The sequence below is a fragment of the Puma concolor genome, chromosome B4, assembly GCF_028749965.1.
Source record: "Puma concolor isolate L17-30 chromosome B4, mPumCon1.1.hap2, whole genome shotgun sequence".
Classification (NCBI taxonomy): Eukaryota; Metazoa; Chordata; class Mammalia; order Carnivora; family Felidae; genus Puma; species Puma concolor.
The window spans coordinates 4,769,461-4,907,746 of record NC_141673.1 but is presented as its reverse complement, the minus strand read 5'-3'; the positions used below and the strand labels follow the sequence as shown (position 1 = coordinate 4,907,746).

Sequence of the window (138,286 nt, the reverse complement as noted above, 5' to 3'; positions counted from 1 at the left end):
GCCACGGGGAACGTTCACCAACACAGAGCAGCTCCCGGGCCACGAAACGAGTCTGAATACGCTTACCAAAACCATGCAGAGAATTCCTCTCTCATTGACTCAGAATAACGAAACAATCTAGGAAAGGTCCGAATGTTGGGAAATTTAAAAAAACACACAGTGAAAGCAGCCTGTGAGTCAAAGAAGAAATTCAGGGGAGGCGAGAAAATATTTTCAACGGAATGGAAATGAAAATATGTGTCAAAATCTGTGGGAAGCAGCTAACACAGGGCTTAGAGGGAATTTTATGGTTTTCAGTGTGTATATATATATACATGTATATATATGTATGTATTTTTTATTTATTTTTTTTTTTTAATTTTTTTTTTCAACGTTTATTTATTTTTGGGACAGAGAGAGACAGAGCATGAACGGGGGAGGGGCAGAGAGAGAGGGAGACACAGAATCGGAAACAGGCTCCAGGCTCTGAGCCATCAGCCCAGAGCCCGACGCGGGGCTCGAACTCGCGAACCGGGAGATCATGACCTGGCTGAAGTCGGACGCTTAACCGACTGCGCCACCCAGGCGCCCCTGTATGTATTTTTTAAAGGTTTTGTTTTTTAAGTCTATTTATTTATTGTGTGTGTGTGTGTGTGTGTGTGTGTGTGAGAGAGAGAGAGAGAGAGAGAGACAGAGAGAGAGAGAGAGAAAGAGAACATGTGAGCAGGGGAGGGGCAGAGAGAGAGAGAGAGAGAGGGGAAAGAGAGAATCCCAAGCAGGCTCTAGGCTCTCAGCACAGAGCCCATCACGAGGCTCGATCCCATGAACTGTGACATCATGACCTGAGCAGAGACCAAGAGTTGGATGCTTAACCACCTGAGTCACCCAGGCACCCCAAGATTTTGTTTTTAAGTTATCTCTACACCCAGCATGGGGCTCGCACCTACAACCCTGAGATGAACACCACACGATCCATCGACTGAAGCAGCCAAGTGCCCCTCGGTGTTTATATTTTTTTAAAAAACAAAGGTTTAAAGCCAGTAATCTAAAGAAGCTAGAGAACAGGGCGCCTGGCTGGCTCAGTGGGTTAAGCGTCCAACTTCGGCTCAGGTCATGATCTCGCGGTTTGTGGGTTCGAGCCCCACGTCGGGCTCTGTGTTGACAGCACAGAGCCCGGAGCCTGCTTCAGATTCCATGTCTCCTCTCTCTACCCCTCCCCGCCTCAAAAATAAATAAACATTAAAAAAAAGAAGCCACCCCAACACTTAGTGGCTTAAAACAATGATTAAAAATAATAGAATCTAGAGAGCAAATTAAACTCACTGTAAGTAGGAGACTAGAAATAAAGAGAGAAAACTAATGAAATGGAAAATAATAGAGAAAACTATAGAATACAAAATAACAGCCCCCCAGAGACATCCATACCTTGATCCCCGGAATCTGGGAATGTGTTATAATAGACAGCAAAGGGGAATCAAGGTCACAGCTTAAATTAAGCCTGCTGAGGGGCACCTGGGTGGCGCAGTCGGTTAAGCATCCGACTTCAGCCAGGTCACGATCTCGCGGTCCGTGAGTTCGAGCCCTGCGTCAGGCTCTGGGCTGATGGCTCAGAGCCTGGAGCCTGTTTCCGATTCTGTGTCTCCCTCTCTCTCTGCCCCTCCCCCGTTCATGCTCTGTCTCTCTCTGTCCCAAAAATAAATAAACGTTGAAAAAAAAAAAATTAAGCCTGCTGCAACAGAGAGATTATCCTGGACTATTCCAGTGGGCCCCGTGTAATCAATCACAAGGGTCCCTAAAGGTGGAACAAGGAGGCAGAGGTTCCGAGGGATGAGATCAGAGCAGGGCTGAGCCCCCCATCCCGGGCTCTGAAGAGGGAGGCAGGGGCCACAAGCCAAGGAGTGCGGGCCGCCTCTAGAGGCTGGAAGAGACCGTGAGGGACTCTCCCCGGGAGCCTCCAGAAAGGAAGACAGCCCTGCAGACACCTTCATTTTAGCCCCGTGAGACCCACGTCAGACTTCTGACCTTCAGGACCATAAGGTGATACATGGGTGTCGCTGGGCCCTAAGTCATTTCGCTACAGCGGCAACAGGAAATGAATACAAAAATCAACAAAGTCAATCATTGGTTCTTTGAAAAGATTAATAAAATAGCCAAAGCCTGGGTCACACTGATCAAGGAAAAGAAAAAGAAACACACACATACACACAAATTAGCAATACTAGGAAAGTAGAAACGTGATTACAGACCCCCTACCTACATTAAAGGATCGTAGGGGAACGTTGCAAAAAACTTCATGTCGACACATTTGATGGCTCGTGTGAATCAAACTCCTTGAAAGCCATAACTTACCAAAGCTGGCCCAAGAAGAACACAGAAAATGTAAAGACCCTCATACCTATTTTAAATAGAATTTGTAATTCAAACTCCCTCACAAAGGAAACTTGGGCCTTGTTGGCCTCACCGGCGAACTATCTCAAATATTTAAGGAAGAAACAACACGATTATTACAGAAACCCTTCAGACACCAGAGGAGGAAGGAACACGTCGCAGATTGTTCTAACGAGGTGGAGCCATCTTGCTACTTGAACTTGACAAGGACGTCACACGAGAGCGAGAGAGCGAGAGAGAGGGAGAGCGAGAGAGGAGATTACACCACAGACCAATATCATTCTTGAACGTGGATGCAAACCCTCACCACAATTATAAGCCCAGCAAAATACACAAAGAATAACGAAGCGTGACAAAGTGGGCTTTTTTCCAGGAATGCGAGCTTGATTTAATATTCAAAATCAATCAGTGCATTTCACTTCATTACCAGAATAAAGGATTTTTTTAAAACGGTGTCATTTCAATGGATGTGAAAAAAAACATGACCAAATTCATTCATGATAAAAAAAAAAAAAAACCCTTTTTTTTTTTCTTTTTAATTTTCAGCCATCTAAGAACATGAGGGATCATCACTGACTGGAAAAAGAAACTACGAGAAAACCTATAGCCAAGGGCTCAGGGAACGGTGAGAGCCTGGAAGCTTTTTCCCGGGGGGGGGGGGGGGGGGGGGGCGGGAAGGAGACCTTGTGTCCACTGTCCCCGCCTTCGTTCCACCTTGAGCCGGGAGGTCCCAGCCCGTCTCTAAGTGCCAGTGTCACCATCATCCGTGCAGAAAACCCCAGGGAATCTACAGAGTGTTCACCAGGCCCGGCCTCACGGAGGGGGAGATGGTCCCAGCATTGAATGGGGCAGCCAGGAAGGCTGAACTTGGGGAGAAGGCTGCAGGGGCTGCTTCTGCCCAGAAGGCCACCGAGGATGCTGAGTTATTTTAAGGCCAATTGCGCCGGGGTTTCTGTGGTGGCCAGGCTTGTTCTGTTTGGGAAATCAGAAAGCGGCAATTGAAGACAGCTCCTTGGCAGGACGGCTGGGCTCCGCTAATCCCGCTCCCTGGCCCCGGATGCTTGGGCCGAGGGCAGGGGGCCCACTGCCAGGTTCTCAGGGTAGGCGCTGGAGGGGCAGGGGGACAGGGGCTGGTTGTGTGGAGGGCTTCGGCCCAGATCCCTTTCATCCCCAAGTTGCACTCCGCCCCCGCCACCCTGGGGTAGGGGAGGGACCGTTGTTCAGCCAGAGCCATTCCCACCGGGAGGGCTCCCAGAAGGAGAATCGGGCCCACGTGGCTGGCAGGCCGGGTCCTGCCGAGTTCACCCTGTCAGGCGCCCCTGCCTTGCCTCAGTGCCTGGATCTGAACCCAAGACCCTCACAGGCAGGCACCAGGCCTGGAGTACTTACCGGGAACCTCCACGCTCAAGGGCACCGGCCTGGGGGATGAGCCCTGGTCCCGGAGTCCCCAGCTGAGGTCTGCCCTCTGTAGGAAACTGCCACTGAAGTCCCAGGAGGAGAGGGGTATCTCCCCCTCCGGCTCCCCAGGGCCCTTTCTGGGCTCCCAGTATCATAGCCCTTGTCACACCATTGGCAAATTGGTTTCAGAGTCCGGGTCCCCTGCTCCCGGAGCTGCCCAGGGCTCCCATCTGCAGCCCAGCCCCAAATGCAAAGCCTAGCATAGACGAGGCCCATGGAAAACATGGAAAATGGTCCTCAGATTGAACCAGACTCACCCCCCCCCACCCCCGGCCAGTGGGCCAGCAGCCCACCCAGCGCCTAAGACAGAGGGACGCCTGGGTTTCAACTGGGACAAGGGCCCAGAGCAGATGACTCTTAATGCTGGAGCCAGAACCAGAGGGAGAGCCAGGCGGCCACCCGCTCTCGGCCAGAGCCCCCACCCCTCCAGCCCAGCCCGGCAATTCTGCCCACTGGCCGCGCTGGGCCACCTCCCCCAGCCGGCCACCAGGGCCCTGTCACCACAGGAGCATCCGTGGCAGACGGTCTCCCTTTCAGCTGGCACAGCCACCGGCCGGGCTCGAACCTCCCACCTCCCCTCCAGCTCTCTCGCCCTCAGTCTGAGGGTCTGCAGGAGGACTTTGGTGACCCAGGACCATCCCTCCATCTGAAGATCCTTAATCACATCTGCCAAGTGTCTTTTGTCCTGCAAGGTAATAGACTCTCTGGGGATTAGGACGTGGACACTGGGGGGAGAGGGGGGTGCCGGGGAGAGCCACCCCGACAGCGTGGGCATTCAGTAAGGGGGTTAGAAAGGACTTACGGGGTGTTGGGGGAGTGCTGGGGGATGTGGGGGGCCTGAGGAGGTGGGGGTCTGCTCCGGACCGGCCGCTGGCAGGAAGGGGGGTTCTGGGTGACCCTCATCCACAGGGAAGGGAGCCTGGTCCTGCCCGGAGCCGGGGCTGGTGAAGCAGCCGGCACTCCTGCAGCCGGGCCGGGGAGGTTTGGTCCTTCTGTGGCCTGAACGATGTTCATGCGGTCGTCCGTGTTCAGTGATGACCCAGGGGTCTTGTCTTCGTCTTGATGATCCGTTAGCGGCCTTGTTGGATGCTGATATTCCGTGTAAGTGTCTATGTTCCACGGGAGGACAAGCTGTTTGCTCTGAAGAGGGAGGGTTCTCCGGAGAAAGGGAAGGGCTCGAATGTTCAAGAATTTTCCCGAACGCACCGCATGCTGGGATGGGGGGCTTCGGGGTGGACACGACGGATGGGCCAAGCTCTGCACTGAGGCCCCCCCCCAGGTCCCCTGGACTTCCTGTGGGGGTCAGGGGCCAGGCAGTCTGGGTGGACTGGAATCCTGGGTGGATGGGGCCGGAGGACATTCCCAAGACGAGAGGTTCAAGGTTGGATCATACCAAGGAGGTAACCTCTTGGTACCAGCTTGTGGAGGTGGGCTCCATTCAGACAGTGCCCTCCTGAAGGGAGCTGACGCTTCCAGAGTCCAAAGAGTCTGGAACCTCCTAAGAGGGACACAGTCAAGGACAACATTCCCGCCAACCCACCCGGCCCTGGCCTGGGGCCAGCGTGGAGGCCTCAAGGCCTTCCCAGCTCCCACAGCCTCCTCTCACGCCACCTGTCACTCCTGTGCGCAACACCCACGTGCGGCACACAGGTGCGATGTCCAGGGGCAACGGCCGTGCGTAAATCCCAGGTGTGGCACACGGGCGAGGCGTGCCCTTGTCGGAATAGCTCTCGGGTGCCAACTCTGTGCGGAGCTCCGCAGGGCATTTCCATCACTTGTAAGACGTTCGCTGAGCACCTGCTGTGGCCCCAGCCCTGTGCTGCGCCCTGGGGACCCAGGGCCCCGCTCCGTCATTAACAGGTGCTTGCCGGGGGGGGGTGGTGCAGAGGGACCGGCACATCCAGTGCCATCCACCGGAGCCTCTGAGACAAGGGGTCAAATCCAAGAAGCCAAGGTGCCGAAGGGGAGCCGCTGTCATGTCATCGCTACTCAGAAACCCGTATTTTCCCTTCGCGTCACCAAATGCGACCCGGCGCCCACCTTCTTGATCTGGAATAACAGCTGGGGTCCCCTGGGTAGGCGAGGCTGGGAGTCACGTTTGTTGTGCTTTTTCCGTTATTAGTTATTTTATGTATATTTTTTTTGGTAACTTTTTAAGCACCCTACGGGAGGAAAATGAATCCTGGAGCACCGGCCAATGTCCCAGGAGCCCCCGGACGGCAGCCCGGGGGTTGGGGGTGCAGGGCGCAGCTGAGCTGCAGGAGACCAGCTTCCAAACCTGGCCTTGCTGTATAAACTAGCCTCCTGTGGCCCCTCTAACAAGTGGCCACACACCTTCGGGCTTTAAACAAATCATTCTCTCGCGGTTCTGGAGGCCGGAAGCGGGCAGGGCGGCATTCTTTCTGGAGGCTCAAAGAGAATCTGTCCCGTTACTTTCTTCCAGCTTCTAGAGACCACCTGCATTCCGTGGCTTGTGGCCTCCGCCCCCCTCGAAGCCACAGGCGTGCCACCTCCTTATCCCCCTCTGTCTCTGTCCCTCCGTGCCACTCTTTTCTTACTCTGGCCCTCCTGCCTCCTTCTGAGAAGGATCCTTGTGATGTCAAGGGCACCCACTGGATAATTCAGGGCCATCCCTCCATCTGAAGATCCTTCATCACATCTGCAAAGCGCCTTTTGCCCTGCAAGGTAATAGACTCACAGGCTCTGGGGATTAGGACGTGGACATTGCGGGGGAGAGGGCGTGTGGGTTACCAGCCCGGCACACGGTGTGACACTGGGTAAGTCACTGCACATCGCTGGCCTCTGTCTCTCTGTCTGCCCTGACTGGGTGGGGGTCTGCAAGGATTCCCCCCCACGCACACACAGAGGCCTGAATCCGCGGGTTTGCACCCTGTCCCACAACAGAGACTCACCCATCAGAGAACTAAATTCCGCACAGGGCTACAGATTTGCAAAGCGCTTTTCTTACGCGCCAGGCACTGAGCAAGGGCTTGTAAAACATCTTTCAACGACTCCATCAACAATGAATAAGTAAGTAAGAACACAAACTTGTGAAATCAGCAAGCGTGACCATCCCCATTGTGGAGACAGGAGCCTGAGGCTCGGAGCGGAGAGGTCACTCGACAAGGGACTGAGTCTTGGTCTCCTGGGTGCAGGAACTGTGCCCTTCGGCTCCGGGACAGTCCAGGCACACAGTGGGCGGGGGCACAGTGGGCGAGGGCCTCGTCTGCTCACTTAGAGAAGAAAGGAAGGAAATAGAAGGTCAACCAGCTGCTGTGGCAGGGACAGGGGCCTCACCTGAGCCTCCTGGTGGTTTCCCACAGCCTCACGTGACCCTCGGAACATCTCTGTCTCTCTCTCTCACACACACACACACACACACAGACACACACGAGGTCGCTGGGGTTTCCTGCCAGGCCCCAGGGAACACACTCAGCTCTCACTGAGTTGCTGAGAGAGGCAGAGGGGCATCCTGGGAGCACAGCCACCGCCATGCTCTCCAGGGGCTCCAGGGGTCAGCTTCATTGTCACTGTTTACCGCCCCCCACCCCGTCCTAGACCCCTGGGGGGAGAAGAGCTCAAACCCCCAAACAGCCAGACATAGGGGCTTTAAAACAAAGGGTCTTGGGGGGCACCTGAGTGGCTCAATCGGTTAAGCGTCCAACTTCGGCTCAGGTCATGATCTCACGGTCTGTGAGTTCGAGCCCCGCGTCGGGCTCTGTGCCGACAGCTCGGAGCCCGGAGCCTGCTTCGAATTCTGCGTCTCCCTCTGTCTGCCCCTCCCCTGCTCGTGCTCTGTCTCTCTCTGTCTCAAAAATAAATGAAACATTAAAAAAAATTGTTTTTAATTAAACAGAGGGTCTTGGGTTCAAATACGGGCTCTGTCCTTTCGCAGTGCGTGGTCTCGGGCGTTTTTCAAACAATTTTTTTCATGTTTATTTTTGAGAGACAGAGAGACCCACGTGTAATGACACGTATCTACCATCGTGAGTGTCATAGGTGTGACCCAAATAAGGGACGCGCCAAAGGGACTGTTTACAGAGGCGTGGGCAGGTTCAGGGGCACCCAGAGGCTGTGACTGCGGGCAGCTACTCCAATCTGTGGAGCTGGAAGAAAAAAAAAGAGGAGACAGTGTTTCACACGGAAGCCCGCGGGACCTACAGCTGTGGTGGGGCCTCCCGGCCAGAGTGACGGTCCCAGGGGGCACATGGGCAGTGGGAATCTGATCCCCAGCTGCTGCTTCCATTAGCCAGCCCCACCCGGCTGGGTTGCCCATCGGGGTGGGCGCAGAACCCCGCGGTGAATGGCTCTGGGGAGAAAAGTGACAAGCGATCAGTAGTGTTCATCATGGGGCCACTCGTCAACACCTCACTGGCACCTTCAGAGTACCTAACCACTGGGGACGCTTTGGGCGAAGAGAAGGGACAAGTCCCCTCTCTCAGGGAATTTACATCCTCGTGGACAACCACAGAGAAATAACCAATGATAGAATATAACTCCAAGTGCAAACATTAGGAAGAAAACCAAAGCAGGGTGAGGGAACAAAAAAGAAGGGGCAGCTGTTTGAGAGAGTCCAGAGAACATGCTGGAAAGTCCCAGGACACACTCAGTGCCTGCACGTGCTCCAGCTGGGGCCTCTGTCCAGATGCCCTCTCCACCTTCTGGACGCCGCCCGCCGCCCACGCAGAGTTTCTTGTCCCTGGACCCTGGCAAAGCCCATCAGCACACTCCCTCTCCTGGCCTCCACTCACCAGGAAGGCCTGCTGGCTCACCTCTACCATTTTTCGAGAAATGTTTATTGATTGATTGATTGATTGACTTTGAGAGAGAGAACAAGCAGGAGACCGTCAGAGAGAGTGGGAGACAGAATCCCAAGCCCGCTCTGGCCTCGAACTCACGAACCGCGAGGCCACAACCTGAGCCGAAATCAAGAGTCAGCTGCTCAACCGACTGAACCCCTCCCCCCAGGTGCCCCCCAACCTGTCCCAGTTTAACGAGGGCAGGTAGCTTAGCTTCAAACAAGCACCATCTGGGGAGCCTGGGGGGCTCAGTTGGTTAAGCATCCGACTTGGGCTCGGGTCACCGTCTCACGGTTGGTGAGCTCGAGCCCGGCTTTGGGATTCTCTCTCTGCCTCTTGTGGGATTCTCTCTCTGCCCACTGCTCGCTCGTGCTCGCTCTCTCTCTCTCTCTCTCACAAAAATTAAAAAATGAAGCGTATTAAAAACAAGCACAATCACGGGAGAGAAAGGTAGGCTTTTGTCCTGATTACAGACAGAAATATTTGTGTAGTTGCATTTCAAAACTCAAAAACCATCACTGCACCTTAAAACACAGAAGGACCGGTAACCACGTGGGGAGGCCCCAGCCTTGCGCCCTGCTCTGATGGTTCATCCTGCCAAAGAAGTGCTAGCCACCCTCACCCCTGTCCCCCTCCCTCTCCCACCAACACAGTGTCACAAAGGAGAGGAGGTGGACCTTTGTAAACAAACGAAGGGTGAAAAGACCCCCGTCGTCCGTCTGTCCTCTGGGCTTTGGCGCCTGGGCCGCTGGATATTTCAATCAGGACAGCACTTCTCAAACTTCCCCCGAGCTTGGGAATCACCTGCGGAGCTTGTCCACACCCTGCTTTTAGGCCCCAGCCCTGGATCCTCTAAGTCTGGGGTGGGGCCTGAGAAGTGCATTGCTCACACGTGACCCCCACGGAGCAGGTGGGGCCACCCTTGGAGAACCAGAGCCCCGGGGAGCGCAGGTGCTGCAACCGCATTTGTCAGCCCCCGTCCCTGCCCCCTCGGCCAGCCGGCAGACCCCGAGCCCCAGGGCAGGGACTTGGATCTGAGTGTCTGGGTTTTCCGCCCGGTCCGCAGCGCCGCGCACAGGCCTAGGCTCGAGGAGCGGGCGCTCGGCGGGCGTTTAGGGACCGCCGAGGGGTGGGTTCCTGGGTGGCCGGAGCGCCCCATCCGCGGCGGGGCACCGCCTACAGCCCGCGCAGCGCACCGGGGTGGGGGGTCCGCGGAGGGCGCCCCGGTCCTCCCCACCCCACCCCCGGCTCCCAGCTGGGGCGAACCCCTGCCACCAACCCACCCCCCCCACCCCCCACCCCCCACCCCCCACCAGCGGCCTCGGGGCTCCTCCTCCCGCGGGTCTCCCGGCAGCGACCGGCCCTGGCGGCGGTGGCCGTGACCGCGTCCGGCGCCCCTGCGCGCGCCCGGAGGCGGGGCGGGGCGGGGCCTCCGCGGCCCCCTCCCCCGGCCCGGGCTCCAGCTCTGCGCGGAGGCAGCGGCTGCGGCGGCGGCGGCGGCGCGGGGACCAAGGTGAGCGGCGGCGGCGGGTCCCGGAGGCCCCGCGGGGGGAGGGGCCCGCGGGGTTCCGGGGGGGGGGGGTGGCCCGCGCGCCCCTGCGGGTGGCCGGGGCCGGCGGCGCGGTGTGTGTGTGTGTGTGTGTGTGTGCGCGCGCGCGCGCGCGTCACGCCGGGTGCGGGGACAGGGGATGGGACAGGGGTTGGGCGGCCCCCGGCAGGGGGCACCATCCTCACCCACTACCGGTACCCCCGGACCTCCCCGCTCCTCTCTCGGGGTCTCTCCCCCTCGCCGCTACCCCCCCCGCCCCCACCTCGCCCCGTCCCGCCCCGCCCCCTTCTCGTCTCTATCTCTGACTTTCTCTCGGTCTCTGTGGGTGGGTCTCTGCGCATCCGTCCAGCTGGGCGTCCAGCTGCCTTGTTTCCTGGTCTTCCTTCCCCAACGCTGCCCCCGCCCCACGGCAGCCCTTCCCCTCCCTTTACAGTGCCCCCCTTAATAGAGCAAACAAAGATGATTAAGGGAGGGAGGCACCTCCTTTCCCAGCCCTGTCCTGTTTCAGCGTGGGGCCCCACCCCTCTGGCCTCTGGCCTGGGCCTCCCGCCACCTTCCTGAGGGGAGCTGGCCCTGCAGAGCCGTCTGCGAGGGGGGGGGGGGGGTGTCGGTCTGGGAAGTAGACACATCTGAGGGCAGAGACCCCGGGGCGGGAGCACATGGGGGAGCCCCCCTCCCATCCCGTGAGAGACAGCACACGGGGCAGACCTGCCTGGCTCTGGGTCTGGGCCTCTGGCAAAATCAGACCGTGCCCTGGACCCTGTTCACAGGAGCAGGGCCTGACGCTTTCTAAGATTGTTTCCAATGGAGCCAAGGTCGGGGAGAACTTGGCGCCTGGGGGGGGGGGGGGGATCACGGGGTGTGGTGATGGCCCTGCCCGGCCAGGCCACTTCCTGTGGGTGGCCTCCATTGCCCCACCCGAGCCGTGGGGCAGCAGTGAGAACCAAGGGCAGCTGCCGGCTGGATGCGTGGAGTGGCCATTGCTGTGCAGGTGATTCGTGATGCTTTTGGAGAAAGCCTGGCTGTGCCGGAGTTTCCCCGGGATCCCAAACACCACTCCCTGGACTGCATCTGGAGGGGGCGGGGGGGGGGGCTCCCTGTGGCCCTCAGACCTCCTCCTGCACCAGGCCCAGCCTGAGAACCCTTCCTGGAGGGGTAAGCTAGGGGCTCTGGGACCACCAGATTGTCCCCTTCAGCGACAGTGCTTGATAACATGCCAGTTCCTGGGCTCTCGTCCTGACCTCTGATGGGGGCACCAGGAATCCATAGCTCACAACTCATCCCCTCCCCCACCCTGCACACATACAAGTGTGAACACCGATGCGTGGTGGCTTTGGATGAGGGCACGTAGTTCCCTCTGGCCGGTAGGCAGTGGGGGGGACCCAAGAGCAACGCAACCCAAGGGCGTGGTCTCGCTGTGTCCCTGAGCAAGGCACTCCCCCTCTCTGGGGCCAAGTCCCCATCAGTCCGCAGGTTATGTTCTCCCAAGGGTCCTTCCTGCCAAATGGTCTGGGATTCTGAGCTGCTTGCTGAAACTGTGGGGGCAGAGGGGGGCTCTGGAGTCAGGCAGACCTGGGTCGGCACCCCAGGGCCACCGCTGGCTGTCTGTGTGGCCCTACCCAAGTCACTGCCTCTCAGGGCCTCCGTTTTTCCATCTGAAAACTGGAAATCATAATACTACCCAGTACTTACAGGTGGTCAGGGATGCCAAAGAGGCATAATGCCTGATACATCACAAGCCCACCATGAACATGGCCTCCGTCGTGAGAGGGGTTGGCACTCTCTGTGTTTCGGCGAGTTTAACTATCTGGTGATGGGGAGATTCGCATGGACTTAATTTCTCGTAAGCAGGGAAAGCGGCCTGTGCGGAAACATTTGTTAGCTAATGGATTTTTCTGTTTCTAATGGATGGATTAAAAGGCCTGGGGATGGTCGAGCAGAATTGCCTGGGCAGAGTCAGGCAGCGTTTCATGGGATCCGACTGGGCTGCTGGTGCCAGATCTCTCTCGACGCAGGCCCTGGGAGATAACACCCAGGTCCCCCGGGGGACTCCCGGCAGAGCCAGGAGGGACTGGGGTGAGGAGAAGGAAGGAGAAAGACTGGGGCCCTCTCCACGTGCCCCGAGTGCTGGGCGTTCACAGACATGAACAAAATCATCTTCTGGGACATCCGTGAGGAGAGCAGGCTCCCAAGATACCCATAGAGGGGCAGAAAAAGTCATTCATTCATTCATTCATTCATTCATTCATTCACTCGCTTACTCCCACCGGCCTTCTCCAGGCCTGGCAGATGGCAAGGGGGTCACCACTAAGGCAAAGAGACCCACACAGAAAGGGGGAGGCCACCGGTGCAATCTGGATGGGGAGCTCTAGGGTCAGACTGTGGTGTCACTGGTCCTCAGGGTCCCACAGCAGGATCAGGATGCCCTGCTTCAGGACTCACCCTGAAGCACGGTGGCCCAGGGCTGCCTGCGGAGGAAGGCCAGCCATCCCCCAAGTCAGAGTCGGGAGATACACATTCGACTCTTGGACTGCTTTGACGATGTGGGTTTAGTGGAACGAGAAGGTGACTTCCTGGTGACACTGTAACCCTCTTTTTGCCTTTTAACCACATCCCTCTTACTGGTCTCAACACTGAATCTCAGGGGGGGAGCACACGGCGGGATGGGGACTTTGAGGTCTGTGAGCACAGTTCTGGTGACTCAGGGATCCCTCAGTCTCGGACACAGCTCTGGGGGGCTGGGAGGAGGAGCCAGCCAGGGCCAGAGAGGGGCTGCAAAGGCCGGGGACCCCAGAGTCAGGCCCACCTGCTGTAAATCCTGGCGGCACCATTTAATAGCTGTGTGGCCACGGGAAACCTGCCTAGCCTCTCTGAGCTTCAGTTCTGCCGTTTGCATGATGTAGATTGGCATAAACTGTTTAGGTGATTACAACCATGGGCTCCTCTGGAGCCAGGCTGCTTGGGTTCGAGTCCCGGCCCCACCCCTCCCGGCTGGGTGACATTGGTGAGTCACTAAACCTCCGTCTGCCTTCGTTTCTTGGGGACAGTTGTGGCACTCACCGCAGAGGGTTGTTGCAAGGACCTTGTGACTTCGTGTAGGGCCCTGAGAGGGGACAGTGCCCTGTGCCAGTGCTGAAGAGCGCTGTCATACAGCGACAGCATCTCACCGTGACCGCGAGCGCTCAGGTGCCATGGAGTCACTGTCAGCGTCGGTGTTGATGTCGGTGTTGATGGCCGCCTCTGGGTCGCGGGAGGACTCGATGCCTGGCACAGGGAAACCTTCGGCTGACGCTTGTGCCCATCTGTACCCTCCGGGCCAGCAGTGAGGACAGAGGTGGAATTCACTGTCGCGTCGCCACTGACCGTCTACACACAGGGGCGGGTGGGGGTGGGGACGCCGGGGCCAGGTCCCTTCTGAAAGGACGATCAGGAAAATGCATGCAGCTTGTTTCAGCACTGAATATTGCTCTCCTCAGTTCTGAACCCAGGGCGTGGGCTTCTGTCTGGAAAGAAAGGGGGGGGGGGGGGGGCTGCTGTTTCCTGAGCACCTACTATGTGCCGGGTCCTGTGCACAAACCTCCCCAGGCACCACCCCATTCAGAAGGTGATCGTGGTCATCCCCAATTAACAGATAGGCAAACTGAGGCTCAGAGAGGCCAAGTGGTTGCCGAGAGACCAAGGAGGGCAGCAAGGAGGGAGGGGCGGGGCTCAAACCTAGGGTCTCTGGCCGGTGGTGCGCCTGCCCCCTGTTCACCCCATCCCGCTACCTGCCTGAAGGTGAGAGACTGTCACCGAGGCACCTCGCCATCAGGCGCTACCACAGTGGGGCTCCTCTGACCCCAGCAGAAGTCTTGCTCATTTTCCGGAAGGTTCTTAAGGCTTTGCTTTCTGTGCCATCAGCTGAACTGGTTAAGAACCTTCTGTGTGTTGCCAAAGCAGTTTCTCCGGCAAAACCAGCCTGCCTGGAGCCCAGAAGAGAGCCCGGGAGGAAAGACCATGGGGAGGGAGGACCCAGGCTGGGAGGGTGGCCCCCATTCAGCACCAGAAGACCCACATTCTGGTTCTGGTTCTACCACAGACCCTTTGAGTCTGAGGGGTTATTCTCTGTGCCTCACTTTTCAAATCTGTGAAATGGAAATTTTGATTCCCACCCTGCTTGGTTCCTGGGAAGGGATGGGGGGAGGGGGGAGTAAGGTAAAGCTACGAACTAATAATAGTCAACACACAGGCAGCCCTTGAGATGCACTTGGAAGACAGTTTGCAAGTTTACATATTTGCCCTCATTTCACCCTCCGAGGCCATCGTATGAGCCCATTGTACAGATGGGGAAGGCGAGGCACAGAGAGGTCAGTCTCTTGTCTAAGGTCACACAGCTGGTCAAGCCTTTGGGTCTGAGTGAGATGGACTGAAAGCCAGCCAGTGAGGCCACTTATTGATGATAGGCATGATGCCCCTGCTTGATTATCTCCTGTGACAAGGAGCTCACTACCTTAAGAGTCCCCAGGATTATCGGTCTCAGACTTCAGTAGGTGGCGGGTGATCCTTGGGACGGTAGACTCAGCGTGGAGAGGGAAGGCTGGGAGAAGACCCCGAGCTTGGCTTTGGCCATGCTGGGTTAGGGGTGCCGGGAGGCCCAAGGATGGAGAGACGGGGAGCTGTGGCTTCCGCTCTGTTATGAAATGGGGGTAAGAACCGCACGGCACAGGGCTACTGGGGACATAAACGAGGGGATGTGATGTCGCCTATCTGGCAGGGGCTTGAACCGTGGCAGCTGTTATTACTGTTGTGCGGTTGTGGTTGCTGTTATTAGCAGTAGAAGTATTATTATTTAGGTCCTATGTCCCCAGTAAAGTCACGGACCCCTGCGAACAGGGGCCAGGCTCCGTATGTCCCTGTGTCCCACCCTGAGACACGCTCAGTAATATTTACTGACTGGATTCCTGATGTTCAGTGCCCTCCAAATGGAAGGTGCCCATGTGGGCGAGGCGCTGGGAGACCCTTCATTTGTATAATTTCACCTTGTTCCCCACGACTGGGGGGGGGGGGTCATCCCTTCCATTTTAGACACAGTCCCAGAGAGAGTGACGGCCCTGCCCAAGGTCACACAGTAAGAAGGGGAGCATCAGGAATGCTTCCCGGAGGAGGTAGCACTGTCACCGGGCCAGCAGGATGGACTGTTTGACTGGGCCAAAGGGCAGGGGGCCAGTACGCTGGGCGTGGTGGAGAGGAACGTGGGTGCTGTCCCCGGGGCAGGGCTGAGCCCAGCACCCAGCACGGCGTGGGGCAGAGTGTGGGTGGGGCTCAGGGGGCATTGGCTGAGCTGTGCTGACCTGAATGAGCTAGCCGTCTGGGCTCCTGACCCCACCCCGCACCCGACCCAGCCACGTCCTCCTGTCCGGGCAGGAAGGGGTGCCTTCCCGGGGACCGCTCTGTGAGCAGTGATAAAATATTTATCAGAAACAGCAGCAGCTGGGCTTCCCTGCACAGGGTATGGCCAGGGGCACCTCCCACCCCTACACCAGCAGCCTCCCTGAGTCCTGCTGAGTCACGGGGGAGCCCAGTGAGCCACCTGCCCGCGCCCTCGCTGGCCCCTCTGCCCTTTGGCCGTGTGGGTGCCTCATAATGGGTAAGCCATTCAGCTGCCCACAGGACCAGGGCATCGGGCGCAGTTAGTGCAGAGGGTTCCAGAGCCTCCCCAGCGGCCAAGGTCACAGGCAGAGGAGGCCAGCGGACCGGCATCCCCCCTGCACTCACCCCTGCAGGGTCCCTTCTCCTTAGTCCTCACAGCAGCCAGCAAGGTAGGTGGGTCCCCTGGCACCTCCATTCGGTGGTGGGAATACCAAGGCTCAGAGCAGGGGCCGGGGGGTGGGGGTGGGTTGCAGTGGGTCAGGTCTCCAGGGGCTGGTGGCTGAGTGGGATTTGGGTCCTCGTCTGTCCGCCCGCGAGGCCAAACGGAGCTCCAGCCTGGCATCAGGGGCTGGGGTGTCTGTCCGACCTGATGCGACACGGAGCTGTGACTCTGGGTTTGCGCTTTTGATTTTCAGAGTGACAACAAAACACAGTGGCAGATGGCTCCTTCCTGCTGGCGGGTGGTGGGGGGAGAAAGAGCAAGGACTTCAGATTCTTTTGTTCACTCATTCATAAAACGTCTTCTGGGTGCGCTGCCCAGAGGCCAGCGTCCTACGGTCCGTGGACCGGTGGGGGGACACTAACGCCCCGGGGACGGGGTGGGGGGCGTGGAACCGGAGAGGGCTGGGTTCAGCACCTGGGCCAGCTCTTCTGCTCACGCACCTGCTGGGTGAACCGGGCAGCTCGCTCCGCGTCTCTGAGCCTCGTGCCCGCTGGCGAATTGGGGCTAAACTCTGCCTTCTCCAGTGAAGATCACGCCTGTGTCCTTGTCCTTCGTCACATGTGCACATCGGCCGGATAGGCGTTCATTGGCCTTTGGACCAGGTCTGGTTTCCAGAGAGGCCCCAGCAGGCTTTGCGGTCGGCTCTCCCGGGGAGTAACCAGAAGCTGGTGCCCGGGGGCCTGGCCGAGCCGTCTGTCCGTGGAGTTCTGAAGGGAAGCTCTGGTCCTGGAGCCATGCTCGCCACCACGGCTAAAAGAGGGAGCCAGGTGACGCGTGGCCCCGGGCCGGCGTCGCCCCTCACTGCGTGCGCATGCACGCAGGTCAGATTGTATATGACTAGTTGCTCTCCGCCTTTCCTGGGTTCCTCTGCCCGGAACTCTTTTCCTGTCTGTCTTCATCTTCACCGAGGGCTTCTGTTGGTTCTTCAAGGCCCTCCTCCTCCAGGAAGCCTTCTAGGCTGCTCTGCATCCCCCGGCCCCCCCTCCCCCCGGCGCAAGGTGGGGTTTTAGAAACATGTGGTAAGGGACAGGAGAAAAGCTGTAAGGCGTGCTCTGTGAGGAAACTCGGTGCATTTACAGTCTGCAGACGGGGCCTCCATTTTCCTGACCTTCACAGACAATGGATGTTCAGCTGGACAGTCAGGATTTCTGGGGCCAGGAGAGAGACAGGCAGTGCCGGGGATGGGGGCGGCATTGCAGAACCCTGGGGGTCAGGAGAGCTGGCCTCCCGGCCAGAGTCCCTCCTCTTGGAGCCGTGCGACCCCAAGCGACTCACCCCTTCTGTCAGGCCCCACGTCCATTCTGCAAACCCAGCATTTATTTGACCGAGGGAAGCGGGCAGGTGGCCGGGCGTGTTCATGGGTGTTCATTCGGTGGCTTTGCACGTGTGTTGAGAGGCACGTGTTAAACCCTGGGAGGCAAATGCCATGAAGCCGCAGCTCCTGCCTGCTGGGTCTGGCTCTCCATCAGACTGGCATGATGTAGTCTGATGAGGGAGGCTGATGGGACACAGACCCAGGGTGCAATGGCGCTATCACAGAGGGAGGCCCAGAGGACGCCCGCCCCAGCCTTGTATAGCTGGCGCCTTGCTGGAGGGTGGGTTTGCCGGGGAGGCAGGTGTGCTAGGCCAGTGAGTGCTGTGCGGCTGGAGTCCCGGGGAAAGGTGACGGAGGAATGGGGAGACCCTGAAGGAGAGGGCTGGACTGGATCCTGAGTGATGGGGAGGGGTGCCCCCCACCCCAAGAGCATCACCCCCTGCACCCCGTGAGCCCTGAACGCTCCACCCACTAGGCTGCCGCTGGGGGAGGCACTTTGCACGGAGGAACCCATGAGATCCTCACCCAACCTTGTGAGGCAGGCGCTGCTGTGTCCCCATTTCACAGAATGGGGAAACTGAGGCCGAGTCACAGGTGTACATTGAGCCCAGGTCTGTTTGTCCCTCCCCAGAGCCCAACTTGGAGCATCTTTCTCGTACCCCTTGCTTGTCCCTGAGCCTCCGGGGCCTCCGCTGTGTCATCTGCAGAGAGGGGATTAGAAAGTGACATCAGTCACTAACAGGTGCCGTGGGCAGTGGGGGACAAGAGGAGTGGAGGGAGGAGGAAGAGGCCTGTCCAGGCCCCATTCAGAGCCCACCACCCTTCCCTCCCTCCACCAGGAGAGGGTGAGGGTCCCCTCCCCCCATTTGCAGCTGGACAGACAAGGTGGGGTGGACCGGGCCCCCTGGATGCAGTTTCAGATGCTGGGCTCTGGACGCTGCAGTAAGCCCAGTGCAGGCCTCCCATTGTAAAATGGGGACTCTCCCTGCCCCCCAGCATTGTGTCTCCCTCCCAGAGCAGTTATGATGGCCAAATAGACACCGAGGCTGGCCCGGGGTGAAAGACTTGGCCAAGGCCAGGTTCAGCTCCGGCACTTAGCTCAGGGCCTGGCATGCGCTAGGTTCTCAAGAGGCTGTCTCTGAATGAAAAGGAGGGAAGACTAGACGGCTCATGGCTTTGCCCTCACGGCCCTGTGTCCTCAGTGCAGACTGAGGCTGTTAGGGGCCCGCCCACCCGGGAATGCTGTGGAGGCAGACCCCACGTGTGGTGCGTCCTACGTAGTACTTGTGGCCACAGGAGCCAGCTAAGGGGTCAGGAAGGAGCATGTCCTCAGGAGTGAGGGATCTCACTCTCAACCTCCTGGGGAACGTGCCCGTGGTGGCGGGAAGCCTGGGCAGTGCCGTCCCCCAGATGCGCTCGCACAGGCAGGGCGGTGGGGCTCGTGGAGAAGACTTTGCTGGGGGAGGTCACCCCGGGCAGGGTTTTGCAGGATGAATAGGAGTTGACCAACCAAGCCAGGCTTAGAGGAAGGTCTTTCCAGATAGAGGGAAGGCCAGGTATGTGCACGTGAACTGCGCCCGGCCTCCAAGGACAGCGCCTTTCATCAGAATGTTGACCTTGACTTTCGTTTGTTCAGGAGGCTCCTGACCCCCCCTTTTCCTCTCCTCTCAGATATCGCCAGAGCTGACAGCCTGGGGGTACCTGCAAGGGGCCGGGAGCTTACAACCCCACCCTCTTGTCTCATCCCTGTGGTCCGGGGCCCCCGAGACCCCTTCCTGTCACCTGTCCCTCCGGTCTGGGGAAATCGTTGAGGTTGAAGGTGCCCCAAGGTCCCCGGGCAGCCTCAGTTCCTGGGTGCAGATATCTCACCTCCGTCCCCACGTTATCTGCCACCCACACTGGGAACCACAGAGAAAGAGCCATAGCCCTGGTTATGCAAAACCAGAAACCACCAAGACCGGAAGGAGGGCCCCCTTGGGGACCAGGCAGGGCGACTGGGCAGAGCCGTCCTCCCATGCCCAGCACCCAGAGGAGGAGAGCCCGCGAGAGAGCAGGTGGGAGGGGGCTCCTGCCGTTCCCCGGTTTCCTGTCTTACGGATCAAGAGACTGAGGCTCAAAGGACAGCAGATGAGCAGCGGGAGACCAGGGCTGGGGTGACTGCATCAGTGCCCTTGGGGCCCCAGAGGGCCTGGGTCTGAGGCCAGCCGTGAGACCTGCCCACAGACAAGGGGTTCCCAAATTGACACAGGTCCAGGAGGGCCTGGGTCAGAGGGGCAGGCTGGGGACGGGGCCCGGGGCTTTTCAGCTAGGCGAGCCATGTGGACCCCCCCCCCCCCACCCCAGTGCTCACAGAGCCCGAGCTGTGGGCCTGGCCTCATCTCAGCATCGTGGTGGGAGGGGATGCCCAAAGGTCACATCTGTGACCCTTTCCGCCATTTCTACCTCCCCGTGTGGTCCTGGCATCACCCCCACGTGACATGCGCACGTTTTCAGGGCTGGTGATGGTGGAACCAGAGCCTGGGGGCTGGCTGGGCCTGCAGGGCAGGGAGCGGAGGGGAGCAGAGCTAACCCACGGACTCCAGAGTTCTGAACCCCCCGTGGTGCCCGTCCTGAAACCTTCACGCACCCCAAGGCCGGCAGCATGGTGCCCACTGTCCCCCCCAGCATCCAGACTGCCCGTCTGGTCTGGTCGGGTCCCTTTTCACCACACTGCATCCCTTGGAACGCCCTTCACCCTCCCCTGGCTTCAGGGGCCCCTGAAGGCCTTCACGAGGCCCCTAGGGTCACCTCCCCCCCCCCCACAGCCTCTCGGGGGAGCTGCTGGGAGATTACGTCGGGCGGGTGGAGCTGCTGAGCACAAGGCCGGGCCCCTACTGATGGTGTGGCCCACCAATCGCCCCACCGCTGGGCAAGCTCCCCCTTCCAGGCCTGTTTAAAATGTCACAGCTGCTGAGGGCTCTTCAGGACTCCCCGGGGCAATCACCGTCCTCCACCCACTGCCTCCGGCATCCAGGGCTGGCCAGTGCCCCGTGCCCTGCAGCCTGCTCCCTGGAAAACCAGGCGGGAATTCTTACTGGTAGGGCGGCCCCGCGAGGGAGGGAGGTGGGTGCCAGGCCCCCCGGTGGGACCTCAGCAAGTCCTCCTCCGTTTCCCCACACGTCAGGACAGTCCTGCTGGTGGGTGGCCCGTGTGTCCCACCCCTGCCTGAGGCCTCGGTCTCCCCACCTGTAAAATGGAGCCCTTGCGCATGGCTTCCTGTGGGAAACAGCGGAGCGAGGAGGGCCTGGGAGGCGATGTTGGAACAGGGCGGCCCGGCGTCCTTCCCTAGGAAGCCTGACTCTGGTTTCCTCCTGCTTCTACGGTGTTGAAAAGGGCCTTTCTTGTAGGAAAGGAGGGCCAGGTGGTTTTGGCTAAATGCCTTTCTTAGACACCCTGTGCCAGTTAAACCACGTCAACGGACAAGGGGAGTGTGGGAGCCCTAGACGGGTGTGTGAGGAGGGGAGCGCGAAGGAGAGCTGAGGGGCTCAGGGACCCCAGGGGACCGTGGGAGAAGGTCCCTTCCCTCCGGACTCCTCTGGAAGTGGTTAGCTTCCCCAACCTGCCCCCTCCAGCCCCAGGAAGGGAGTCAGATCGTTACTAGTGCTCCCCTGCTGCGGGGGCCACCTGGGGAAGTGGCCCGCTGCTCTCTCCCTGACTCCCTGTTTGCCCCGGGGGGAACATGGCCTCACCAGGAACAGCTTCCTCAACCCGTCTGTAAGGCAGGAATGCTGATACCTGCAGGGGAGTGGATGTTGATGATGTGATTGTATGCGCCCCTCCCTTGCGCGAGCCTGGCTCTATGAAAAATGCTCCTAAGGCGATACCTGCCGTAGTGTTGTTCTAGAATCATCATCCAGACGCACCCAGATTTAAAAAAACAAAAAACAAAAAACCTGCCAGGAGGTCCGGTGTACCTGTGAGATATGGAGTGATGTTGGACTCGAGCAAACCCTTAAGATGAGAGCACAGGTTTTCCTGGTAATGAGACCCAAGGGATGATCTTCTAGGAGCCCTCATACAGGGGTCCCCGTGTGACGAGCAGAGCAGCATCCTCGGTGTTCCTGTGGACGGGGCTGGGCTTAATCCGGGGACATGGCGTCTGGAACAGGGTCCTCAGTCTCTGCTAACTGCAGGGGAGAGGGAGGAGGGCATCCTCAGGAGGTTTGCTGGGGACCCAATGAGGTCCCGTCACCTTGAGATGGCCGAAGCCTCCCGCGTCATCTACAGAAGGCACAAGGGTTTCACCTCAGTCTAACAGAGCCCTGCGTAGTTTCGTACGCAAACAACGCTCTCCCTCCTCCAAATGTTCGGGTACCGCGGATGCTCCGTTCCAGTGGGCCATGCTCATCTCTCACGTTCACCTTTCAGAGAACCCCTCACCCCGGCCACAGGCAAAAGGAGTTTTGCAGACAGTCTCACGGGGGGTCACAGAACCTGACAACCCCAGGGACTCCGGGACCCCAGCTCAGCAGGCTCCCCGGGCCCTGGAGTCGGCTGGGACCTTTCCGCAGACTGCGGTCCGTCGAGGAAGGACGGCGGGGGAATCGACAGTGAGACTGCGCGGTCCCGTCCCCTCACGCACCTAGGGGGGCGCCCAGGAAGCTGGGACCACTGAGCCCCGTCCCATGCCCGGGACGCCGGCTTCCTAGAAGGCAGCTGGCTCTGATAACTTCTTGTTCCGGTCTTGCTTTCTCGTATCCCTTTGACTACGCTGAGCAAATGCACGGGACTTGGCTCTTTCCAAGAGTTTCTTGGCTCAAGCTCTCGGGAGTTTTGTCATGTGTGCTGTCCTTCCCTCCTGGTGGCCTGTTTCCTTGTGCACCGTGTCATTGAGGTCTTGAGTTTATTTCCAGCCGGGAGTTATCTGTGGACACCTGGCCTGGCTTGGGGGGGGCCCGCCCCTCCAGGGTACCTTTAAGACGGCTCTGGCGGGTAGCCCCCAGCTGTCACCAGCCCGGTCAAACCTCATCCAGATGCAGGGCCATAGATTCTAGGAGACTGTCATGCTTTTTCTTTTCTCCCTCGAGCTCAGGGGGACACACACAGGTTTTCTTTGTCATCCCTCTGTGTCAGGAGACAGATCTTTTTCCCGGCTACCCATTTATTAGGGACGTGGCCCCTGGCTTTGTGTGAAGAGGTCAGTTACCTCCGCCATCAGCCTGCTTGCTCAGTGTCTCCCCTCCTGACTGCTGGCTTTACCCTCTGTCTCAACGCCCTCTCCCTGCCACACAGGCCTCTTCCTGTGACTTAACCATCTAGCTGATTAGAGCGCAACGATCGGCGAATACAGACCCGGGAACCAGACTACCCGGGGCTTGGATCCCCGCTCTGCCAGCACGGGAAGGGCTCAGTTTCCTCGTCTGTGAAATGGGGACAGCCCTGACTGAGGTTGTGGCAAGTGCTAGACGGCCCGATGCATTGAGGCACTGAGAATGTCCCTCCCCGTTGAATCACTGCGTCTTTCAAGCACTGTTCTGGCCTTCAGGAAAATCAATAATTAAATACGATAAAAGTGAGGTGCTAAGACTATCTTAATGATAATATTAGTATCATCATTCTGGGTCCTCGTGATGCTCCTCACTTTCTTACCAACTCAGTTATCCATCTAGAAAATGCGTGTAGGGGTGCCCGGGTGGCTCCGTCGGTTGAGCGTCCGACTGCGGCTCAGGTCATGATCTCGCGGTCCGTGAGTTCGAGCCCTGCGTCGGGCTCTGTGCTGACGGCTCGGAGCCTGGGGCCTGCTTCCGATTCTGTGTCTCCCTCTCTGTCTGCCCCTCCCCTGCTCACACTCTGATTCTCAAAAATGAATAAATGTTAAAAAAAATAAATAAAAAGAAGACGTGTGTAATTTTGTTACCCAGCGTTTCTAGGAGCTGTGGAGGGAGAGAGCTCTCAGGCTGTGGCCATTCCTTGAATTGTCCAGCCTCTCGGCCTTTAAGTGGTCAACGCAAAATAATCGTAATGCCCCCCCAGGGATTACTGCTTCTTACCAAGCACTTTCCAGAGCCTGTCTCTGAGGCTCCTGCTACGTTGTAGGCCATCTCTGGAGTCCCGGGCGAGTCCCGCGGCCCTTAGCGGACACCCTCAGGGCCAGATGTGACTTGTGATTCCCTCTCAACCCGATGATACCCTGCTGGAGGCACCAGGGCGGCATCCCGGGGACCATTTCCGCACCAGATCTATACTGAGTGGGGTAGGCCAGGGCTCTAAATAGCCTCACACCGCGGTGGATCAGATTCCGCGGCCAGACGGGCCCTAAAAAAACTGAGTTTGGCCGAGCTTATGTGTTTCCTAGTTGTGGACAGAGGCGTTCAGTGGGGAAGAGAAATTAGACTCAACTCCCTGGCCAACAAGGACGCGCGGGGATTTATAGCCGAGGAGCAGGGCCGGGGGCAGTGGGGGGAAGGTACTCGGGGAGGAGGCATGTGGGATAAGGGACACTCTCGGTGACCTGCTGAAGGGAATTCTCGCTGAAAGCAGGCCACGGTGATAAGACATGGGGCGGGGGGGGGGGGGGGGGGGGAGTTGGACGAAACTGACCTAGCAGGATTCTTGCTCAAACTGGATCCTGCAAGGACAAGACGAGAGAGAGAGAGAGAGAGAGAGAGAGAGAGAAGCCCAAGGAAGGGCCTCGTCCAGCAGAGGGCTCAAAGAGCCCGAACAAAGTCAGGTCAAGAAAGTCCTTATCTGTCTACCAGGCACATAGCTCGCACCTCTACCCTCTGCAGGCCGCCCCCTCGGCCTCAGCCAACGCCCAGTCGGCTGGAGGAGGCTGGCCCTGTCCCGAGATCCGAACGCGAGGCAGAGGGAGGACGGCCAGTACCGACGAGCCCCTACCGTGCGCCTGGCCCACTTCGCGTCTCGGACATGTTTTTTCAGCCTTGAGATCTCCCAGGGAGGAAGGTGTTATTATGGTTCTCATTTTACAGACGAGGAAACTGAGGCCCAGGGAAACGAGGTGGTAAAGCCACAACCCAGCCCAGGCAGTCTTCTGGCTCCGCAGCCGATGCCTTGAATCAAGACACCCTACGGCATCCACATCAGCAGCAGCATTATTGTGATTACGATCGCTGAAGAAGAAATTAGTTGCAGGAAAGGGAGGAAGGCCACCCCGGGGGGGAAGGGCAGCGCCTGGCTGAAGTCCCAGGGGCTGGAAGCAGGTAGAAAGTCTGGAGAATAAGCAGTCACTTTGTCTTCTGGTTGGAGGTTGGTGGCAGAAAGGGGCCTGGAGGGACTCCGTGGGGCACGAAGCAGAAACGGAAGGAACGAAAGTCTGTGCCCAGATTGTGGAGGGTCCTGGACTCTGAGCCTGGATATTTGGAAATCTTGCAGGCAGAGGGCTTCGTCTGAAGTCTCCAAGCTGGAGGGGCAGATCACCTCTGGGGAGCGAGTGGGTGTGCTGGCAGTAAGCTGGGTTCCGGAAGGCTCTGCGTCCGTGTCTGGGGGCAGGGGTGGGGGGAGTCCTGAGCCTGCAGGGGCTCGAGGGCCCATAGGGGTGGGCAAGCTGTGGGCGCGGGCATGGGACCTGTGCTTGCTGGCCCGGCAGGGGCTGGGAAGATGGCAGGGGAGCTGTGCCTGACCAGACTTCAGGTGCGGAAGGTCCTGGCCTCCAGGCGGATGAATTCCGTCCACGGTCCACCACTGCAGGAAGCCAGGGACTGGAAAGGCACCCCAGTGTCCACGCTGGCCCTGCCCCTCGCCAGCCTGTGACCCTGCGGGTGACATCAGGCTCTGGGACGTCAGGGTCCACCTGCAGGGGTGAGGCTGCCCCTCGAGCATGGTTACGGTGGGGATACGTGGGCCGGGCCCACCCTCCAGTGAATCTCAGCAGTACTTTCTCCTGCCTTAAATCTGTCCCTGGGACGCCTGGCGGGGGGGGCTCCGTTGGTTAAGCGGCCACCTCTTGATATCATCGGCTCAGGTCATGATCTCACGGTTTGTGGGTTCGAGCCCCACGTCGGGCTCTGTGCTGACAGTGTGGAGCCTGCTTGGGATTCTCTCTCTCTCCCTGTCTCTGCCCGCCCCCCCCCCATGTTCTCTCTCTCTCTCTCTCTCTCTCAATAAATAAATAAATAAACTTTAAAAAAAAAAAAACAGTCCATCCCTTCGTGGGCTTTGAACCGCATTCTTGCAGGAGCGGGGAAATGGCGCATGGAACGCCATCCTGGGTGGACGCCCCCTTCCTCCGAGGGCGGAGCCCTGGACTTGGCAGAGTCCAGACGGCCCAATGTCACCTTCTCACGGGGCTCTTTGGGCTTTGTTGACAAAGTCAAGAATGCAGGCCAAGTTCGGATGCCACCGTTTTCTACATACCCTGCTGGATCTGAATCCCCGCCTGGGACTAGTAATTCCCAGGGCCTTGGGAGCTGCCTGGAAGGGTAACGAAGGGTAACGAGGCAGCGGTGAGTGCAAACACACGTCCCGAGACCCCCCAGTCCCACACCACGCCTGCCCGTCCTCTCAGGCTTCTCCTCCTGGGTCTTTTCGTTACCAGCGTGAGTTCTGATGTCCCGAGAAGCTGTTCTTCCCGAGGATTCTGCTAAGAAAAGGCCGCTAGCCAAGGCAGCGGGGGTGGGGGTGCCTTAGGGAGAAATAAAGCCGGAAGTCAAGCCCCGTCCCATCCAGCTCTGTCCCGCGTGGCCTCAGTCTACACATCTGCATAGTGGGGATGATCACGGGGCCTGACCTCCGGAGTTGCTACAGACGTTCAGGTCGGGAAATGTCCGTGGAGCAGCCAGCAATGGGTCCATGGGGCATGCCGTTAGCGTTCGGGGCCGGAGTGCGGTGCTTTGGGCAGAAGTTACTGCTCGCCACCCCATCTCCTGGGGTTTGCGTGTTCCTGCTGGAAAAAAGCAGGGGCAGGGGAACGAAGGGGTCTCCAGTGTCCTGGCGCTGGGGCCGGACCTCTCCACGCGCGGACGCGGGGTTCCCGGACGTGAGGTCAAAGCCAGGGCCCCGGGGGCTGGCGATGCAGTAGCGTCCTCGGTCTGCCTTCCCGAATGACCGCAAAGCGGAGGGCTCGCGTCGGAAATGTATTCTCTCGCGGTTCTAGGGGCCAGAAGTCTGAAATCAAGGTGTCAGCATGGGCTCAGCGTCCTTCCTTGTCCCTTCTTGGCTCTCTTTGGCTTGTGGCCACATCCCTCCAGTCCGCCTGTCTTCCCGTGGCCGTCCTCCCTCTGTGGCCATCTCGTGTCCTTCTTATAAGGGCATCAGTCACGGGACGTAGGGTAGGGTCCGCCCTCCTCCAGTATGACCCTGCCTCAACTTGGTCACATCTGCAAAGACCCTGTGTCCACACGAGTTCACGTTCACGGGTGCCAGGACTTAGGAACTCCATCGTGTCTTTCTGGGGGACACAACTGTACCCACGACAGGAGAGCAGTCTGGAAACCGTCCCCAGGACTCAGCCCAGCAGGCAGATTGCTCTGTCTGTACCCGAGTCAAGTCTGCGGCGCTGGATGGGGCCGTCGGGGTCCTTCTCCTTGGAGGAGGCTGGGAGGGGCGGGCACCTGGGTGGCAGTGGCTTGCCTCCCCCCACCCTGCAGGCTGCCGACGTAGCCTCTAGGCGTGATGGTGATTACGTGCACACGAAACAGCAGCAGCTGCTCTTCATTCCAGGCCTGCTCTGTGCTGGGCCCGCTGCCTCGTTCGCGAAGGTCATCAATGCGCTGACGTGGCGTGCGGGCAGCCTGCGTTGGAGTCCTGGCCTGGCTGCGTGACCTTGGACCGGTCGCTTAACCTTCCGGGGCCCCGGCTGGCTCCCCTATAGACCGGGATGACGTGGGTGGCTGCCTCCGTCTAAAATTGCTGGGGAAGTCGGGGATGAGCACCACAACGTGCCCGGCCCATAGCGAGTGCTCCGAAAGCATCGTCCGCGGTCACTGCTCTCACCGCACCCTCACGCTCACGCTGGGAGGTGCGTGGTTTTACCCCCCCCCCCTTTCTGTGTTCATCCGAGGAGACGAGGCTCCAGGAGGTTGAGAGGCTGGTAGGGGAGGTAGCCCGGCAGGGAGCCGCCCCGGTTTTGGGGGGACTGTGCAGCCTACCAGCTCCACTGTACCACACTTCTGCTCTGCCTTTACGCTCACCGCGCCCCGGGCACCTATTTATAGACCAGAATGAGGGTTATACAACGCCTTCCCCGGGAAGGGTCCGGGGAACTGGTTGTTCAAGACCTCGTTCACCGATGGGAACGTGAGGTTTGGAGAGAGAGTCCCGCGGATGCGTTTAGGGGCTCGTGGTGTCGGAGACAGGGGGTCTCTGCTGATCGGACCCCCCCCTCACCCACCTCTAGAACAGGATCCAGAGCAAGAGGAGGGGGAGTGTTCTGAGAGCAGAGGGCAGAGACCGCCAGCTTGGGGAAGAGCCCCAGATGGGGTCCTGGTGGCGTGGGATGGGGGGCTGGGGGCCCAGCGGGTAGAGAGCGGACTTGAGGGGCGCACGAAGATGTTAGGAGACGTCAGACAGGACGGGAGCTCCCCCCATGATGGCAGAGACCGCGTCTTTCTTGTCCCCTGCTGTATTCGCCTCGAACGGGGGCTGGCATGTAGTAGGTGTTCAATAAATGCGTCTGCAGTGTTTATTAAAGCACTGGGGAGGTGGGTTTTGTCTCTCCAGTGGCACCGCATCCCAGCTCCAACCCTTTCCAGCCGACAACGCCCTGAGCAGGCAACTTAACCCCACTCGGCCTCAGTTTCCACATCTGTGAAACGGGAGTAATAATAGTCGAGCCCGGCTCTAAGGCCACCAGAGGGACATTTCCTCTGGAGTGGCTTGAGGGAAGGACCCACACACCCCGGGCTTGGCAAGCGGGAACCCCCGTGAGGCCCCCCCCACTCATGAAAGATAACACGTGTCGCTCCTGACGGGCCCGACGCCCATCCCGCCTTGGAGGACGGCCTGCTGTCCGGCCTCGGGAGGGTCACTGAGAACGGCGCATTGCAAAGCCATCAGAGACGACCAACCTAATCACAGGCGGCCCTGACTCGGGAATCTTTGTGCCACGCGGCCATAACCGACCCGTGGTGACAGTTGAATTGTCTCATCCCACCTCACCCCCTCGTGGGGCAGGCGTGTCACCATCCCTGTCCGTCCCCGAGAAGGGAGGGATGAGCCGGCAGTCCTCCCGCGGCTCACCGTGCCCGGTGTCCAAGACCCCAGGGTGCTGGACGGACTTTCCCAGTCAGCTTTGGAGAGCACCAGCCTTCACCACCGGGGGGCAGAAGCACCCCCGCTCAGAGCAGGCAGTGCCTGGGAGTGGGCAAGGCGCAGGCCAGCTGAGGACAGCTTCGGTGACAGTGACAGTGACAGTGACAGTGACAGTGACGGGGCTGGCGGCCGTCCACCCCCTCACCCCCAAGCTGGCCTGGCTCCAGCTTCCGCTCGGCCACTCGCTGACTGTGACTTTGGGCACGGGCCTCCCCCCACCCCCACTCTCCAGCCTGGATGAGCCTGGACGCCACGGTACAGCCACAGTGACGGTCCCTGTGCCCTGCTTCTCTGCCCATCCCTGGGCCCCCTTCCGACCCGGCCCCTTCAGGACGGGCTGAGTCCCCACTTCGGGTTGGCATACAGGAACAGGCTGGTGCCCCGGAGCTCCAGAACTCTCCCTGGTGGACTCGAAGTCTGGAGGCCTGGCTTCTAGAGCTGCACTGACTTCCCGCAGTCCATTCTGGGTGTCAGACTGTCCATCTGTGCATGAGGGGCTGAGCCAGGCTCAGGGGTGTGCAGAGCCCAGGGCACACGAGAGTCCTCTCAGATGCTCATTAGTAAGCCCCAGGCCCTGCCCCCAAAGATCCTGACATGAAGAGTTTCAATGCCACGAGCCCGGCTGCAGGTGCCAGACCCGTCCTGAAGGTCACTGCCGGTCCCAGTGCTTTACCTGTGATGACAAAACCTCTGGGTCAGCCCCTCAGCACCGTCATACCTCAGGGATCAGAGACACCCGGGTCACCATCTCCGGCCACGTCCACGGGGAGCACGGGACCTCTAAAGGGCTTTATGGGTTCTGGTTTCCCCTGTCCCTCAAACTCACCAGTGGAGGCTTGGGGAAAGGGAGTGGCGGAGGACAGGGCCCCTAATCCTCAACCCCATCCGTGTTACAGATGGGCAAACTGAGGCCCTAGAAATCACCGGACTTGGTGGAGGGCTGGTGGCCCGCAGTTCTGGCCGCTCCCTCCCAAGTCCTGGGATCCCTCCTAGTGACCAGTGCCTTGTACCAACTCCCAATACCCACTCGACTAGCAGGTGGGAGTGTGGAACGAAACTCGGGTCCCGGACAAGGAGAGGGCGCATTTGGGGCCATCTGGCCTGGCATGGGTCCAGAGCGAGGTTACTCTGGCAGCTCTGGGGACGCGTGATTGGACGCCCAATCTCTTTGATGGAGAACACTTCCCTTCCCTGCGTCTCGCCACTGATGGGCCCTGCCCAGGGCCACCCCTGCAATACAGTGGCTCAGTCCCCGACCGCTTTTCAGGCCTAGAAGACCCCGTAAGTGAGCAGAGGGCCTGGTGGGCGCCCAGAACCCCTTCGCCCGCCCGCGGGGCCAGCTCTCAGCGCGAGCTATCACGTGGGGCCTCAGGCCCAGGAGGCCTGGTCATCTGATGCTTCCCAGGAAGCCAGAAATCAGGGTTTCTATGTCAATCTCTCCATTGTGAAACCTTGGCTGTATTCAGTTTTGTTTTTTGTTTCTCTTGCCCACACCGCAGGCTGCACAGAACACACTCGGGCTTGACTTGTTTCTTTGGCCACCGAGCAACCCCCCTCTCTGGGGGGGGGTTGTGATGGCCTCGTCTGCTCCTGGCCCGTGCCTCAGGTTCCAGCCCTGGGGGCTGGCTGCTCCCCTCGGAGCCCCAGCCCCACCCCCCATATCCTGGGGGTAAGTCACCTGCCAAGGACACCAAGGCAGCCACACCTTCCCCTGACTCGTCACCACACCCTTGCTCCGGGCTATTGGGTGTAGACAGATTTTACAAAGGTCTGCAGCCTGTCGGGGGCTGGTACAGCCACAGCTAATTCCCGAACACCGGCTGTGGGACTCCTGATGGCTTTCAAGGGCCATCCCCGGGATTTCTGGCTGGCCACTTCTCCCGGAGCCCTGCTCTCCACCGCCGCTCCCGAGACCCCCTCCCGGCCCCTCCTCTTCTCCCCTCCTCCTGCCTCCCACACGCGCTGCCCTTACCCATATGTCACCCATTGCCCCTGTAATTCCTCATCCAGAAGGGCCCGCCTCCCTCCCACCTTCAGCCTGCCAGCGCGAGTCAGGGTTCTTCTCCACTGGTAGTTACTCCATTCAACCAAATACATCCTGCATCCCTACTGTGTGCTGGGCTTGGGAATGCAGTGCTGAGCCAGGTGTTACAGTCCCTGCCCTCCTGGCTCCAGGCAACAGGATGGAAAAGTCACCAAATGACCGGAGGGCAACCCCAGAGCCTAACCCGGGGTGAAGGCAGCTGGAGAAGGGAGTGGGGGGTGGGGATGGCTGGCACTGGAAGACGAGTCTGCTTCCTGGCCTGGGGAGGTAGCGGAGGGGGTGGAGGGAGCCTACAGGGTCCACAGGTGTTTCTAAAGGGGTGAGAGACCATGTGACTGGGTACAGGGGAGGAAGGGGCAAGCTCAGTCCCTCCTGGCCTGTCACTTCTCACCAGGTCATTCAGGTCTCAGCCTGGGGTGGTGAGCTCTGCAGGGGTCCACAGTCTCCAGTCTCCACTCCGTGGATCTTGAGCTCAAGGCCAGGGAGTCTGTCGGTCATGACTCTGCCTCCCTAGGATGAGGGTAATGTCTGGCAAATAGCAGGTGCTCAGGAAATGCCAATTGATTTTAACTGGGCAATGTACCCTTGCGAGGTTCTCCCACACTTCACACGGGGCTTTCTTGGCCCTTGAAACCACTGCTTGGCCTGACCTTGGCAAACCATCCGGTCTGGGTCATCTGGGTCATTCGGCAGAAAGAGCCCCAGCTTTGGGGGCTGAGCCAGGCCCTGCCACTGGCTCCTGCAGGCTGATTCCTGTCTCTACACTGCATCAGACTGAATTGGCTGGCCCCCATCCATGGGATGGAAGGAACCCCTTTCTCAGGGGGCGCAGGGGGAAGATTCCTGGGTTCTGCCATCGAGGGGAAGCAGGAGATGTGCACACCGGGCATAAGGGACGCAGTGGCCTCTGGGCCTCAGTTACTTCTTCTGTACAACATGGTGGGGGGCTCTGAGCATCCCTCACCTACTGAGCCCCTCTGAGGATCAGCCCCCCTTTCTCCCCACTGATTTACAAAGGAAGCGCTTATGGAAAGACATGGGGCAGGGGTTGTGGTATCACCAGAACGTGCTCAGCACAGGCACGGCCCCAGGAAAGGCCCAGGATGTAGGATGAGGGCAGCGACGCGGTCGTGCCCTGTTTGATTGGGGGTGTGGGGGGAGGTGGGGGGGGGGGGCGCATGCCAGTGCCGCGTGCTTAGGAGACCCGGCCTGGCCCAGCTTCGCCGTTTTCTGATTGTATGACGTCGGGCAGGTTATTTCACCCCCTGGGGCCTCATCTCCTCAACTGGGAAATGGGGCGAAGCGTTGCTACTTCTATATCAACTATACTCAAAAAAATTAAAACTAGACCGAGAATTCCTGCCTCACAGAGGGCGACCGGCCTGAGACCAAGCATCGAAAAGTGCTGTGTAAAGCATGGGAAGCACGGAGGCGGTGCCCTCCCTTCACTGGGGTCCCTCTCCCCAGCCGCAGAGGCTTGGGGGACCCACTTGTTTTCACCACCCCAGATACCCACGGGGCGGGGGGAGCAACAGCGTTGCCGGTTTCCTGGAGAGGCCACGCCTGACTCCCCCAGCCCCCAACCTGGCAACCCCGCCAGGTCAGAGGGCGATTAGGGTAGTCAGGCCCGGTGGGGTGGGGTCCTGGCCACGGAGCCCGAGGGGGCTGAAAATCTCCGCCAGGTGTTCGTGAGAACCTGGCAGGAGTCTGTGTCCACGTGGCAGGGTCTTGAGGGATGTGTGTGGGCACAGCCTTTGTGGGGAGGGATGGCAGGGCGGTGGTGACTTTGGGCGAGGCATTGGCAAAGGGGGTCTGATCGGAGCGTTGTGTGTGTGTGTGTGTGTGTGTGTGTGTGCGCGCGCGCGTGCGTGTGTGGCCGCAGTGGCCGGCTCAGGGCCGACGCTTGGGTTGGGTCGTGCGTCCCATGGGTGTTGGTTTCCTGTGAGCACACGCGGCCCTCGGAAGACGAGGGGTCCAAGCACGAGCCGGAAAGGCACACAAAGGGGGCGTCGGGAGGCTGCGGCCACCGAGGCGCGGGGCCCCGTCCCCGCTACGTGGCCACGCCCCTCCCGGCCCCGCCTCTGCACACGCCCCCTCGCCTGAGGCACCGCCTCGTCCCCGCCCCCTGCCCTGCTCCGCCCCCCGGGCCCGCCCCTGCTCCGCCCCGCCCCGAACCCCGCCCCCTCCGGCGCGGCCCCGCCCCCGGCCCCGCCCCCGCCCTCCGTTTGCGCCGGGTCCGCGCTGCCGGCCGCGCTCCTGGCACTCCACGCTGCGGCCGCTCCCAGCAATGATTAACCCGGCGGGCCGGCCGGCGCGGGGCCCGGGGCGGAGGCGCGGGACCGGGGCGGGAGCCCCGAGGGCCGCTCAGCTTCCTGCTCTCGCCCGAGTTTCCTCGTAGAGGGCGCAGTGCCGGCCGGGGCCCGCGGCGCGGCGTGGCGCAGGGCGCGGCGCCGGGCGCGCGTGGGCGCGGAGCGGGCCGCCGGGGTCACCATGAGGACTCTCCGCAGGTTGAAGTTCATGAGTTCGCCCAGCCTCAGTGACCTGGGCAAGAGAGAGCCGGCCGCCGCCGCCGCGGACGAGCGGGGCACGCAGCAGCGCCGGGCCTGCGCCAACGCCACCTGGAACAGGTAAGGCCGCGCCCTCCCGGGCCGCCCGTCGGGCCCGGGGCCCCCGAGCCCCGGGCGGACAGGGAGCCCTCGATCCGGCCCGCGGGTGAGGAACGGCGCCTTCAGCACCGCGGCGCTTAACAGCTCGCCGAGAACTTGCTCCGCCGGAGTTGTGCGGGCCGGGAGGGAAGTTTAGTGCAACGTGTTTCTAGAACGGAGGGACCAGACCGCGACCTCGGGGCTCGTCCCGAAGCGCCCAGCTGGTGGGCGACCGGGTGGGTCTGGCGCCCGCGTGCTTACCTCTCCCACCCGGGGTCTTCCCACGTCGCCGCTCCGTGGCTCATGGCAATCCGAGAGGTAAATAGAGCAGGAAGTATTTTTCCCATTTCTCGGATGAGCAAATGAGCCTCAAGGGCGCCGTGGGTGGGTGGCCGCCGCGCTTCCTGTCCCGGAGTAAAAGTCCCTTTGGTCGGAGGGGGGTGGGCGGGCAGTTTCCCCCGAGCGGCCCCTGGTCCTCCCAGCTGTCTGCAGGGAGGCAGCAGCTGCCAGGCATTCCTCAGACGACCCTCCCCCTCCCCGGGGGCCGTTCCCAGACGAGCAGGGGCGTGGGAAGTACCCCCACCCCCAAGCTTTGTTTGAAGAGCAGGGCTGGGATCCGGAAAAGAGATGGTTTATTTAGTGGGATTCCCCAGCGTGTCTGCTCCTGAGCCCCTTTCAAAGTAGACGTTTCCACGGAAAGGAAAAGGGAGGGGAGGGGAAGGGAGGGGGGGGCGTGGATGCGGGCAGTGAAGTGTGGCCAGATGCACCCGCTGGCTGTGGTCTTGGCCCCCAGGACCCCGGCCCTCAGTGTGGACGCACGTTCATTCCGTTGATCCGGAACTTCTTGAACACCTTAGTGGGCACAGGGCCGCCAGCCTAAGAGCCTTGTCTGTGCACTGGGTAGGACACCATTGTCCATGAGCTTGTCTTCTGTCTGCTACCAAGTTGCAAACTGCCTGGAGCCGCGTTTGCCTCAGTTTCCCTAGCTGTCAGCGGGCATGTGCCTGTGCATTCCTCCTTACAGGGCTGGTGGGGAGACTGCGAAAGAAGGACTCTCATTGGGGAATCTCACTGACGCAATGACTTCGCTATGCGATGAGTTGTTGTCTTCTCTCTCAGAGTTAGGGAGAGAGATGCAGCTGTCCTCCTCATTCCTCTGCTTTGGTTTAGAGGGAGGAGCCAGACAGACTTAGTTCAGTTCCCAGCTCTGCCTCTTCCCTGCTGTGTGGCCTTGAGCAAGTCACTTAACCTCTCTGGTCCTTGATTTCCATATCCATCAAATGGGCTAGTAAGGGCTGTTGTAGGGATTAAGTGCAAAGACACATATTAAAACCCTCTACACAGTGCCCAGCACATAGTAGGTACTCTGTAATTCATGACTCAAGCCCAGGCACATGTTGGGGTGGGTTTGTAAGGAGAGGTTGGGGGGGGGGGGTGGTGCTCAGGAGCCTGCTGGTTCCTGAGCACTCACCAACCAGCAGCTTTGTGAGCTCCTCTCCCCCAGCCGGGGTCTCCTGCTGTCACCCTCTACTCCTACTATGCGCCAGGCCCCTTCGTGTCCCTTAGCTCACTTTGCCCGGCGAGGGAGTTACTTCTGTCACCTCCCCCACTTTAGAGGTGCAGAGGGGGACCCAGAGCACCCGGCCGACCTGTCCATGTCACGGTCACCCATGTAGGACATGGCAGAACCGGAGCCTCTGCTCTCTCCTCCCCAGGCAGAGGGGAGACTGAGCCAAGGGCAGGCGAAAGCACCTTCCTCTGCCGGGTCCCTGAGCAGGAGCGGTGGAGGGCGGGGGTCCTCTCTGGTCTCTGCCTGCCCGCCCGCCCCTGGCTGCTCCCTGCAGAGCCCTCGGGACCACGGCCTCACGCAAGACAGCTCTGTCAGTCTCCGGGGCCTGCCTCGCTGAGCTGTGGATTCTTCATTTGGAGCCCAGGGTGCGCCCCCTTTTATCTGTGCGACCGTGCTAGTCTCACAGGGCTGCTGAAACACATTGCCGGCAGCTGGGTGGCTGAGATCAACAGAGACGTGGTCTCCCGGGGTCCCAGAGGCAGAAGTCCGAAAGGAAGGCGGCGTTAGGACCATGCCCCCTCCAGAGACTCTAGGGGAGTATCGTGCCTCTTCCAGCTCCCGGTGGTTTCTTGGCTTGTGGCCGTCTGCCTCCCCCTCCACGTGGTCTCTCCTGGGTCTCTGTGGCCGGATCCTCCCCCTCCTTTCTCGTATAAGCACACCCGTCATTGGTTGTAGGGCCACCCCTAACCCGGGATGATGGTTTCTCAAGATCCTTAACGAATCTGCGAAGACCCTGTTTCCAGGAGACTTGGATTTCTAGGGGATGCTGTTCAACCCACTGCAGGGGCCCTGGGCACATCCCCTGAATTTCCTGCGGCCCCTTCCTCATCTTGACACGGGGCGAAAATACACAGCTCGCTCTCGTGAGAGCGGAATCCACGCGTTCATTTAACCATCCATTCGTTCGTTCGCTCGCTCCCTGGCCCTGAGCTGCTCGGGGGGCGTAGAGTCAGCAGAGAATCAGCAGCGTCCTGAGCTTGGACGAGGTGGAGGGAGTTAGGAAGGAAACAGGGACGCAAGTAAAGGACTGAGGTCGCCGCAGGTCGTGTTTAGTGCCGGGGAGAAGATAACCGGGGGGACGGTACGTGCTGACCGCGCAGCTGGCCGGCCGCATTTCATTCTTGCGTCTGGAACGTCGATGCCATAGCAGTGCAGGGGAGGTTTGAGTGAGGGGTGGGCGGTGGCCAGCCTGGAACCATCCAAGGTGTTTTCTGAGCACCTGCTTCTTTACGGGCAGGTTTGTCCTTCGAGCCAAGCCGAGTGCGGGGCTGCAGGCAGGTGCATGTGTACAGCACGGTCAGGGTGGGGGCCTCGGAGGGCTTACCTGCCGCCCCCACCTGGAGTCCCCCTCCCCCCCCCCCCCGCTTCCTCGAGGGCCGGGACATGGCAGGCCGTGTCCCACTCTGTCCACGCGTTCCCCTGGCCAGCCCCAGTTAGCTCCTCACTGCCTCTGGACCCCATGCAGGCGTGGGGTCTCTAGCTCCAGGAAGGTCATGCCCTTGAGCTGAGGGGCCAGCCGAGGGGCGAGAGGGAGCTCCCCAAACCTTGGCCCTAAAGGCCTCCCCAGCACAGGTCCCCTGTGCATGCATTTGGGCCAAAGGGTGTAATCCGTCAGGGAGTTCGCTATTCCTTGCCAGGCCTGGATCTTCCCGAATGCTTGAGGTCTAGAGCGCCCAGTGCCCACCCCACCTGCTCAGTGTGGGAGGGGAGGCCGCAAGCAGGGCAGAGCGTGTGCCCCTGTGGTGCCAGGCACACTGCCTGCGTGTGATACTCGCCATCATCTCCCTCCAAGGCTGGGATAATTGTCTTCAGCTTACAGATAGGGAAACTGAGGCAGGGGGGGTACTTGCTCAAGATCCCGGGGGGGGGGCTTGGCGGGGGCGGGGGGGGCCTGCCCCAGGGGTGGCTTGAGGTCACTGCCCAGGGACCAAGAAAGGTGGGTGACGGCGTGTCGGGGCAGAAGCGGGGATCCAACCTGGGGCCGACTCCGAAGTCTGCGTTTCTGCCGACACCTCAGGGGGTCTCTGAGGGGCCACGGGAGGCTGGCTGAAGGCTCCAGGGTGATCAGTTGGTTGGGAGTGGGGGCCGGAGGCTGCTGGGGGCCTGTGCTTGGCTCCCCTACCCGGCCCCTGCCTGTTCGCTCTGGGTCCTGAGCCTCCCGCCCGCCCCAAGGCAGCCTGGGTATGGTCAGCAAAGCAATGGCCCCCCCAAACATGTCAACACCCTGGCCCCCCAGAACCTGTGCATGTGGTAGCTTACGGAAGGAACTTCGCAGGTGTGACCGAGTTAAGGATCTCGAGATGGGGGTCCGGTGTCGTCTCGAGGGTCTTCGCAAGAGGGAGGCACGGGGGGGGGGGGGGGGGGGGGGGCGGCGTCGGGGAAGGAGGTGGCGGGGTGGAATCAGAGAGACCGAAGGCGCCACGCGGCCGGCCGTGAGGACGGAGAAAGGAGGCCGGGCCGAGGAGCGTGGGCGCCTCTAGAAACTGGGCAGGGCCCGGAGACAGACTCTCCCTGGAGCCAGTCACGCCAACACCTTGATTTCAGCCCCGTGAAACTGATTTAGGACTTCTGGCCTTCGAAAACCTAAGAGCACACATTTGGGTTGTTGTGAGCCACTGTGTTTGTGGCATGCGTGACACTCATTCCCCCCCCCCCCCCCCCCCCCCCCCCCGGCCACATGCTCTGGGTCGTCACTTCTCCCACCCACCAGCCCGGGCTCGGGCCGGCTGCAGCCCTCCCCAGCACGGCATCCCGCACCCGCCTCGCCACTGCGAAGGGCGGTGTGAAGTCTAGGCAGGTGTTCGAGGACGTGGGCACTCCACTGTCCCCTCTGTGGTCAGGGCCAGTGGGTCAGGGCCCTTGCCGGGTGCCCAGGGAGGAGCAGAGGTGGCCTTGGGTCCCTCCTGCTCAGCCAGGAACCCTGTTAGGGGTTGGGGGGGGGGAGCAGCATGTGAATCAGCCGGGTGGACTGAAACTGGGATGTGAGCGACACCTGTTTGCTGAGGGGCAGAGGAAGCTGGCACAGGGCTGGAAGGGGCACCATCACCCCCATTTTCCAGAGGGTCCGCTCAGGGCCTGGCCTGGGGGCAGGGTTGGATTCCAAGTCACCTGCCTCCTTTGCCTTTTACCTGGACGTGCGGAGGAGGCCGTGGGCACTGCGCCTAGAGCGGCTAGAACAGCCAGGAGGCCGGGCTGGGCGTGACTCCGGGGTACTGACGAGGACATTGGGGCTCCATCTGGTTGCCCTTGGAGGGACGGGGCAGAGGGAGGACCAGAGCCCAGCTGTCGGGGGGGTGGCAGGAGGAGCCTGGGGGCCCCATGGGGACCCAGTGGAGCCCAGCTCACCTGCCCTTCATCACTTACTCGACCATCACTTCCCACGGAGCCCGTGAGATGCACCAGGCCTGACACCATTGGGAGGGGCCCAAGGAGGTGGCCACCCCGCTCAGGGTCTGGGGTGGCCTTCTGGGGGCACCTGCCCTCCTCTCTGTGTCCTCTGAGGTCTCCGGTGTCCAAATCAGGGTAGGCGCCGGAGAAGGACAGGGCTCGGCCTCCAGGGTACCAGGGAGGTGCATCAGCCTGACTGACCAGAAGCCTGGCTTTAGGTGGGTCCAGATCCACTCACTCTCTGCTGGGGCTTCCCGTATGGGCAGGTGGGCCGCACTAAGAAAGGTGATGGTGGGCCAGAGAACCAGCCACTGGAGCCCCTTCGGCCTGCAGCCCCACACGGGCGCCAGCCCAAGCCAGGGTGGCCCCGGGCAAGTGCCCCCGGGAGCCCTACAGCCAGCCTTTCCTCTCCCGGCTTGGCTGTGCCCCGCCCTCTTCCTGGGCCGTGTGGTCCAGGCCAGCCCTGGTGACAGCAGGTCTCGGCACTGCCCAGGACGCCCCGAAGCCTCACCGGGGGGTCTCGCTCCTTCTCCCCTTCACCCCGTACACACCCAGTGCCCAGGCAAGAGATGCCGGGACTTGGCCCTGCCCTCCTGTCCTCGTGCACTGGGGAGGGGGACACGCTCCGTGAGGGACTGCCCGGCTGAGGGGAGGCCATGGGTCAGCTCCACTCAGGCCTCCCCCGAAAGTGCCCTCGGAGGCCACCTGTGGTTTCCTTGGGACCGTTTGCCAGGGCCCGAGGCTGGGCCGGCCCACCCCTGGTCCGGAGGCCCCAGACCGGGGTGGCTGGGGTTTCACTTCTATTTTTGGGGAGACGGTAAGTCACGTGAGGCCCTCTCGCCCCCCCCACCCTTCCCCTCCCCGAGTGGCTCACAGCAAGACTTTTGGTTTGCCCGACTTGGAGTGCGCAAAGGGATGGGGTCTCAGGCCACAGCTGGAGGGAGCAGGGTGCTGCCTGTGTGCGTCCCCGTGTGGGCAGGGGCCGGGCGGGAGGCGGTTTCCCAGCCACCCAGTGCCGCGCTGCGTGTTGGAGCCTCGGTGTTTCCTTCCGTAGCCTGGGTGTGACGGCTCACCCCGTGCGGTGGTTATAGAAGGCAGAGATGGAGAGAAACCACAGAGCAGATGCTGAGCGGTGGTGGGTCCGGGGGACACGCCCCTCCCCGGAGTCACTGCTGAAGAATCCCACGGGCAGGTCAGGTCGCAGTTAGGAATCCACTGTGTGAATGGGGAAAGCCGGGGGCCCAGGTGGCCCGGGTTCGCGGGATGGGGGAGGGGTGGGAGAGCTCGAGGGCGACCCCTGGGCTGGGCGGGGTGCTGCTCAGATACAGGCCTTGGGAGAGTCAAGGGAGGTGATAAACTCCCTCGCTGACAGGTCCTCGCTGGCCAAGGCTCCCCCTGCAGCCCCAGCACGGGCCTGGGGGTCGGGGACCAGGGCTACATAGTAAAGCAAAAGACCTCCCCTCTCCTCAAAGAAGGCCGAGGTCAACTTTTTCTCCAACGCGGGGTGAGGAAGGAAGGAGGGACCTGACTCGGGGGCCAGGGGAGGGGGTGAGGTCTGCGGGGGCGGGTGGGCGGGACAGCAAGGACAAAGGCCCTGAGGCAGGAGGGGGTGATGCATGTGACACAGGTGTAGGGTCACCCCTGGGCTGGGGTCCCTCCGGAAGGCTGACCGGAAGAGAAGGAGGGCCACGGGCAGGCCGCCAGGAGCAGGTCTGTGCGATGAGCCGCCCAGGGCTCGGCCTGCACCGGCTTCCTCCCACCTTGGGGCCTCCGTTCTTGGTCACCTCTGCCTGAGGGCGGCCCGGCCCCCCAGCAGCCCCCACAGGGCCAGAAGTGAACTTGCAGCTGTAGGGACTTCAGCGTGGCTGCTGGGGGACCACTGGCTTCCTGGCGGGCTTTTATCTCTTTGGGTTGTAGATGGGGAGCAGCCTTACGGTGACACAGTGGCAGGGCCGGGGCCAGCGGGGACTTCTAACAGAGGCCAGCGCGGTCCGGGCCCCACCCACGCCCTGAGGCTCTGGCCAGGCATTTCTTCCTCACGGCAGCCCAGGGGGTGGGGGGCAGGCACACTCGTGACCCCCTTTCAGAGACGGGAAACAGAAGTTGGAGGACACGTGTCTCAGACACACGAGTACGTGGCATTCCGACGCCAGGCCTGGGGTAGTTGGGCATCCCAGGTCATGTGACTGGTGTCCCTCCCCGTCTCTGCGAGCACTTGCTGAGAAGCTGGTAACTCCTGGTGGGCGCGGCCCCTTCGCGCCCCAGCCCTGCCCAGACCCGGCTCTTTGTGGGGAGGCTGCATGGAGAGAGGGAGCAGCTATCGGGTGGGGAGCTCTGTGCCCGCCCGCAGGGGACTTGGCCTCTATGAGCCTCTGTCTCCCCATCTGGGATGCGGGGGGCCAGTCCACATTCCCAGGACAGGTAGAGCTAACGAAGACAGACAGGCATCGGGAGCTTCGTGGCTGCTGCCCGATCCGTGATCGGACACGTGGCAGCGTGGGTCCAGCCGTCCTCTCGGCCTGAGAACCACAGCAGCAGGTCTGTGAGCTTTACGACAGTGACTGGGTCCTAGGTGGAGGGGGGTGGAGCCACCCACACCCGGTTCCCGTGGAGGGGGCGGGGGGGCAGTGCTAACAGGAAAGTGAATCAGGAAGGTTGCAGAACGGGAGTCTTCATGGGAAAGGCGGGAGGGCTTCTTGGAGGCAGTGGCTTCTGAGCTGGGTCTTTAATATGAATGGTTGCTTGCCTCATAGGCAGGGGGGCGAAGGGCCTTCCAGGAGAAAGGGCAGTGGGTGCAGAGACCCGGAGGTGTGGCAGCCTCGGGCAGGTCCAGAACTCTGAGACTTGAGTGTCGGATGCCCCGGAATGCAGGGAGGGGGCATTCCTGACGAGCCTTGAATGCCATGTCCAGGCCTTGGGCTGTATCTTGAGGACAGTGGAGGCCTCACAAGACCCTGGTCAGGGAGGTGACTCCCTGACTTGAGGCAGTAGGGAGGCAGGGCCGGTGTAATAGGTCCAGGCACGCAGGGAGGGGCCCTGGCTTGAAGGGAGGGGAGGGGTGCTGCGGAGATCCAGGCGACAGAAAGGGATCAGACTTCAGGATAGATTGGCTTTGGAGGACGAGGGATAGTCAAGGATAAATTTTCACCAGATGTTTACCAGCTTCTCCTTCGAGCCGGGTGCTGGGTATATAGAGGCGAGTCACGAACAACGCAGGACCCTGGGCTCTAGGGCTTTGTAGATGATGGTGGCAACAAGTTGATCAAATCACACATAAACGTGTGGTTACACACGGACAAGTGCCGTGAAAACTGGCAACAACACGTGATCTAAAGGAGGTAAATGTGAAGTGGGGGAGAAGCAGCCAGCAGAAAGGGCGTGTACAAAGGCCCTGGGGCCGGAGGCAGCTTCCCCATCCCCAGCGGGACAGATAACGTGAGCGTCCAGTGCTCGGGGATGCCAGGAGCCGGGAGGGGGCACCGGGAAACCCACAGTGAGCGCGAGGGTGGGACTGGTGATCAGAGGGTGTGCCCGGGAATAGAGGGTTCGAGAACACAGGAAGGGGAGCAGAGTGTGGGCAGGCTACACGAGACATCCTGGGGAGGTGACTGGGAGGTGCCTTGGTGACTCAGGCCCAGGGCTCTGGGGAGGGGGGGGCTAGGGCTCGACCCCAGGAGTGAGATGGGAACGGAGGCTGTGGTGTGGACAGGGTCCCAGGAGGACAGCCTTGTAAAAGCCAGCACCTGCTTCTGACCGGGCCCTTTGCTGTCCCGGGAGCAGAGCAGGGTGGGCTGCTGGGAGGAGGCAAGGCAGAAGGGAGGCCTGGGAAGGCGGGGAGGGGGTCTCGGGGCCCCGACGACACCTCTCTCTTCCACCTGCAGCATCCACAACGGGGTCATTGCCGTCTTCCAGCGCAAGGGGCTGCCTGACCAGGAGCTTTTCAGCCTCAACGAAGGCGTCCGGTGAGTGGCCCCGTGTCCCGTCCTGGGCCTGTGAGCGGCGGGGAGGCCGCGGCCACACCCTGGTCCCCCAGCCACACCTGAGACGCCACCCTGAAAGCCACGGTGGGCAGTGACCCCTGGGCCACCGTGTGCGCCTTGACTACGGGCCCTGGTCGTGTGGCTTTTGAGCCCGCTGGACCTTCACCCCCACCCGTCCTGCGGGCTTTCTCTTCGGGGGAAGCAGGGTGGGACTTGGACAGCGGCTCAAGAGAACGCCCACATTCCCCGCTGGTTCTGAACATCACGAAGGATATTATCCTGTTAAAGAGGAAGGACCCACCTGTCTAATGACGGGAGTGTCGTTCCCGGAAAGGCAGTTACCCGGCCGAACGCCCCTCATTTCCTGTGAATGGCCAACCAGCGAGCACTGGTGAGGGAGCCCGAGACAGACCAGCCGCTCAGAGCTGCCGCTGTGGGCCGGACACCATCGTCACTTGCGGGGGATCCGCAAGGCCAGCCGCGTGCGTCCTGCTTTGTGATGGAGGAGGCTGAAGCTCAGAGAGGTCAAGAGACTTGCCCAGGGTCACACAGCTGCTCAGGGAGGCGTTTCCTACCGCTGTGCCCTTCCCTTCCCTTCCCGCCCTGTCCCCGTGCCACCCCGTCCCCGTGCCAGCGTCTGGGAGGAATAGGCAGCCCAGGTCTTCATCGGCCCAAGGTGGGAATGAGGGACGATAGGGACAGGGATCGTTCGCGTACAGAGCACCCCAGCGGAGTGGCAGGGCTGAGGGGACCCTTACAGAGAGAGAAAGTGAGGCCCAGGGAGGGGAGAGAGCAGCCGAAGTCACAGAGTAGGGGCTTGTTGCCTCTCCGGGGCCACCTCTGTGTGACCCGGCCAGGGGCTCATCTGGCTGCTACGGGTGGGGCCCCAGGAGCCCGTGTTCCTCACCACACCCCCCCCCCCACTTAAGGAAACAGGAGTTCGTAGGAAGCCTGAGGAATCTGCTGGATGTCTAAACAACAAAGCAAGGGGAGATATTTCTAAATCCAGGAACAAGCCAGCCAGCGAGGCCCCCCGGCACATCCTTGCCCCCCCAGTGGCCTAGACAGTGGTCACGATTATCTGGCTCTCTGTTGCCTCCACCTCCCCACAGGGACTGTACCTCCAGAGCGTACGTCCCTGAGCCCAGCCCTTGGGGGCCGTCCCAGAGCAGGCGGCCTCTCGAGGGAGGTGGGGTGAACAGACAAGCCCCCCGGGGCCCTAGGCTCCCCTCTCCAGCCCCAGAACCCTTACTGAGGCAGCCCTGAGGGGTGGGCACCTTCTCGTCTGTGTTTTCCAGATGAGGAAACTGAGGCACGGAGATCGCAGGTTGCTCGTGCTCACGGGGCTGGTCAGTGGAGCGGAGACTCAGGTCCCTGACCCCAGGGCCTGTGGGTCCCTCAGGCCTGCCCCCCTGCCCGCCCCACCCCCCATCTCTTCCTTTTCTCCGTCCCGTGGCCACATTAAGTCGAGTGAATTTAATTATGCGTGACATCCGTCGCCGGTCATTAGCTTTGATCTCACGAGAGAGCCCTGTGACGGGAACCATTGATCGTACCGTCACCTGAACGTCCACCTTGGTTCTCGTGGCCGGGAGTGACATTGGGGTCGAGGGGGCAGGGGGCGCGGGCATTCCCCGGCTGTGCCCAGGCATGGCCAAGCCCAGAGACGGTGAATAGTAACAAGACTCTGATGTCTGGCCGTGACCCTTTCTTCCCTGTTTTTTACATATGTACATATGTATATATATTTTGACATGTCATTCCCTTTTTTTTTAATGTTTTTATTTTTGAGACAGAGAGAGACAGAGCGTGAGCGGGGGAGGGTCAGAGAGAGGGAGACACAGAACCCGAAGCAGGCTCCAGGCTCTGAGCCGTCAGCACAGAGCCCGACACGGGGCTCGAACCCACGAACCGCGAGATCGTGGCCTGAGCTGAAATCAGGAGTCGGGCGCTTAACCGACTGAGCCACCCCGGCGCCCCGCAGCCCTCCTTCTTACACAGTCAGGCCCCCGGTTGCCCTGGTTGTGCTCAGCTGTGCAAGGCCTCTTGCCCCAGGCCCAGCAACCCAGGCCGCTGTACGTTCTGCATTCCTTGTGCCTGCCCTGACCCTGCAGCTCCTGCCAGGGTGACTGTCTGGGGCGGCCTCTCCCCCAACATTCGACGGAACAGCTACTGGTGTGCCTGGGGCCAGGGGGCTCGTGGAGTCCTGAGGGCCGTGCGGGAGCCTGTGGGCGCTTGTGGGAGGGAGCTCGGCCACCTGCTCTGGTCCCGAGAGGCCCTCCCTCCCAGGCTCCCGGCAGACACGCAGATCATCTGGCCCAGCCCCAGCTCCTGCATGAGGTCCCACTGGCCCTGCGGCTCCCAGGAGCCAGCAGACCTGTCTGGACAGGGTGGCCGTGGCCGCGGCCCCTCAGACGACACCCAGGCTGGTCCCCCTGCGGCGCCTTCCCCAAGTGGTGTCCCAGGGTGCAGAAGGCGCCCGGAGGCTCCCCTGGGGGTACAGGAGCAGCCTAACCAGCAGGCCCCACGGGACCTCATCACTTGCCCTCCCCCGGGCCTCAGTTTCCGCATCTGTGGAATGGCCATGGTTCCCTTTGTCAGCAACTGGGAGAGGCGGTGGGCACAAATTGGGGGACGCTTGGCCGGACGTACCCTTGGGCTCATGTAGCAGGTCAGCAGCGGGGCAGAGGGTCTGCTCCGCCCTGAAGGAGACCATTCGTTCATTCATTCATTCATTCATTCATTCATTCATTCATGTTCATACACACTTCCACCAGCGATGGGCCAGGGAGAGGGCGAGGAGGGCTTCACTGAGCACCTGCTGTATACATCAAGGGTGAGCCGTGCCCTCACTTGACAGCCTGGGCCCTCCTGCTCTACCTTCTGGCGTGTCCCAGGCCCCAGATGAGGGTCCTGGAGCTCAGTCGGGGGAGGGGCTATCTGAGAAGACTCAGCCCTGGGCCCAAAACAAGTCCCTCCCTCCTCACCCTTTGCTCCCTGGCCCTGCCCAGAGCGGCCCCTCGTGTCTTGCGTGTGGTGACCTTGAGACAGACACCGAGGCTGGACGTGGGGGGGTTCACACCAGGAGCTGAGGTCACATCTGGTCCTTGGAAACCCAGACAGCTGGGAGGAGGTGGAGGGGCTGGGGCTGGGGGCTGGCGGCAGAGGGTCACCTGGCTTCACACGGGTCAGCACCCCGTCCCCTCGCTGTCCCGGCAGAGCTCAGCCTGCTGAGCGCTTCCGCTGCTAACTTCACAGCTACGCGGGGACGGCATCGGGCTGTGACGTAGTGTGGGTCCCGTACTAAGAGAAGCTGCCCGCCAGGGGCGTGGGACAGGGCCCTGGGGCTGCCTTTGCTCTGAAAGGTAGGTTCCTCGTCCATCCCGTCCAGGGACGCCAGCCCCACCTCTCAGGCTGTTGAGAGCTTAGGTCTGTGCCTGGCCTGGCTGTGGCTCCCGGGAGCTGTCAGGAAACGTGTCCCTCCCTGTGTCCCCGGCCCCATCTCTGCTCCTCTGGATCCCGCCCGAGCCCCAGGCACCAGGGAGGACAGCCGGTCAGCTGCTGGGATGCTAGCTACCTCCCACAAGCCACCTGTCCTCTGTGAGTCACTTAGTTCCCAGGCCCCACCCCCACTGGGGGGCAGCCAGCCCTGAGCCGGGGTCCCGCTTTCAGTTCCACTGGGAAGGTAGAATGTAGCCACCCCTAAAAGGCCTTTGAGGACCAGAGCACCTACTTAGTGGGGGGGAGGGAGGCGAGTTCAGTGCCCCCCAGGCGTGCCCGCACATGCGCACACACAGCTACAAGGCCGAGAGGAGAGGTGAGGTTGAGCGTTGGGCCTACGGTTGACATGTTCCAGGCTGTGCGTGGTGTGGAACGGGACGCCCGCCGTTCTCTCTGCCCCCAGAGCGGCTCAGTGAATTGTCAACGTATGTACAAAGGACGAGGTTTGGATCCTAAGTCGGTGTGTCCTGTGTGGCCTCGGACAAGTCCCTTGACCTCTCTGAGCCTCCTTTGCCTCACTTGTAAAAGGGAACCATAGTCAGCACCTACAGCGGGAGGAGAGAGTCCAGAGGGTGCAGGGCGGCGAGCTCCGGGGCCGGGCAGGCGGAAGAAGGGGTGAGCCGAGTGGTGGAGGCCCAGCACGGCCGGGGGGGGGGGGTCTCCCCGAGAACGTGAGAGGTGCTCGCCCTCCGGGGAGGCGTGGCAGGTGGCGGCGGGTGTGTAAAGAGCCACAGCTGAACGCCGTGGAGGCCTGAGGCCCACCGAGCCCCCGCAGGGCTGGGGCAGGTGGGACAGGGCGGCCTCCCGCTGCCCAGCCGGCCCCCTTGTCCCCGCCGCGTGGCCTCTGAGTCCTGCTGCCTCTCACTGTCATGTCCCCTCCTGCCCGCAGGCAGCTGCTGAAGACGGAGCTGGGGTCCTTCTTCACGGAGTATCTGCAGGTGGGTGGTCTGTGCCCTCCAGGGGGCTGGGGGTGCTTTCCGCGGTGGCCAGAAGGGCCAGGGTCACCTCCTCTCGGTGGGCGTGTGGAGCACTGGCTTTCCGGGGCTCTGCCTCCCCTTGACTCGGTTTCCCCATCTGTGCAGCGTGGATTGTCGTGAAGGTTAACGGCGACGGGCAGGTAAAGTATCCGCATTCGGGGTCGTTACGGGTTGTGCGCCTCCTGGAACACCGGCCTTGGGGGCGCCCAGACGTCCGCATTTGGGTCGCCGTGTGGCGTCAGCAACGCGAGGCCTCTGTGTCCCCGGCTGTGCCTCAGTTGACACCCGTGACACCTCATCTGGCCAACAGGCCTGCAGAGTCACGGACACATAGAACCGCCTGTCCAGGTCACCCAGCCAGGAGGGGCCGGCAGAGGGCCCCCCCTTCCCGTGGGTTCAGGGCTGCTCTTCTCATTTAACAGCTTTGCCACGGCGTGATTCCCGTGCAGTGCCCCCGTTTAAAGCGTGCGGTTCGGGCCGGGGGGGGGGGCTCCTTGTCCTCCCCTCTGGTTCCAGAGCCTCCCCAGCGGAAGCCCCACATTTAAAAATAATTTCTTGGGGCGCCTGGGTGGCGAAGTCGGTTAAGCGGCCGACTTCAGCCAGGTCACGATCTCGCGGTCCGTGAGTTCGAGCCCCACGTCAGGCTCTGGGCTGATGGCTCGGAGCCTGGAGCCTGTTTCCGATTCTGTGTCTCCCTCTCTCGCTGCCCCTCCCCCGTTCATGCTCTGTCTCTCTCTGTCCCAAAAATAAATAAATAAACGTTGAAAAAAAAAATTAAAAAAAAAAAATAATAATTTCTTAACGCTTATTTATTTGTGTGGAGAGAGGGAGACGCAGCATCCCACGCAGGCTCATCCCATCCGCGCAAAGCTCCCGACGTGGGGCTCAAACTCGCGAACCGCGAGATCGTGACCTGAGCCGAGGCCAAGAGTCGGACGCTTAACTGACCGAGCCCCCAGGCGCCCCAGGGGCCCCACGTTTCTAAACATCCTCCGTTCCCTGCTCCCCGCAGCCCCTGGCAGCAGCCGTCTGCTCTCTGTGCCAGAATGTTCCTATTCTGGAGAGTTCGTGTCAGTGGCCTTTCGAGCCTGCTGCTCCCGCGAGCACGGCCTTAGCGAGGGGCATCTGTGTTGCGTCCATTAGCGCCCCGCTCCTTTTTCCGGCCAAATAACATTCCACTGCGCGGAGACACCCCGTTTTGTTTGTCCTCCCGTCCGTCGGTGGCACTGGGCTGTTTCCACCTCCTGGCTGTTGGTGGTGCTGAGGCCACACGGTGTCGTTCTCGGCCAAGACCCCGGGGGCAGCGTGACCGCGTGCACCGTGCACTTTGGGCCTCAGGTCGCTGATGGCGCTTCACGCGCCAGGACGTCCGGCACGGGGCCCCTCTTGCCCGAAAGGTCTTCCTTCGCCGTGGGATGTGAAGGCAGCCACCCGCCCGACTTGGCTTGTCTCTGAGGGGTCCCCGCGGCCACCTCCCATCTGACCAGCCCCGACAGTTGTCACTGCCCTCCAGGGGCGGGTGGTGAGCTGACGTTCACCCTTGGGCCTCAGCTGTGGCTGGGGGACTCCCGGGGGCCTTGCCTGCCGGCCCCCGCCCCCCCCCCCCCCAAAGCAGTGACGGCATCTCTGTGTGTGGCTTTCAGAACCAGCTGCTGACGAAAGGCATGGTGATCCTGCGGGACAAGATCCGCTTCTATGAGGGTGAGTCTGGCGGCCCCGTGGCGGGGACCGGGCGCCCGGCCACCCTCCCGGCTGGTGTGGCCGCTGGGCAGCGTGACGTCGCCGGCCTTTTCTGTGCCCCCAGGGCTCTGGGTGGGAGGGCAGGAGAGGCGGGAAGACCACCTCTGACCCCAGGAGGGGACCTTACTGGGGAGAGCGTGTGCCTTCCCACGACCTGCGAGAGCCCGGGGGGGCTGAGAGCCATCGGGGGAAAGGCCCTGCCTCCCCTCGCTGCCCCCGGGGCCTTCTGCCGCCAGCGAACCCCGTCCCGGCAGCCCGGAGGAGCCCCAGTTTGAAGACCAGGGAACTAGCTTAGGGCAGAGGTTGGCCCTGATGCTCCTGAAGGGGGAGGCTGGCAGGGGGCTGCTTCCTGGCTGGGCACAGCTGCCCTGTGGGGCTTGGGGGGGGCCTCAGCTTGGCCCTGGGCTTTCCAGACGAGTTTTCTCTTTTAAAGTTCACACCCACCCGTGAGACCTTCGGGTCCTTGTCCCCTTCACGGCTAGTGGCAGCTCAGTGATGACAGGGGCTCCGTCTGCAGCCGCGCTGGGAGCAAAGGGTGGGGGCAGGTTCGAGCCCAGGCCAGCCCGGCCCCGGCCCCCACGAGCTCCAGCCGGCCTCTGCCTGGCCGGGGCCTCAGCAAGCAGGGAAGGGTCTTCAGGCTCCCGCGCCCTCGGCCTCGGGGCAGCCACGAGAGAATTGGCCTAGGGAAAGATGGAGTAACGGGAGGACCCGGCCAAACCACGCCTCCTTTTCCAAGGCCGGTTTCGTTCCAGGCCCTGCACCGAGTTCAAGCCCCACGAACGTTTCTGAGCACGTTCCGTGCACCAGGCACCGGGCACGTGCTTCCTCTGTGCCGGACTGTCCTGAGTGTTTTCCGGCTACCGATCCGTTGGGTCTCCCGACGACCCCGCGAAAGAGCCGTCATTACTGCAGCCGCTGCACAAAGAGGGAAACCGAGGCACCCAGGCCTGCTTCCTGGGCCCACGCTGCTGCCTCGGTTCCCACTCTGATCCTGGAAAGAAGGGGTGCTAGCCCATTTCGCAGAGCAGGACGCCGAGGCCAGTGGCCTGGTGGGTGCCGGCTGAACTCAGAGCCGCTTGTCCCCCGGTCTTCCTGTACCCCTGCTTCTATCGGGCGGAAGCTTCGGGGCAGGAGCCCGAGAAGGGCCACCAGAACCAGTCGAGGGGAGGCGGAGACAGAGACCGCCAGAGGTTTAGGCTGGCTTCCTGGAGGAGGCAGCAAAGGAAGCCAGCCGGGCAGGGCAGTGGGGGTCTGGCGCCGGGTGGAGACGCCCTCCCACGCCCGTCTCCTTACTCGGCACATTCCAGCGCGCTGTGCCTCCCACCAGCTCCGGACCAGGGGAGCTGGGATCCTCAGAGAAGAGAAGCTTTGTGCGGCTTAGTGGAGTCGTGCCTGGAGCGGCCGTGTCCGCCAGGCCACCCAGCGGGGGAGTGCCGGCCCCAGCCAGCCTCCCCAGGCCTCGGGGGCAGGCATGGAGCCCCAGTCCGGGGGCCGCAGGGCCTGGCCTCCAGTTCCCATCCAGCCCAGCTGGGGACACAGACACGGACCGGAAGGTGGCAATTCAGTGTGAGGACTGTCAGGGTGAAGGGAAGCTGTGGGGAAGGAAGAGTCCGTTCCATCTTGGCAATCAGGGAGGGCTGCACGGAGGTGGTGGCCCTGGAGTCAGGCCTCAAAACGTGGTCCGTTCGGGAGGACGTTTGGCCCCTTCAGTACGTACCGTGGGGACAGCAGCTGATGCCGCACCCTGAGGGTCAGCCTCTGGAACCCACTCCACCCGCCCCCTGCCCCCACGTGGGTCCCAGGGGAGCTCTTCCTTGAGACCCCTCCCTGTGGCCAGCCATGTCTTCACCTGTGCCTCTGCTGGAGGGGGATGGGTGGTCTCACGCGGGGTGGCCCCAGGACCTTGCTGCCTACCCCCCCGCACTCCCTCCGGCCTCCAGCGAGGCCTTGGACGTCAGCTCCCAAGCGGAGAGAGAAGCAGGAAGTCCGGAGGGACAGCCTGGAGGGGGAGTCCCTCTCCTGGGCCATTTCTGAGGCTGTGGCTCGGTGGTCTTCGCTGCAGCCAGGACAGTCCCCTCAGCGGGCAGGCACGTGAGACCTCCCCGGAGGGGCGCAGGGTGTCCTGCAGGCTCCAGGCCCCGTGTGTATGAGGACACCCGTGACGCCCGCCCTACGGAGGGTCACGCTGGGGTCCCGCAGCAAAGCAGAGCAGGGCCCCAGCGCCGTGCCGCCTGACTCTGCCCACTGACCACCCCGTCACCGCCCCCCTCCCCCGGCACCCCTAGATCCCAGCGGAGAACGTGGCCAGTGGGCGAGGCCGTGCTTCCCGGCCCCTCGTGCCCTCGTGGGGCCCGGAGTCTGTGTTTTACGACATCTGCCTTCCACAGCATTTCCGCCCCGTGGGCTGGAGGACGGCCCGCGGACGCCGGCCTGGCCGGTGCCCAGAGCCACCCCACGGCCGGCCCAGGGAACTGAGCCGTCTTTCTTCTTGCCCCCAACGGCGGGGACCTGAAGGGACCTCTGGAGGGCAGGGCTCCGCAGAGCTAGGTGTGGGCCCCCAGGGAGGGTCAGGAGCCGGCCGATTGGCCGTGCACAGAGGCCACGCCACCTCAGCTGGGTGGGCTTTCCTGGGGCTGCCCCCTCCCAGAGCCCTACGCAGATTTGGGGGCTTTATGGGTGGGGGAGGGGTGGGGCCCAGAAACCAGAGAAAGTAAGGAGGAGCGGCAAAGGCCCCTGTCCAGCCCCCTGGCTGCCGTGGAAGCGTCCAGACAGCCCCACGTGAGCAGTGCGGTCTGGAAAACCAGCCAGCATGTGGCGCTTAGCCCTCCCGCCCAGAGATGCCCCCACACCCCGTTTCTCCGCAGCCGGTCTCCAGTCTGGCTCCCAGGGGGTTGGGGGGGGTCCCACCAGGCAGAGGCTTTGGTGACACATCCCGGGGCCTGCTTGTCTGAGACCCCGCAGCCATTCATTCTCACCTTCCGTCCAGTCCAGGCAGGGGGGCTGAGGGCTCAGCGCTTTGCACTTGCTGGGGGAGCCCAGAGCCGGCTTGGGGACACCTCTGTCTTCAGCCTCAGGGGCTGTCCTCCCCGAGGATGGATGCTCCTTCCCCGGGGCTGGCGGAAATGCCCAGAGCTTGGCCACAGGCCTCCTTTCCACCCCGGGGATGTCAGTCAGCCTGGCCAAACCATCCTCCTAAATCAGCTTGGATGGCACCTCCTCCAGGAAGCCCTCCCTGCCTGGTTCTCTCCGCTTCCTCTCCTGCCTGGGGCATGTTGCTGCTCTTGGATGTGGTCTCCCTGGCTCCCCGGATCCCACCTCAGGCAGCCCGGGGTGGCAGGGACCCACGGCCTGAATCTCCTGGAGACTCCGACTCTTTGCCCGTTGAGGTCACCCCTTCAATGGACAGATGACTGTGCTCGTAGCTGCCGTTCGGGGTCCTGCTTCCGTGTCCTGTGATGAGTCTGGGGACCGTTGAGGCTCCTCTGGATGCCCAGCGCGGGCTCTGGAAACACCTGCATGGGTGGATGGATCCCCCACCTGCTTGAGGCTCACTGTGGGAACCGGACGGGACTGGGATGTGCGCTGCGGCTCCTGTGGCGGGGGCGGGGGGGTCCTGTGTGGGCCTGGGGTGTGACAAGGGACCAGGAAGCAACAGGCAGCACTCACCAGCACTTTCTCTGCCCCGTTTCAGCCCATCTGTCCCGTTTTATTACTGGGGAGGCTGAACGGCGGACTCCGGGCCGCGGAGCTGCTGAGTGCTCTGTGCTGTCGACCTGGGGGCGGGGCGGAGCCGGGCCCTCTGCTCCTGGGGACGGGGGAGGACTCCCACCCGGGGGGGCCTGCGGGGTCTGACAGGGCCCTTTCAGGGTAAGCGCAGTGACAGCTCTCTGTGCCCCCAGGACAGAAACTGTTGGACTCGCTGGCGGAGACGTGGGACTTTTTCTTCAGTGACGTGCTGCCTACGCTGCAGGCCATCTTCTACCCGGTGCAGGCGAGTGGCCCCTGCGGCTGTGGGACCCCCAGGGCCCCGGGGGGGGAGGGGCGCGGCCCGTGCTGGCCTCGCTGCAGGCCCCCCCGGCCCGGTGATGGGCAGGTGCCTGGACCTCCCAGAGCCTGTCTCCCACCCACAGTCTGGAAAGAAGGCCGGTCCCCCCCGAGCGGGCCCCGTAAGGCCCTGAGCAGCACGGAGTAGGCTGTGCCCAGCACACAGTCGGGGCTCGGCCAGTGACGGCGACCCTCCCCTTGCCTGAGGAAGCTGACGGGGCCCTGTCTTCAGGACGAGGGTCATCCAGGGAGGAGGACGGGGTGGAAGGGGCCTGAGGGCCGGCGGGGCCACGGCCCCGGGTCTGGCCCCAGATGTGTGGACGCGGAGGGAGGCGGGGGTCTCCCGTGACGGCCGCCGGGCGGGGCGCACCGTTCTGTGTCTGCAGGGCAAGGAGCCGTCCGTGCGCCAGCTGGCCCTGCTGCACTTCCGGAACACCATCACCCTTAGCGTGAAGCTGGAGGGGGCGCTGGCCCGCACCCACGCCCGCGTGCCCCCCGCCATCGTGCAGATGCTGCTGGTGCTGCAGGTGGGCGGGGCCCCCGGGAGGCCACCGTTTGCTCCTGCGTCGGGGGCATCCGGGGGGGGGGGGGCGGGGGGCAAGGCCAGGCTCCCCTGGCCCAGAGCACGTGACCTGTCAACAGGGGAGAGGGAAGCAGGAGAGGCCCAGAAGGTGTGGGAGGAAGGGGGGAGTTCAAGAGAAGCGGAGCCCGGGAGCGGGCACGGGCCCACAGCTGCGCCTTCACGCCCCTCCCGCCCCGCGACGGTTCCAGACGTTTCCGGGGCACGCGGCTTTTCCCCGAGAGGGCAGCTTTGGGAGGGGGCCAGCAGCTGGGGGCGAGTGGCCTGGCCGAGACAGCAGAGGATCCGGCGGGCCACCGACAGCCTTTACCGCAGACAGGGACTTTTGCAAACCGCTGCGCCCCGAGCCCCGTGACAGGCACGGCACCCCACAGTTTGCCGGCTCACCCTCCAGGGTGACAGGACGGAGGCAGGCAGCTGTCAACCACCCCGTTTCACAGGTGGGAAATAGGATCCTCACTTGCCCAGAGCCAAGAAGGCCTGGCCTCATCCACGTCTGACGGGCTCCGAGGTCCTGTTCTTCCTCCTCGCCCCCCACCCCCACCGTGCACTCGGGCACCCTTGATCAGGGTCTGCGAGGTTGGTCCCGGGGTCCCGGGCAGCCCAGCGCGTGCGGATTCCAGGGCAAGGGAAGGGCGGATGAATGTCGGGGTTTGAAGGGTCCCAGCGGCAGGTGAGAGCTGGTGGTCGTCCTGGCGGCTGAGCAGGATATGGGACGGGCCCGCCGCCGGGCTTTTGAAGGGTTTTAGGTTAGACCTTGGCCGGTGGAAGCAGGGTGTCTCAGCCTCTTTCTTCACCTGGGTGACACAGTGGAACCGCCTGCCTGCAGGGCAGGTTCCAGGATGAGGGGGAGAAATCAGATATAAAGCCCTCTGTGGTGCTTCTGGGAGCCCGCGGGGGCCGGGCTGGGATTTGGGGCCAAGACGGAGGTCCCACCGGGATCCCGGCACCCAGGTGGGTGGCCAGGCTGGGGCGGTGCTGCCCCCTGGTGGCCCGTGTGCCTGACGCAGCTTCCTGGGCTTAGCCCCGTTCCCCCACTCTCCTCCTGGCCTGCGCTTTGAGCGACCTCGTCTCACAGCCCCAGTGAACTCGTCCCAGATAGATCTGAAGACACAAATGCTGGTTAGCCTGTGCTGAGGGCCTACTGTGTGCCCTTTGCTTCACCGGCAGTCAGTCCCTTCCCCCCCCCCCCCCCACCACCACCGTTGCTGGGGCCAGAGGCAGTTCTGGGGAATGTGGAGTCCCTCGTGCCCATCTTAGATGGCTTATGGGGTGCCCATGGAATCCCGCCCCCCAGACCTTTGGTGTCTGTAGTGATGGCTCCTCTCTCATTCTTGATGTTAGGAATCTGTGTCTTCTCTTTACTGGTTGGCCTGGCAGGAGGCTTAACGACATTACGGACCTTTTCAAAGAGCCCGCTTTTGGCTTTTTCTCTGCCGGTTCCCTGTTTCGGTCTCATTGAGGTCTGCTCGTACTGTGTCTCTTCTTCTGCTTCCTTGGCTTCATTTGCTTTTCTTTTTCTGGTCTCCGCTTAGATGGCTGACTTTCGGGCTTTGTCTTTTCTAATAGATATCCGTTCGAGGCTATGCTCGCCCTCAAAGCACAGCTCTCAGCGCATCCGGTAAATGTGGATCTGTTTTCGTTTTCATTTGTTGCCAATCGTTTTAAGATGTTTGTGAGGCTTTCTTCTTTGATCCACGTGTCATTTAGAAGTGAGGGAGTTTCTCAGTCTCCACGTATTTGGGGATTTCCCCCAGTTATCTTTCTGTTCTTGACTCCTGGTTCAGTCTCGCTGTGGTCCGAGAGCAGGTATTGTATGATTTTCTTTTTTTTTTTTTAATCCTTTTAAATTTGTGAAGGTGTATTTTACGGCCCAGAATGTGGTCTGGCTTGGCAGATGTTACGTGTGGGCTGGAGGGGAACACGTGTGTTCTGCCTTCGTTGGGTGAAGGATGGCGGTTAGGGCCAGTCGATCGGCTGTAGTGTTGAGTTCGATGTGTCCTTCCCGAGCTTCTTCCGGGGCCGGTCTGTCCCTGCGCGAGCACGGGGTTCCCCCACCGAGGGAGCGGACTAACTCCCGCGAGTTTCGCCTCACACCATCTGACGCGCTCATCGGGCGCAGGCACATTAGAGGTGGTTATGTCGTCCCAGAGACTTGACCGCTTCATCGTGGCATAGCGACCTTCTTGACCCCTGCGGACTTTCCTTGGTCTGAAGTCCACCCTGTCTGGAATCAGCTTAGCTGCTCCGGCTTTCCTGTGACTGGCCTCGGCGTGCACGGCTCTTTCGGCCCCTTACTTTTAATGTGTGTGGGTTTCTCGGGGGCAGCATGTTGCTGGACTCTCTGGCTGTCTTTTGACACGTTGTGTCCAAGTGTATCTTGTCCTGTGAGCAACTGGCAACCCCCTAGAAGAGAGGCGTCTGCTCCCGTGGATTCAGACATTCATTTGGTGAGCACTCACTAATGGCCTCCCATGTGCCAGCCCTCTGCCTCGGCTGCTGGGGGCACAGAGCTTGCCCCCCCCCCCCCGCCCGACTCCCCGCATCAGCAAGACCAAGGCTGTCCTGGGGGCGGCCGCCTTCCTCAGGTTTTGGCCCTAATGGAACCAGAGGGGGTAGAGATCCCTTCAGAGCTCTGGACAAGGGGGCTCAGGGAGGAGGTGGACGGGACCTGGCCGGGCCGGCAGATGAGGGGCAGGGCTGGCTCGACGCGCTCTGCCCGTAGCGCTCTATGGGTCGAGGGCAGGGGGCCCCAGGGCATGGGCTGCCCTCGCTGGGGGAGGTCAGCTACTGTCTCCCCGAGGGCTCCCAGAGGGAGGAGACTCTATCCCAAAGGGCAGAGCTCGGAGTGCTCAGCCTGGCTTAGCCACCGGGCCCTTTTCCACGGGACGTCACATGCTTTCGGACCACACCGGCTGCTGTGCGCAGAGGGCAGGCTCCGGGGTGTCGAAGCAGGAGAGGGACTCGGCGGCCCCAACTCGAGAGAAAGGGCTGGGGAGGGGGAGATCACTGTGTGCCCTGCGATGGGGGCAGAGACCCCGTGGGAATGGGGAGGAGGGACGGGCCGTTTGTGGTGACCTTTGAGCGGAGGCTGGCTGGGCCACGGAGGCAAGGAACGGGCCATCTAGTGACCACCTGCCTCCCTCCCTCCCTCCCTCTCTTGCAGGGGGTGCACGAGTCCCGGGGTGTGACCAAGGACTACCTGTGTCTGGAGACGCTGATCCAGAAGGTGGTGTCGCCCTACCTGGGCACCTACGGCCTCCACTCCAGCGAGGGCCCCTTCACACACTCCTGCATGCTGGGTAGGGCTTGACTGGGCCTGGGGCGGGAAGCTGGGCGATCCCTGGCCCCGTGCACCTCTGCCCAGGGTCCAGGCCTCCCAGTGAACAGACGGCCAGAACCACACCCCACTGGGCATTTGCTTTTCGGTCATGAGAGCACGAGCCCCGCTATGTGCCGGGCCCCGGACCCACTAGGGCCTGGGGTCCCTCCTTCAAGAACTGAGGGGGGCCCGGCTGGCAGACACCGTGTACGGTGATGCGCCGACCCCCCTGAGAGCCCCACAGGGGCCTCCGTGTTCCCAGTGGGGTCACATCTGCGCTCAGTCCTGAAAGTCGAGACTGGCCGGCAGAGGCCGCGGCACGTGCAAAGGCCGGGAACCCGAGAAACCTACCTTGTTTGCAGAATCGCAGGGGAGGGGGAAGGGGGGAGTGAGGCTGCTCCTTTAACAGAGGGCCCGCTGGTTCATTCAGCTCTGTAAACAGAGTGGCTCCTAATGGGCCGGCCCCTGTTCTTGGCCCTGAGGGATCGGCAGAGACCAAGCCCCACCCACATGGGCTCTCGCCACCAGGGAAGGCAGACCAACCACTAAACGGTCCCCAGAGGAGTCCCCAAGGTGACCCATACCCAAGTGATGAGAGGCCTGTGGGTGGAAAGCCCAGGCCAGACTGGAGGGTGACGGCTGAGCTGAAGGACCAGGAGGAGCCAGGCCTGGGAAGAGGTGCACGTAGAGCGTCCTGGACGGAGGGGGCAGAGGCCCGAGGGCCACAGGGAGGAGAACTTGGACCCTGCCCCGCTAGGAAGGAGCCTCCGGCTCCCGCCTCGGAAAGGCCGCTGAGCCGCTCGCCGTGCGCAGTGCTGCCACCTAGGGTTCACTCCGCGGAACTGCAGGGCCCCGAGTGGGAGCCTGAGCTCTGCCCACCTCCCCCTTCCCACCCCCGCTGTCCTCTCCTGCCCCCCGCCCGGGGCGCCCACCACACTCGGAATAAAACCTCAGCCACGACCTCACGTGGAAAGGCCTTTTGTCATCCTGCCTCTGTCCTGGCATTTCACCACTTCCTGACCTATGGCCCACCCACGTGGGCTTGTCACCCCCCCCCCCCCGCCACACACACACACACACACACACACACACACACACACACACACACACACTGGGACTCCTCCAGGCAGGAGCTGAGTCTGCCCTGGAAAGTGCTGGCTAAGATTTTTGACTGCACAGGTGGGGAAACTGAGGCATGTGTACCTTTGAACCGAGCAGTTGACTTGAGCACCCCCCACCCCCCGCTCCCTCCACCCACCCCTGCCCCCGCAGAGGGGTGAGGTGGGGCTGGGCCGGGGATCTGCACTCACTGGGCTTTTCCCCGTGGCTGCCCGTTCCTGCAGAGCTAAGCACACGGCAGGTGCTGGCGAAGGAATGGCCTGGAACACACAGGTGCCCCCCCGTTTCCCGAGTAGACGCCTCCCGCCCTGACCCCTCGTCTGCCTGTCTCTGCAGAGAAGCACCTCCAGCGTCGCTCCCGCTCAGGGGACGTCCTGGCCAAGAACCCAGTGGTGCGCTCTAAGAGCTACAACACCCCGCTGCTGAACCCCGTGGCAGAGCACGAGGCCGAGGGCGCGGCTGCTGGCGGCCCGGGCATCCGCAGGCACTCGGTCTCCGAGATGACGTCCTTCCCCGAGCCCCAGGGCTTCTCCGACGCGCCTGGCCAGGGCCCCACCGCGGCCTTCAGACACTCTCCGGTCCCCCCGTCGGGGCCCTGCCCCAGCAGACTGTATCCCCCCGCCCAGCCCCCTGAGCCCTGCCCAGACCCGGCCCGAGGCTCCCCTCCCTCCTCCAGCCCGGAGAACCTGGTGGACCAGATCCTGGAGTCCGTGGACTCGGATTCTGAAGGGATCTTCATTGACTTTGGCCGGGGTCGGAGCTCTGGCACGGCTGAGCTCGAGGGGACCGGGGACCGGCAGAGCGTCGTGTGAGGGCCTCGCGTCTTCACCGACCCCGTGTGCGTGTGCCTGTGGGGTGCGTGCGTGCAAGAGGTTTTTTTTTTTACTCTGTCCCGACCCGACCCGTCCCGTCCCGTCCGCCACGGGCCCCGGCCCTTCTGCCATTCCTGAGTCTTTGCTGGAAAAACTGCCCCGGCCCCCGGCCCCACCCCATGCTGGGTCGCACGGGCCGCCAGGGGCACTGGTCAGCCACGTGTGCGCGGAACAGACACGGCCACTCTGGCCCTCCGGCGTCCCCATCCGCAGAGACTGTGAATCCTGTGGCTCAGCCAGGCCTCCGGAATGACTCCCAGAGCAACGGGGGGGTTGGTGGCAGACCCCCCTCCCCCTTGCCCTCACCTCAGGCCACGACGTGACCTCCTTGTGCCAGCCTGTCCCAGACCCTCCCAGCAGGGCGGCCGCGGGCAGGAAGAGGATAGAATAAAACCTGTCTGCCCCCATCCTGAGCTCGTGTCTGCGACGCCAGGCCCAAGATGTCCTCCCGAGGTCCCCACCCTCAGATCTCGCCCACCACCCGCGCTGGGACCACCCCTCCCCGCTCCCAGAGCAGGGGGGTGGCGGGGGGTCTCCCGTTGCCTCGTTTCTGTGTCCCATCCTGACAGCGGTGCCCCTGTAGGAGGAGCTGGACAGCCTCAGGAGTGGCTGGGACCACAGCGGGTAGGGGCACACTCGTAAAGGGTCAGGGGTCGGCGTGGCCACTAGGGGGCGAAGGGAGCGTGGGGTTTCTCCTGGGGGGGTGGGAATGTTTTTGCACCAGGTTAGAATCCGACCCCCTGGCCCCATTCAAAGGACCCACCCCTCCTGGAGTTTTCTGCTGGAGGTGGGGTGGGGAGTCTCCCATGAGCACATAACAAGGGAGACCGCCTGGTGAGCAGTCCTAATGGAAGGGGGACTGGGGACCCCTGGGAGTCGGGTGGTCAGGGAAGGGAGGCCAGTGCGGAGTCACAGGAGCCCCCCGCCCGCGGGGATCCGCTGGAAGAGCCGTCCGCATGGACAAGTTTCTCCCACCTGCCGGGAAAGACCAGCCAGGAGCCCCTGGCTCGTGCAGACGTGGGGTGGGGTGGAGGAGCCCCGAGGAGCTCAGTCTTGTCACTTGTGGTACCAGAATGTGCCTACCACCTTCGCAAGGTTCACAACCACTTAGCACTCAGAAGGTGCTTTAGGAACAGGTAGGGCTCGGCCGGGCAGCTGGGGAGCAAGAGAGTGACCCCAGCCTCCGGGGAGCTGGGCTCGGGGTTGGGAATTGGGCCGGAAGGCTGTCCCCGGTCCGAGAACCAAGGAGAATGGCCGTGCTGCTCGGCCGATGGGGCTGAGATCCCTGAACTGCCCTCCTTGGCTCCCAGCTCCTACATGGAGCTCGGGACAAGCTTGAGACCAGCTAACGTTGGGGTGGGGGGTGGGGATGACTATTATCAGCAGGGTCCCCTCAAAGCAGAAGGGCCCAGCAAAGGGCAGAAATGGCAGGGACCTGGCTGGCTGGGCTCTGCCCTCACCGGGGTGCTGGGTCCCCTGTGGGTCCCCCTGCCCCACCCCCTAGCGATGACCTCCTTTGTGGGGGTCTGAGCATCCCAGGCCCCTGTGGGCTCCAGTGGCATCTGCCAGCACGTGGGCTCATGGTCAAGTGTGGGCGCTCTGTGGGCGTCCCTGAGCTCTGTGACAAATCCTGCCCCTGGGGGGTGGGAGGGAGGCCCCGTACACCAGCCAGTGGTGCCTCACCTGCAACGGAGAGGCTGAAGCCCCAGGAGGATGGGTGCTGAGCCTGAGTCCTGGTGGGATGGGTGCTGAGCCTGGGTCCCGGCGGGATGGGTGCTGAGCCTGAGTCCCGGCGGGATGGGTGCTGAGCCTGGGTCCTGAAGCAGTGGAGGGCTGCTTCTGCTGGGGCTGCCCCCATACCCCCTTTAAAGGAGCTGCTCATCACGTGGGCCTGGAACATGTCCACATGTTCTACCCAGCCTTTTTTTTTTTTTTTAATGTTTATTTTTGAGAGAGAGACAGAGGGTGAGCAGAGGAGGGGCAGAGAGAAAGGGAGACACACAATTCGAAGCAGGCTCCAGGCTCCAAGCTGTCAGCACACAGCCCAATGTGGGACCCGAACTCGTAAACCGCAAGACCGTGACCTGAGCCGAAGTCAGACATTTAACAGACTGAGCCCCCCAGGCACCCTGTGTTATACTCAGGCTTGTCCAAAAAATATTGAAGGTCATCTACATCAAAACATCTTGTTATAAATTGGTGAATTACATAAGAAAAACCAGGGCCGAGCGTTACATAAATTAGGATAAATGACCAGCTATGGTAGCCCCCGCCCCAAATCCACAGAATGTGTGGGCCTTGGCCTTAGATGAAACACTGGTGACCCCCCCGAGAACCAAACTTTCTTACGATGAAGGTCGCATCCCTGACCGGGTCTCACTTTGGCCGCCAGGGAGCTCAGGTCAAGCCCCAAGGTTGTGTCTGCCCCACTGCTCTGTTGTTCTCACACCCCAGCCCACACCCTACCTCCAGTGTCTCCCCCTGTTCCCTCCATGGGATTTGGCACTGAAATTTCGGGGGTAGAATCAGGGGTCGTGGGACCGGAAGCTCATACAGTGTGGGAGTTTTCTTTAAAAGCAGACTGGAGAGAGATTCCAGTTGTGGAAAAACCCGTACATCTGCAACACCGTACCCCCTGGAAAAGACCTGAGTCCAAGAGAGGCCCCCGGGCGTTAGCCTCATGACTTCCTGGGAGACCTGCTCTGACAGATGAGTCCGTGATCGGTCTGCCCCTATGAGGAGGCCACCTGTCCTGTCCCCAGCCACAGGTCAACGAATCTGTTGAATGAGTGAAATAATTGGGATCTGTCAGCAGCCTCCCCAGGGAACCTTCTCCAATGGAATGTTTTCTATGCATCCCCAGGGCTGGGGTTTAAGAAACCTTCTTAAATGAGGTCATGATCTCACAGTCTGTGAGTTTGAGCCCCTTGTGCTGACAGCTCAGAGCCTGGAGCCCGCTTGGGATTCTGTGTCTCCCTCTCTCTCTGCCCCTCCCCTGTGCACCTTCTCTCTCTCTCTCAAAAATAAACATTAAAAAATTTTTTTTTCATTCATCTCGGGAAACCAGAGCCGGGGTCCCACTCTGTCTCAGGGGGTCTTGAGTTGGTCCGTGTGACTCCTTCGGGCGTCCGGGGAAGCCCAGGGACACTTTTCTTAGAATAGTTTTTACAACAAAACACCTAAGATCCCAAAGGAAACCTCGTCTGTTGAAGCAGCATTCGACACATGTTTGAAACGAGTCAATGGGAACATCCACGCGTGTCCGTGACCCCGTCAGCTGCCCGATCTCACGCAGGTCCCACGCGGACTGGGAGTTTGGAGGGGCCTGGAGCAGACGTGACTCGTCGGGGCATCGACCCCCCCAAGGTGTGACGTGAGCATGTCTGATCTCTGCTGGGGACAAACCTTGGGGGCTGCTCATGAGGCGGGGCTTTGTTGACCCGGCGGACGGGGGGGCGGGGCTAACTTCCACCCAGAGGTCAGAGGTCGGGTAGCCGATGCAGAGCTGCTATTGCTCCTCCGCGAGCTGTCGCCCGAGTTTTATCTGCAAGCAGCTCAGGGGGCCTGGAGTGGCGCTCCAGACCCTACAGTTCACCTCCAAGGGCAGGAGGGACTCCAGGCCGCCCTCCCCTGCGGGCTCCCCACACCCCACTCCCTCCATGTATGTGCAGCACGTGCACACCCATGCACGCACATGTGCACGCCCACGTACGTGCATGCACGCACAGGTGCATACACGCGCACACCTATGCGTGTGCGCGCACGCGCGTGCACGTCCACGCACGCGCCCGTACATGTATGCACACACGTGCACGCGCACACGTGCACACCCACGCACATGTATGCGCGCACACGTGCACACCAATGCACTCACCAGCTCTGGGCCAGCGTCTGCTCGGTCCTCCCATCCCCGTCCTACCTGACAGGTGGCAGCGGCTCCAAGAGGTGGGTGTGAGACCGGCTGTGGTCCCTCGGCTCTGAGAATGACGGCCCCGGAACGCTGTCCCAGCTCTGTCCCACTGCGGAGCTCTGGTGGCCGCTGGCCCGAGCATTTGGGGACGGGTCGTGGGACCCACGACTGGGGGCCTGCACCCCCCGGGGCCTGGCTCAGGGGTTGCCCGTGTGGCACACGTCTGCGGGCTGAGCTGAACGGAAAAGGATCCTTTCGGAGGAGAGACGTCCAGGCCAGAGGGAGCCTTGGATCCTGTTCTTGGGAAACGGAGACCCTGCGGTATTCTTGGCCCCTCGTCTACCATTTCCTTCACGTCGTCCCAGACTTCAGCTCAGAATGCCACTGGCGTTTCTCCAGGGCGTCATTGTAGGCTGGGGCACGCTGCAAACGCAGCGGTCACCTGTGGGGCGCGCAGGGAGCGCGCGCACACGCACACGCACGCACAGCCTCCCAGCCTCACCGGCAGACGGGGACGCGCGACCCAGTGGGGTATGCTCAGCCCGCCGAGCAGTCCCCTTCAGCTGCCGCCGCCGCTGCTGCCGACAGCCAGGACCCCCACGCAGGGCCCGCGCCGGGGGAGGGGGCTGCGCTCGGCTTTCATCGCCGCCCCGTCACGCGGAGGACCCGTGCTCCCAAGGACGCGGGTCCCGCAACTGCACACACTCACAGCGGCCAATATGCTCCCCTCGCCCCCACGGCAGTCCCAGAATCCACCACCCGAGGCCGTGGGAGGCCCCTGATCTTGTGTCCCAAGGGCCAGTCCGGGCTCCCCTGGCCGCCTCTTGGCTGAGGGCGGGGAACGGGGCTGCCCCAGGAGGCCCCACCCCTGCCACAGCTGGCCACTCGTCCACTCCTCCCACTGCTGAAACTCCCCTCCTCTCCGCCTCTCCGTGGCCTCTCCGTGGCCTCTCCGTGGCCTCCCCGGGCACGATGCCCCGCCCTCCTCCAGCCCCGGGCTCCAGATCCCGAGCCCCGCGCTGGGAAGGCTCTCTGGCTTGTCCCCACCGTGGTGTCGGTGACCTTCCCCGGGTCCGAGCTATTCCGTCTTCTCTCTCAGGCACACGCACACCGACAGGCACTTGCGCTCGCATGCACGTGCTTGCTCACACTCGCCCCCCCGCACACACGTGCACACCTGCAGGTTTGCACGCACTCGCGTGGCTCTGGGGGGGGGGTTTCGTGCACAGGAGGGTCACACATCCTCCGACCACCTCCCGTCGCCCCCAGAGAGCCCTCCTCCCGTTGCCACCTGAACAAAGGTGTGGAGAAACGGTCGTCCGAGGCATCTGTCCGCATCTGCCGTCGCAGCTCCTGCGGCCACAACCAGTATCACAGGCTGCGGGGCTGAAGCCGCCACCCAGGAGCCCCGGATTCCACTTCCCATGAAGCACCTAGAGCCATCACGCTCATAGGGGCAGAAAGTAGAAAGGTGGTCGCCAGGGGCTTGGGAGGGGAAGTGGGGTGTTGGGAGGAGAGGTGCAGCGTCGCAGGATGGAAAGAGTTTGGCCCGTTCACACCGCACAATGTGCGTGCAATGCGCACTTAGGAGGCGTTGTGAAGAGGGCGCCTGGGGGGCTGAGGCGGTTAAACATCTGACTCTTGGCGTTGGCTCAGGTCATGATCCCCTGGTTTGTGAGTTCGAGTCCTGCGTCGGGCTCTGCGCTGACAGCCGGGAGCCTGCTTGGGATTCTCTCCCTCTCTCCCTGCCCCTCCCTCCTCCCTCTCTCTTTCTCTCTCTCAAAATAAATAAATAAACATTTGTTAAAAAAAGAAATGGTTATGAAGGAGGAAGAATGTTGGATGGAGGTGGAGAGGAGAGGAAGAAAGGAAGGGAGGGAGGAAGGAAGGAAGGAAGAAGGGAGGGAGGGAGGGAAGGAGAAAAGAGGAAAGACCTCCTCCCCTCCCTGCAGCAGTCCCCTTGGGGAGTGTGGAATGCCCCGTGCTGGCTCCTCTGTTGAGGCGCCAGTGGAGAGGAGCATCATTCTAGTGGGGACTGTGGTCCCCGTGCTCCAGGAACGTCCAGCAGTGGAGTGGGCAGTAACCTTGGGGATTCAGTGGAGCCCCAGCCCGGGGTGCACAGGGCACAGACTCAAGCCCCTGACCCCACGATGCTCTTCTGGGCCCTGGCTCCTGAACACACGGAAGGCCCGTACCTCCTTGTCTCCCGTGGCTGGTGGGGGGCCACGCGAGCAGCTCTGGCCAATGCATTGCGTGCAGAAGGGACGTGGGACGCTTCGGTTGGAGCCGGGCCCCTTCTCTGCCAGGTGGAGACTCTCCAGAGCTCGCCTTCCCTCTGCCTGGTGACCGGTCGGATTCCAGATGGGACCGCTCCGGTAGGTGGGGTCCTGGGGGCTGCAGACACGTAGTGTGAATGAAAAGGAGACCTACGTGTGCGTAAACTCCTGAGACTGGGGGATGTTTGTTACCGTGGTGAACCTGGCTCAGTCTGACCGACACACTCCTCTTTCCCGAATCCTCTACAGGAGTGGGGAGAAGGCAGAATGGGGGATATGCTGTTTTATATGTATGTGTAACGCATGCCCTCGTCGGCAGAGCCGGGACCCGGGGTTCTGATCCTGAACGGTCACTAACTTCCCTAACTTCCTGTGTGATATCGGGCAAGTCCTGTATCCTCAGTTTCCGCATCTGTAGCGAGGACTTTTCAAATGCAAAATTCTGCGACTGGTGATATTTCTTTGCTTGTCCACGCACTATGGACACACGCAGAGCATGGCTATAAGACCGTGAGATCCTAGACACCAGCGTCCCTGATTAAGTAGCCCCACGCAGATGACGGTGCGTCGGGCAGACAAATACTTAACGGGTTTTGACCTGAAAGTGATAATGGCTTCGTAACAAACGGATGGTCTTAACCCCAAGAACGCTCTTCCTCGTTGACTGATGTGTTTGCTTAGAGCTCAGAACTGCTTGAACAGGCTGTAAAAAGCTATAAAAATGTAAAGTCTCATCCACATCGTGGCGAGAAGAATTTCTCGTGCTGACATTTCTCTTTTCACTGCGAGGATTTATGTCAGCCTGGCTTTGGTGGGGGGAGAGGAACATGAGCTAGGATGGCAGGGCTCTTATTTGCAAGGAAGCGAAGCAGATTCTGGCTGGTTGTGGAGAAGCAGTCCATTCAAGGACGCTGGGAGACCCCCAGCGTTGTCGGGACGTGGGAGAGCCAACGTTGACGTAATGCGCCTTCCAGGAGCAGTGCCTCGACACCCCCCCCCCAACACACACCTGATGGGAGAACAGCCGCTCCTGCAGCCACTGCACCGGGACGCCCCCACTGGGATGAGACGCTCCCCCTGCACAGAGATGCTTCCCCTGCACAGAGATGCTCCCTCTGCACAGAGATGCTCCCCCTGAACAGAGACGTTCTCGCTGCACAGAGATGCTCCCATCGCACAGAGATGCTCCCCCTGAACAGAGACGCTCCCCCTGCACAGAGGTGCTCCCACTGCACAGAGATACTCCCCCTGCACAGAGATGCTCCCATCACACAGAGATGCTCCCCCTGCAGAGATGCTCCCCCTACACAGAGATGCTCCCTCTGCACAGAGATGCTCCCATTGCACAGAGATGCTCCCCCTGAACAGAGACGCTCCCCCTGCACAGAGGTGCTCCCATGACACAGAGATGCTCCCCCTGCAGAGATGCTCCCATGGCACAGAGATGCTCCCCCTGCACAGAGATGCTCCCCTTGCACAGAGATGCTCCCCCTGAACAGAGACGCTCCCCCTGCACAGAGGTGCTCCCACTGCACAGAGATACTCCCCCTGCACAGAGATGCTCCCCCTGCACAGAGATGCTCCCTCTGCACAGAGATGCTCCCATGGCACAGAGATGCTCCCCCTGCACAGAGATGCTCCCCTTGCACAGAGACGCTCCCCCTGAACAGAGACGCTCCCCCTGCACAGAGGTGCTCCCACTGCACAGAGATACTCCCCCTGCACAGAGATGCTCCCCTTGCACAGAGATGCTCCCATGGCACAGAGACGCTCCCGCTGCACAGAGATGCTCCCCCTGCACAGAGATGCTCCCATGGCACAGAGATGCTCCCCCTGCACAGAGATGCTCCCCCTGCACAGAGATGCTCCCACTGCACCTGAAGAACCCACAGCTGCCGCCAATCGTGTCCCAGGTACTTGTAGCCACTGCAGCCTCCCCCACCCCCCACGCTGAACATCGCGCAGCTGCCCTTTCCACTGCAATGTACCCCAGGGCTGCTTCCTCCCCCCAGGCCCACATCACAGTGATGGAGCCTAAGTCACTGTCTGGGCCCTGGTTGCAAAGCAGGCTCTGGGTAAACCCGTTGTCTGGCCACACTGGGCAGAGAGACCAGTAAGATCAGGAATCCCAGTGTGGCGGCGGCATGTGAAAGGTGCCAGGGTCCGGGGTCCGGAGGCCACAAGCAGCGCCCCATGCTGACGCCCTCCCTGATGTCAATCAACTAGGGCATCAAGAGTGTGGCCTGCTCAGTTGGAAATCAAAAGGATTTCGATTGCTGGGTCCAAACGATTCCAGAAGACATTGCAGAGCACGGATGGGTTGCATTTAGTTGGCAGTAAGTGCCAACAGCCACGTGCATTTGCTCGGAAACGGAAACGGGGTGGGGGGGGGCACCTGCGAGGAGGCCGGGGTCAGGAGGCCGGCGGGAGCCGGCCTGCGGAGAAGCCCCTCCCCTCGCTGAGCCTCAGGGTCCCGGCCCTCGAGGCTGAGGCGTGGGACGGCGTTCTAGATCCCTTTAGGCTCAGCCCGGCTGCCTCGCCCACGCTCAGCAGGGAAACTGCGGTTTCGCGGTTTTAATAAGGTTCAAAGCTGAGCGAGTCTTGGCTCAAGCAGCTGCAGGGAGAGTTAATTTGGGAGAAAACAAACGTGAAGCCTAAGACCTTGGACCGAAGGATCTTTATTTCCTCCTTCCTTCCAGCTCTCCAACCCCCAGTGCTTATTAATGTGGAATTTGCTACTTGGGGGAGAGCCAACTCTGACTTCATAAACATTTGTAAGAGCAAATTTAATAAAGCCGGGAATAATGCCATTCAGATGTAATTCCTCCGTTTCACATTATTATTCTTCCTCTTCTATTGCCGGGCGTTTGAAATGCACGGAGTTATTGTTATAGCAACAAAAGGAAACGAGGGACTGGTGGCTTGCCGATTAGACGCACTTGGGGAAAAACAGAAGCGAGAACCTAACCGGGATTCGCCTGGGTTTTACGGTTCCTTTCTGTTTCTCTTTCCTTTTACTATGAATGGTGGAACACACCTGCATTGTTTCCCTTGTAATCGGTCTGTGTTATTATTGCTCGATTGTACGAATCTTAATCTCACTAAGCTACAGTTGTGGAATTTGTAGGAGGTTTTCACAAACACAAATACAGGGAGGGTGGCCTTTCCCCTCCAGGCCTTAATACCCATGAAATTATGGGGGCAATTCTGTCCAAAGTCGCTTTTAATTTTATTAAAAGTTTATTTATTTAAAAATTTTTTAAAGTTTAATTTTGAGAGCAAGAGCTAGAGCGAGAGCGAGAGAGAGAGAGAGAGCGCGCGCACGCACGCGCAGAGGGGGAGGGGCAGAGACAGACAGAATCTGAAACAGGCTCCAAGCTCAGAGCCGGATGTGGAGCTTGAACTTGGGAACCAGGAACAGTAAGATCATGACCTGAGCCGAAGTGGGATGCTTAACCGACTGAGCTGCCCAGGTACCCCAAGTTTATTTATTTATTTCAAGAGAGAAAGAGAGTGAGTGAGTATGCCAGCAGGGGAGGGGCAGAGAGAGAGGGAGAGAGAGAGAGAATCCTAAGAAGGTCTGCACTGTCAGCACAGAGCCCATCTTGGGGCCCAAAGCCACAACCGCGAGGTCATGACCCACGAGGAAACCAAGAGTCAGACGCCTGCTTACCCGACTGAGCCACCCACGCGCCCCCAAAGTCACTTTTTAGGACAGAAATCCTGCAAATTGTCCCCCTTGCATGGAAGACTGATCTCGCACTGATACTAAAAAAAGACGTTTGCTTTCCAAAACAGGAAAAGACAAACAGCACCAAGGCAATCCGATCAATTGGATCAAATTCCCCGATTTCACGGTCTTGTTTTGGGAGCCAAGTATTTGGTGTAGAAAGAGGCCCATTCCTGCTCCATCCAGAGGCTCAGACGTGGACGTGGGAGGAGTGCCACAGTCCCCTCCCCACGAGAGTCCCTCGTGAGCAGGACGGTGCTAATAAGAACCCGCAGGTGCACTGTGTCGGTTGAACGGGCCGGCCGGTGACGATCCTTACGGATTCTTTGCACAGAAAAAGGCAGCCGCTCGGGTGACAGGTGATGTAGCTGGGGCACAGGGGCACGGGAGCGCCTGGCTCTGGGGTCCCACACAGACCACATTCGGCCACCGTGGCTGACAAGATCCAAAGGCAGAGGAGCGAGTGGTGGGTAAAGAACAAAGGAATTTATTTCAGTGAGGCGACACCAGGTAGGCAACAGACTAACGTCGCAAAGACTCTCTCTAAAGAGCTGAAAATACTTCCCGGTTTACGAAGGTCGGTGCGTCCGTGCAGGTGGGCAGTAAAGGCCGGCCATCGTCCTGGGGTCGATCACTCGGGGACTTGCTGGCATGAGGGCAGGTCCCTAATGCTTAAGGGAGTAATTTCGGTTCCCGCCGCGGGTTTCTTGGCCTGCAGGGTCTTTTGCCCGAGTTAAGAGATACGCCGGGGAAAAAAACTTAATCAGAAGGTACAGACCGAGGTCAGAAGGGAGGCCGTGGAAGTCGTCTTTCGACCCTAGGAGGAGACAGAGGTTATTTCTTCATTCACGTTGAAGCTGGTGCCAACTCTGAGGCAGGCAGAGAGCAAACAGCCTCATGGCCCTGGCCTGCCATGGGACGTAAACAACCAACATTTAGTGCCAGGCACTGGTCCTGTCTACACTGGTCCATATTCGCTTATTTCATGGTCATCGTTAGCAAAACTGGCAGGAAGCCTGCTGTCTCGACTTTGGGGAGGATCAGGGCTTGGTCTAACTCCTTTCCCACTCCTGGAAAGGTTATGGGTCTCAGACTCAGCCAGTCAGAGGCCTTCCCTGTTTTTCTTTGTGTGTGTGTGTGTTTGCCAGGGTTGTCAGGAAACAAACTCTACAACTTGGTTAAACTGTATAAGGGTATGTTATCAGAAGATGCTTTGGGTTGTAAGAAACAGAAAACGCAAACTAGTTTTGACCATGAGAGAATTTCTTGGTGCATCTAACTAGCAAGCCCAGAGGTGGACCGGGCTTCAGGGCAGGTTTGATCCAGGAGCTCTGCACTGTCACCAAGGACCCAGTTCCTTGCCGTCTCTGTGTAGATCTCTTTGCCTCTATCTCTTTGTGGTCAGCCCCGTGTCTCTAGCGCACCAAACTTCCTCATCTGGGCTGGGGGAGAGAACAGGAGAAAGCAGGATTCCTTTTCCCCCAACTATCCTGCTGGACTGGCCTTCACTGCTCACCGTGGCATGAAGAAGGGCTGCGTTGACTGACTTCCAGAACCTTAACCATCGCTGTTAAGAGGGGCGGTATTATTGCGGACTGGCCTCTGCAACCAGATCGCCCCCCTAGAGGTGGGGAGAGATCGGTACGCCTGACTGATTACCTTGGTTGCTGTATAATGGCTCTCGGACACAGCAGAGCCCGTCACACATGAGCCCAGAGCCACCAGCAGCTGGGCCACCGTCCGTGCAGGGCGGCCTGTCCCTCCCCACTCCTCCTTTCCCCAGAAGAGAGGGAGGGGGGCACGGGAGTTGGGGCAAGGCAGGGTCTCAGGAAAGGGTCCTGTGGATGCCGTGTTGGGGCAGATCAGAGGGGCCAGGCACAGCAGGGAGAGGCTGCTGCCCTGAGCCACGTGACAGGTGCTGGTGGCCTGATCTCTTTGGGACGGTGTGGGGGACAGAAGTGGCGGCACCATCATAAATTTTGAAGTCGGAGCTCTCGGGGCTCGCCGGGGGAGCGCGTATGGGATGTGGGAGCTGGAGGGGAGCCAAGGATGACCCCGAGGGTTTGGACAGCGCCGGTGGGGAGTGAGCCAGGAAGCCCAGGAGAGGACTTGAGCCGCCGCGGCTCAGGTCTCCACATGCAGATGTCAGGTGGGCAGTGAGAGACGGGACTCTGGTCAGGAGATATGGGTTAGGGACCATCAGGGTATGGACCACGTGGAAAGCAGGAGGCTGGATGAGATCAGAGGGAACGTAGGTGGAAAGGGGGTGAAGATTCGGCCCCCGGGGGCGTGGACCTTCAGAAATCAGGGAGATGGGGCAGGGGGCAGAGGGGAGACTTTGTGGTGCATCTGGAAAGGAAGTGCTCCCCGAATCAATGCAGTGACGCTGGAGGACCAGGCATCCTCTCGCCTGGGGCCCTGGGCACCTCTGGGCGTCTCTGGGTCCCAGACTGGGCCTTCCTGATTCTATGACCCCTGCTTCAGGGCAGGGACAGTAACTGCTCCCATGGGAGGAAAGGCAGCACTTGGCCCTGAATGACCCTTTGGGAGCCCCAAGTCTTGGTCACACTGCCTCCTCCAGGGAGTCCTCCGGGCTCCTCAGCTTGGGTCAGGGCCGTCTCTGGGATTGCCCAACCGCTGTCTCGGTGGAGTTCTGAGCCCAGCGTGGGGTCCCCGCCGCAGTCCCCGGAAGGCAGCCCGGGCCCAGAAGACGCTTTGGGAGATTTTGTGGAACGTTTCCTCTGAGCTCCTCGTAAACCTCCCCGCCCCGCACCTCACTGTGCACATCCCTGAAGCCCCTGAAGCCCCCTCCCGCCCCGCCCCTCCCGGCCCCGCGGAGACCCGGCTGACCCCCCCCCCCCCTCCCACGGGAGCCCTTGCCCCAGGAATGCGGCGGCGGCGCGCGGCCGGGGGCGGGGCGAGGGGCGGGCCCGGCGTGGGGGCCGCTTCCGGGGCGGGGCCAGGTGAGTGGGCCGCACGGCGGAGCCCAGGTGAGGCGCCGGCCGGGCCGTAGGCAGGTAAGGCCCCGTGTCCGCGGGAGGGAGTCCGCCTGTGCCTCGCGTGGGGACGCCACGCGGGCTCTGAGGGTGTGAGGCGGCGGCCGGACGGGGTGGGAGCTCGGGTGGGCGCGGCCACACGTGACCCGGGCCAACCCAGCAGCCCCGCCCTGGCCGGCGAGCGTCCCTGCCCCTCACCGCCCCACCCCCACCCCCACCCCTGGTTTTCTTGGAGCGCGCTCCTCCCCCCCCTCCCTGCACCCCTCCCTCCCCGCCTCTCCTCCCTCCCGGTCTCTCCTCCCTCCCCGCCACTCCTCCCCCTCCCCGCCCTGCACCCCTCCCTCCCCGCCTCTCCTCCCCCTCCCCGCCCCGCACCCCTCCTTCCCGGCCCCCCTCCTTCCCTCCCTCTTCCTCTTCCTGCACCCCCTCGCCTTCTAGCCCTGCACCCCTCCCTCTCTGCTCCCCGCTTCTCCTCCCCCTCCTTGCCCGGCACCCCTTCCTCCCTGCTCCCCGCCTTCCTCCTCCTCTCCCTCTTCCTCTGTCTCCTCCTTCTTGCCCCCCCCCCGCACCCTCCCTCCCCAGGTCTCCCCCACTTTTGTGTTTCCGTCTGGATAGGCTGTCTCAGTTCACACTTGCCGCCCCCCTCTTTCCTTCCCTAATTCGGGTTCTCCCATGACGCAGGGTGGCACTTCAGGCACATCAGCCCCCCCTCACACCGAACCAGGGAGGTGGGGGGCATCTTTCCACTTCCCAGATGAGAAAACAGAGGCAGAGGGGCGCCTGGGTGGCGCAGTCGGTTAAGCGTCCGACTTCAGCCAGGTCACGATCTCGCGGTCCGTGAGTTCGAGCCCCGCGTCGGGCTCTGGGCTGATGGCTCAGAGCCTGGAGCCTGTTTCTGATTCTGTCTCCCTCTCTCTCTGCCCCTCCCCCGTTCATGCTCTGTCTCTCTCTGTCCCAAAAATAAATAAACGTTGAAAAAAAAAATTTAAAAAAAATAAAAAAAAGAAAACAGAGGCAGAGCAGGCGCTAGGCTTATTCAAACTCCAGGCCGCTGGCTGGGCTGCTGGCTGGGTCAGCAGGGAGGATACAAGCCAGAATTAGTGGGCCAGAAACAGATCCCCGGCCGGTCAGCCTCCGGAACCGGTTAGGGGAGAGGTCTTGGCTGCTTTCACTGTTCTCAGCCCCTGGCATCGGCCGGCCTGAGAATTCCCAGGGTCACTGACAGCAGCACTGGCTTGGGGGTCCCCGCTGCCTGGGGAGGTGTGTGAAGGGTGGTGGCTAAGGTCCCCGGAGAAGGCCCCGTGGAATCCTCAGGAAGCGGGGCACAGGGCTTCCTGTGAGTCCTAGTTTGGTGGGGTGGGCACATGGCCTTGGCTGTCTGGCCGCCACAGACTTTGAGGTTTTGTTCGCGTCAGAGGCTGGGCGGGTTCCAGAGAGCGCTGTGCTGTGCTCCAGCGTGTCTGTGAAAGGCAGTGTTGACGTTTGTCCAGGTAGAAACTCAAAATTTAAATTAAGACTCAACAGTAAACCTCCTTTGGGTGGTTTCTGTCGGCACTTTGGGGACCTTGTGTGTGAGTTCCTCCTTTAATCCAACGCTGCGGGGGGGGGGCAGGGGTGAACAGGGACCCAGGGTACTGGCCCGAGCCCAGCTACTCCGTGTGGACAGCCATCTATCTCCACAGTCCCTGCCCACAGGGGACCCAGAGGGAGGCCAGTGGCTAGTGGGAGGTCAGGGAGGGCATCCTGGAGGAGGCAGCCATTGAACTGGAAGATGGATGGGAGGTGGGCAGGAAGGTATGCATGTTGAGGTCACCCAGAGGGTGGGGGATAATTCACCTGTAAGCTGGGGTGGAAATGCCTGTGGGGTACCATAGGTGAAGCCATCAGGAATTTACTTGGAAAACGTCACTGGAGTCACTGGAAGGTGACCTCAGCGAGATGTTTTGAGGTCTGGACGCTTACTTGATTAGACATCCTGTGGACCAACGGCATCTCCCTACTAAGCTGGTTCCAGGCCAAGTCAGTTGTGGGCACACCAGAGACGGTGGCTTCCGTTAAAGAGGGGACAGTAAGAGCTCAGACCACCCGGATGTCCCCCGGGGTGCTTGTCTTTCCCCACACCCAAGAACGCATCCCATTCCTTGATTCTAACCCTCTTTCAGGGATGGGGAAACTGAGGCAAGGAGGCTCGGGTGCCTTTCCGAGGTCGCAGGGCCAGTGAGTGAGTGGAGAGCCAGCTTTGATGCCCGCTGTGCTGTGGCTCCTTCCAGGGCACTGAGGTCTGCCTTCGTGGTGGGGACAGTCAGAGTCAGCCGGTGACTGCCTTTCCGATCTCGAGGAAATCGGCATGGCGATGTAAGAATGACGTGTTCAGTTTTTCAGATACATTGTTAAACTTTTCCCTCAATCCTTAAGTGAAAACGGATGCTCAGAGAACACGTGCCAGGCGTATCCAGAGGCTCCCCGAGCCTCCTGGGGCACATCTGAGGGGAGCCCTTCCGGGCCCGGTACTGGGTGGGGACGGCCTGGAGGATGCCCGGTGTGGGGCTCTTGCAAGTGACGTACGGCTCCTGAGTCCTGCCCCAGCGACCTCACGCGGAGGCCCCGGGTGCAGTCCAAGTTTCTGGGTCCCTGGAAGGCTGGAGACCCGGCTGGGTCATCGTCACCGTTTGCTTACCTCTCAAACGGGCTGCGTCAGCAGGCTGCCCTGCGGCTCAGCAGGAGTACGTGGGCACTCAGTGGGGGTCGGGTGCTCAGCCTGACTCCCCCACCTCCCTGACCCCCGGCCGTGTGGCCTGCAGCTGCCAACCAGAGCCGTAGCCACCCTGTGCCCTGGTGTCCCATCTGCAAAATGCAGACAGTGTTATTACCTACTCGTGGGGTCATCGGGGTGGTTAATTTGTGCGAAGCGCCTCCGAACAAGCTGTGCACCTTTGTAAGTGTCAGTATCCCTTCTGCCCACGAGTTCGGGAAAGCAGGAAGGGTGAGCTTGTGTGGAACCCGTTCCTGCCCTTGGCCGAGGGGTGGAGCGGTTCTTTCTTCAGTGACGCTGGACAGAGCCAAGCCGTGAGTTAGCCCGGTGACTGTCCATCAGAAGGAACTGGTTTGGCAGGTCAGGAGTCCAGAAACTCCAGGGGAGCTGTCCCCTCCCTTCCCCCCACTCAGGGTCAAATTAAAACCAGCCAAGAAAAGGCGGGCGGGAGGTAGGCTGTCTGGGCTGGCACGTTTGTTATCTCCGGGAGAGCTTTGGTGGTTGAAGCCGGGGAGGATTTTGAACCAGCGGGCGTGGGTGGGGCTTCTAGAAATTGCCTCCTTTTTTTTTTTTTTTTAACGTTTATTCATTTTTGAGAGACCGAGAGTGAGCGGGGGAGGGGCAGAGAGAGGGAATCCGAAGCAGGCTCCAGGCTCTGAGCTGTCCACACAGAGCCCGACGAGGGGCTCGAACCCACAAACCGTGAGATCGTGACCTGAGCCGAAGTCGGACGCTTAACCGCCTGAGCCACCCAGGCGCCCCTGGAAATTGCTTCTTCTTTAGACCTTGTTCTCCGCTAAGTTCTTGTTGCTTCTGAGGCTCCCGTAACTCCCAGGTCACCAGCTTCGGTTCTGTGCTGTTACAACACCTTGCGTTCTTTATTCATTTGTGTTTTCTTATTTATGGAGAATGTCAGATATTCAGAAGTAAGCAGGATCCCAGCGTCAACCAGGGCCATGCTGCAGCCAAGCCTGGCCTAGGCTCCCCCCACCTGGGACCTCCAACCCACCCCCCCCCCGCACCTACTCACCTCCTCTTTCCCTTTCTTACTCGTGTGTTATTGTAAAGCAGACCCCAGACCTCAGACTCCGTAAATATTCCAGTATGAATCCCCTTTTTCAACACGACCACAGAACTGGTGTTGCACTTAAAACAACTAACACAGGGACGCCCGGCTGGCTCAGTCGTGGAGCGTGCGACTCTTGATCTCAGGGTTGTGAGTTCGACCCCCACGCTGGGTGTAGAGATGACTTAAAAATAAAATCCTAGGGGCGCCTGGGTGGCTCAGTCGGTTGAGCGTCCGACTTCGGCTCAGGTCACGATCTCAGGATTCGTGAGTTCGAGCCCCGCGTCGGGCTCTGTGCTGACAGCTCAGAGCCTGGATCCTGCTTCGGATTCTGTGTCTCCCTCTCTCTCTGACCCTCCCCCGTTCATGCTTTGTCTCACTCTGTTTCTCAAAGATAAATCAATATAAAAAAAAAAATTTTTTTTTTAAATCCTAAAAAAAAAATAGACCAGTTAGCATAATTCCATAATATCCGACCGACGGCCAGTTAGTATGTGGATTCCCATTTGCCTCAAATATCTTTTTTTGTTGTTGTTGTTTAAATCAGGATCCTGATAAGGTCCATGCATTTTGGCCGGTTAGTCTGACTTGGGAGGCACCTGACCCCCCCCCTTTCCACGTGTTCTGTGCTTCGCTGCTGCATCCACAGTGACCATTACGATGCGTGTGGCTCTGAAGGCACTGAGCCTTCAGCGTGACATCTTTCATTTGAGGCTCGTTGAGGTGTTGTGCCCACTGCACAGATCAGGAAGTGGGAGCTGAGGGGAGCTGACTGGCCCCGCTGAGGTGGCACCACGAGGAGGGATGAGCCCAGCTGGAACACGTCCCTCCCTGTGACTGTCCCTGCTGCTCACGGCGGCTGGAGCAGGGACTGGTGGCCACCCGTACGGAGGGGCCCCTGGATGGGGGCCCAGGGGGATCAGAACCAGGTCCCTGGCCCTGGGAGGTAGGGTGGGCTGACCTTCCCCTCGGACCCGGGGACCTTTTTCTCCAGCCACAGTGAGGGTGAGTCTTTATTTGACCTGGCAAACAGTAGCCGCGTCTTTAATAAAGAGGTATCTGAAGGTGGAGAGTGGGTTTAGTGGGGCCCCGTGGATCCTACTTTAGTTTCCAAGGAGCAGCAGGGAGCTTTGAATTCAGATTGAATTATTATTATGATTATTTTATTTTATTTTATTTTAAAATTTTTAATATTTATTTATTTTTGAAAGAGAGACAGCATGTGAGCAGGGGAGGGGCAGAGAGAGAGGAGACACAGAATCGGAAGCAGGCGCCAGGCTCCGAGCCATCAGCACAGAGCCCGACGTGGGGCTCGAACTCACAAATCGTGAGATCATGACCTGAGCTGAAGTCGGAGACTCAACCGACTGAGCCACCCAGGCGCCCCTATTATGATTATTTTAAAGAACTTTTTAAAAAAGGTTTTATTTTTAAGTAATCTCTCCACCCAGCTTGGGGTTTGAACTGATAACCCTGAGATCAAGAGTCGCATGCTCTATGAGCATGAGCTAGCCAGGCGCCCCCAGATTGAATTATTAAATTGCACTTGAGCCGGTGGTGATCATGGCGAACCACTTATGGATCGCTTATTCCCTGCAGGGGCCGTGTGTTCCGGGTAGCTGAGACAGCATGTGTAAAGGCCCGGAGGCGGGCACAGCTTGATGTGTTTGAGGAGCAGCCTCGGAGACACTTGAGGCCTCTGTGGCCGGAGCAACGCAAGTGGGGTCGGTGCAGAGGTGGCTTGACAGGGTGGCGGGCCCAGGCGCGAAGAGCCAGTCTTTCAGGTGCTTTGCAGGAGTTTGAATGTTCTTCCAAGAACTGCAGGCAGGTGGTGCTCAGAGGGTGTCAGGAGAGGTGTGGATTGGGCAGTCGGGGTATTCAAGTGCAGCACTCGGGGGGAGGTCTGGGTGGTTTGAGGGTGGGGAGCACGGGACTGAACACCCCTTAGGAGAGGTGAGGGCCCATGGTCCCCTCACCCTGAAGGTCTGAGTTGTATGGTGGAGATTATGACAGAGACCCCACTGTGTCTCCAGGGACAGAGCAACCTGGATGGCGGAGAATGGAGTGAGTGAGGTGGGTAGTGGGAGTGATCTTGGGTTGTTGGTAAGACCAGGCCAAGGAGGCCTTGAATGCTGGACTCTGTCGTGTGCCCTTTGTGTGTTCTCTTGTTCAACAGATACTCCCAGCTCCTGCTGCGTCCCTCCCCCTGGGCTGGGGTGAGCCACCCACGGCCCTGGCTGTCGGTGAACACGTGGTGACGGGTCAGGGACAGGACGTATGGTGCAGGCTGATGAGGGCTGTGATGGAGCTGGGGGCTGCCAGAGCCCCGAGGAAGCCCCTCTCCCAGCCTGGGGTGGGCAGGCAACCAAAGCATCAGGACGCTGTTGATGAAGAGAAAGCCCAATTCTCAACGGGCCCAAAAAGTCAAGGCGGGGGGATTTATTGGCCCATGTAGCTGAAATGGTATGGCAGTAGCGTGGAGATCAGGTATGGCTGGTTCAAGGTTTGGCAGTTCTCTGCCTTTTTTATATGGGCCTCTGGATCTTCAGTGGGAAGTGAGTTGGCTGCAGCCATTCCAGGCCTCTTCTGGCTCTTTGGAGAGAGACTTCTCCAGCGCTCCTCTCTTGAGATCTTTCTCAGAAGCATCTGGAAATCTTCCCGGTGCCTCATGGGCCTGAACAAACCCACCCCTGAGACCAGAGAAATTGCCATCTGCTAGCTGGCTCAGGCTTGGTTTCCCTCACAAACCTTTGAGAAGGGAGACAGGATTACTCTGAGGTAATCAGGCCACCCTACAGGGTCCTGCAGGTGATGGCATACGCCCGAGTGAGCCCGAGTGAGCACGTGGGTAACCCCAGGCAGGGCGACAGGAATGCTGGGGAGGGAGCAGCCTTGTCTGTCCAGAGGCTGCGGGAAGCAGCCGAGTCTTGACGTTGGCGACGAGAGGCATGGGAGGGGTGGGTGGCCCCAGCGGTCCCTTGGCCCTTTCAGAGCACCAGACTTCGCTGGGACTTGTGGGCAGGCTTCTGGCAAGGTCGTGCAGCCGGTCACAGCTTCTTTGGATTCTGCTGCTGCTGGTGTCTCACCTGGGCACCCTGCACAGGCTGTAGTGACCTCTGGCCCGGCTACCTGCACAAATGGTCGGCACAGGCCTTCCTGCTGGTGGCAGGGACCCAGTGCTGTCTGGGAGGCAGAGTGGGTAGTGTGGGGGGGTCTGAGTTCATGCATTTGGGGCATGGCTGAAACAAAGGGCAAAAATTACTTTTTGCAGGGTACCCTTAGAGAGCCCGGAATCCCAACTCAGCGGTGACCCCCTCCCAGCCACGAGCGAGGGCTCCTACCCCCTTGGGTGTGCCAGCCCCTTTCTCCCTGGGCCTTGGGGCCTGTGAAATACGGGGTTAGGGGCCCTCCGCTCCTCCCCGAGCCCTTTAGCAGAACCCCTTTTCTGAGACACAAGCCCCCTCCTCCCCGAGCCCTTCCTCTGTGCGCCCCGCACAGGACCACACCACTCGAATTCAGCGTGGTGCTAATTTGCCCGGGGTTGGTAGGTGTTAAGTTGTAGCTACCGCCTTAAGATAATTGCTGGGAGGGTCTATTTGTGAAATGTGCAAATATATTTTTATAGCAACAAACCGTTTTGCTGTGAATTATAAACAGATGAGTTCGGTGGTTTGAAATCTCTTTTGCATGGGATCCAGGTTGCCACGTGCCTGCTCTGGTCCAGTGTCTCCAGCCGGCACAGCACCCCCGCCCCGGCTGCCCCAGCCCCCCCATCCCGGCGGGGGCTCCTCCGGGAGCCCGGCTCACAGCTCATCTTGGCGGCTCACAGCTCAGCCTGGCGGGAGTTGAGGTGGGCGGGCTCAGGTGGAGGGTGACGGGCTTGTGCCCCAAAGTCACTGCCGAGGAGAAAGGGTCCATTTGTAGTGTCTGCACGGAGCTGGGTTCTCGGGATCCCGTTTTAACAAGTCCACACAGCAGCTCGGCCCTCCTGAAACTGATCTGGTGAGGGCGGCCCGTGGTAACATTAACCTAAGGGCCACAGAAATAGGCACACGTTTGCAGCCGGTGCAGGTTTACGGACGGGGGTGAGGGACACTAACCCTGTGGGGGAGTCTGCAGAGGGGGAGTCCTCTGACACGGTCCGAGGATAAAGGATAAACAGGCCGAGCAGTGTAATATCCATGTATTTGGTATCTGTCCCATTTCCTGTCGGGGGGGGGGGGGGGGGGGGGGGGAGGGGGCTCCTGAGAACCCTGGAGACCCTCCTGAGGGCAGTGTCTTTTCTTATTCATAAAGGATCCCTTTTGACCTTACCTGAGTTCATGCTAATGAGGCGACTCTGGCTGGGCCCTCTGATAGCATGGGGATGGGACTGGTGGCCAGAGTATCTCCCCCCACCCCCCAATCCTGATTAGAGGGTTAGAACTTTCAGCCCCACCCCTCAACTTCCAGGGAGGGGCCATCCCCCGCGGCCATGATTCAGCCATGCCCGTCTCCCGCAACGGGTAATGGGTACAAGCTCTGAAACCGAGAAGCTTCCAGGTTGGTGAGCACATTGATGTGCTGGGAGGGTGGCGCACCCAGGGTGGGCGGGAGGCTCCGTGCGCACCCCCCTCTCCAGCGCTCGCCCTGTGCGGCTCCTGTTTGCCTGGTCCTGAGTCGTATCCCGTTCCGTGAGCCTGTGACCATAAGTGAAGTGCTTTCCTGAGTTTGTGAATTGTTCTACCGAATTACTGAACCTGAATGGGGGTTGTGGGAACCCCCGAACTTGTAGCCAAGTCAGACAGAAGTGCAACAGCCTGGGAACCTGGGACTCGGGACTGGTGTCCGAAATGGGGACAGTCACTGTGGGACTGAGCCATTCACCAGTGGGGTCTGTGCTGACCCCTGGTAGTTTGTGTCAGAACTGGGTTGCATTGTAGGACCCCAGTTCATGTCAGAGAATCAGAGAAGCGGTGTTGGAATAACATATTTGTTGTTTGGAGCAAACCTCACGGGGGCGGAAAGAACTTAAAAGGCTCAGGGAAGAGTCTGTGTCAAGGCCCTGGGGTAGGTGGGATCAGCATGGGGTTTGGGAAAGCCTCAGATGCGCTGGGTTTCTGTGGCCATAGCCATGGGAGAGAGAGAGAGGAGAAGGAGGCCCAGGGTGAGGGGCGAGGGTGGAGTCCAAGCTGGACTTAAACCCTGGGCAGTGGGGCCTCATCCTCTATGCCCCCGTTTTCTTGTTAGTAAGGCAGGGATAGAAATGCCTTTCCTTCATTCAGCGTCCCTTCCTTGCAAGGCTCCAGGCGCCCAGAGCAAAGTCCCATTAAACGATAATTTTCAAAAAAGGCAGAAAACCCTGACTGTCCTACTGACGGAAAAATGAACACAGTTAAAGATTTTATTTAGCTTATGAGGGAACCAGGCACACGCTGTCACTGGTCGAAAGGATCTGAAGTACAGAGGCACTTACAGATCGGGAGGATCGAAACAAAAATGGAGGCGATTTGGGGCATTTGGGGGGAGGAGGGCGGGGAAGGGAGAGAAGTCCACCAGACAGGATGGAATTTGCACGTCTGTAGGCGAGAATTATTCGTGTTGCTCTCAGCCGACAGCAGTGTGCAGTTATAAACTAGCTCCCAGGGGTGGAGTCAACCCCAAAGGGTGTTCTCTGTTCTAGACAAGGTGTAGTTTTTCCATCAAGGCACAGGTTTGCTCACATGGCTACGAGGAGGCACCTGCGAGGACTGGTCGTAAATGCCAGGGGGTCCGTTTGTAGCGTGAGATTCAAATAACAGTTCAAGACACTTGATGAGCGGGGCGGGGGGGGGGGGGGTCCCGTTGCAGACACCAGCCGAGGATTCCTAGTTGAATCCTGGCCCGACACAGAGCAACACCTTGAACTTCCTGGAAGCAACAACGAGACTGAATTAACTGTGGTTGGGGCGGGGTGATGGAACCTGCCAGTGGTTCCTTTCCTCTTTGCATTTAAAAAAGTTTGGTTGACGATTTCCCGCCATATGTGGAGTCATTCTGGTTCTAGGCTGGAGTCAGGAGTCCTGGTTTTAAGATCCAGCTCTCCACTGACTTGCTGTGTGACTGTGGGCAAGTCCCTCACCCTCTCTGGGCCTCAGTTTTCTTGCTGTACAGTGAGAGTTGATGGCACAGTATGTTCACTGCGGTCGTTCCTTGTGTCACTGTTTTGTGATTCTTTAAAGTTTATTTTCTTGTGTTTATTTTTGAGAGAGAGAGCGAGAGCGTGGGGCAGGGGCAGAGAGGGAGGGAGACACAGAATCCGAAGCAGGGTCCAGGCTCCCACTGTCAGCACAGAGCCCGACGCGGGGCTTCGATTCACGAACCCCGAGATCATGAGCTGAGCTGAAATCAAGAGTCAGACGCTTAACCACCTGAACCACCCAGGCACTCCTTTATGTTGTAGTCTTGAGGCGGAAGTTGTTCTCTGAAAAAAACCCGTTTGCGCTTAAGGTCTTCACCTGATTAGATGAGGCCCACCCCCCATTATGGTGCATCATCTGTTTTATGCAGGGTCAGCTGACTGTAAACATTAACGACATCTACAAATACCTCCAAGGCAGCATCTGAGCTAGTGTTTGACCAACAACTGGGCACCATTGGCCAGACAAGTTGACACATAAAATCAACCATCACAAGGCCAATGGGACCAGACTCACCTTGGTGCCAGAGCCCTCTGCCCCCCTGGATGCCCAGCCAGCCAGTCGGCAGCGTTTGGGCTCCTGGACCTGGAAGACAGGCCACCTGTGCCTGGCGGCCTTCCCGAGGAACCCCAGGGCTCCTGAGCAGCAGCACTGAGGATAGGCTTCCTTCCCCTGCCCTGGCCGCACTCCCATCCTGTGTGGGGTGGGGTCCCACCGACGGCCTGCAGCGGAGGGGTGTGGAGGGTTGGGGGAGGCCTGTGGTACAAGCCTGCGGAGCACCCTGGGATGGTGGGGAGAGCCTGGGTTTCTTTTCCAGTGTAGGATTACGGTCGTGGGGGGGGGGCGGGCAGCTCACAGGGCTCCCCCTCCCCCAGACTAGCTGTTGCCACAAGGCACCAATTATGTGTGACGAGCCCACCATCTGGGCGTACAGACTTTAAGACAAATCCAGCTGCCCATGCATTTTGAGATAGGGGATCGGGGTAAAGGTTTTGAGCCTGTAAGGGAAAAAAGGAGTAAATATTACTCTGCTTTAACCGAAGCAGACTCTGGAGGAAACACAAAGCCTTCTTGCCTTTGGGAGCTTTGAACTCCCGACTCCGCCTCGCCAGGACTTCCAGATGTGCTGCGTCGCAGGGAGGCCTTTCCCCACGGGCAGTGGAGGAGGAAGAGGCCTGGGTCCACTCTGGCTGTTCCCCCTGGTGGTTGGTGCCCCCTGTGAGGCTTTGAAGCAGGAATGTTCCAGAAGGATTCTCCTCCCCTGGGTCGGGTGGGTCCCTCAAGACGTGCCTCCAGAAGATTGCTTTCAAGCTGTTTGGCCTGTAACGGGCTTATCATCCCAGGCTAGCACACGAAAGGGGCGGGTGGGACTCTGGGGGTGGTGGCGGTGCGTCCCCCCCACAAGGCTGGGTTTTCCCCCGCCCCAGGCAGCAACGGCCCTTGGCATCCCTGTGCCCGTCCGCCAGCCTGGTTGGGTGGCCCAGGGACAAATGACTAACCTGAGGAGAGTTCTCGTCTCACCAGGCTTCCTGGCCACCGCTCCTCGCAGACCAGCTGCCGTGGCCGCGCCCAGAGTGAGGGTGCAGGCGATTGAGTTTCTTTTCTCAGTTTCTCTGCCAGCAGCAGGGCCTCTCAGCCAGGCCCGGTGTCACCCTCCTGTCCTCCCAGGCCCCCAGCCAGCTGCCTCCGGCTTGGGGAGAGCTGGACTGGGAAGAGGGCCCGGCGTTCCTGACGCACACAGAGTGGGCCTTGGGGTCCGGGTCGGGCGGTGCGGGGCCTCCCCTGCCTGGTGCTCTGTGCACCCCATTCCTGCCAGGGAGCAAGCCCGATCCCCCGTGTGCACCCCGGCCCCGGTTGGCTGGCTGTGTGGCCGTCACGCCATCTACCTTCCCTGCCCTCAGAAGCCGTGGCCTCCAGGGTCAGGTGACCTCAGGAAAATGCAGGGTGTGCCAGCCCAGGGAGGCGAGGGCAGGGAGCCGGTGGGTCAGGTCACTGGTGTGAAATGCGGGTCTCCGGGGACTGGCCTGGAATTGTGCCACGGGGAGGGACCTGCCCGAGGTGATGGCCCAGAGAGCACAGCCAGGGTGCCCTTGTCTGTGTACGCAGGCATGTGACCCCGAGGCCTCCCCTGTCCCTCTTCCTGAGGCCTCTCTCCGGGCACCTCTGCCCTCTCCCTCCCTCCCCCTGCCGGGGACTCCCACCAACTGGCTTCAGCAGCAAGTCAGTGAGGCGGGCAGCGCAGAGCTTTTGCCGTGTCTCGGCCTGAGAGGGCAAAACCCTTGGCGAGGCCACATAGCCGTCCGAGGAGAGGAGGCAAGGAGGCCGGCCGGGGCCTCAGGGCAGGTGGAGGCAGGGGCGCACCAGGAGGCGAGGGAGGAGGCCGGTCGAGACTGGCCTGTGAGCTCGGGCAGTGTCGTGGCTCCCAGAAGCGGGAAATGCGGAGAGCCTAGGCACGCGTGCGCCAGGGAGAAGGTGTGAGGAGCCCGGAGCAAGTGGAGGCACCCCGGGGCTGACTCGGGCCTGTGTGCACAGCCCCTTGGCCTCAGTTTTGTTCTCTGGTAAATGGGGACAGTGGCCTTTCTCAGCATGAGGGGGCCGGGCAAGGGCAGCATTCCAGCCTCCTAACTCCCATCTACAGTTGTTTTTTTAAGTGTTTGTTTATTTATTTATTATGAGAGAGAGAGCCAGGGGAGGGCAGGGGGGGCAGAGAGAGAGAGAGAGAGAGAGTGTGAGGGGCAGAGGGGGGAGGGGGAGAGAATCCCAAGCAGGTTCTGCACGCTCAGCATAGAATCCGACGGGGGGGGGGGGGGGTTCCATCCCACAAATGTGGGATCATGACCCGAGCTGAAATTAAGAGTTGGACGCTGAACCGACTGAGGCAAGCAGCTGCCCCTACAGCTGTTTCTTGGTCACAATTGTCCAGAGTGCGGAAACTTGTAAGAAGAGAACACACGTGCATGATCCAGAAACTCGTGCCGTTCGTTACGGAGTCTCTGTCTCTCTCTCTCTCCCCCTACCCAACTCATTCTCTCCCCACCCCCCAAAAATGAATAAACATCAGAAAGTTAAAAAAAAAAAAAGAGAAGTGACAGGTTGTCTGTAACCCAAACCGGCTTACGCAGAAGAGAGGATTTATGGGATCTTTGCATTCAGGTGCAGCTGGATCCGGGCGCATAGTGTTTTAGGGACTGTTTCTCTATCTTGCTGTGTCTTCTGCCTTTGGCTTCATTTTTTCAAGTTCCAGGTGGTGACCTTTGGTCATTCCAAGCCCATGTCCTCCAGGTTTGGGCTCAGCAGGACACATTTAAGAAGTATCTCTTTTCAGGGGTGCCCGGGGAAGCTCAGTCTTTGTTAAGCGTCCGACTCTCGATTTTAGCTCAGGTCATGAGTTTGAGCCACACGCTGGGCTCTGAGCTGGGAGCCTGCTTGGGATTCTCTCTCTCCCTCGCTCTCTGCCTGTTCCCCACTGTGTGCCCTCTCTCTCTCTCTCTCTCTCTCTCTCTCTCTCTCTCTCTCAAAATAAATAAACTAAGAAAAAAAGTATTCTCAGTAGCTTCGATAGAAGTCTCAGAGTTCACTCTGGTTGGAACAGCAGGGGGCATGTGGTCACTCCTGAGCCCATCTCCGCGGCTCAGGGAATTTGGTGCCGTGACTGGCCAGGCAAAGACCCCTGGTTCTGTCCTCGGTGCCCAAAGCGGAGCTTCCTTCAACATTGCACAGGCTGTGTGAGCATACGATGTGCACACGGACTCTGCACATGTGGACGTACGTGCACGTGTGCGTGTGTGGGGGAAAGCCGGTGATTACCGGCGGGGGGGGCGGGGGGGATGCCGGTGGCCAAGAGGACACCTGTCCGCCCTGTCCAGCCAGGAACCCCCCGCCCGTGTGACTGCAGGCCTGGGCTCTGCATAGCGTGTGTCCCCAGCATCGTCCTGTCGTGCACACGGCGTAGGCAGCGGGGGCCGGGGAGGCTGTGCCCTGGCGTTCTTGGTGATCGCGGCCTCCCCGCCCGTGCGTGACCTCTGTCCGCGTCCCCACGTTTCCGGCGAGGTTGGCTCCCTTCTCCACGCCGACCTCTTCCTGTGTGGGTCCCTCTCTCGGCCGGAGCGCCTCCGAGGGCCCGAGTCTGTTCCCCTCCGTGTGAGGGGCTCGGCCGCCCTGCCCAGGACCCGGTTGCTCTCCCGGGCTCTGCCGCCCCCGGCCCGCCCTCCCGCCGCCTCCCTCCAGGGAACCCCACGCAGCCTCTCCAGTCCCTGGGCGCCCCCCGCCACCCCCCGACCGCTTGGCAGACCTGACCCGCCGGGTTCATCGAACTCTCGCAGCGTGAATGTGCTCGTAACGGCACCCAGAGACGGAGCGTGGCCGGGCCTCGTCACCGCGGGTTCGCTTCGCCTGCCTCGAGCTTCTGAAGAGCGGGGCCCCGCGGCCTCTCGTCTCTGGCGCCCGACCCCGTGCTCGGCGGGGCCGCGCGGCTGCGGAGCGCGACGGTGGCCGCTCCCCTCTGCCGTCCGCGGGTCCTCGGGTCGTCTCCCGTCTGGGGCTCTTTCGCTGGCGCTGCTCACGCCGTCCTGCTCCCGTGCACACATGGACACCCGCTGTGCGTGTGTGTCCGCGGGTGGAATGGCCGCGTCCCGGGCACACACGTGTCGTTTTCATTCTAGATTAGATCCTAACGTTTAAACCTCGGCAGCTGTCGCGCTCGTGGACGAGCACAGACGCCGACTTCTCCCCCGAGAGCCAGCGGGCGAGGCCACTGTGGGCTGGCTCTCAGCGACCCCCCTGGAGAAGGGCCGTGCCTGTCCTTGCCCGGGGCCCTCCCAGACTCGCCTCCGGCCAGTGTTGTGGGTAAGGTCCCTGGGGTCCCGCCCTGCCGCCTCTTCGCGGGCTCTGCCCCGGGCGGGTGACTCGCTGACCTCTGCTCTGCGTCAGCGTTACCGGCTGTAAAGTGGAGAGACGAAAGACAGCGCTTAGCCAACGGGAAGTTTTATTTTGTTTTGTTTTTTTAATTAAAAAAAAAATTTTTATTTATTTATTTTTGAGACAGAGAGAGACAGAGCAGGAGCAGGGGAGGGGCAGAGAGAGAGGGAGACACAGAATCGGGAGCAGGCTCCAGGCTCCGAGCTGTCAGCACAGAGCCCGACGCGGGGCTCGAACCCACGAACCGAGAGATCATGACCTGAGCCGAAGTCGGACGCTCAGCCGACTGAGCCACCCAGGCGCCCCAAGGGAGTTTTGAAGAAGTAGAAGGCAGCAAGGCTTTAAGTTTTTTATGTTCATAAAACATTATTTATATTGTTAGCCATACGTTGTCTTAGTTCAGATCACTGTATCTCATACTAAGGGCAGTCAGTACAGGCTTTTGCAAAAATGAGAAAGGGATAAACGTGGAAAACCGAATGGATTTATCAGTCCTAATCCTAAAGCTCCCAGGACACAGCATTGTAACAATGTCCATTTTCTTTTGCTGTTAAAAAATCGGGCCAAACTGTGTGTGCTGTTTTGACCCAGCTTTGTTAATTTTTTCAAACACCTTTATTGAGATATAATTCACACGACATTCGCCTGACCCCCATAAAGCCTACATAGTCCAGTGGTTTTTACTGTACCCACACATCATGTGAAACTGTCCCCCAGCCAACTTTAGGACGTTTCTTCACCTCGGAAAGAACCCGCACTGTTTGGCTGCTACCTGTCTAACCCCCCACCTCCCCCAGCAGCCACCGACCACTTTCTGTCTATGGACTTGCCTCTTGTGGACGTTTCGTATAAATGGGATCATCTCTTGTGCCTGGCTTCTTTCACGTAACACGGTGCTTTCAGGGTTCATCCACGAGGTAGCATGTGTCAGTTCTGCGTTCCTTTTCGTGGATAAATCATATGCCATCATTTGGGTACTAACAGGGATTCTCGTAAAGATTTGCACAGGTACCGAAGCGCTATCCTGGGCACAGAACAACCACGTTTGGTAACTCCTAGCTGTAGAGGCACGAGCTGTTCTTTTTTTTTTTTTTTTTTTTTAATTTTTTTTTTTAACGTTTATTTTTTTGGGACAGAGAGAGACAGAGCATGAATGGGGGAGGGGCAGAGAGAGAGGGAGACACAGAATCAGAAACAGGCTCCAGGCTCTGAGCCATCAGCCCAGAGCCCGACGCGGGGCTCGAACTCACGGACCGCGAGATCGTGACCTGGCTGAAGTCGGCCGCTTAACCGACTGCGCCACCCAGGCGCCCCCGAGCTGTTCTAATAGATCTTTGATGGCCTCAGTTTTCCCCTCCATAAAACGGGTGCGGGAGTGACCATGCATCTCTCTGGGCAGAGATGACGGGGGTCTTGAAATGATTCGGCCCTGAAAGGGCTGTTCGCATTCTGAGTGTGCCCCACCCCCACTGCCCCTCTGCCCCGCTCTCCTGGGACACGGGCCACCTGGGGACAGGAGCTCCGTCCAGGGGCACCAGTCCCGAGGAAGGGGCCCACACATGAGGTCGGCGCCACCTTCCAGGGCTCAGGCTCCCTTGGCTGCGAGAGCTGTTTGTGGAAGTGGACCTCCCCCCGTGTGGAAGAGGGTGGGCTGGGCAGGGGAACAGAGGTGGAAACATCATCCTGACACGGGGTCTTGGAGAATCAGAAGTGGGTGCTTTTTTTATGTTCAGGAGGGAAAAGCAAACCAGGCCCTTGCTTGAAGGCTGTTTCCTTCATTCCTTGAGCCCTCGTGTGCACGTGTGTGTTCAATGTCCCCGGGTTCCGTGTGCTTCTCCCTCAGGGTGTCGGAAGGACCCCGTGCCCGGACCCCTGAGAGGTGGCATCGGGGCCGTGTGCTGGGCCACCCTGGAGAGCAGCAGAACATGTCCCAGCCGGACCTGGAGGAGCTGGCCGAAATAGGTAAAAGTGCGTTCTCCTTCCAGCCTCGTCCCGCGAGGAGGCCGTTGGCGGATGTTTGCTTTAAACAGATCCTAATACACTTACGCGGCTGGAAAAAGTCTAGCCCTGTAAGAAGGGCTTGGTGAGGTTGTCCTTCTCCCTCATCTGGGGTCTTACCCCTTCCCCACCCCCGTTAGCCCCAGGTAGTGACTTTTTAATCTTTCCAGGGTTCTTCTGTGCAAATTCAGGTGAGCCCCTCTGAGATGGAGCCACCTTCCTGGGTTGTTATGAGGCTCAAATGGGATAACATCCTCATTCACTGCTTGAGGCTACCCGCCGAGGTGCCAGCGTCCACATCCCCATCTTACAGACAAGCAGACTGAGGCCCGGGGTGACTGGAACACACGGCTGAGGGCACCCCGTGACAGGGGCCAAGCTGCGGGGAGGGCCTCTGCATAGACCCACCCCTTGGCGGTTTGGTTAACGTCACGTGTGCACGTGTTTCCGCGAGAGGCCGTTCCTGCTACGCGCACTGGGGCCAGGCTACCCCGTGCGTCTCCCTCTAGTGCACATCTGTCCTCAAGGTTCGCAATAACCCAGAGCGGCTCCCGAGGATCCGCCGAAGGCCCGTGGCCCTGAAAGAAACGACCTTCCGTCCTGCGATGCAGCATCAGTGCATCACGCCCGATGCTGGGGGGAGCCTTGGCTGCGTCTACCTGTGCTGCTCGATTCGGGCTCCCGGGAGCCCGCAATTAATTACGCCTTCCGGTTTGCTCCCCTTGCTGCTTTAAGGCGTGCGGCACAGTAAAGCATCTGTCGCTTGGGTCCATACGGTGGCAGGACCGTGAGCCCGATGTCAGCGGTGTGGTTAGGGATGCTGGAAGAGCATCCTTGTTTCCTCCGTCCGCTGCCTTCCTTAAGACGGTCCGGTTTGTTCTGCCTCCTCACGTTTCCTTATGGCCGGGCCCCCGTGTGCTGAACCGTTGTTTTCGGTTTTTTTACGGAGGTGAAATTAACATGGCATAAAATGAGCCGTCGTGAAGTATTTAGCCCATTCATAACGTGTAGTGTATCCACGTGTTAGAACATTTGCTTCGCCCCAGAAGGAAACCGCACACCCCATCAGGCAGTCACTCCTTCCCTCAGCCCCGGGCAGGCATCAGTCTGCTTTCTGACTCCGTGGATTTATCCGTCCCGGGCACTTTGTGTAAATGGAATCCCGCATCCTGTGGCCGGGCTTCTTTAACGTAGCGTAATATTTTCAGGGCTGTCTGTATCGTGGCGCGGGTCAGTACCACGTTCCTCTTGCGGCCAAATAGTACTCCATTGCGTGGGCAGCCCACATTGTGTCCACTCATCCGTGGACGGACACGTGGCCGGGGCCACTTTCTGGCTGTTGTGAAGGGTGCTGCTGTGCCCACGGCGTGCACTTGTGTTTGTTAGAATTCCCGTTTCCGGTTCTCTGGGGCGCACTGTTGCCTACGACTCGCTTTAACATCGTACACGGCCCGCATGTCAGCATGCTTCCCTCCGTGTCTCTTCTCTTAGCAGGACCCCAGGCATCGGGTTTAGGGCCCACCCTGATCCAGTGTGACCTCGTCTGAACTAATTTCATCTCTACAGGCACTGTTTCCACATAAGGTCACATGTGAGCTTCCAGGCAGACGTGAATCTTGGAGCAACGCTCTTCCACCCAGTACATCTGGGGACCACAGTCTGCTCTCACCTGAAATTTGAAGGCCCCATTCTGTTTCCCGTTGGAAAGAGCTCTGTCTTGATTTGTTTTATATGAGGGAACCTCCACCTACTAAAATTAAACCGGAGACAGCACTCCTTCCTACTTCGAGGCACAGTGACCCCCTTCTGCCCTCAACCCAGCCACGGTTTCCTGCCGGCTGCCTGGATCCACATTTCCCAGGAGGGCCTGGGTTGGAATTTGGAGTTGGGAAATCAAGTGCAAATCCACACTCCACTGCCAATGAGCATTGTGACCTTGGGCAACTCATTCCCCGTCTCTGAGCCTCAGTTTCCACTCCTGTCAGCGTGGAGGACAGTATTCGCCCCCAGGTCTCATTTTATCCCTCCGTGGTTGTGCCCACTGAGCAGACGCACAGTGGGTGCACAGGAGGGGAGGGTGCGCACAGAGCAGACGCACAGTGGGTGCACAGGAGGGGAGGGTGCGCACTGAGCAGACGCATAGTGGGTTCACAACAGAGATGGGCGCACAGTAGGTATACAGTGAGCAGACGCACAGTGGGTGCACAGGAGGGGAGGGTGCGCACCGAGCAGACGCACAGTGGGTGCACAGGAGGGGAGGGTGCGCACCGAGCAGACGCACAGTGGGTGCACAGGAGGGGAGGGTGCACACCGAGCAGACGCACAGTGGGTGCACAGGAGGGGAGGGTGCGCACCGAGCAGACGCACAGTGGGTTCACAATGGAGATGGGTGCACAGTAGGTATACAGTGAGCAGACGCACAGTGGGTGCACAGGAGGGGAGGGTGCACACTGAGCAGACGCATAGTGGGTGCACAGGAGGGGAGGGTGTGCACAGAGCAGACGCACAGTGGGTGCACAGGAGGGGAGGGTGCACACTGAGCAGATGCATAGTGGGTTCACAACAGAGATGGGCGCACAGTAGGTATACAGTGAGCAGACGCACAGTGGGTGCACAGGAGGGGAGGGTGCTCACTGAGCAGACGCATAGTGGGTGCACAGGAGGGGAGGGTGCGCACCGAGCAGACGCACAGTGGGTGCACAGGAGGGGAGGGTGCGCACCGAGCAGACGCACAGTGGGTGCACAGGAGGGGAGGGTGCGCACCGAGCAGACGCACAGTGGGTGCACAACAGAGATGGGCGCACAGTAGGTATACAGTGAGCAGATGCACAGTGGGTGCACTCTTGAGGCATGGTGACTGTCCTATGAAGAGACGCCGGGAGGCTCCCTCGTTGCCCATCTTTCTCAAGAGGACAGCTGACTCCCTGTAATCCTCATTGTCTGCCACAGAGCTGCAGAGGGACGAAGAGAAGGCGGCCGCCCTGAGCATAGCGAGAAAGCCCTTGGTGGTGCCCACACCTGGCCAGGACCCCGCGCTCAGCGTGAATCACCCCTTCTACGACGTGGCCAGACACGGTATCCTGCAGGTGGCAGGTGGGTTGCAGCTGGGTGGTCCCAGGATTCCCGACAGGTGCCAGCGTTCCCGTGGGCCCTGTGGGGTGGGGGTGGGTTCATCGGGCTGCCTCCCCGTTGCCTCCCTCTCCTTGGCGTTGTTAACCAAGGGCAGTGTTATGCTGCTTCCTCAAAGGGAACAAACACCTGTCCGGACGGAGAAGATGAGCCTCCCCTACGGCCAGCGGCGGGGCTGGGGGAACGTATTGCATCGCTGTGACCAGGCGCGAGGGGATCGGGGCCGCTTGGTGTGTTTCTCACGTGGGCAGCGTGTGGGTTGATACGTGGAGAGACGTGAGAGAGGAGGTTTATCGTAGAGATTGGCTCTCTCGCGACCGTGGAGGCGGAGAGGTCCCAGGGTCTGCCTTCGGCAAGCCGGCGGTGGCACTCCCAGCAAGCTCTGGAGATCCTCCGGGAGCGCTGGGGGCCCCTGTCCGCGGGCTGGAGAAAGTGGATCTCCCGGCTCCAGCACAGAGCAGATTCGCCCTGTGCCCCTTGTTCTGTCGAGGCCCCTGCCCGCGCTGGGGAGGGTGCCCTTCCTCACTCCGTTCAAACGCCGCTCTCCTGTGCAAACACCCTCACGGACACGCCGAGAAGGAACGTCTTCCCAGCCGCCTGGGCCTCCCTTAGCCCAGTCGAGGTGACACGTGGAGTTGGCCACTGCAGGCTTGGACCCTGACACCTCACTGCTGCACTAAGATCTGTAAACATTGGTTCCTGTCCCCACCGAGCTGGAATCTTGTCAAGGAAAGAGGAATGGTTTGCGACAGTTGGAGGCCCCGGAGGCACAGATGGGCGTCCTTTGTGCACACTCAGCTTGGAGAGACGAGGAGAGGGTGGGGGTTGGACAGGTGGTCAACCGTTTGAAGCCCCAGGTGTTCCTTCTGGAGAACCTTTAAGGTTTAGGTAGCAGGGGGGTGCCTGGGCAGCTCAGTCGGTTGAGCGTCCGACTTGGGCTCGGGTCATGATCTCACGGTTCGTGGGTTCGAGCCCCACGTCGGGCTCTGTGCTGAAGCTCAGAGCCTGGAGCCTGCTTCGGATTCTGTGTCCCCCTCTCTCTCTCTGCCCCTCCCCCAACACCGGACCCAGTGTGGGAGCACAGACCAGGTGCCCACCAAAGGAAGGCAGGAAACAGTTATTTTTCCTGAGAATAAAACATACATTATTAGTATGCAATGGGTTATTTTTACTTTTTAATTTTTTAAATTTCATTTTTTTATTTTTTTAGGGAGAGAGCATGAGCAGGGGAGGGGGCAGAGGGACAGAGAGTATCTTAAGCAGGTTCCACACTCAGCACGGAGCCTGACGTGGGGCTCGATCCTACAACCTTGGGATCGTGACCTGAGCTGAAATAGAGAGTCAGACACCCAGCCGACTGAGCCACCCAGGGGCCCTGCAGTGGGTTATTTTTAAATGAATGAATAAAAATTTTTAAATCTCCTCTTTTAGGTTTCTAGTATGGTCAACCTCTATAGAAACAACCCACTCTAGGGGCGCCTGGGTGGCGCAGTCGGTTGAGCGTCCGACTTCAGCCAGGTCACGATCTCGCGGTCCGTGAGTTCGAGCCCCGCGTCGGGCTCTGGGCTGATGGCTCAGAGCCTGGAGCCTGTTTCCGATTCTGTGTCTCCCTCTCTCTCTGCCCCTCCCCCGTTCATGCTCTGTCTCTCTCTGTCCCAAAAATAAATAAAAAAAAAAAAAAAAGAAACAACCCACTCTTTTTTTTTTTTTTTTTTAAGCCTTTTGAGGGTCTCAGTAGCCTTAAGAGTATCAACAGGTTCTGCAGCCTGAAAGCTGTCTAGGTGAACGTCCCTCATATACCTGGCAAGAATGTGTGTCCCAGGATCGGGCAGCGTGTTCTGTGTATTTCAGTGAGGTCCCGTCGATTGGCGGCGTCCAGACCTTCTGCGTCCTTACTAACTTCTCTACTTCCATCAGCTGTCGACTGAGGAGTGTTCAAAGCGCCCACGATCGAAACGTGTCCGTTTCTGCCCTTGGTTCTGTACTTGTTCCGTGGGTCTTGATGCTTTGTTTTTAGGGGCAGCTGCACTTCGGATTGCGAGGTCTTCTTGACATGTTGTTGACCTTTGTGTTCCTAAACGCCCTCCTTTACCAACGGCCGTGCGCCCGTGTTGGTGACTCCTTGCCTAGCACGTCTGACGCTAATCTAGCCGGGACAGCCGCACCAGCTTTCTCCTTATTGGCGTTGGTAGATACGCCTTCTCCATGCTTTTTCCTTCAGCCTGTCCCAGTCTCTCTCTTTTTTTTTTTAAGTTTATTTATTTTGAGAGAGAGCCTGCACGGGCAGGGGAGAGGCAGAGAGACAGAGAGAGAGAGAGAGAGAGAGAGAGGGAATCCCAAGCAGGCTCTGCACTGTCAGCCCAGAGCCCGACGTGGGGCTTGAACTCATGAGCTGCGAGATCATGACTCGAGCCGAAATCAAAAGTTGGCTGCTTAACCGACTGAGCCACCCAGGCGCCCCTAACCTGTCCCAGTCTTTACAAATGAAGCCCATCGCATATAGACCGCTTCCCATTAGATCTTTTTGTACTTTTGAGAGGTGGCTGCTTAGTGGGAACCGGGTTCTCAGCGCCTCACAGGGTGTGCTCAGGAGTTCGCACTCGGTCCTGGTGGCTCTGGGGAGCCTGAAGCGGAGGAGTGGGGCTTGTGGTTTAGAGCGACCCTTCTTGCCGCGGTGTGGAGGGTGCTGATGGCAGCCGCAGGGGGACCCAGCGGGAGCCAGGACAGAGGGCTGAGCCTGTGCTGTGGCGGTGGCGTGGAGAAGAGGGGATGAATTTGAGAGAGATTTTCAATGTCAGCCTGGAGGACAAGCAGAAACCTACCTGGGAAGGGTTTGCCGCACGGTAGGGTGAGGTTTCCAGGGGTGCAGGAGATTGAATCAAGAGCCAGGGGCCCTGGGAAGTAAGTTGGGGGTCATTGCTCTTTTATTTATTTATTTATTTATTTTTTCAACGTTTTTATTTATTTTTGGGACAGAGAGAGAGCATGAGCGGGGGAGGGGCAGAGAGAGAGGGAGACACAGAATCGGAAACAGGCTCCAGGCTCTGAGCCATCAGCCCAGAGCCTGATGCGGGGCTCGAACTCACGGACCGCGAGATCGTGACCTGGCTGAAGTCGGACGCTTAACCGACTGCGCCACCCAGGCGCCCCTCATTGCTCTTTTTAATTTTTTTTTAGGTTTATTTATTTTTGAGAGAGAGACAGAGTGAGCAGGGGAGGGACAGAGAGAGAGAGAGAGAGAGAGAGAAGAGCATCCCAAGCAAGTTCTGTGCTGTCAGCACAGAGCCCGACACAGGGCTCGAACCCACGAACCCTGAGATCGTGCCCTGAGCCGAAGTCTGACGCTCAACCGACTGAGCCGCCCAGGCGCCCCTGATTTCAGTATTTTCAGTGGTCACCGTCTGGAGCTTAGTCGGGGGCCGGGCTGTGAGCCCAGGGGGAGATTACCTGGTGGCGAGTGGGGTGGGCAGGGGGAAGGTTGGAGCCGGAGCAGCAGAGAGGCTGGAGATGTGATCCAGAGACACAGAGGAGGCGAGTGGCAGAGAAGAGGAGGACAGGAGGATCTGGTTCCACTGGGTGACAGGTCACCACCCCACACCCAGATCTTTGCCCCCAGGTTAGACCCCAGCCAGGCTTCCCTGCAGGATGCAGAAAAATGGGTCTTCGCATTTCCTTCCTCTCTGCAAAATGAGGAGCAGCCCTGAACCAGACACCCAAGGAGACGAACTCCCAAATCGCTCCTGGTTAGATGGCCACTGCCTTTATTATGCATTTTAATCGTCCTTCACTCGGAGCGGATGACGGATCGTCTGGAGCGCGTTCCGGGCGATGGCTCTGGGAAGCACTTCTTTATTCATAAACTGGGCTTCTCCCGCCTTGGAGACAGTGAGCGATGCTGTGTTGTGCACAGCGAGGGGAGGGACAGGGGTCATGAATTACACTGAGGCCTCGGAGAATTTGCATCTTATTGATGGTTTTCATTTCCTTGCACATTATATCACTTTGAAGCCCGTTTTCGATACGCTGGCCCGTGTTACCAGAGAACGACGAAGGGGTCTTTACTCATATTGACTGATGTCATTAATGCAGATGCCGCCTTGACTGCTTAATAAGCAGGATCCCGGACGTCCCGGGGATTCCTCAGGGCTGCCGCGCAGGCGTGCACGCGGGAGGCCTCCCTGCTGCCACTGTGGGGTCCTCAGGGGCAGAGGACCCCGTGCAGGCCGGGAGTCAGCCAGCTGCAAGCGTGGACCCGGCCCCGATGCTCGCGTGGCCTCTCCGGGCCTCAGTTTCCTCTTCTGTAAACGAAACAGCACACCTGGAGGCACCCGGCGTCAGGCCTGGCACGTGGTAACGGGTCGCATTTATTGAGCACTTACTGCGTGCCGGTGCGGAGAGGCTGGTGTGGGGCTGCCCGGCTGTGGGGGGCAGGGACTCTGTCCCCGGGGCCAGGGCCGGCCTGTGCCTCCCTCCCTCGCTTTTTGTTCACTTTTTATCATGGAAATGAAATTTTCCGAAGCGTCAGCTGTGGAGAGAACCGTCAGCTGTGGAGAGAACCGTCAGCTGTGGAGAGAACCGTATAAGGGACCCAGGTTGTTGCACCTGCCGTGAGAGTTTGTTCAGTCTGATTAGTGCTGTGAGCGTAGTTTGGCGGGATGTTTGGAAGTCTGTTGATACGAAAAGAAAATGCTGGGGCACCCGGGTGGCTCAGTCAGTTAAGCATCCGACACTCGATTTCCGCTCAGCTCAGGATCTCACGGGTTCGTGAGTTCCAGCCCCGCGTTGGGCTCTGTGCTGACGGTGCGGAGCCTGCTTGGGATTGTCTCTCTTCCTCTCTTTCTCTCTCTCTAAATAAGCAAACAAACATTAAAAAGGAAAAGAAAAAATTAAGTTAGTTGCCTTTTTGGTTTTGAGGAGAGGAGAAGGCCTTCCATAGTAACTCAGCATCATGCAAGTTGAGGAACCTCGCACAGTAAGTGTTCGTGATGAGTGAGGGAGCCAGTCAGTGCTTTATACAAGCAGGAGCCCCCCACAGGGCAAGGCCCCGGGCCGGAAGCAGGCGCCGGCCTCCCAGCCCCTCCCCGCGTCCTTGCCTCAGTGCCGTGCCCGTGCCCGAGTCGTGCGCCGCCCGGGGAAGCTTCTCACCCTTGTTCGCAGATGGCGGATGGCAGGGGCTCACGCTGCGTGGCCGAACTGAGTCCAGACCCCTCGGCTGGGGATTCATCCTTCTGACCTTGACCTGCCCTGTCTCTGCACACCCCCTGCCCTCTGGGCCCGCTGACCTGAGCTGGCCAGCAAGGGGCCTGTCAGCAGCCACGGGCCCGGGAGCAGGGACAGGCCGTGAGCCCCTCCCGCCCTCCTCGACAAACCAGGGAACGCGTGGTCTGGGGAGGGCTCTGGGGTCTGATGGAGACCCGCTGTGTTCTGGCCTAGCCCGGAGGGTTGGGGTCCCTGGACACCAAGTCCCTTGGGTTTAACGGGAGCCTGAGTTCACAGTTCTTGCCCAGAATTTCCTGCTGTTCACCCTGGGCCCTGGGGTGGCCTTGCTGCGCCCCTGTGTGGCGGGGCATCTGGTCCCTGTGCCTGTCCCCCCCCCCCCCCCCCGCTCCTCTGTGAGGCTCTGCCCTGCCTGGCATTGAGCTCTGCTCTGCTCCTGTCTCTCGCTTCTCGCCGTCTTGGGGTGGGGACATTCTGCTTCCTGCCTCTTCTCAGCCTCAGTGGTGCCCGAGTGTCACCCACCAGGACCCTCTGTGGGTCTTGACTGGGTGGCTTTGGTGGGGGGAGCTCACTCTTCCCTGGGATCCACCGGCCTGGGCAGCTGTTCCTCGTGCCCACAGGCCCCCTGGCCCCGCGTCCACTCCCAGGCCATCGTCACTCTGCACCAGGGACCTTCCGTCCTTGATGCTGCCTCAGCGGTTGTCCGTAGCTGTGCCCGGTGCTCCCCTCTTGGCCCTGCCCCTCCCCCTCGCCCCTCCCCCCGCAGCTTGCTAGACTGGCTCTGGCTCCTGTGTCCACCCTCCCCCACCCTCCGTGAATGGCCCAGCAGCCCAAGCCAGCACTGGGGGCCTCTCCCCAGTCCTGGGGGTCTCTCCCCAGTCCTGGGGGTCTCTGTCCCCTGCCCCTCCCATCCCCCTCGCAGTCTCTACTTGGGACATCCCGCTTCAGGCCATCCTCACCAGCAGCCAAAGGGCCTGCAGAATAACCCATCAGATGGTGTCCCTTACTCACCCTCCTCACCGGCTCCCCGCCGTCAACCGGGTAAAGTCAGACCCTCACCCTCCTCGTCCCTGGGGCCTCGACCTCTTCTCACCATCATTTCCCGTCACCCCTTGCCGCCCGCGATGGCACGTCTGCATCAGACCCCGTGCTGTTCCTCGGCTGCCCAGGGTGTCCTGTGAGCAGACGCCTGCCCTGCCCTCAGCCAGGCCCCGTCCGCAGAAGAAGAAGCTTCATCTCCTCTCTCTGGAGCTCGGCCTCTGCTCCTCTGGCCTGGTGGGTGACGTCCGTCCCCGCCCCGCGGTGCACCCCTCGGGCACGACTGACCACGGTGGGGGTGCGGGGTCGTGAGACGCAGTGGGGTCAAAGAAAGTGTCTGGACTTTGTCCCCGGTTCTTGGGAAGTAGCCTCTAAATCCTTGGAATCCCCAAGTGATAGGAGGAGCTTTGTGACTCCTGCTGGTTTATGCCAGAGGGGAGGCTCACGGGGGACCCCCGTGTCGCGGGTGCCACTGAGACAGCTCAGGATGGAGCTGCTGTGCCAGGAGCGACCAACTGGGTCAGAGAGTCTGGGCATCATGACCTCCAGGGGCTGGAGACTGCGTTCAGTCCACAGCCAGGGATTCAGTCGGCAGTGCCTCCGGATTGATCGGTCGAGCCACGCCTTGACTGGGTCACGGTTCAGTCAGCCACGTCCGTGTGATGAAACCCCGGAACCACTCTGGGTGCGCCTGCCCTGGGCGGTGGCGACATGGCGGTGTTCCAGACTGCACGGGGAGAGGGCACGGGGGCTCCGTGGGCAGGACCCTCCCGCACACCGCCCCGCGCGTCTCCCCTCTTGGCCGGTCTTGACTGGTATCCTTTATGATAAAACGTAAGTGAGCGAGTGGATTATCGATCACAAGGGGGTGGTGGGAACCTCTGGATTTGTAGCCAGCTGGTCAGAAGCGGGGGGGCCTGGGGACCTCCGGCCGGCGTCCGCCGTCTGAAGCGAGCACCGTCCTGTGAAGGATGGAACCCCTCACCTGAGAAGCGTGGCCTAAGCCCAACCACGTGGAAGTCACTGCAAAAATGGCCTGGCCTGCCAGAGCCCCCGTGGCTTCTCGGGGGCTTGTGGGGCTGGGCCGAGAGCCCGTCCCCGCATCACTGCCCTTCGCCCAGATCGGTGGGGCCGGGCGGGTGTCGTGTCTGGTCTTTCTCCCCAGAGCTGAGTGCACGGTGGGCTTCGGCGAGTGTTTGCTGACCTGGTCTTCCGTTCGCCATATAACTTAGCACATCCCAGACTTTCCCCTTGGTCTGATTCCGGATGATGATGCCGTGTGTTCTTGGCCTCTTATCACGGACGTTAACAATGTCTTTCGACCCTGGGAGGAATCGATTCCTTGTTTCTTGAGTAGCCACACAGACGATTCCCAACTTGAGAAGCAATGCCGTCCTTTTCCCTCGGGCCCCACAGGCGAGCACAGACTCAGGGTGGCCGTGGGCCCCTGGCCCCCGACATGGTAGAAACAGCATGTGGGAGACACTTTTCTTCTTCCAGGCGCAGCCATCGAGGCCCCCATTTGGCAAAGCAGATCACCCATGTGGCTCCCGGTGCAGTCTTTCCAAACAGGGGCTTTCTAAACAAATGGGAAGCACGACCAGAATCCCTAAGGAGCCCGTGCGATGAGAAGGTGCTGTGTCTGGAAACCAGAACAGCGCTAGAATTCTGAATATCAGAGAAGCTTCCAGGCTCCTGGGAAGAGCCACACGTGTCCTAAATCACAAGCAGCTGCCCCGGGCGTGTGCAGGGGGCCGGGGCATGAGCGTGCGTGTGTGTGTGTGCAGTTGTGGTTCGTCTGATTCAGAGTTCTCATCCTTCCCCATTTCAAGCACACCCTTGAAACAGATGCAAATGCTTCTTCGCCACGAAAGTGAGTTCACAGTTGTGCGATTTCTCAGACAGTACCTGTTCTCCTCAGGCTCTACAACGCGTCTTTCAGTCGATCAACGACTGATTATCGGACACAATCTGGGCACAGGCAACAGGCAGCGAGCCTGGGTTCTGGGGCACATGGTTAGACACCGGCCCTTGGGGAGCATCCCCCCTCCACTGTCCCTTGCGTGGTGAGCACCGCCGTGTGGGGACAGTCACAGGGTCACCCGGGCCACGCCGGGGGGCAGCACCGATCATCGGGGCTCCTGTACCCTGTGAGGTCCTGTCCAGGAGTGACTGTCCCTCAGGCCACCCAGCCTTCTCCAGGGCCCGGAGTCCTGGGGACGCCCCGGAGGACACTCGATGTGGGGAGGAAGCAGCAGACACTAGCTTTGAAGGCAGAGGCGTCCAGGTTTCAGTCCTGGGGCCCTCAGCCCCGTGTGGCTTTGCACAGGGCCCGTTGCCCGTTTGTAAAATGGAGACATTGCTCCCAGCGTGCAGGCTGGTGGTGAACGTGAACTTGGCTAATGTGCACAGAGCATCCGTAGTAGATCCTTAGGTGCCGCCTGCCAGCCACCTGGGCTTCTCAGCTCGGGGCCGGCTGCTCAGGAGGCTTCCTTTTTCCATTAATGCCTGTGGGTGTCCCTGGAGAAGGCGGCCTCGGGTGCGGGCGGGCCTCACCCCTGTGTCTGCTCCTGCAGGGGAGGAGGGAGGCCTCGGGTGCGGGCGGGACTCACCCCTGTGTCTGCTCCTGCAGGGGAGGATCGCTTTGGAAGACGGGTCATCACGTTCAGCTGCTGCCGGATGCCCCCCTCCCACGAGCTCAACCATAGGCGTCTGCTGGAGTAAGTCCTGCCTGTGTCCCTCCATACACGCCCCCCTGTGTGCGTGTGCCCTCCCGGTGTGCGTGCACACACCCGTGCACACACACCCCCGTGCACACACACACCCCATCCGCACGCACAGCCTGTGGTCTGCCTTCCCCACGACCGTGTGCGCATCTCCCTCTCCACGCACACACACGCCCACTGTGCATACACCTGCCCGGGGCACACACAGTGCACACACTCCCTCTGTGTGCACGCACACCCTATAGGCTGCCTGCCCCTCAACACGTGTGTATCCCCCTCCCTGTGCGCAGGCCTCTCCCTCACCATCAGCACAGGGTGGACGTTTAGGGCTAAAGGCTCATGTATGAACATTGACTAGCGGCTCCCCGGATGGATGTCACGTGTGTTGCCAGGTCAGCAAAGCCACCTGTGGGACTGATGGCCTCTCCAGCCTTGGGTGGCTTTGGGTCCACAGTCCGAAGCGCTGGGCCTAGATCTCGGGGCCCTTTCAAGCCTCCCTCCCTCTCAAAGCCCCAGGGAGCCCCGTCTCCTGCATCTGCTTAGTGTTCTCTGCTCGGGAGGAAGGCCTTCCGCTTACCTGCGTGCGGCCTCGGCCGCCATCGCCCCCCATCTCGTCCCTGTGACGTCTGCACGCTCCGTGTGATGGCCAGGGTGCTTCTGGTGCCTCCTTTCTCGATCGACCCCATGAGCTTCGTGAGAGCCCGCGTGTACTGACCGCAGCCGCTGCACGGAACCCCTCTGTGGGTGAGCAGGACCCCCGGGGCCTGGAGCGGAGGACGTTCTCCGAGGGCAGCACCACTCGAGTACCCGCCGTAGCTGCGTTTCCAGGCGCACTGTCCTCCCGCGCAGCAGATCTCGCTGCGAGCGAGGCCCTGCCGGGGTACCTGCCCAGGCTGGGGGCCGGCGGGACTCGCCTTGGTCACCACATTTGGTGGTGGCCTTGCCTTCGAATCTGCCCTCTGGCGGCGTGTGCCGGTCGCGACTCACTCGCACGGCCAGACCCTGGCTCACGTCTGGGTACGGCTTCCGTTCCGGGTCACGGCCGTTCTGGCTGACCTGCTCCTCCCCCCGCGACATAGCGCAGAGCCCCCAGCTCGAGTGAAAGCGTGAGTGGGCCCCGGAAGCACTCGGGAGCCTCTGGGCGGGTGGTTTTGTGAGAATCCCCTTGACCTGAGCATCCGACCTGGTCTGTCAAAGCCTCTTCCAACAAAAGTGGGAGGCGCACCAGTAACGGCAAGAGCCTGGCAGCAGGTGTTCAGGAGTCTCCAGCCGGTGCCGCTGTTGCCGCTGCGCGGCGAGACCTGCCGCGGGCTTCCCGAGGGGCGCCCGCATCCCGGGCGGCCGGTGACCCCGGACAGCGGGCCGGCCCTCCCGCGAGGTGCTGGCCTCCCTCCCGCGCGCCCGCAGCGTTACTGGGCACACGGGGGGAGGGAAGCCGGATGAGGAGAGAGCTCTCGTCTGGGGTCCTCCAAGGCTGACACGTTCCCTTGCCGGATTGTTTCCTTTTGTGGCATCCCATGACCCACGACCGGCGGCTCGGCTCTCGCTGAAGTCACACCGCTGGGCCGGATGTGTTCAGAATTCCTTTCCTTGCAGAGACGGAAGTAACCTTGACAGAAAGCAGGTTGGCGGTGGCAGGAGGCGGGGTAATTGACTTCCTAATGGGTGGGGGCTCTCTTTCGGGCCGTGAGATTATTTTGGAACGGGATGGATGTGGCGGTTGCACACATGGGGAATGTACTTAATGCCACGAAGCGTCTGCTTTAAAATGGTACTGTTAGGAATTTCACCTCGGTCCAAAAACAACCAGCCTCTGACGACAGCTGGTGCGTTGTGTTTTCTCGTGTGCCCGCCTCCCTCAGAAACCTTCACTCCCAGAGGGAAGTGGTCAGCATGGCCTCTGTGAACAGTTGTGTAGGTTGTTCACTGCACAAGGGCATCACCGTGAGGGGCTGCCATTCAGCTGGTGCTCTTCTCACCCAGTGCTGGAGAGTGTCTAGCTAGAAGAAGGAGCATCTTTTCTAATCTACTCAGAGGTGCCTGTGGGCTTCTTGGCCTTGCTAGGAAGAGCCCTAAGGCTGAGCCTTCTCCACGTTTCCACGGAAGACCTTGTCGCCGCATACGCCGTCCTCCCTCTCCCTGTCCACGCGGCGGCTTTCTTGTGGCCAGATGCGCGCTCCTATTTTTGAAGTGGGTGAAGAAATAAGTCGTGTCTCTGCAGCTCAACCCGTAATTTAGTTAATGGCTTCCTGTGCTGAGCACGCCTGGCAGATGTGTTCTGACAGCAGGAGGGCTCAGCGTGTTTGTGGAAGGAACTGGGGAGCGCGTTGGGCCACGGGTGCCTGCTTTTACTGATGCATCCAGCGTGGATAAGCGAGCTGGCCAGACGTTCCCCTGCTCTCCCCTGGCAAGGGAGTTGGGGACTGCGACAGTGACTGTCCTTACAGAAGCGGGGAGTCCCCGGAGGTGCGGGACTCTGGAACTGGAGATCTCAGTCTGGCTTCTGTCTGCGAGGGTGACAGAAGGGATGACCTTAGTGAATGGTGCTTCCACGGCTTAGTCCAGAGAGTATGTGAACCAGCGCACCAGAGAGCATCCGGGACCTGGAACTCCTCCCACAACAGGGAAGCCGAAACCAGGGTCACGACAGGATGGCTTTGCGTCACGTTTATACCTCAGAGACGACGGGCGGGAGCATGTGGCTCTCTGGGGGTGGGACAGTGTGGGCAAGAGAGTGGACTCTGGAGCCAGGCTGCTCCCTTCACATCCTGGCTCTGCCCTTCCTGGTTCGCCTCTTCGGGCCTCAGTTGACTCCTCTGTCAAATGGGTCTATGGTGCCTGCCTCACAGGGTTAAGTGAGTAAATACGTGCAAAGGCCTGCTGTTCAGAGAGTCAGTGTTTTGGGCAGAGGGCACTCTAATGATGCTTTGAAGTCAGATGAGCAGAGAAGCTGACGCCCTTTTGGGTGAGGTAAAGGGCCCACCGCAGTGTCCCTGCAATGAAAGACTGGCAGCTGAGCCCTTGCGGACAGGCAGAGGCTGCTGGGGTTTTCTCCTGGAGCAGATCCGCGGACTCCGTCCCCGTGAGCACCCGGCCCACAACCCGCTGGACCCAGGGCTCTGGGCAGGCCGCCTTCGCACGGCTCACAGCAGAAGCAGGTGTGATCCCTGCCACAGTGGCACGGAATCCAGGCTGAATTCCAGGATGCGCTTCTGGGTGGTGACTTGGGCAGCCCGTTCCGGCCCGCTCGACGTCAGGGGCCCTGGCCGAAACGCCGATGGAGCAGCTCGCCTCCTGCGGGTGGCTGGATGCGGCCTTTTCAAGCGGGTCCCGCAGCTAGGCAGGGAGGGACCAAGGGCTGGGAAGTGACCACGGAGCTTTCTAGAACTTGTACTGTGGCGTGTGGTCAGGTGACCGCAGAGCAGAGTCAGGATCCTGCTTTACGGGAACAAGAAAAACGTTCGGAGCTGATCTGGAAGGAAGTGGCTGCTTCTAGAGGTGCGGCAGAAGGGCAGGGAGTCTGAGGTTGGGGGGGCTGAGCGGTCCGTCCTGGGTTTGAATCCCGGTGCGTCCTCCGAGAGTCCCCTGTGGCTGCTGCAGCTCATTACTGCTCGTTTGTGGGACAAAGCAACACGTTTATTCTGGCAGAGCCAGGAGTCCCAAACCAGGGTGTTGACTGGGCCCTGCTCCTCCAGAGGGAGCTCCCCGTCCAGGAGAGGAGGGTCCTTGCTTCTGTTTTCTGATGGCTGCCCGTGGTCCTGGCCCGGGGTCGGGGAGCGTCACCCTCCCCTGTGTCTTCTCAGACACACTCCCTTCCGTGTTTCTGTCTGTCCCATCAGCACACATGCCCACCTGGATGATCCTGGATAAGCTCCTGTTCAGGAACCTTCCCTCGATCACACACCTGCCGAGACCCGTTTCATATAAGGTCACATTCACAGGTTCCAGAGACTTGACACGGATGTGTTTTCAGGGCCCTTTTTTGGCCTGCCACATGCTGTGTGACCGTGGCCTTCAGTACTAACCTCACTGAGCCTCATGTAGCAAACGAGGACAGGACCCCTGCAGGTGGATTCCCCGGTGCCCTGGACGTGTCCCCACGTGACCCGGTGCCCACAGCTTCTGTTGTGGCGAACGCGTATTTGGTTTCAGCGACGGCAGGAGCGTGATTTTCGAAACCGAGTCTGTGCTTTGTGCCCAGGTATTTGAAGCACACGCTGGACCAGTACGTGGAGAGCGATTACACCATCGTCTACTTCCACTATGGGCTGAACAGCCGGAACAAGCCGTCCCTGGGCTGGCTCCAGAGCACCTACAAGGAGTTCGACAGGAGGTGTGTGCCCTCCAGCCCTCGGGGGTGGGCCTCAGGGCTGCGCTGAGTGACGGGCAGGCCCGGGGGGCAGGAGGGGTCTCGGCTGTGCGGCAGGGGGCCGGGAGCTAGGCCGAAGGAGCTCGGGGTCCCCTCCCTTCGGGGCCGGGGCTCTGTCCAGAGCTGTCTTTTGGGGCAGAGGCGGCCAGACGGCCCATATCTGTGGGCCACCAGGCTCCTGTGGCAACTACCGGGTTCTGCCACGGGACACAAGAGCAGCCACAGATAATACGGAAACCGGGGGCTGGAACCCTGCTCTAGTGAAACTTTGTGGACCTGGCATGTGACTTTCGTGTCATTTTCTTTTAATTTTGTTAATGTTTATTTTTGAGAGAGACAGAGTGCAAGCAGGGGAGGGGCAGAGAGCGAGGGAGACGCAGAATCCGAAGCAGGCTCCGGGCTCCGAGCGGTCGGCACAGAGCCCGACGCGGGGCTCGAACTCACGGACCGCGGGATCGTGACCTGAGCCGAAGTCGGACGCCCAACCGACCGAGCCCCCCGGGCGCCCCAAGTGTCATTCTCACATATCCTGAACTATCGTCTGTTTAATTCTTTTTCCAGCCATTGACAACGTGAAACCTTTCACAGCTTGCAGGGCTGTGCAGTACTAGGTGGCCGGGTCTGGCCCGTGTCCCCCAGATTACTGACCCCCAAGACACATGGCAGAGAAACGTGGGCTCGCGCTGTCTTCCGGGTGCCCTTCGTGCTTGTGCAGGCCCACCTGCAAGGGGCTTTCTGGTGCCTCGTGTCGGAGAGGTGGGCAGGTGGGCAGCACGTTTTACAGGTGCGGACGCACAGGCCCCAGAGAGCGGGTGTCTCTCCCCCACCCCCATCCCGCACCTGGTGTGTGGCTGTGCCGGGATCCCCGCCGAGACCCCCTCTCCCTGTCCCGCCCCAGGCCCCGCGCACCCCTTGGCAACGGCTTGGGGCTGGCGGATTTTTTTCCTGAGCGACGTCTTGTGTCACAGTCAGCTCTTCGGGGCTGCTAATAGACTGCACCGTCGGGCCTTCGCGCAGGTGTCCCGTGTTCCTCTGGCTTTTCCTTCTCGAAGGCCTTTCTAACCCGTGCTGGAAGTCTTCCCCTCAGAGCTCTGATGGGCGGGGTGGAGGAGGCGGAGCCTGATCTCCCAAAGCCCGCCCTCGCGTCTTTTGGGTGCTGCTGTCGCTGGGCCTCGAACCTTCGGAGGAATTTCTTGGCTTTCTGGCCTGTGTCTCGGGGAAAGGATTGTCGCTGAGCTGCACCGCCGTTTGCCTGACACTGGGTTCCAGGCCCTGAGCGGAGCCAGAGGCAACCAGGCCCCAGCTCTGGCCCCTCCCCCATGAAGCTTTCCTGGGTTGTCCCGGAAGCATCGCCGGCCCCTCCCCTGCGGCCTCAAGGTCCCTGAGCAGACAGCGCATGCGCAGAGCGGTGTGTTTGTGCCCACGCACCGTGCCTGGCTGCCGCCCTCCGACCCGTGTCCGTGTCCCCTCCCCGCGCGTGGGAAGGGGTCTGCAGGTGGCGGGTCCCTCCGTGTTGGGCGGGAAGATGGGAGCCAGGTGGGGCCAGAGGCCGGGTGGGGGAGGCGGCCTTTGAGCGGCCCCTGGAGGGGTGGGCAGGGCATTGCCAAGTGGCAGACCGAAGAAAGAGTGAGGTGAGCTGAGGCTCCGTGGTGGGAGGGCTGGACGGCGGGGGGGGGGATGGGTTCCCCTGGGGAATCGCGGAGGGAGGTGGCGGAGGAGGCAACAGAGAGCCACGGAAGTGGCTTGAGATGGAAGGAGGCCGACTTATTCTGTGGGAGTCCCTACTTGCCACCAAGGTGGACCAGGGGGTGGGGGTAGGATCACAGATCTTGGCTCGATAGAATCCAGAAAGATGGACCTTCCAGACATCGGAACCAGCAGGGGAGGATCTGCTGGGATAGTGAGTCCCCCGTCACCGGAGGTGTGCAAGTGGAGCTCCAAATCCAATTTGGTGAGGTTTATACCGCAAGGGTTTTCCGTCTGCCGTGACTGCACCCCAGCGGGTTTTCCTGAATTTTTTCTCTTGGCTGTTGGCTCCTTATTCTCCAGACTGTGCCTCCAGGTCACTCCATTCAAGGGAGAACCGGCCCCCCCACAGGTGTTGCGACCCCCTTCCGGGAAGCCACCTCCACGGAAGGATGCACTCGGTGGCCCCTGCCCTCTGGGACCCTGGACCATCCACAAGTCGCTACACCTCCCCCCTCTGCGTGAAGAGCCGTTCTTTTTGTCCTTAGTTAGTATCTCCTTGGGAGATACTTTGAGACTGTGGGTGTCTTGCTCCCCATCGAAGTGTCTTGTGATGGGCCTTTGTCTCCACTGCCGTTTCTTGGCCCAGTGGTTGCTGGGACGGTGGCCGAGCGGTGATTGAAGCCACCGGCAATTTACCATAAGGAAGAGCTTAGCCGTCCTGGCTCATTCGTATCAACGTGGACTTGTGATTTCCTGTTTCTTTCAATGGGTTATAATCCATGACCATATTCAGCGTTCAAATTCAAATTCGGCCAAGTGGGCCCCCTTCCAGCCTGGCTCCTGGGGCCCTCAGACGTGTCCCCTTATGCTGAGTGCCCCCCCCCCCCCCGTTTTCTAGCACAAGAAGATGCTCCAGGCGCCCCTTACATTGTCCTCACCCCGCACGGGGCGTTCCGCCATTTCTCTAGGAGCCGGGGTGTCAGAGTAGTGTGCTTGTTGCTTTTGGGGTGACTGGCTCCCAGGCACTACCCGTGGACCCTTGGGGTGTTGCTCACACCTGTCCGTCCCTGCCGGGCCCCGCGTGTTCACCCCGGCGCCCGCTGTTCCTGTCCTGCAGCCCGGGGCCCGCTCTGGTTTCCTCTGTGGGTCTGCAGCCCTCGTCTCTGGTGGGGAGGCGCTGCTCGCGCTTCCCTCACTGACGTGCCTGCCCGTCTGTCACCCAGCATCTGACCAGCCCCCCTCACGGGTCCAGTTACTGATCGGGCCACCCCGCCCCTGCACGCACCGCCTTCCCGTCCCGCCACCTCCCCGTGAGGGAGCCCTGCTCACGCACACCTGCCGGCTCCAGCACCCCCCCTCCCGGCCTCTGTCACTCCCCTGTCCTCACCCCTGCCCCCGGGGTCTGACCCGGCAGCCCCCTGCTCCTCACGTGCTAACCAGCCCTCGGGGGCTTGGGGTGACTGGTTCGTGACCCGTGCGATCTCCTGCCACCGTGGCCAGCCTCAGGGCACCAGCGTGCCGCCCCTGGACGCGGAGTCGGAGGGGGACACTGGGTATGGACTTCTGTTATTCGGATACACAGACAGAATAGCCTCGGGGGCGCAGGAAAGAGTAAAGGGAGGAAAATGAGCCGGAAGTGAGGAGTTTCGAGTATTTGTTACCTTGGCGTTTAACATTATTTACTTAATTACGTGTTCGTATTATTTAATCATGGCTGCTTTTTACAACCAGCTCCCCAAATTCCTGAAATTCGGACAGCGGGCGAGAGGGGGACCGCGCTGGCTGCACGTGGACGCCCCCCCCCCCCCCCGCAGCACCTGGCCAGGCCACCCCGCACGGTGCCAGCCTCCTTGCCTCAGCCTCGTGGCTCTGCGCTTATTCTGGAATGAGGGGAGCACGCAGGCTCTTTAAGTGGGTGCCCGGTACCCCGTCGGTGGGCACACCGGGGCTCTCCCGGCGGCCTGCCCTTGCGAACTGCTCGGTGTGCCCCGCCCCTCCCCTCCCCCTGGGTGAGCACCCGCAAGGGGGCTCTGCTCTCGCAAACGGTGAAGTGCCGTGTGCGTGCCAGGTGGTGCCAGTGGACGGGAGGTCCTGATTCCCCTTCCTGCTTTTGGGCCAACGTCCTTAAAGTGGCTCTGTTCAGAGAGCGAAGGTTCTGAGGCTCACGGTCAGGGCTCAGCTTCGGGTGCGGGGTGTAGCGCTCTGAAGTCCTCCCACGCTTCCCTCCTCAGGTACAAAAAGAACTTGAAGGCGCTCTATGTTGTGCACCCCACCAACTTCATCAAAGTCCTGTGGACCATCTTCAAACCCCTCATCAGGTACGTGGTGCTCTAGGCGAGGACCTCACCGGGGCAGGAGGCTGCATCCCGTGGGGCCGGGGGACGGCCCTCCCTCTGTGGCACCGTGGCGGTCTCGTCCCTGGGGCACCCGTGTCTGGGGCACTCTGCCCGCCCCACGGCTGTGGCGGGTCACAACGGCTGACGGTCACCAATAGGACGCCAGCTTACGACACCTGCGAGCTTTGCACCTGGCATTTTATTATTATTATTTTTTTTTAATGTGTATTTATTTTTTGAGAGACAGAGAACAGAACAGGAGCAGGGGAGGGGCAGAGAGAGAGAGAGAGAGACACAGAATCCAAAGCAGACTCTCCAGGCTCCAAGCTGTCAGCACAGAGCCCGACGCGGGGCTCAAACCCACAAACCGCGAGATCATGACCTGAGCTGAAGTCAGACGCTTAATCAACTGAGCCACCCAGGTGACCCTGTATCTGGTACTTTAAATCCCGCCCTGGCCTGAGCACCTACGTCATGCATCTGCGTTGGGGGTCCCCAGTACCACCTCGGGTTTCATAATTCACTACAAGGACTCCCAAAACTCAGACCGTTGCTCGTTCCAGAGAGCGTGGCCCGTGTGGCCCTGTCATTGGGGCCGGCTGCGGTTCCCAGATCTGCAGGTGCCACTTGGAGCATGCCTGGAAGGGCAGCCTTGAGTCTGTTCCCGTTTAAGGTGGGGAGAGATTTCTGAGGCCAGAGTTCTTTCGTTTCAGGAGGATTCCCACGCAGTCAGTGTTCCCACCTGGCTGGCTGTGCCGCAGCCACACACGCACCTGTTGGGACGGTGGGATTTTTGTTCCTCTGTTCCGTTGTTTAGCCAGGACCAGCATGCCCGTCCCTAGCTGACGTGGTGAGAAAGCCAGTGCCCGTTACCCTAGTGCCCGAGAAGACCGCTCAGATGTTCTCCTGCTCCTGGGTGCTGTCACTCACCTTAGAAAAGCTCTGAGAGTTCTAGAAACCTCTCCAGTTCTTGGGGGAAAACCCCTCTCCCACTCTGTAGTGCGGCAGCCCAGAGGCTGCGGTGGTTCTGGAGCTCAGCTGGACTTGCCCCGCCTCTGATCACCTGTTCCTCTGCGCAAGACATGCAGCCTCCCTCTGCCTTAATTTCCCGGGGAGACAGACTGCGGCTGTACTCATCCTGTCGCAACAATGTATTGACGGAGTGTTTAGAACAGGGCCTGCCTGGCAATAGCCAGTGCTCAATGTTTGCTGCTAGCATTTGCCCAGCCCCTACCTCCTGACTCGTTTTTTTAAAAATTTTTTTTAATGTTTATGTATTATTGAGAGACAGAGAGACACAGAGCGTGAGCAGGGGAGGGGCAGAGACGGGGGGAGGCACAGAATCCGAAGCAGGCTCCAGGCTCTGAGCCATTAGCACAGACCCCGACGCGGGGCTCGAACCCACGAACCATTAGATCATGGCCTGAGCTGAAGCCGGTCGCCTAACCGACTGAGCCACCCAGGCGCCCCCGACTCATTTTTTTTAAAAAAAAACCTTTTTATTATCCTTTTGTGATTACTTTAATTATAATTTCTTACGCACCGTACGTGCATAGCACCCCAAAACAATCGTATGACATCAGCTGTATTTTCCCTCTTCCAAAGGAGAGGAGGTTAATGCTCAGAGAGATTAAGCAGCTTGCCTGAGGTCACACCGTGAGTAATGGCTCAGCTGGGATTCCCTGTGTGGCTCTGCCCCTTATCCTGCTTCAGGCATGGACATAAGCAGGTGCCAGGAGAGAACCTCAGGACTGAGGGTTGGAGACCCCGGAGCCGGGACTGGGCTCTGGCTGTGTGGCCTTGGGCAGCTGCTTGACCTCTCTGAGCCTTGAAGTCCTCATTTGAAAATGAGGAGGACAAGTCCAGAGGCTCTCCAGAGCCCATGAACAGGAGTTTCCCCGCGTCCAGCCCCTACGTAGCTCCTGACTCAGACCTCTGGAGGTGGGGCCTGGTGATTGAATTCCCTTGCCTGGACTGCCCCGGGGTCTTTCCGGGTATGAGAGGCAGGAAGCATCTGCCCTCCACAGCCTGGGGACCAGCAAATGCTAGAGGGGGTCAGGCAGAAACAGAGCGAAAGTGGGGGGCGCTCCTGCACAGGCAGTGTGGGTTGGCACCAGAGGCCTCCCTGCAGCTTGGAAGCTCTCTGTCCCCCCACCCACAGGCGGTTCACGGGAGATGGTCAGGCCCCCTCAGCCCTTAGGGGCAGGTGGCTGGGGGTCCGGGCACTTGGTCTGATTCCCACTCATCCACTAGGGGGAGCCAGCGCACACGGCTCGGCCTCCCGTGGGCTCTGGGCTCCAGCCTGCCTTCCGGGAGAACACCTCAGCTTCAGTTAGAGAAGGGAAAGAAAGGTTCTAGAAGTTTGCTGGGCTCTGGATGGCCAGCGTGGAGCCTGCGGCGGCCAACACGGTGTCCCGCGCTTGAAGATTTGTCAAGAGGGCACATCTGCTGAGTGTTCTGACCACACACACAGAGCAAAGGGATGCCCAGGAGAGCTTGGTAGACAACGGATATGCTTGGTCCCTCGATCGTGGTGATGGCATCGCGGTGTGTGCCTGCGTCCACGTTCCCCGCGTTGTGCACGTGAGATCCGTGCACTTTTGTGGAAGCCGGCTGCACTTCAGTAGAGCCGCGGCAGGGGACAGGTGGTGGCAGCCTGCCAGGAGCAGGGCCGGGCCGGGCATGTGGCTTCTCACCCGCCGGATCCTGTTCTGCGCCCTCCGTGCAGCTCAGGAAACGGGCGCGTTACTGACGGCAGCCAGGTGCCGGTGCCCACCAGGTGTTGGCCAGTGGGCATTCGCCTGGCTGGTCTCGCTCGGGGGGAGGACCCGTTTCCGAGGGAGGACTGAGGCGCTGGGCGGTGGGTGGGTGGATTTGGGGGGGGGTTGTCTCCATGACGCTCGCTCCGGTGTGGCCTCTTGGGGGCCACCGTCCTGGAGAGAAACCAGTGTCTCTCTTGGTCCCTGTCCCCGACGGGAGCCTGGAAGAGGGAGGGGTGCCCAAAAGGGAAGCCACCGCCAAGTGGGAACCGCAGACCCTCTGGGCCCCTCCCTGCATCTCCCGGATCTGTGCAGATTCACTCAACGGCAGCTTCACATTGGAGGCAACTATTTATTTTCATGCAGATGAGACTCTCAAGAGCGTTTGGCGCATCCGAGATCTTATGAAAGCGAAACCTCTGCAGACGTGCGCTGCTTTCGTTATGGCCCGGTTTTCTCTGGCGTCAGCACTTAACGTTCACTTAATACGGAAAACGCCCGCATTGTTCTTCCTCGGCTGCCGCCACCGCCCCTCCCCCCGGGCCCCTGGCCTCTCTGGTGCCACCTAATCGGTTTTTATTCTCTTGCTTCTGCCCTTCCAGTCATAAGTTTGGGAGAAAAATCATCTATTTCAACTATTTGAGTGAGCTGCGCGAACACCTCAAATACGGCCAGCTGATCGTCCCCCCCGAGGTCCTGCGGTGAGTCAGACCCTCTTCCGACAGCCGGGGAGAACACCTCCGTGGCTCCACGGGCCTCCGTCCAGTCCCGCCAGCGTGGAAGGCTTAATTTCCAAACGTGCGCCCAGTGGATCCGGCCCAGAAGTCTGCGGCGTCAACAAAGATGCCGGCTGCTGACGCAGAGAAACGAGGCTGCGGGAGGCCGTTGGCGGGACGGGAGGTTATTCTCTCCCCGCGTCGCAAACTGATTTTAAAAAATAAGCCGTGATCGTAGCTGCAGTTTGCTGCCTTGGTATTTGCCATTTTTGCTTTTGAGCAGAGAATTAGGGGAATTTCTCAGGTGTGTGGAATGAAGCGACCCGAGGCAGTGGCAGGTGCTCTGGAAACCAGCCCCGCCCCCCCTCACCCCCCCGCCCCCCCCCCCCCCGCCGTGGCTTCTGCTGAAACCCTATTAGTGCGTCTCTCACTTCATTTTATGTGGCTCTGTGGTCTCTCCCGTGGGGTCAGGGGAGCAGAGGAAGGCATGTGGCCGGTTGGCCCCACAGCCAGCATAGGGGCTGGTCTCGAAGTCCCTGCCAGGCACCCTCTGCCCTTTGCAGTCCCCACTCCGGGGGCTCGCTGAGGGAGCAGGGTCCTCGCCAAGCCGCATCGAGGTGGGCAGCCTTGCAGGGGCAGGGGAGATGTTAGCTCTTCTGGGCGCCAGGTCACGTGCCGGAAGTTGGGCACACAGAGCGGTGTAGGGAGTGACCTTGCCCTTGGAATGCTCCCACGCGGTGGGGACCACAAGTCCGTGAGAACAACTAGGGAGGGGACTATCAGGGAGAGCTTCCAGGAGGAGGTGACTGCTGAGGTGAGTTTCCAGGGGACAGGAAAGGCTGGGAAAGGGTGTGTCCAGCAGAGACGTGGGTGAAATGTTGGCCAAGGGTTGGCAGGCGAGGTTGGATGTGTGCTGGGGTGGGATGAAGGCCCAGGACGGCAGGGGATTGTGGGGCGGGGGGTGGGGTGGAGGGCGCATGCACACACGCACACAGCTGCACACGTGTGAGGTGGTGGTGCGGCACGTGGGCCCAGAAGCGTGAGGCTCGGGGCACCCGGCCCGTGGCCCGAGGCTCCTCCCCCGCGAGCTGAGCGCTGCGCCTCTGCTGTGTCCGCAGATACGACGAGAAGCTCCGGAACCTGCACAGGGGCCAGGTCCCCGCTCCCGCCAAGACGCCGCCGCCGCGGCCCCCTCTGCCCACCCAGCAGTTTGGCGTCAGTCTGCAATAGTAAGTGAGCCGGTCCGCGGCCTGCTCGTTTCCTCGGTGGGACCGTGGGACACTCCCACGCCCCAGAGAGGTGGTGCCCAGGCCCTTGCCTTCCGCAGCCCAGCTTACCCTGCGGAGAATGCGAAAGGCGCCCTTTCCCTGCAGCGGGGAGTGCACGGCGCGCGTCCCCGGCGTGCCGCGCGCGCTCCCGCCGTGCCGCGCCAAGATCCGGCGGCGGCGAGCAGAGCTCTCGTCGCCGCTGCTCGGTGCTGCTCGCCGGCTGCAGTGGCTCCCGGCTCCCAGGCCACGGCAGGACACGTGCCACCACCCCGGAGTGCAGCGTGGTCTTGTTCTTTGCTTTGGCCAGCGAGCCGGCGCCACCATGGGGCAGGCCACGTCGGGAGGGGAGTTTGGGAGCCACTAAGCGAGTTCGTGTCGTGGCCCGAGTGACCGCTGCGTGCCTCCCGCTGACGCCCACGCCGAGCACGAGGGAGCAACGCGCTCCTGTCGGGTCTAAGCCGCCGAGCAGGGAGTGTTCGTGTCACAGCGTGTCCTACCCTTCCTGGCTGATCTCACCCCTTCTTAGCCACGCGACCCTGAACTCACTCCCCGCCTCAGCTTGTTTGCTTATTTCTGGAGTGAGCGAGGTGGATGACGTGAGCTTAGGTCTTTGACGCCCCCTCCCAAAAGGGTTCCGGGCCAGCTTCCTCTCTTCAGAGACTCCTTCGGAGGCACCTTCTCCGGGAAGCCTTCCTTGATGCTCTGGGCTGTATCCAGGGCCCTCCTGCATCACCACCCCACCCGAGCAGGCTGCCCCGGGAGCCTCTCCGGATATTTCCCCCGCTTGGCAACAAGTGCCTTGGCCGTGCTCGTGTGCTCTGCTTCGGGCGGTTGGCCAGACACTCGGGTACCTGGGATGACGGAAGGACAAAGGAGACGTTTTATCCCGCGGCCCCGCCGGGCGGTCGGGTCTGGTCTACACCACGTGTAGGAAGACCAGGGTCTGCAGGGTGGGGGTGGGGCCCGGAGAGCAGTGTGCTGGGTCCCACTAGGCGGTCGTTTCGTGTCGGAAGGTGGCATGTAGTGTGCTTTCCCACGCAAAAAGCTGATGACCTTTAAGATCCACAGTGGGGCTCGATGAGGTTTGGAGGGATGAGAATGGAGACTCTCGGGGTGGTGTCCTGGCTGCAGCACTGGGGGGTGCCTACGTGCTGCCTCGTACCTATCACTTGTCCCTCCCGGGGCATCTGGGCACAAGGACCCTTCATTGTTCCCTCTTACGGGCTCCGGGGCCACAGGGGAGACAGACGCTGGGGACCCCCTCTTTCTTCTTGACCTAGAGTGAAGGGGGTAGGATGTGGTGGGAAGCATGATGGCGTCCGGGGACATCAGTGTCCTGATCCTGAGCCCATGGTGGTGTCACCTTACATGGTGAAAGAAACTGCAGATGTGAGTCGGGGAAGGATCGTAGGACGGGGAGGGAATGATCCCGGATCATCCAGGCAGCCCCGGTGTCATCACAAGGGTCTGTCTGAGTCAGAGAAGAGGCCTGAGGACAGAAGCGGAGGTTGGAGTGACATGGGACCTCGAGCCGGGGGATGCAGGCCGCCCTTTGGAGCTGGGAAAGACAAGGAACAGATCGTCCCTTAGAGCTTCTGTAAAACTACAGCCGTGTTAACCTGTTTTAGCCTTCTGACACCCCCATAAGTGCAGGATAGGAAGCTTCTGTGGTTTTGAACTACGGAGTTTGTAGCGATTAGTTTATAGGAGGTGTAGGAAATGACTGTGGGGCAGGGAGAGGTGTGGGGGGGAAGGAGGTACCTGGGGGGGGGCCTGGGAGAAGGAGCTGAGGGCGGGGCTGATAAGGGGGTGGGAGTCGGCACCTCGGGTGTGTCACCACAGCTAAAGGAAGGCCCTGTCTTCCAGAACTTTCCGCGATGATAGACATGGTCCTCACTGCCAGGTTGTGGCTGTTGAGCACTCGAAATGTGGCTAGTGCAGTTGAGGCACTGAATTTCTAACTTTATTTAATTTTAACTGATGTAAAAGTTTTTTTAATGTTTGTCTATTTTGAGGGAGAGAGTGTGTGCACGTGTGGGCATGAGCAGGGGAGGGGCAGAGAGAGAGAGAGAGAGAGAGAGAGAATCCCAAGCAGGCTCCACACTGTCCGTGCAGAGCCGGATGCAGGGCTCACACCCACAAGTCCTGAGATCACGACCTGAGCCGAAACCAAGAGTCAGACGCTCAACCGACCGTGTCACCCAGGCGGCCCCAACTGATGTGCCCCCCTCCCGCTGCCCCGCTGGACAGCTCAGCTCTAGACCTTTGGGGTCTCACCGCTGCCTCCCCTCCCCAGACACGCACACAGGTGGGGTCTCCCTGGAGAGCTATTTTGTAAGCACTTAGCGAACGCAGCATATGTTGACCTAAGTGTTCCCGAATGTATCTGGAACAAAAATTTACCAAAGTTTTCTTCTTTACACGCTGTCAATATGTACTGGAGTGACCTGTTCCCGCCCGTGGGTGTGGCCCCGGCACCCCTGCGGCCTGCCTGGGAAGGCGGCACTGGCCCATGCAGTGACGGCGGGCCCCTCTGGGGGCGCTGGAGAGAAGGGGCTCCGGGCGGGCCCAGGCTCTGGGATTTTCAGGCCTGAGGCTTCTGCTGTCTGTGTCTCCGCCTTCGGCCTGGCCTGTGTATCCGTGCTGCTTCCTCATCAGTCCCTTAGTCTGACGACTCTAGTGATGCCTTTCAGATGGCCGATTTCGTTGTTCCAAACCACTTCTGTCTCCTATTGTCTAATAATAAAACTTTATTTATTTCAAGTTTATTTATTCTGAGAGAGGGAGAAAGAGCATGTGAGCGGGGTAGGGGCAGAGAGCGAGAGGGAGAGAGAGAATCCCAAGCTGGCTTCGTGCTGGCGGGGCCCGATGTGGGGCTCAAACTCACAAACCTCGAGATCGTGATCCGAGGGGAAACCAAGAGTCGGACCTTAACCGACCGAGCGCCCCAGGCGTCCCTGTGTAATAAAGTTTTAAAAATGAAAGACGAAACACCTCTAACTCGTGGATTTCTACAGCCATGTCTCTGAGCACAGTATGGGGGAGTCACCCTGGGACCCCTGTCTTGAGCAGGTGTCTTTCAGGGTGCATTGACAGAGTTTGAACTCCAGAGATGTCCGTTACCAGATCGAAGACAGGTGTTAGAAATGCCTTTATAAAGGTCTTGGTTCATTCGTGTTCTGGGGCCAGTTTTAACTGTAAAAATCAGTTCCTTGTCTTTTTTTTAACGCCCAACGTGGGGTTCGAACCCACAGCCCCAAGATCAAGAGTCCTATGCTCTGCCCACTGAGCCCGCCAGGCGCCCCGGTTCCTTGTATCTTTAGAGAGTGCTGAGTCTCACCGGACAACCTTTGGAAAACGTCGTGTGTGCCACTTTGAGAGATAATCCATGCGATTGCCTCTTTAAATTAATATTTTATGCCGTTTCGTTGCAAACGACTACAATAAAACGGCAATAAACATATTAAATAGAGTACCAAATATGTAATTTGTTTGGACTGTGAATGAATGAAAGCCATTAAAATTCATCACCAAATCCTATTCACAAATGCTAATTTGCTGAGTTAAGTTCAGAAGCACACAACAGAAAGCTGTCACCTTAGAACAAGCTAATTAAGTTAACGTATCAAGGGGGACGTCAGAGACTCGAGGGATCTTTGGCCCTTGCCATCGCTGAAGAGAGAAAAGGCACGTGGGCACTTAGTACGGCTCTATCTGGGCAGATACGGGGTAGTGGAAAGAAGGAGGGCCTCCTCAGGGCAGAGGGGGGATGCAGGTCCCAGCTTTGGGAAGTCAGGCTGGTTAACTTAAGCAACCCCAGTTTCCCTCCCTGTGACTGGAGGTGAAACCATGCCCTCCCCACCTCCAGGGCCTGGGGGGGCATAACAACAGGGTGTGCGGACCACGTGAACCCGTTCCTGCTGCCAGGCTTGCCTGCCGTTTGTCCTCCTTCATAGTCTCCTCCTCCAGGAAGCCTTCCCGGATGACTCCACGCACACAAGGACCGTTTGTTAAAGACCGCATTCTTTCCGCCACTGAATTGCCTTGGCATCCTTGTCAAAAATCAGTGGCCCATCGCCTGGGTGGCTCAGTCGGTTGAGCGTCCGACTTCAGCTCAGGTCATGATCTCACGGTCCGTGAGTTCGAGCCCCGCGTCGGGCTCCGTGCTGACCGCTCGGAACCTGGAGCCTGCTCCGGATTCTGTGTCTCCCCCTCTCTCTGCCCCTCCCCTGCTCATGTTCTGTCTCTCTCTCTCTGTCTGAAAAATAAATAAAACATTTAAAAAAATGTGTTTTTAAAAAGAAATGCAATTGATTTTTGTAAGCTGATCTTATATCCTACTGCCTAAGTAAAATCATCTATTCTTATGGATGTTTTGTGATTTTTTGTTTAGTATTTTCCACATCCAAGTCCCTGTCGTCTGTAAATAGAGATACTTTTATTTCTCCCTGTTCATCTGGGGTGCCTTTCACTTCCTTTTTCTGCCTGATTGCACTGGCCGGACCTCCAGTGCTGGGAAGGAGTGGGGTGAGCACACATCCGTGTGTTTTCCTCTTCTTACGTCTGACTACAGAGCGTTTTCCCCTCCATCCAACCGTCTCCCAAATACGCTGCCTTCCGGGCAAGAGCGTTCTACACGTGAGAAAGAGAAAAACAAAACGTTTCACGCGGGAGCCCAGCGGGGCCATAGAATGCACACGGCGGGCGGCTGTGACTTCACATCCTCTCTGCCGGCTGGGGTGGTGTATTTGTGGCTGTGTTTTAAAGTTGCCTTGTGTATCAATTCTCTACCAAATGAACACGGTAAGAGCTGGGTCTTAACAGCCTGAGGCAGCACGTTAGGTTTCCATCAGGCATGTTGTTTCATTGGTCAGCATATGGTCCAGGGTGCCCGGATCTGCCCTCACGGCCAAATCCGCTCGTGCCTCTGGTCCTCCTCTGTGCATTTCCCCCCTGTCTGGAATGCTCCCCGCCCCCCGGCTTTGGTCCTCCACAAGCTCCTACTCATACCTCAAAACCTAGCTCAGAAGTGGCCCCACGTGAAGCCATCCCTGTTCCCCAGGTCTCCCCTGTATCATGGTGGAGCCCTCAGCTGCTGCCCTAGTGTATTACTTCTGTCTCTCTTTTGGCCACCAGAACACCTACTCTCTGAGCACCGAGTCTGCGTCTGTCCCTGTGTGGCTCCTCGGTCCTGTGTTTACACAGAGATGTGGAGAGGACCTGTCACCTCCAGCTAAAAACTGCTTTCCTTTCTTTTCCCTCAGCCTCAAGGACAAAAATCAAGGTGAACTCATCCCCCCTGTGCTGAGATTCACAGTGACATATCTAAGAGAGAAAGGTAAGTGACAGCTGGCTTCAGCCAGGGGTGTGAGGGCCTCTGGGAGGCCCATCTCGTGTCCCGGGCACCGTGCAGACCGGGGACTTGGAGGGGCTGGGCCTCGTGCGGGAAGGGTGACCAGCATGGACCAGGGATGGACTCAGGCACACAGAATGTCTGGGTTTGCAACCCGGCTCTACTGTGTACTTGCTCTGTGACCTTGGGCAGTTACTTACCTTCTCGGGGCCTGTGATTCCTCATCCTGCCCCATGGGGTTCATGACAGTGCCTGATTCACGGGGTTGCTCTGGGGCCTAAATGAGATGATACATGTAAAGCTCTCCGTGAAGAGACCCCTTTGATATGATAGATAGCTTGGTCTGCAGGTGCTGTCGCCAGTGGGGTGGGCGCACTCGGTGATTAGAGGGGGTGCGCCTTGTGGCTCCTCCAGGACTCCTGCCCGAGGCCAGAGTTCCCAGATCCACGGGAAAAGTGTGGACCCTGACAGGAGTGTAGTTCTCTGGGCAAACAGGCTGCTGGCGGGGGGGGGTGGCCCCCCGCGGGGGGGGTGGGGGCGCGTCCGACGAGCCGTGGGAGCCGTCATTGCTGGGGGCCCTGGGGGCCTCTTACCTGGCACGCCCTCAGAACTGCATGTCCTAATGCTAGAAAGTTCTATGAGCTGGCGCCTCTCTAGCCGGAGGATCTGATTGTCGCTTAGAATGGTCTCTACTTTGGCGAGAAGTCCTTCACGGCACCTCCCATTCTGTTCCGTGTTTCGGGAGCAGAGAGAAGATAGTGCGTAAGATCAGGTGTCAGAAACCGGGAGAGGGAGTGTCTCCCTTTTTAACGTATCAGGTCCTTTATTTATGAAAAAATAAAAAACCCAGCTCCAAGTGGGAACTCAGTATTGTATTTGTTGAATGAATGCACGATCAAACATGTACCCTTTGGGCAACTCCCCGCATCCAGCCCTGATTGAGGCGCTGGGCTTGCCATGGTAACGGCACCCCGCCCCCCACCAGCCGCCGTTCTGGGGGCTCACGGTCGCAACCGAGAAGACTCCATTGCGATTTCCTCCGTAAAGCTGTGTCCACGGGTCAGAAGTCCAGGCACACGGGGGCCGGGCTGCTCAGGGTCTCGCAAAGCGAAACTCAAGGTATCCCGCCAGGCCACACTCCTTTCTGGAGGCTCTGGGGAACGATCCGCTTCCACCGTCATTCGGTTTGTTGGCCAAATTCAGTTCTTTGCAGAGATGCCTGTGTGTCCTTGGTGGCTGTCGGCCAGAGGCCTCTTTCTCTTCCTAGAGGCTGCACGCTTTCCTTTCCGTGCAGCCCCCTCCACCAACAGAGACCTTCCCACCTGTCGAGTCCGGCCTCCATGCTTCAAATCTCTGTAGCCAGGAAGAACCCGGTCCCTTTTAAAAGTCTTGCCTGGGGGCGCCTGGGTGGCGCAGTCGGTTAAGCGTCCGACTTCAGCCAGGTCACGGTCTCGCGGTCCGTGAGTTTGAGCCCCGCGTCGGGCTCTGGGCTGATGGCTCGGAGCCCGGAGCCTGTTTCCGATTCTGTGTCTCCCTCTCTCTCTGCCCCTCCCCCATTCATGCTCTGTCTCTCTCTGTCCCAAAAATAAATAAAAACGTTGAAAAAAAAAATTAAAAAAAAAAATAAATAAAAGTCTTGCCTGATTAGGTCAGGCCCGCCGAAGATGATCTCCGTATCTTAAGGTCAGCTTCTTGGGCCTGAATCCTGCCTGCAGAGTCCCTTCCCTGTGGCGCCTAGATTAGCGTTTGGACGCCGGGCAGAATGAGTGTGCCCCACGGGGTCCGGGACTTTGGGAGCCACCTTAGAAATTTTTCTACCATCTGTCAGGAAAAAAAAAAAAGAGGGACCAGCCACCCACGCAGAGGGGACAGCGTGCGCAAAGGCCGGGAGGAGCAAAGGAGCACGGGGCAGACTGGAGGCCGGGGGAGGGGGCCGAGGGGCAGTGGGGCAGGAGAGGCCGGACTGTGCAGGCCCGTGGGAAGTCCCCGTGGGAAGCTGCCCGGTGAAGACCAGCAAGGTCCGTGCACAGGCTGCTCAGACCTGGATATGTTCGTTGAATAGACCCAGCTTCAGAAGGGAGAAGAGACTGGGGAGGGAGCCCGGTGCTCCCCGTATTTGCCACGTCCGGAACGGTAGCTTCTAGCTGCTCGTGGCAATAGCCCAGTAGAGCACTTTCTAGGTGTCTCCTACGTCGGGTGACCGCATTTTTATTTTTTTTTTTTTTAAATTTTTTTTTCAACTTTTTTATTTATTTTTGGGACAGAGAGAGACAGAGCATGAACGGGGGAGGGGCAGAGAGAGAGGGAGACACAGAATCGGAAACAGGCTCCAGGCTCCAAGCCATCAGCCCAGAGCCCGACGCGGGGCTCGAACTCACGCGAGATCACGCGAGATCACGCGAGATCGTGACCTGGCTGAAGTCGGACGCTCAACCGACTGCGCCACCCAGGCGCCCCCGCATTTTTAATTTTACTTAATTTTTGCTAATTAAACGTAAATTTAAATCATGACGTATGGCCAGTGGCTGCCATACTGGACGGGTCACCTGTGTCGGTGCAGCTGCGGGACTAAGCGGAGGCAGTGTGTATGGAGGCCACCCGGGTGCTTGAACATGTGCCATGTCCAGCCTCGTCGATTCTTTCTGCAGCCCTCAGAGGCAGGGGCTCAGGGCCTTAGTCTGTAGACGGGGTGGCTGAGCTCAGAGAGGCTACGTGCTTTCGCTGCGGTCACACAGCGGGATGAGACAGAGTTGGGCTGGACTCCAGGTCTGTCTGACTCGGTTCTCTCTTCCCGGGGGCCACAGAAGTAGGCAGTCAGGTGCGGTTGGGAGTTTGGAAGTTTGAGGAATAAATAAAGGTGGGGATCACGGGTGGTGGGCGTCGGGGGGGGGGGGATGAACCAAGCTGGAGAGCATTCCCTGCCAGCCACGGGAGGGTGACGCGTGGGCAGGAGGAGTCGTGGAATATTCCAGAAACCCAGTGTGCTAGGACCTGTGAGGTGCCTGGAGGCTCTCTCTCCTTAGGACTCCGCACTGAGGGCCTGTTCCGGAGATCGGCCAGTGTCCACACCATCCGCGAGATTCAGCGGTTGTACAATCAAGGTGAGTCTGTCCCCACAGAGACCCCTGACCCTGAGCCTCCCGCCTGCCCGGCCTGCACAGCCCTCCACGGCCGCAGAGCCCCCAGGCCCAAGGTAGCGTGGCTCCCGCCCGCACCCAACCCCCAGCGTAGCCCAGGGCCGGGCAGCTGCCCAGGCGAGGCCTGCGCCCGGAGCCCCGGCCCTCGGCAGGTGGCCGCACGCTGCCGTTGTGCCTCGAGGGCTTCTCCCATCATTGCAGGTGACAGGTGGTCCGAAATGTTCCACAGAGTCTCCATTCGGCAGCCCCTCCAGTGGGCCCGGCACTGCTTTCTCGGCTGCCTGTGGCGACACCCGCAGGTCGGGAGGCCGTGTCGGAGCTGAGCGCCCTACAGCGACACTGCTGAGGTGGCTAGCTCTGCTCACGCCCCCGTCCACCCTCCTCGTACGGTTCGCCCGTCCGGTGACAGGGCCGGCGCGGGGTGCGTGTGGACTGGCCGTCCTCAGGCCCGTGTGCCGAGCACCTGCATCCGAGGCGGGGCCGACCCACACGGCGGGGGGACTGGGGGCACGCCCCAGACTCGGCCAGGTGCCCCAGAGGGCCGAGGGGGGCACGGTAGCAGCACCCCCCAGGTCCAGCAGGTGACAGGGTCATGCCTGGCGAGAGGTCTCCCCCTCGGGAGTGCTAAAGCCGTTTGCGTCGGGGCCCATCGTGAAGCGGGACTCCGCGGCCCCGTCAGGACTCAGACTTGCGACATTCTGTGTCCAGGGAAGCCCGTGAACTTTGACGACTATGGGGACGTCCACATCCCTGCCGTGATCCTGAAGACCTTCCTGCGAGAGCTTCCCCAGCCGCTGCTGACCTTCACGGCCTATGAGCAGATTCTCGGGATCACCAGTGGGTACCTGCCCCGGGGGGGGCCCACCGAGGGCCAGTCTGGGGCGTGGGGGGAGGGGCTGCCGGCCTCTTCTTGTTGCCGTCCGGCCCCGTGGACAAGTGTCAGTGGCCGGGCCGGGCCACCACCGTCCATGGGTGGGGGCAGGGGTTGTCGGGTGCAGCTGGGGCGACAGGCAGTGTGGCAGAGGGCGTCTCTGGGTTCGGGGTGCACGGCCCGGTCCAAGGGCCGCCTCCAGGCCCTCCCTGCCCTGCTCTGGGGGAGCCCCCCACCTCCAGCACCCCAACTTCTGTGTCTAGAAGGGGGGTGGAGGCTGGTGGGGGGCAGAGGCCCCGAACCCCCTCTTCGAGCGGTTACCGTAGAAAGCTTGCAGTTAGAAATCCCTCCTCTGCCCTTTGGGATGTGAATCTTCTACACCCAGAACTGTGTCAGGGACCCCAGAGCCGGCTCTGAGATGTAGACGTTCAAGGAGACCCCAGTGTCCCGTGACGGTGGGGGCCTAACCCAGCCTGCACCGCTGACCCCGTCCCAGGACACGAGCAGCGTGTTTCTCCCGTGAACACACCCGGATAACTACCCCCTCCCTGACTCTGCTCAGGGCCCCCCCCAACCCCTGCAGCCCTCCCTGTGCCCTCATTCTCCCTCTAAAACGCCAGTCACCTCAGCCATTCGGCCGTGTCGGGCCGTCCCTCGTGCAGCGGTTATTACCGAACACGCACGTTCCTCTTTGACTCTGGCACCTGCTTGCCACGGCCCGTGCAGGGTAGTTGCGGACGGGAGGGGAGTGAGCACGTAGGCCCTGCTCGCCAGGAGCGCTCAGGCTGGCCGCAGGGACAGGCGTGTCATTGAACCGGGTGTGGCAGGGTGATGTGGCTGCAGGGGGTCTGGCACTTACTGGAAGGAAAGCAGGAAAAGGCCTGCTGGGCAGGAGGTGAAGGCTTGTCAGGGTGTCTGAGGTTCCCAGACGTCCCCAGGCACCAGAACCCCCAGAGGGTGCATTAAAACATGGGTCACTGGGCCCCACCCCGGAGACTCCATAGGTGTGGGCAGTGGCCCAAGAATCTGCATTTCTAACTGGATCCTGGGAGATGCTGATGGTCTGGGTTTTGTGCCATGGAATGCCTAGCTCAGCGGGGTTGAGGCATGACCCATGGGTAGAGATGTGGCCATGGAAAGCACAAATGTCTTAGGGGCAAAGCTCATCCTGCGCACCAGGGAGTGGGGCTGGGCTGGGGCAGCTGCTGAGAATTTTTAAAAAATTATATTATGAGAGGGCTCCTGGGTGGCTCAGTTAAGCGTCTTGACTCTTGATTTTGGCTCAGGTCATGATCTCACGGTTCGTGAGTTCAAGCCCTGCATCGGGCTCTGTGCTGCCAGCACAGAGATGCTTGGGATTCTCTCCCCAGCCCCTTCAAAATAAGTAAATAAACTTTAGGGGTGCCTGGGGGGCTCAGTCGGTTGAGCGTCCGACTTCGGCTCAGGTCATGATCTCGCAGTTCGTGAGTTCGAGCCCCGCGTCGGGCTCTGTGCTGACGGCTCGGAGCCTGGAGCCTGCTTCGGATTCTGTGTCTCCCTCTCTCTCTCTGCCCCTCCCCTGCTCACACACTGTCTCTTCTCTGTCTCAAAAATAAATAAATGTTAGAAAAAAATTTTGTTAAATAAAAAATAAATAAACTTTAAAATGTAAAAATTAAAAAAAAATAATAAATTCTATTTTGATGGAAATAACACCAGCACATAGCGTAGGAAACAAACAAAAGCCCCAAAGTCCACAGCAGTGACACGGGAGTCCCTGCCCCCCCCGCGCTCCAACGCGGGCACGTACCCCGGCGGGGGCTCCGTGGGCACCTGCCCCTCACGCCAGGAGCGCCGCTCCTATGCACGGTCCTGGAGCCTGGCTTTCGTGTGTTAGCATCACATCTCCTCTCTCCCTCCTCGTGTGCAGTCACTCATTCTTTCAATGGTCGTGTTGCACCAGCTTTATAATTTCACGGGTGAACGTTTGGAGCTGTTTCCGCTAATTTGAAGACTCAGGAAGTCCCAACATTCCGGTCGTTGAGAACCGAGATGCTGCCCTGAGATGAGAACTGAGACCCTGCTTTGTGGACCGTGGTCTCCCTCGGCCTGGCCGCACGGTGACAGGTGGAGGGTCACCACATCTAGCAACAGAAAACAGAGGATGCCCACCCACCTCAATTTGAATTTCTGATAAAGGGTGAATGTCTGTTTTTTTTTTTTTTTTTTTTTTTAGCGTAAGTAATATTTGCTCTTTAGCTGAAATGCAAATTTAACGGAATGTCCTCTCTTTTTTCTGGCAGCCCATTCTCAGGTGGGATGGGTTTCTCCGTGAAGTCGGGCAAAAGCAGGGGCTTCTGCGTGTACTCGGGAAATGCAGGGACACTCGGGAAGTGTCCAGCCCACAAGGGAATTGCAGCCACGACCACCTCCCGGTGTGCAGCCAGGAGGTTAAGAGCACTGGCTTAGAGCCGTGCGGGTCTGGATCCAAGTCTGGGCTTCGCCATGCAGCAGCTGTGTGACTGGGGACAAGTCACTTAACCTCTCTGAGCTCACTTCCCTTAGGTGCATAAAAGTGGGGGCTGTTTTGAGGATTAAAGGTGCATAAAATGCAGTGCTTTGTGACAGCCTGCTCCCCCTTGCTTGCCGGTGAGCGCTCTTTCCCTGAGAGACCGTAGGGAGAGCGGGTGGCAGACCTTGTGCAAGGATGTGCTCTGGGACCATAAATCTTACAAAGAGGAGGTTGGGGCCGGGAAGCTGAGACCCAGGCAATGAGGTGGCGGCCCCCAAGCTCGTTGGTTTCTTGAAGATCATTTCGCGGGAACTCCCTGTCCATTCCCGTTACCCACAACAGCTTGAGTTCACGAAAGAGAGGCTTTTCTTAAGAGGCCAACGAGAACGTTGACGGTAGGGACGTTTGTGTCTTTTGAGCAGGGGCTGTGTTTGGAAAGCACACAGGCGTTCACGGTAGCCCCGCCCAAGGCTTAGCCGGAAGAGGTTAGCGTCGGGGGATCGGGACGTGGGGAGCACGGTGAATAGTTGTGGGTGCGCCCTGGCTTCAGGTCTGGAGTTCAGCGGAGGACATGGTTATGAGGAAACGGGGGTCTGAGTCTGGGACAGCCTCCCCCAGGCTCTTGGTGGGTGTGGGGACCTGAGCTGCAGGGCATCACGAACAGGCTAAGTTGGTCTGGAGAGGGGCTGACCAACCTTTCCCGTAAAGGGCCAGGTAGTAGGTATTTGAGGCTTTGTGGGTCTGTCTGTGTTGCCCCTACTGGGCTCTGCTGTTGTGCAGAAGTAGCCACACGTGATGTGTGAGTGGGTGGGCGTGGCTCTGTACCAATGGTTGATTTATTTTTTTCGTCTTTATTTATTTTTGAGAGAGAGAGAGTGTGAGCAGGGGAGGGGCAGAGAGAGAGGGAGGCACAGAATCCACAGCAGGTTCCAGGCTCCGAGCCCTCAGCACAGAGCGCGACGCGGGGCTCGAACCCACGAACCGCGAGATCGTGACCTGAGCTGAAGTCGGACGCTCAGCCGACTGAGCCACCCAGGCGCCCCTGTATCAATAGTTTTATTGACAAAAATTGGCCTTTCTGTCCGAAGGCTGTAGTTTGCTGACCGCTGGTCTAGGCCATTCTCACTTACAAAGTGAGTGATTTGGCTTTACGGACTTTCTGGGAGGTAAGAGTTGCAGTACGGCTGTAAAGACGGGAACAGAGCTCATGGAAGGGAGGGCTTTGCTGCGAACAGCCACCCGGCCTGGGAGTAAGTGAGGGCTCCAGGCCCGACCTCGGGACAGTGCGTCCTCAGAGCTGACCTCCTCCCTAGGCCCATGCCGGCCCCTCGGGCAGGACTCAGGAGGGACCCCTGTGCCCCTGCAGGTGTGGAGAGCAGCCTGCGGGTGACCCGCTGCCACCAGATCCTGCAGAGCCTTCCAGAACACAACTACGCCGTCCTCCGCTACCTCATGGGCTTCCTGCATGAGGTGAGGGGGCTAAGCAGGGCCCGGGGCGGGGAGGCCCCAATTCCGTGCCTGGCCCAGGCGGCCCTTCCTGCACCTGGTGCCCACACAGCCCGGGGTCTGGGGTCTCCCCCAGCCTTGGAACGCCGCTCCCTGGCCCAGAAGACTTCAAGGCCTGACCAGGGAGCAGCTCCATTTCTGCACCTGCCCCTGCTGACCGGTCACATGCCTGGCCGCCCTCGGTTACAGATGGGACCTTCTTTTTATTTCTATTTTTTTAACGTCTGCTTATTTTGAGAGAGAGCATAGGCGGGGAGGGGCAGAGAGAAGGAGAGAGAATCCCAAGCAGACTCCACGCTGTCCTGACGCGGGGCAGCCGCAATCAAGAGTCACAGGCTCAACTGACTGAGCCACCCAGGCGCCCCACGTTGCGTGTAGAGATTGCTTTAAAAAAATTTTTTTTTAACGTTTATAGATTTTTGAGAGCAGAACATGAGCAGGGGAGGGGCAGAGAGAGAGGGAGACACAGAATCCGAAGCAGGCTCCAGGCTCCGAGCTGTCAGCACAGAGCCTGATGCGGGGCTCAACCCCACGAGCCATGAGATCACGACCTGAGCCGAAGTCAGACGCTCAACCGACTGAGCCACCCAGGCGCCCAGGATTGCTTTTAAAAAATAATAAACTATTTCTCAGAGGCCAAAAACTAAGTTATTGCCCTAATTTTCTTTCTACTTGTTTTTCATCTGCTGGAGGTGGATTGATTTCCCCGTCCTCCACGGCACTGACGTTGAAACTTCCCATGGGGCTGGGTGCTGTGTAGCATTGGCCCCGGTGGGCTCCTGCAGGGGCTCGGGGGCCGCTGTCCTCACCAGATCCAAGGGGGAGGGGTTCACCGGGTCATGCCCCACCCCCTGTTCTCTGCTCTCCCATGACCCCCGAGGTTCTGCCATTGTCTCTGCTTCCGATTGTCGGAGGTCCCCAGGACCCTGGAGGCGAGGGGGAGATCAGGCCTTCAGATGGGCCCAAGTGGCCCCCCTGCCCCCGACTGGCCACGTGACTTCGGGAAAGTCCCCTGCACCTTCTGGGCCTCCAGTTTCTTCATCTGTAAAATGGGTGATGCATCCTAACTTCATGGGGTTGTAATTGCTGTAAGGCAAGTTCGCCCCCTCCCCTGCTGCCCCCGATCCTCCGATGACCCCTGCCTGCTCTTTGGCCTTGACTGTGTCCAACTCGCTGGCCAGAGTGTGGCTATCAGAGAGGTGGTCTGGCTGGGTGACACCAAAGGCCACGCTTGCACCCATTGTGCTAGAGACCCCTGTCCCCGAGGGGGCCTCCCGAGTCCTCTGGAGTGGGAGAGAAGGCTGGGGGTGCTGAGGAGATCCAGGAGGAGCTCAGAGACGGTCAGAGCCCGAGGTCTCTCAGAGCATCAAGACTGACTGCTTTCGGGGCGCCCGGGGGACTCAGTGGGTTGAGCGGCCGACTCTTGGTTTTGGCTCAGGGCGTGATCTCACGGTTTGTGGGTTCGGGCCCCGTGTCGGGCTCTGTGCTGACGGTGTGGAACCTGCTTGGGATTCTCCCTCCCTCTCTCTCTGTCTCTCTCTCTGCCTCTCCCCTGCTCGCTCACTCTCTCTCAAATAAATACAGTTAAAAAAATTAAAAAGTTAAAAAAAAAAAGACTGCTTCCTTTTACAGGTGGCGACACCGAGGCCCAGAGCCGGGAGGTGGCCGTGCAAGGCCGTTGCACTGAACCCACAGTCACGTCCCTTGTCTCATGTGTGTCCTCCAGGTGTCCCGGGAGAGCATTTTTAACAAGATGAACAGCTCCAACCTGGCGTGTGTCTTTGGGCTGAATTTAATCTGGCCGTCCCAGGGGGCATCCTCCCTGAGTGTCCTTGTGCCCATGAACCTGTTCACCGAGCTGCTGATCGAGTACTACGAGATGGTCTTCAGCACCCAGGAGGCTCGCAGGGGGCTCGGTGCCGGTGCTGTTGAGGCAGGGGAGCGGAGTGGCCCCGTCTCTAAAGGCCGGACACCCCGACGGCCTGGCCTCGCGCCCCGTGCCTCCGCGGCCCCTGACGGTGCCCGGGAGACTCCTCTGGTGCCGGAAGCGTCACGCTGAGGCCCGTCTGTGCGTGCTGTCGTCGTGTTTTGTAAACTTGCCATTAAACAGACTTCTCGTGAACCTTCTAGTGAACGTCCGGGGTTCTGCGCTTTGCCCCTTGTGCGTGGTCCCTGGGCTGCGGGCTGGGACAAGATGACGGACCTACCAGGTTCGTAACCACGGCCTCAGCAGAAATGGGAATTTATCGGTGAGGGCCTCCCGTCCGGCCTCGACTGTTGCTGTCATGCCGGGTGGCAAACTGTAACTTCGGTTCACAGCCGTTCGTTCTTGTCCGCGGGTGAGCGGGGAGCTGAGCGGTTCTTCTGCTCCTGTCGGGCTGGCCAGAGGTCACCTGGAGGGACGCAGCTCCCTCAAGGGTGTCGCATGCCTTCGGCAGGCGGGGCAGGGGCCGGGGTCGCTCGTGTGCGGGCAGGGGGCCATCACGGGTGCAGGTGGTTTTCAAGCTTTGGCTGGTGGTGTGGATACTCACACCCGTTGGCCAGGGCAAATGTCATGTCCGAGGCCGGGGTGACAGTGGGAGGGCTCCGGGACGTTGTTTAGCAAAGGGCGGCCATGGGGGGGCTGGGGGATTGGGGCCTGCCGGGGGCTCCTGGTCGTGTTCCGCCTCTGCGTTGGGGGACGCGCGCTGTGTTTCCCGCTTAGATACGGCGGAGAAAGGTGGTTCCGCATTCCCAGCACAGAGCCCCCCAGATTCACCCCGATTGGACTGGCTTGGGCCACGTGCCCACCTTGACCCTCACCGTGGTCGGGTCTGTGCCGATTGCCCTGGGCCTGAGTCGTGCACCCCACCCTGGGCTGGGGTTAAGGACGGGTGGCGCCCCAGATGCGTCAAGCCCGGCTTCCGTCACAAACACCACAGGCTGGGGGCTTACGCGACAGATGTTTATTTCTTACAGGCTGGAGTCCAGAAGCTCGAGCTCTTCAGGCCCACGCGGCTGGCTTCTGTCGAACGCCCTCTGGCTGGCTCGCGCACGGCCACCTTCTCGCAGTGTCCCCGCCCGGCAGGATGGGGAGAGAGGGAGACAGAGAGAGCCCTTTGGAGTCTCTTCGCAGAAGGACACTAATCCTGGTGGCTCAAGGCTCACCCTCGTGACCTCATCCAACCTGAATTACTTCTGTAAGGGCCCCGTCCCCGGTTACAGCTGCCCTGGCGTTTGGGGCTTCAACGTACGGGTTTGGGGGTGAGGGGGCACCAACAGTGCATCCGTAGCACCAGACGGGATGGTGACAGGTCGCCTGCCACCCTCCACTGAGCGTAAGCCGTGTGTCAGGACTGCGTCAGGGGCCCCAAGCTCTTGCTGCATGGAGGGGGGGAGGGCTGTCAGGGAGCAAAGGATAAATGTCCGTTGCACATCCCCCCAGGCTGTTCAGGCCTGGGATGGGGTGCTGACCCCCGACTGAGCGATGCCCCCGGGTGCCTGTGTGGGTCCTGGGGTCTCCCAGGAGAGAGTGGGTGCCTCCCTCACCTCTCCCTCACTCTTCTCACTTTCATGGGGTTAATCCCCCTCCCTGAGCTGATGTGCTTGGCTTTGCTGTCTTTAAAGAAGGGGCCGTGTGAGCTCAGCCAGTACCTCCCAGCACCTGCCAGTGGACGGCTGACCCCTCCCACTGAGGACTGTTTGGACCCACAGAGTCCACAGAGACACAGGGACCCACAGAGAAACGGAGCCATTTCTCTGACCTGGATTCCGGCCCTTGTCAGGGCTGTAGCCCAGCGTCCCTGGGCCCTGGCCGTCCATCCGGTTCGCAGGGACGTTGATCCCATTAAAGCCTCTGGAGCAGAGGGGGTGGGGATCCCCGGATGCTGCGAGGGGGTCCCTGCTGCTCCCTGAACGCCTTCCCTGGGAGAGGAGGGCTCTGTGGCCTCAGGTCGAACGTGGTCACAGGTGAGGGGACAGACACGGCAACGCGGGGCCACAGGCCGGCGACAGGCAGCTGGGATCCACTGGGTCCCTGCTCCATAGGGGCTGGTTCTCGTCTGCTCTCACCCTTCACCGTGCTCGGTCCATCCTGTTCTTCTCATGCCCTCGGCTGACCCCGGCCAAAGCGACCCCATCACACAGCTTGGAAGGTGACCCTGGCTTCACTTTCTGTTCTGCCACAAAGCCTTTTCTCTTTTCCTTCTTCTTTTTCAAATTCGACCCTCCAAGCCCTGACCGACCACAGTCAGGCACAGAGAGCCCAGAGCAGACCCAAGAGACCTCCGTGGCCTCCAGGGAGGCTTCCTGGCCTCTGCCCCCCTGTGCCTGGGAAGGGGTCTTGTGCTCACGCACTCCAGCACAACCCCAGAAAAGCCTCCGGGTTCTGTTGCCAGGGAAAAACAAAAACAGAAACAAAAAAAAACACCCTGAAATAAAAATGATGGCTCCCTTAAGAGCACACCGCTGTGAACAGCAGAATTAACAACGACATTAAATCAAATCTCGTGCATTATGCAGAAGGGTTTACAGGGTGACGCGCGTCTGTGAAATATATGTCTCAAATTTCCTGACTCCGAGAGGTGGCCCCGAGACGTGTCCCTGTGGCTGCCTTGATAACAGTCTCCCTTTCACGAACGACAATTGCGGAATCTCGGCTTCGGCACGGCGTGGCCTTGTCACCCTTCCTTGTATCAAAGCACGATTTCCCCCGTCATTTCCACGGCAGAAGAAAGCGATCACGGCGGTCATGTGTTGGAGACACGTGTGGTGCATTTCATCGTAAAACAATGAATTGTGACGCGGACCCGGGGACTCCAGGGCGTCTCTGTTGACAGGACGTGGGGAATACATTGTTCAAACATTCACTTTTGCAGAAACGGCAGAGGTTTTTAAGTGACCCCGGAGATTAGGCAGGCTGCCCAGATCTCGTCGCTGATACCCACGATGAATTATTGAATGCCGTCCAGAACATAAAAGTCGGCAGAATGCACGCGGTCGGTCGGTCTGCCCCGAGGAGAGCCACGCCGCCGTCACTGGGGGAGCAAGGACGGGGCACCTCGCTTCTGTCACCAGCTCGGATCCACAGCTGTGTGGCCCCGGGCCAGTCATTTTGCCTAGTCAGAAGGTTCAGCTTGGGTTTCTTTCTGTCCCCCACCGTAGGGGTGCGAGCGGGGTGCAGGAGGCGCTGTCCCCTCTGCCGTCCATCCCGTGTGCTTCTGAGCACCTGCTTCAAGCCAGGGAGTGCCAGTCTGTCAGTAACAGAGACAGGTAGGATGCGCTTCCTGCCTTCCCAGGGCTGGCGGACTAGTCGGCGAGTAAATAAGCAACGAAACGCACGAATCAGCGTGTTTCAAGCCAATGCGGTGTGCACGGGACCCGGGGAAGTGTGGAGAGCGGGTAAGGGACAGAGGAGCGTGTCGCAGGCACCGGCCGGCCCTCTCACCTGACCTGCGGGCAGCCGAGGGTGGGGATCTGCCCTGACGTGGAGAGGGTGGGAGAGGAAGGACAAGTTCTGTTGGTTTGCGAACAGACAACCCCGCTGTTGTAAGAACAGCTGCTCAGAGCGGGGAGAGAACTGAATGACACAAAGTATGGAACGAGAAGGTGAAATCGCTCGGAATTGTACCGCTCGCACATAACCACTGTTAATATTTTGAGGCGCGGGCTTTTATGTGCTGCTGGGAGAGCTGTAAATCGGCACACTTTGGAGGGCAACTTCGCCAGACGGTGAGGCGAAAGCTGGCCCAGCAATCACGCGTCTGGGTGGAGAATCGAAGAGTGTTAATGGCAGTGTTCTTGTCCCTGCGAGTGGCCAGCCGCGGCCCGAGTGTCCGTCGGTAGAAGAGAAGACAGATAAAGGAGTTACGTCCATGGGGCCGAAGGGTAAAAATGAACGAATCGGGTCGGTATGGCTCGACACGGGTAGACCTCCGAATAGTACATCGAGAGGGGAAAACGTCGGAGCATGATAAACACAGTGTGTTATCACTTGTGTGAAGTTCTAAGCATCCCCGACCCTATTTCTGTTCATAAGTTGTACAGTATTGCACTGTTTAAAAAAGAGTCCACTTGTAAGTAATCTCTACACCCACCGTGGGAGCTGAACTCACAACCCCAAGATCAAGAGTCGCACGCTCTAGGGACTGAGCCAGCCGGGCGCTCCGGTATTAGGCTTTTCTGAATAATATACGTAGAAGACGGATTCTTAAAAAGTGAATAGGTGGAGACGTGCCAAATTCCTCAGGAGAGAAGCCAAGGGGCTTTACAGCTCCTACAAGACTCGGCCTTTCCATAGACGACATCTATGGACTCGACGAAATACAAAAGAACAAAAACAAAAAGCAATGACTTGACGGCACTGGAGAGTGAACAAGGACAGAGTCTGGAGGGGAGGCCACACTTGGAAAAGCGAATGGCACAGGGTGAGCTTCCGTTACGTGGCTTTTAACAACTGAGCCAGGCTGAAGCCGGCACTTGTGTTCGAGTGGCTGTATCTCCGGTAGAAATCTGGCCTTTTTGGCTGGGAGAACAGGACAGAGTTTGGGACGACAGTCACCAGGAAGCGGGGACGGGGTTCCACCCAGGAGAGAAACAGCTCGGGAGAGGCTAAATCGCGTGCATCAACTCCGCCCAAAGTTCTGCTTGATCCCTGAGCCACTCCTGTGCGGGACAGACACCAGCTGTGGCCAAAAGACCCGGCCTGAGGTTTATGCCTCTAGTAGAGTTTGCGGCCTGACTCCCAACGGAAGCCAAAGCCTCTACAACATAATAACAACGTCTAGCATACAACGAGAAATCGTTATGTGAACGACCAGGAAAATGTAGCCTACTCTAAGACAATCAACAGAGACCAAGGTGTTAGCAGTAACGACCAGGGATGTGAAAACAGCGATTAAACACCTTCTCAAGCACATAAGGGCAAACGTGCTTACAATAAATGCAAAAATAGGGCGACCGGGTGGCCCAGTCAGAATGGTAGGCTTCAATCCAACCATGTCCATAACTATTTTCTTTACATTTTTTTTAATGTTTATTTTAGAGAGACAGAGACAGAGACAGACAGAGTACACGCAGGGGAGGGGCAGACAGAGAGGGAGACACTGAATCCGAAGCAGGCTCCAACTCTGGAGCTCAACATCATTTCATGGTTTGTGGGATCGAGCCCTGCGTCGGGCTCTGCGCCAAAGGTGTGGAGTCTGCGTGGGATTCTCTCTCTTCCTCTCTCTGGCCCTCCTCCATTCACGCTCTCATTTGCATGCAATTAATTAATTATTAATTAAAAAAGAAATGCAAAGATTAGAAGTCTCAGCAAAAAACATAGAAATCCTAGGAAACAAAGGGGGAATTCTAGAAAACCAAATACAATACCTAACAGTACAAGGGGGGGAAAAAAACTAAAAAGCAAGATAGAAACACTGGTTCTGTTTACTAGGAGAGTAGAGATGACAAAAGAAAGTCAGTGACCTTGAAGGTAGCCTAATAGAAATTACCCAATCTAAAGTATAAAGAGTCAAATGGGGTGCCTGCATGGATTGATCTGTAGAGCATGCAACTCGTAATCTCGGGGTTGTGAGTTTGAGCCCCACGTTGGGCCTAAGGATTACTTAAAAAAAAAATAGAGCAAAAGGATTGAAAAATATGAACGGAGGCTGAGAGACCTGCGGGACAATATCAGAATATCTCACAAACACGTAACTGGAGTTCTGGAGGCAGGAGAGACTAGGACACAAAAAGTATTTGAAAATTAATGGCTAAAAGTATTTCCAGTTTGGTCGAAGACCTACGTTTTCACATTCAGTCATCTCCACGAACCCCCAAACTGGATAAAATACAAAGAAAACGACACAGAGGCACCCTATAGTGAAGGTTCTGAAAACCAAAGGTAAAGAGGAAATCTTGAAAGCTTCCAGAAAAAAATGATACAGCAGACCAGCCGTTGGGTGCGGCGGACCTACGAGCTGAAACTATTTAGGCCAGAAGACAGTGGAATAAGGTCTTGTTCCAATACAGTAAAGGAACGATAATAAATTGCTCAAAGGAGGGGGACAGTGCGCAAACCACAATTCTCGGTCAGTCAAAAATATTTTATTTTTATTTTTTTTATTTTTATTTATTTTTTTTTTTAATTTTTTTTTTCAACGTTTATTTATTTTTGGAACAGAGAGAGACAGAGCATGAACGGGGGAGGGGCAGAGAGAGAGGGAGACAGAATCAGAAACAGGCTCCAGGCTCCGAGCCATCAGCCCAGAGCCTGACGCGGGGCTCGAACTCACGGACCGTGAGATCGTGACCTGGTTGAAGTCGGACGCTTAACCGACTGCGCCACCCAGGCGCCCCAAAAATATTTTAAGATTAAAGGTTGAATCAAAACTTTTTTTAGGTGAAAAACAAAACAAAAAACAAAAAAACTAAGGAATTTTTTTCATCAGCAGACCTGAACAACAACACAAAATGCCAAAGGAAGTTCTTCAAGGTGATGGGAAATGAGAACAGATTGAAACCTGGATATGTTGGAATTGATGAAGATCACGGAGCCTCCGGAAGCTGTCCGCACAGAGCCCGACGCGGGGCTCGAACTCACGAACCGTGAGATCATGACTTGAGCTGAAGTCAGACACTCAACTGACTGAGCCACCCGGGCGCCCCTCAATAGTTACTTTCTAATGTTAACGTACTACATTCTACAATGAAGATCAGGGCAAATATTGTCAAAATGGACATAAAAGCAAGACATGACTATATGCACTTTAATTATTTATTTAGGGAGCACAAGTAGGGGAGGGGTGGAGGGAGGGAGAGAATCCTAAGCAGGCTTCGTGCGCAGTGCAGAGCCCGATACGGGGCTCGATCCCGTGACCCTGGGATCACGACCTGAGCCAAAACCAAGAGTCAGATACTGAACCGACGGAGCCGTCCGGGCTCCCCGACTGTGTGCACTTTAAGTATCTAGATAGGTTGGAGGTAAACAGAAGCAAAGACATATACCTGGATACATCGGTCGAGAATCAAGGGTGTCTACGTTACCAATGTATAAGCCGTTGCAATCTCGATCCGTCCGCTTTTGGCCAACTGCTAAATTCCGAGAATTAGCTTGTGTCTGGAAATTTTGTGAGGAATCTGGGGTTGTATTTTCAAACACAGCACCTGGGGCCGATCTGGACACACGCTGGCTTTGGAACCACAGCCCTCCACGTCTCTGTCATTTGTATGCACGCGCACGGGTGTCTGGGTGTGTGCGGGTCGGTGGGCGTTTGGCCACTGGCTCTCTAGGGACACAAGGGCCTGATATGTAGCCTTCGCCCATTTCCCTGCTGTAAATACGCCCACCACGGCTAATTGCAAACTACCAACACGAAGTCCCCAAACACGGATCTGGTCGGAGAGGCACACGGGGACTTGGCCGGTGGCAGCCGGCTCCGGCCGAAACATCGCCGCCCTTCCAGCGATGACCCTTTCCCAGCCGGGCCTCCCCTCCAAGACGGGCCGGTTCGGAGCTGCACTGCCCCGCCGCAGGTAGGTGGGATCCCTCTGTTCTGTTTGGAAACCAGGGATCCTTGGGGGTGGGTGACGGGGCCTCGCCACACGGAGGCTGGCCGGTGGAACTGGCAGCCGCAGCCAGCACCCGGCCCTCTGTGCCCGGTGCGGGATCCTCGCGGGGGTCCTGTGGGGGGAGAGACCCCTTCCCGCCCCGTCAGCGGGGGCAGGGTGAGCGGCAGGTGCCTAAGTGGGGTTTGGCTCTGTGGGTGGGGTCACGCGCTCTGGTCGCAGACTTCTCCCCGGGATGGGCCCAGGCCTCCACGTGCAGAAATGCCGTCACCGGAACCCACCCAGGAACATCACCCAGAAACGGCAGGTGTTGTTTGGGGAGCCTGAAAGATGGGGTTGGGGGCAAAGCAGAGCTTAGCTTCGGAAGCTCCCTTCCCCCGTTGTGGGGCCACACAGGGCAGGGGGTGGGACTGGGCTCCCTGCCCAGCCTGCGGGGTCAGTACTTAGTTGGCTTGTGCTCCTCTGTCCCCTTGCACCTGTGCGTGGTCCCCTGCAGCCTGGGGTGCCGTCGGCAGCTCCCAACAGGCGAGGTGGCTGGGTCAGGAGCGTGGGTGCCTGCAGCTTGGCAGGGCGGCCTCCGTCTGACCCCCTGTGTCCCAAGAGGTGACCAGGGTCCAGCGGGCAGGGTAGCAAAGGTGCCTGGAGCCGCGGTGTGGAGCCACAGCCCAGGCTGAAGCCACCGGCTGGCTGTGTGACCTCGGAGTGCCACTGAAGTCCCTGCGCTTTGGTCCCCTCTGAGGGGCCGTCACGTGCCTGGGTGGGTCCGAGGAAGGAGCCAGGCGGGACGGGGCGGGCAGAGAGCGGGTCGTCGGGCAGGATGGCACCACAGTGTCTCCACCTGTGAGCTGCGTGGGGGCAGATGAGGCAAAGGGGAGAGTGCCGAGGGGCCCGGGGGCCAGGGGGCAGAAGCCACGGGAAGCAGATCTCAGACAACCCAGGAAGGGTGTCTGTCATGGGTTGAATCGTGTTCTCCAAAAAGAGGTTGGAGTCCCAACCCCCAGGACGAGTGACTGTGACCTTATTTGGAAACGGGATGACTAAGTTTGTGTGAAATCATGAGGGTGGGCCCTGGTCCGGTGTGACCTTGCCCTCGCAGAAGAGCCGCTCTGCCAGAGACCCGCACATGGGACAAAGCACGGGAACGGGGGGCAGAGATCAGGGTGATGGGTCTACGGGCCAGGGAACGCCACAGCTCGCCAAGTTAGAAAAATGACAAGGACACAGGGGGAGACGGCCACCCAGGAGCTGGGAGCCTGCGACAGCTTCTGTCCCCCAGTCCCAGGGGGAACCAGCCCAACTGGCAGAGAATTCATTTCTGTTGTTTAAACTGTGTGGTCTTGGGAGCAGGGGCGGTGGGAGGGGTTCATCCAAATTTGGAGGGAATTCCTGTCCTGCTCTGAGGGTCCTGGACAACCCCCCCCCCCACCCCGCCACCCGTGCCTAAGCCCCTGCCTTTCGTGGTGGGAGCAAGGGCTCCCTGGAACCCCCCGTGGGATTGGAGGACAGGGACAAGGCGGAGCGTGGACCCACCCCCCTCTGCAGCTGCAGGGGCTCGGGCAGCCCCGGTCTCTCCAGCTTCCTGCCCCCACCCTCCACCCTCAGGGGCCGAATGGGCCTGGCAGCTGGACTGGGAGCCGGGAGCCTGCGGGGACCAGGTCCTGAACCAGGATGGAGGCAGCCCGCGGCCTGGCAGCTGCTTCTCGAAAGGCTCCTTCATTTAGTCCGCGAGTATTTACCGAGCTCCTGCTTACTGTGTGTCAGGCAATGTTTTAGATGGCCGGGAATTGGTGAGTAAAAGCGACCAAGTTCCTTGCGTTTGTGAAGCAAAGTCAAAAAGGTGAATCACAGAAAGTTGTTAAAGCCTAAGGAATCAACAGGGAAGGAGAGGAAATGCCAAGTCTTTGGGTGACCGGGCGCAGCTGCACGGAGGGGGGACGGTGGTTGACTCCCTAAGCGAGTGCGAGCGGGGGAGCCAATCGAAGA

At 59.8% G+C, this 138,286-nt stretch overlaps 2 protein-coding genes and 1 long non-coding RNA gene across 7 annotated transcripts; all 3 read left to right on the top strand.

Moving 5' to 3' along the window:
• Positions 1-4,133: 4,133 nt before the first annotated feature.
• On the top strand, positions 4,134-8,022 carry LOC147578836 (uncharacterized). Its single transcript, XR_015253239.1, has 4 exons — positions 4,134-4,517; positions 6,269-6,510; positions 6,730-6,855; positions 7,501-8,022. It is a non-coding gene; the product is annotated as an uncharacterized LOC147578836 (long non-coding RNA).
• A 24,841-nt stretch (positions 8,023-32,863) lies between these two features.
• On the top strand, positions 32,864-58,774 carry PRR5 (proline rich 5). Its single transcript, XM_086712043.1, has 8 exons — positions 32,864-33,257; positions 42,114-42,194; positions 46,603-46,651; positions 48,334-48,391; positions 52,330-52,421; positions 52,861-53,001; positions 56,221-56,356; positions 57,832-58,774. Exons 1-8 carry the CDS (start codon positions 33,121-33,123, stop codon positions 58,305-58,307), a joined length of 1,170 nt encoding a protein of 389 aa, XP_086568169.1. The 5' UTR covers positions 32,864-33,120; the 3' UTR covers positions 58,308-58,774.
• Positions 58,775-71,216: 12,442 nt separating this feature from the next.
• On the top strand, positions 71,217-128,897 carry ARHGAP8 (Rho GTPase activating protein 8). Of its 5 annotated transcripts, XM_086712038.1 has the most exons (13): positions 71,217-71,300; positions 88,016-88,134; positions 91,120-91,263; positions 100,187-100,274; positions 104,482-104,613; positions 108,570-108,656; positions 112,036-112,134; positions 113,268-113,378; positions 118,682-118,755; positions 121,794-121,871; positions 122,616-122,744; positions 126,636-126,739; positions 128,502-128,897. In XM_086712038.1, the coding sequence occupies exons 2-13, from the start codon at positions 88,098-88,100 to the stop codon at positions 128,832-128,834; spliced, it is 1,416 nt and encodes a 471-aa protein (XP_086568164.1). In that variant the 5' UTR covers positions 71,217-71,300; positions 88,016-88,097; the 3' UTR covers positions 128,835-128,897. The 5 variants fall into 5 exon arrangements, with proteins under 5 accessions (XP_086568164.1, XP_086568167.1, XP_086568166.1 ...); XM_086712041.1 differs by lacking the exon at positions 91,120-91,263; XM_086712040.1 differs by lacking the exon at positions 104,482-104,613.
• Positions 128,898-138,286: the final 9,389 nt, after the last annotated feature.

Coding starts and splice junctions, on each gene's coding strand:
- PRR5 (XM_086712043.1), top strand. CDS start 33,121: ATGAGGACTCTCCGCAGGTTGAAGTTCATGAGTTCGCCCAGCCTCAGT. Junction 46,652..48,333: donor TCTTCACGGAGTATCTGCAG/GTGGGTGGTCTG, acceptor TGTGGCTTTCAG/AACCAGCTGCTGACGAAAGG. Junction 52,422..52,860: donor CCATCTTCTACCCGGTGCAG/GCGAGTGGCCCC, acceptor CTGTGTCTGCAG/GGCAAGGAGCCGTCCGTGCG.
- ARHGAP8 (XM_086712038.1), top strand. CDS start 88,098: ATGTCCCAGCCGGACCTGGAGGAGCTGGCCGAAATAG. Junction 88,135..91,119: donor GGAGGAGCTGGCCGAAATAG/GTAAAAGTGCGT, acceptor TGTCTGCCACAG/AGCTGCAGAGGGACGAAGAG. Junction 108,657..112,035: donor ATCTTCAAACCCCTCATCAG/GTACGTGGTGCT, acceptor CTGCCCTTCCAG/TCATAAGTTTGGGAGAAAAA.